At 34.6% G+C, this 127,352-nt stretch overlaps 8 protein-coding genes and 2 long non-coding RNA genes across 13 annotated transcripts; 5 read left to right on the top strand and 5 right to left on the bottom strand.

Annotated features, from left to right (window-relative positions):
• Positions 1–14,552: 14,552 nt before the first annotated feature.
• Positions 14,553–22,097, top strand: LOC117918374 (protein WVD2-like 7). Of its 2 annotated transcripts, none has more exons than XM_034834985.1 (10): positions 14,553–14,945; positions 15,119–15,201; positions 17,114–17,782; positions 18,000–18,221; positions 18,344–18,390; positions 18,469–18,561; positions 18,639–18,735; positions 18,839–18,910; positions 19,297–19,407; positions 21,071–22,097. In XM_034834985.1, exons 2-10 carry the CDS (start codon positions 15,160–15,162, stop codon positions 21,497–21,499), a joined length of 1,782 nt encoding a protein of 593 aa, XP_034690876.1. In that variant the 5' UTR covers positions 14,553–14,945; positions 15,119–15,159; the 3' UTR covers positions 21,500–22,097. The 2 variants fall into 2 exon arrangements, with proteins under 2 accessions (XP_034690876.1, XP_034690868.1); XM_034834977.1 differs by having other exon boundaries at positions 14,553–15,031; positions 15,118–15,201.
• Positions 22,098–24,152: 2,055 nt separating this feature from the next.
• LOC117910861 lies at positions 24,153–25,415 on the top strand. The gene is made up of 2 exons (XR_004650814.1): positions 24,153–24,446; positions 24,572–25,415. It is a non-coding gene; the product is annotated as an uncharacterized LOC117910861 (long non-coding RNA).
• A 2,030-nt stretch (positions 25,416–27,445) lies between these two features.
• On the bottom strand, positions 27,446–28,646 carry LOC117906444 (leucine-rich repeat extensin-like protein 6). Its single transcript, XM_034819829.1, has one exon. The coding sequence runs from the start codon at positions 28,409–28,411 to the stop codon at positions 28,001–28,003; it is 411 nt and encodes a 136-aa protein (XP_034675720.1). The 5' UTR covers positions 28,412–28,646; the 3' UTR covers positions 27,446–28,000.
• A 2,500-nt stretch (positions 28,647–31,146) lies between these two features.
• Positions 31,147–32,737, bottom strand: LOC117919344 (chaperone protein DnaJ-like). The gene is made up of 5 exons (XM_034836522.1): positions 32,436–32,737; positions 32,085–32,172; positions 31,874–31,944; positions 31,715–31,771; positions 31,147–31,623 (listed from the first exon to the last, which is right to left on the bottom strand). The coding sequence occupies exons 1-5, from the start codon at positions 32,535–32,537 to the stop codon at positions 31,435–31,437; spliced, it is 507 nt and encodes a 168-aa protein (XP_034692413.1). The 5' UTR covers positions 32,538–32,737; the 3' UTR covers positions 31,147–31,434.
• A 588-nt stretch (positions 32,738–33,325) lies between these two features.
• On the top strand, positions 33,326–43,820 carry LOC117914787 (the record flags this gene model as incomplete). The annotated part of the gene is made up of 2 exons (XM_034830259.1): positions 33,326–33,542; positions 42,380–43,820. Coding segments are annotated over 2 exons (1,551 nt in total), but the record flags the coding sequence as incomplete, so codon positions are not given.
• Positions 43,821–48,382: 4,562 nt separating this feature from the next.
• On the bottom strand, positions 48,383–53,592 carry LOC117918783. Its single transcript, XR_004651940.1, has 2 exons — positions 50,330–53,592; positions 48,383–49,119 (listed from the first exon to the last, which is right to left on the bottom strand). It is a non-coding gene; the product is annotated as an uncharacterized LOC117918783 (long non-coding RNA).
• An 18,605-nt stretch (positions 53,593–72,197) lies between these two features.
• Positions 72,198–81,103, top strand: LOC117925026 (nicotinate-nucleotide pyrophosphorylase [carboxylating], chloroplastic). 3 transcript variants are annotated; one of them, XM_034843837.1, is made up of 11 exons: positions 72,201–72,331; positions 73,074–73,128; positions 75,142–75,280; positions 75,579–75,712; positions 75,797–75,860; positions 75,962–76,044; positions 76,627–76,710; positions 76,812–76,964; positions 77,619–77,795; positions 78,524–78,591; positions 80,692–81,103. In XM_034843837.1, exons 3-11 carry the CDS (start codon positions 75,151–75,153, stop codon positions 80,786–80,788), a joined length of 990 nt encoding a protein of 329 aa, XP_034699728.1. In that variant the 5' UTR covers positions 72,201–72,331; positions 73,074–73,128; positions 75,142–75,150; the 3' UTR covers positions 80,789–81,103. The 3 variants fall into 3 exon arrangements, with proteins under 3 accessions (XP_034699736.1, XP_034699728.1, XP_034699719.1); XM_034843828.1 differs by lacking the exon at positions 73,074–73,128; XM_034843845.1 differs by lacking the exons at positions 73,074–73,128; positions 78,524–78,591 and having other exon boundaries at positions 72,198–72,331.
• Positions 81,104–85,154: 4,051 nt separating this feature from the next.
• LOC117919955 (putative 1-phosphatidylinositol-3-phosphate 5-kinase FAB1C) lies at positions 85,155–99,528 on the top strand. The gene is made up of 11 exons (XM_034837277.1): positions 85,155–86,508; positions 86,956–87,753; positions 87,877–88,030; positions 88,125–88,469; positions 94,537–95,301; positions 95,382–95,713; positions 95,805–95,931; positions 96,067–96,231; positions 96,417–97,937; positions 98,038–98,304; positions 98,844–99,528. The coding sequence occupies exons 1-11, from the start codon at positions 85,958–85,960 to the stop codon at positions 99,096–99,098; spliced, it is 5,280 nt and encodes a 1,759-aa protein (XP_034693168.1). The 5' UTR covers positions 85,155–85,957; the 3' UTR covers positions 99,099–99,528.
• Positions 99,529–103,480: 3,952 nt separating this feature from the next.
• On the bottom strand, positions 103,481–107,009 carry LOC117912074 (uncharacterized protein At1g66480). The gene is made up of 2 exons (XM_034826535.1): positions 106,274–107,009; positions 103,481–103,826 (listed from the first exon to the last, which is right to left on the bottom strand). Exons 1-2 carry the CDS (start codon positions 106,910–106,912, stop codon positions 103,770–103,772), a joined length of 696 nt encoding a protein of 231 aa, XP_034682426.1. The 5' UTR covers positions 106,913–107,009; the 3' UTR covers positions 103,481–103,769.
• Positions 107,010–108,628: 1,619 nt separating this feature from the next.
• LOC117923163 (U-box domain-containing protein 11-like) lies at positions 108,629–113,468 on the bottom strand. Its single transcript, XM_034841404.1, has 4 exons — positions 112,687–113,468; positions 110,603–110,719; positions 110,087–110,533; positions 108,629–109,949 (listed from the first exon to the last, which is right to left on the bottom strand). The coding sequence occupies exons 1-4, from the start codon at positions 112,969–112,971 to the stop codon at positions 108,879–108,881; spliced, it is 1,920 nt and encodes a 639-aa protein (XP_034697295.1). The 5' UTR covers positions 112,972–113,468; the 3' UTR covers positions 108,629–108,878.
• Positions 113,469–127,352: the final 13,884 nt, after the last annotated feature.

The raw sequence follows: 127,352 nt of genomic DNA, 5'->3' as shown, positions 1-127,352 counted from the left end.
GATCAACACAGGCGTGATCTGGGCCGTCAGATCAAGTTGCATGAAGGAGGGGAAATATCACAAAAAAATCAGCGATATATCTCCGATATATCACCGATATATCTCCGATATATCGCCGATATATCACCGATATTTTGTCACCAGAGGCGATTTTTTCAAAATATCTCCGATATATCTCCCAGAACCGATATATCGCCGATATATCGCCGATATTTTGGCGATATTTACGGAAATATCTCTCCTCGATTTTTCTCCTCAAAATGTCGTGTCGCCGCCTCCCGATACAAGATATATCGGCGATATATCGCCGATATATCCCGATATTTTCCTCCATGATTGCACACAATGTTGTAAAGGAGAAGACCACAGCAGATCTGATGAAGGCTTTGTCCGGTATGTATGAAAAGCCGTCCGCAAACAATAAGGTGCATCTGATGAAGAAATTGTTCAATTTGAAGATGGCAGAGAATGCATCAGTAGCACAACATCTGAATGAATTTAATACAATCACAAATCAATTGTCGTCTGTAGAAATTGATTTTGATGATGAGATTTGTGCTCTGATCGTCTTGGCTTCTTTGCCAAACAGTTGGGAGGCAATGAGGTTGGCAGTAAGCAATTCTACGGGAAAGGAAAAACTCAAGTACAATGATATACGAGATTTAATTTTGGCTGAGGAGATTCGCCGAAGAGATGCAGGTGAAACCTCAGGATCTGGTTCTGCCTTAAACCTTGAGACAAGAGGCAAAGGTAATGACAGAAATTCAAATCGGGGTAGATCAAATTCCAGAAATTCTAATCGGAACAGAAGTAAATCTAAATCAGGCCAACAAGTACAATGCTGGAATTGTGGGAAAACAGGTCACTTTAAAAGGCAATGCAAAAGCCCTAAGAAGAAGAATGAAGATGATTCTGCTAATGCTGTAACAGAAGAGGTACAGGATGCATTACTTCTTGCAGTAGACAGTCCACTTGATGATTGGGTTTTGGATTCAGGAGCTTCGTTTCATACCACTCCACACCGAGAAATCATACAGAATTATGTTGCAGGTGATTTTGGTAAGGTGTATTTGGCTGATGGTTCAGCCTTGGATGTTGTGGGTCTGGGAGACATCTGAATATCATTGCCCAATGGGTCTGTTTGGTTACTGGAGAAGGTTCGACATATTCCTGACCTGAGGAGAAATCTGATTTCTGTTGGACAACTTGATGATGAAGGACATGCAATACTATTTGTTGGTGGTACTTGGAAGGTTACAAAGGGAGCTAGGGTATTGGCTCGTGGAAAGAAGACTGACACTCTGTATATGACCTCATGTCCAAGAAACACAATTGCAGTTGTTGATGCAAGTATTGATACAAGCCTATGGCACCGCAGACTTGGTCATATGAGTGAGAAAGGGATGAAGATGTTGTTGTCAAAAGGAAAACTACCAGAATTGAAGTCCATTGATTTTGACATGTGTGAAAGTTGTATCTTAGGAAAGCAAAAAAAGGTGAGCTTCTTGAAAATTGGCAGGACACCGAAGGCTGAAAAATTGGAACTAGTACACACTGATTTGTGGGGGCCTTCTCCGGTTGCATCCCTAGGAGGTTCAAGGTACTACATCACTTTTATTGATGACTCAAGTAGAAAGGTATGGGTTTATTTTCTGAAAAATAAATCTGATGTATTTGAAACTTTTAAGAAGTGGAAGGCCATGGTTGAGACAGAAACAGGTTTGAAAGTAAAATGTTTGAGGTCAGATAATGGAAGAGAGTACATAGATGGAGGGTTCAATGAGTATTGTGCTGCACAGGGAATTAGAATGGAGAAGACCATTCCTGGGACACCACAGCAGAATGGTGTGGCTGAGCGCATGAACAGAACTCTCAATGAGCGTGCTAGAAGTATGAGGTTGCATGCTGGACTACCAAAAACTTTTTAGGCTGATGCTGTTAGCACTGCAGCTTACCTGATAAACCGAGGACCATCAGTTCCCATGGAGTTCAGACTTCCTGAGGAGGTTTGGAGCGGTAAAGAGGTGAAGTTTTCACATTTAAAAGTTTTTTGGTTGTGTTTCTTATGTTCATATTGATTCTGATGCTCCTAGTAAACTTGATGCAAAGTCAAAAATATGTTTTTTCATTGGCTATGGTGATGAGAAATTTGGCTATAGGTTTTGGGATGAACAAAACAGGAAAATCATCAGAAGTAGAAATGTGATATTTAATGAACAAGTTATGTACAAGGACAGGTCAACTTTAGTGTCAGATGTTACAGAGATAGATAAAAAGAAATCTAAGTTTGTCAACTTAGATGAATTGACTGAAAGTACTGTCCAAAAAGGGGGTGAAGAAGATAAAGAGAATGTAAATTCACAGGTAGATTTGAGTACACCTGTAGTTGAAGTTCGCAGATCTTCCACGAACATTAGACCTCCGCAGCGTTATTCACCTGTTTTAAATTATCTCCTGTTGACTGATGGTGGTGAGCCAGAGTGTTATGATGAAGCCTTGCAAGATGAGAATTCAAGCAAGTGGGAGTTAGCCATGAAGGATGAGATGGATTCCCTGTTGGGGAATCAGACATGGGAACTAACTGAATTGCCAGTAGGAAAGAAGGCTTTGCACAACAAGTGGGTATACAGAATAAAGAATGAGCATGATGGTAGCAAACGTTACAAGGCCAGATTAGTTGTTAAAGGGTTCCAGCAAAAGGAGGGCATTGACTACACAGAGATATTTTCTCCAGTTGTGAAGATGTCAACAATTAGACTTGTACTTGGAATGGTGGCTGCAAAAAACTTACATCTTGAACAGTTAGATGTGAAGACAGCATTCCTTCATGGTGACTTGGAGGAAGACCTTTACATGATTCAGCCAGAAGGGTTCATTGTTCAAGGACAAGAGAGTCTAGTCTGCAAACTGAGAAAGAGCTTGTATGGCCTTAAACAAGCTCCTAGACAGTGGTACAAGAAGTTTGACAGTTTTATGCATAGAATTGGGTTCAAGAGATGTGAAGCTGATCACTGTTGCTATGTTAAGTCTTTTGACAATTCTTACATCATATTACTGTTGTATGTGGATGATATGCTTATTGCAGGGTCTGACATTGAGAAGATTAATAATCTGAAGAAGCAATTGTCCAAACAATTTGCAATGAAGGATTTGGGAGCTGCAAAGCAAATCCTTGGTATGAGAATCATTAGAGATAAGGCTAATGGTACATTGAAGCTTTCACAATCAGAGTATGTGAAGAAAGTTCTCAGCAGGTTCAATATGAATAAAGCTAAACCAGTGAGCACACCCTTAGGAAGTCATTTCAAACTAAGCAAAGAACAGTCACCAAAGACAGAAGAAGAAAGGGACCATATGAGTAAGGTGCCCTATGCCTCAGCTATTGGCAGCTTGATGTATGCTATGGTGTGTACAAGGCCAAACATTGCACATGCAGTGGGAGTTGTGAGCAGATTTATGAGTAAGCCTGGAAAGCAGCATTGGGAGGCAGTCAAGTGGATTTTAAGATATCTGAAGGGTTCATTAGATACATGTCTTTGCTTCACAGGTGCAAGTTTGAAACTGCAGGGTTATGTAGATGCTGATTTTGCTGGTGATATTGATAGTAGAAAGAGTACTACTGGGTTTGTTTTTACTCTAGGTGGTACAACTATATCATGGACTTCAAATCTACAGAAGATTGTTACTTTGTCTACTACAGAAGCTGAGTATGTTGCAGCAACTGAAGCTGGAAAGGAGATGATTTGGCTACATGGTTTCTTAGATGAATTGGGTAAGAAGTAGGAGATGGGCATTCTACACAGTGACAGTCAGAGTGCAATTTTTCTTGCCAAAAATTCGGCTTTTCATTCAAAGTCGAAACATATACAAACAAAATACCACTTTATCCGTTATCTTGTTGAGGATAAACTAGTAATACTTGAGAAGATTTGTGGATCTAAGAACCCTGCAGACATGTTGACTAAGGGTGTCACTATTGAGAAGTTGAAGTTGTGCGCAGCTTCAATTGGTCTTCTAGCTTGAGGACAGGAGGATGAGTTGTAGGGATGAGGGATCGTTTCTTGGAGGATAGCGGTTTGATGTTGGTGATTGGACTAGTCTCCAAGTGGGAGATTTGTTGGGCTTTGTGGAGCCTAGTTTTGTTTGATCTGATTTGACGACCCGACCCGAATAATATTGCATGGCTTTTTAATGGGAGATTTATTGAGGCCTGTTGGGCCTGTTTAGCCCATTGTGGAACCACATTTTGTAATTAGGGTTTTTTAGTGTGGTGTGGTTGCCATGTTATATATAGAGGGAAAATATTATAGCCGTGTAGGTTGTACTCTGTATTCTTCCCTGATAATAGTGATATCCCTGCAACTCCGTGGATGTAGGCAAATTGTCGAACCACGTAAATATTGTCTTGTGCGTGTGATTGTTTTTCTTTGGCATTTGTTTTCTCTAATTTTTGTTTCTCACGGGTTGGGAATTCGGTTTAATTCCCTACAACTAGGTCATGAGGGGAAAAAGGTATGAGATGGAGATGGGCCTGTAAAGACTATACAAGGTGGATAGAGATGTGAGGAAGAACGGGAGGTACCCGGTGGAGCGAGATGGCTCGTAGTAAGGTATGGATACAAGGAGTGGGGAAACATGGGATGTTTCGGGAACCCAATAATTGTATCTGGTTTTGTCCTCTGTAATATTCTCTATTGTATAGTGGAATCATTATCTCTCATCCGTGGACGTAGGCATGGTTGGCCGAACCACGTTAAAACCTCGTGTACCGTATGTGTGATTATTTTATCTTTGTGTTCTTGAACTAACATTGTTGGCATCAAAACTTTCGCTAGCACTACAACTGGTATCAGAGCTTGGGTTGAAGATTTCTGGAAGAGCAAAAGATCACAAAGCACACAAGATGAAAACAAAAGGAATTTTCACTGAAGGTGGAGTCGATTGCTCTCTCGTGGTGATATGATACAAAAAGGTTTGTGTCATGGAGAGATTGAAGATTAACTTCATGGAATTTGGTCCAAGGTGGAGATTGTTAGGAAGTGTCCCAAATACCTAATTAGTATAGATTCCTTTTTGTAAAGAATATTATATAGAATATTTCTAGGTTGATATATTATTGTAATATTAGACTTCCTTATAGAATAAGGAAGGTTGTTGGAAATATCTCTATAAATATTCTTTACAAAAAGGAATCTATACTAATTAGGAATTTGGGACACTTCCTAACAAGGGGAGAGAAAGAGAAAGAGAGAAAGAGAGAGAGAGAGAGAGTTTTCCAGTGCATCGTCCGGAGTGGGGAGTGATGGGGCTTTGCAGGCGAGGAATTGGCGACGGGGATTTGTAGCGTTTTGAACTTCTAGCGCCGTGGGAGGGCTCTTTGTCGTGGTAGGGGAAGGGAAGCTTTCCAATGCGTCATTGGGGGGTGGGGGGTGGCGAGGCTTTGCAAGCAGGGGATTGGCGACTGGGATTTTCAACATTTTGGGGGCAAGGTTGGGAGGTGGCATTGGGTGTTACTGACGAAACGACGAGATTTGTAACGTTTTGGGGGCGGGGTGGGAAGACTTTTCAGTGCGCGACGAGGGGAGGTGGAGTGGGGTTCCCAGCGCCAGGAGTGCTACCGGCGGAATGACGCTCCAAGCGACAGTAGAGGTACCGTTGTCGGTCGGACGACGCTCTAAGCGACAATGGGAGTACCAACCGCACGGGGAAGGGAAAAGAAAATGAATTGTCGGGTCCGAAGGTCGGACCATCGGTTCAAACGATTCAATTCCGGTTCGATTGCTTTCTGGTCCAAATGGTCGAACTAGACCGGAATCGTGATTGGCAAGCGGTCGAACCAGAATTGTGACCGGCCAATCTAGTCCGATTTTTAAAACCATGAAAAGAACTACTAAATGATAATAAAGTTTGCATATATTCACTCAACCTATATGTTCCTCCATTTTTGTACCAAATAAAAAAAATCACTTAATTGATTTGAGAATTAATCTCGATTAGTTGTTGGAATTTGAAAATATCTTATTACTTCAAGCAACTTGTCATTTCTCATCAAAATGGGATATTTAGTATGGGTACAAATTTTTTTTAACCATAGGACTATAGGAATGGTGACCTATAGACCCTTATTTTGGTCTAAGTTTTGGGTTATTTTTAGGAGCACATTTTTTACGAAGTTTTGACAGCATGTGCATGAAGGAGTAGGCTGGTAGTAATATTTTCTTGAGGAATCAGAGAACGACATGTGTTAGGAATTTGGGACACTTCCTAACAATCTCCACCTTGGACCAAATTCCATGAAGTTAATCTTCAATCTCTCCATGACACAAACCTTTTTGTATCATATCACCACGAAAGAGCAATCAACTCCATTTTCAGTGAAAATTCCTTTTGTTTTCATCTTGTGTGCTTTGTGATCTTTTGCTCTTCCAAAAATCTTCAACCCAAGCTCTGATACCAGTTGTAGTGCCAACGAAAGCTTTGATGCCAACAATGTTAGTTCAAGAACATAAAGATAAAACAATCACACATACGGTACACGAGGTTTTAACGTGGTTCGGCCAACCATGCCTACGTCCACGGATGAGAGATAATGATTCCACTATACAATAGAGAATATTATAGAGGACAGAACCAGATACAACTATTGGGTTCCCGAAACATCCCATGTTTCCCTACTCCTTGTATCCATACCTTGCTACGAGCCATCTCGCTCCATCGGGTACCTCCCGTTCTTCCTCACATCTCTATCCACCTTGTATAATCTCTACAGACCCATCTCCATCTCATAACTTTTTCCCCTCATGACCTAGAATATTTATAGAGATATTTCCAACAACCTTCCTCATTCTATAAGGAAGTCTAATATTACAATAATATATCAACCTAGAAATATTCTATATAATATTCTTTACAAAAAGGAATCTATACTAATTAGGAATTTGGGACACTTCCTAACAATCTCCACCTTGGACCAAATTCCATGAAGTTAATCTTCAATCTCTCCATGACACAAACCTTTTTGTATCATATCACCACGAAAGAGCAATCAACTCCATCTTCAGTGAAAATTCTTTTTGTTTTCATCTTGTGTGCTTTGTGATCTTTTGCTCTTCCAAAAATCTTCAACCCAAGCTCTGATACCAGTTGTTGTGCCAGCGAAAGCTTTGATGTTAACAATGTTAGTTCAAGAACACAAAGATAAAACAATCACACATATGGTACACGAGGTTTTAACGTGGTTCGGCCAACCATGCCTACGTCCACGGATGAGAGATAATGATTCCACTATACAATAGAGAATATTATAGAGGACAGAACCAGATACAACTATTGGGTTCCCGAAACATCCCATGTTTCCCCACTCCTTGTATCCATACCTTGCTACGAGCCATCTCGCTCCACTGAGTACCTCCCGTTCTTCCTCACATCTCTATCCACCTTGTATAGTCTTTATACCCCATCTCCATCTCATAACTTTTTTCCCCTCATGACCTAGAATATTTATAGAGATATTTCCAACAACCTTCCTTGTTTTATAAAGAAGTCTAATATTACAATAATATATCAACCTAGAAATATTCTATATAATATTCTTTACAAAAAGGAATCTATACTAATTAGGAATTTGGGACACTTCCTAACAACATGTGCTGGAGAATATTATGGAGATCGTTTGGGAAGATGGTGGAAAGCTGCTGCAGGCCGTTACAGGGGGAAACGTTTTGTTTTTTTTTTGGGTAGCTTGGAAGAAAAGATTTGGGAAAAGGAGGAGAGAACCAGGGAGAGGCTGGAGAGAGATTCAGAGATGAGAGGTTTTCCTAGAGAGAGCTTAAACAAGGAAAAAAAAAATGAGTTGAACGGTGAGCTTGTGGAAAGACAAGGTTTCTTGGGAGAGATTATCAACTGGGAAGAGAAGTAGAGAGGGGACTTTTCGGTGAGAGTTTTTTTTTTTAGCAGAGAGGGGTAAGAGCTGGGTGATAGAGAGTAGCAGCAGCTGAAGAGCTGTAAGGAAAGAGAGTTGTAGAAAGAGATAGCTGGACTGAGAGGAAAATGTGAGGAGCAATTAGTTAGGAAGGGACGGGGAAGCTAAAAAAAAAAAAAACAGAGCAAAAGGATAGTTATGAGCGGAATGAGAGGACCGTAAGAAAAATAACCGAAGAGAGGAGTCTCTTCGGAACTTGTCGTTTTGGTCTAGGTACGGTTCCAACATTCTTTACATTTTCCCTTTCAGATTGTTCTACTCTATTTCCTGTTGATCTTGGTTTCTTCTTGGTGCAAATATGTTGAACTCGGCTCTGAATTTATCTATCCTTATGAAAAATGGAGCATTAGTGTTCAGCTATTTGCGTGTGTGTTTTGTTGTTCTTTTTGGAAACCCAACATAGATATCCCGTTGTCTCTAATCAGAATATGTCATTGGATCATACCCGAAGTAACTGTGGCTTTCCACATTTGTTCTCAGTTGATGACATTTTTAGAGAAAGTTTTTTTTTTTCTTGACGTTTGTTTCCATTCAATAGAGACACTTGAATAATTTGAAATTTTAGAATTGAATGGTGTTTATGACATGGGTAGCAAGACGTGTGATGCATAGTGAGTGCGTCTATTGGGTTGAAATCAATTAGAGGGGCTAAAAAGGTGTTCAATTACATGATTAATAGTGGGTTTAATCTAGATGAGTATTTGAGTAACAGGGTTTTGTTAAATGCGTGTAAAATATGGGATGATGACTAATGCACATGATTGTTTGATGAAATGTCATAGAAGACCACAACATGATGGAATTCCATTATTGCAGGTTATGCACTTCATGGTTGTAATGAGGAAGCATTGAGTACGTATTATGAAATGCAGAGACCACACATGGCCACTCTCCTGTGTTCATTTCCAAAGCCCAATTCTTTTTCATGCTTGCTTCCAAAAATGGATTTTCAAAATTTTTTGTTTTCAAATGATTTTAATTCTTCAATCTTTCTTTCTTTATTTTAAAATAAGTCTAATTTTAATAAATCATTTGCCACCATGTGAAACCTTTGTTGAGGTCAAGGCTACTGTGTTTTCTCGAAATGCATGCCCACCCTTAGTGTTTGGCCTTCTTAATTCTTCATATTTTAACGTTAAAATTTAATTTATTTAAAAATTTTATTCCCAAATAATTTTCTAAAATTTACATTTTTAAATTTAATTTTCAAAACTCCAATTTCTTTCAAATTTAATTTCCAAAATTCCAATTCTTAAATTTAATTTTCAAAACTCCAATTCTCAAATAATTTTCAAAACTTCAATTTCTTTCAAATTTAATTTCCAAAACTCCAATTCTTAAATTTAATTTTCAAAACTCCAATTCTCAAATAATTTTCAAATTTCCAATTTCTTTCAAATTTAATTTCCAAAATTCTAATTCTTAAATTTAATTTACAAAATTTTCATTTTCAAATAAATTTTCAAAATTCCAAATTTCAAGTTTAATTTTCAAAACTCCCATTTTCAAAATTTTGAATATAAAAATGAATAAATTTTCATAATTCCAAAATAATGAAATTTATAAGAATTAATTCATAACAAAATCAATTGGGCTTTGGCGGAGGCCCTACATATGAGTTTTTTTCTCTTCTAATTATCAATTGTTATGCTTAATGAATATTGTTTTATTAACTTGTCTCACTCTATGACATGCATGCGATTATCTTGTATTTATGCATTAACATTGTCTTTTATGATAGCACTCAGCTTGTAACTAAGGTACACCTCATACTCAATTGTGTTTATCTATTTATTTGTTATCATGCGTGTCTTGCTTTCACACTCTTGATCACTATTCGGTATCCACAATTAATCAATCAATTGTCACACTTGTTTTAATTTATTTAGTAGAGACCTAATTCTTAGGGCTTAAAGGGGTGTTCCGGTCTATCACCGTACTTTTTAAATAAGTAACCCAATCCTCGGCCCCAGACTCAGTTTTTCACAGACTCATTTTTCCTTTAGGAGTCATAGAAAATCACTTATTAAGTGTTTTTTTTTTTATATATAAAATACTATAAGTGATTTTTTAACGATTTTTGAGATTTTTAAAAATATTTCCTAAGTTTTACTAAACACTTTTTTTTTTCTTTTTTTTTTTGTAAAAAAAACATCTTTTAAATTAAAATCACTACCAAACATATTTTTAATATAAAATTATTCTAAAAACACTTTCGGATAAAACACTCTTACTAAAAATATTTTGAATAAAAACACTGATGCATTCTAAAAGTTCGTTTGGTAATAATTATAGGAAATATTTTTAATATTTCTAATACTTTAAATTTTTTATTATTCAAGTGTTAAAAATATTATAAATGCTTTCTAAAATCACCTTCAAACGTTGCCTCACATTTACATCTTACAGTCCATCAGAAAAACAACCTTGATAAATGCTACTTTTTTCTTCGAAGTATTCTAGTAAATTAATGGATTAATTTTACTAAAATCTCCTAAAGTTGATTGTAAATTCCCTTGACTAATATTGGTTTTAAATTTTATAAAATAGCACTCTTATAGGTGTATTTAATAATTCTTTGAAAATTAAATTTTATATATGGAATATGTTTACAGAGATGTTAATAGAGGAATTTTTAAACAAATAATGATTTAAAGCATTTATGCTAAATCCAAGGGGGTGGGATGAAATTAATCTTAAAAATAATTTAACAAGTTGAAAATAAAATTTTTTGGATGAAATTGAAAAGTTTTAATATCACAACCAATTAGTGAATAAGATAATGCTAAGTATAAGATTGTCATAAATGATACAATAAAGAAAACTTTCAAAGTAAGATTTAATTGGAAATTTATTTTTATTTAAAAGCTAATTATAATCAAATTCATAGGAAATTATGAATGACTTTTCAATCAACTAAAAAATATTTTTTGAGTCACTTTCCATTAGCATACCATTAAATGCTAGAGAATTCAAAAAAAAAAAAATTAAAAATGGGTTTATAACTTAGAAAGTATATTGGATAAACTTTTAACAAAATAACTTTGGACTTATTGGATAATTATTTTTTAATTTAGAATATATCTTTTGTAAACTTTTCATAGAAAATAGTTTTTTTTAATAAATTTATTCTAAAAATAATTTGTTTTTTAAAACAAATTTAATGTATTTTTAATAGTTTTTTTTTATAATATTATGAATAATAATTAAAATAATAATAAATATTTATTTATTTTTGTATTATATATAATACAAAATTAATTGAAGAAATTTGTTTGGGTAAACTATGTAAAGGCACATTGCCTACCAAATATAGATTTTTTAAGAACTTTTAAAAGGTAATATGATAAACATGTATTCAAATAGTAACTTTATTAAAAATTTAAAATTGTTTTTTATTTTTTTCTTTTAGATGGATTCACCCATGTTTATTTTTTATTTTTTTAACCTTGAAATGACAAATCAAAAGTTGCTAATTACCTTTAAGATTGACACGTGGTTAATCAACATCCCACGTTATTTTTCATTATTTTTCCTTTTTCTTCATTTTACCCAGAAAATAATCAACCCTTTTTAAAATTTTATTTTTTTCTTCACTTTTTTACCTTTTCATAGTTATTGATTTTAATTATTTAGAGACACTTTAAACATATAATAATAATAATATATAATAATAATTATTATGATTTTTAGACTAATCCAACCTATGGTAACCGCCTTAAAGGGGAAAGAGGTGAATAGAGTGATGATCTTTTTTCGCAAATTTAAACTATGTGAATGAAGAGACAATTATATACAAATATATAATAAGCAATATAAAGACAATTGCATATAAAATAAAAAGTAGGGAAGAGAGAAATCAAACACAAGAGTTTATAGTGGTTCGGCGCAACCTGGCTTACATTCACTCTCTTCTAGCTTCAATCCTAAGCTTGAAGACTTCCCTACTTTTTTTATACTTCTCAAGACCTCCACTAATCCAAGACTTCCAAACCAAGCCTTCAAGCAATACAATTAGATTATGGTTCTAATTCATTCTCTTAGACTTTTGGCTCCAAGCATTTTTTATACTTCTCAAGAGATCTCTCTCTCTTGAACAACCCCTCAAGTGATACCTCATACCTGAGAAACTTCCTTTCAAAGGTTTACAAATAAAATGATCTCTCAAAAATCTTAACACAAGAATTCGAAGCTCAAATGATACAATGAAAAACTAGGATTGAATGGTGCCTTAAAGATATGCAAATTTTTAAATAATGGTGCATTAAAAAATACTCTTCCAAGGTTCAAATATAATCAAGAAAGATTTGAGAAGGTTAAGCTCACTAAACAATGAAGTTTGAAGCCTTTTTATAGAAGAGAAAAACTAAACTAGCCATTTGGGGTTCGATCGGTTGAGCTAGGGGTCGACCGGTTGACTAGCTGTTAGTATTAAATGCTTGACAGGTGACTGTTGGGCCTCAACTGAACCTCGACTAGACCTCAACCGGTTAAGGTTCAACCTTGACCGGGAAGAGAAGACCACTGGGAGAGAGATAAACTTTTTGGCCTCCCTCAACCGGTCCTCGACCGAACGAGCACAACCGATCGACCGGTTGAGCCATTTTTTGTCTCAACACCTAACATTTTTCAACTTAAAACCTTTTAACACAAGTTTGAAAATCATTTAACACAAGGTTTTAGTTGAAAACATGAAATCATCCAATTCTAAAGATATTTAAAACAATATTACTCTTAGATGATTTTAGTGCATAAATAAATAATAAAATGCATGAAAGTCCTAGTGCACCAATAACCTTACAAAAAGATCTTATGAAGCTTGGGTCTTGAAAAACTCTTCTCTTTGAGGTGGTCTTCTTCTTCATGATTTCTCCTTGGCATGATTTGTCTTTGTGATTGCCACTTTGGAAATTGTTTTGCCTAATCATACTTGAAATATGATCATTAGTTCTAAACCTTGTTTTGTTATCATTAAAATCAAGATTAACCAAACATTGGTTTCACAATAATAATAGTAATAATAATAATAATAATATATAATAAATAATTAATGAGAAAAAATCAATGTATAAAGAGATTTAGAATATAAGATTTTATATATCATATTAAATAAAATATTTATTGATTTGATAAATCTTATCATTAAAGAAAAATACTTTTATCATATTATTTTATTGTTTCTATTATTTTTTTTAAAAAAATTTCATATGAAAATCAAAATCAATTATCATGATTTTTAAATTTTTACTTATTATTTTTATTTGAATCATAGTTTTAACCTTTTTCTTAGTTAAAATGTTTAATATTATTTAAAAAGATAAAAATTTGGTTGTGGTGATAACATTTTGCTTTATTAAAATTTAAAAAATATATTCATATAAAATATAAATAAAACATATTTTTTCACAAAAATTGTATATAATAATTTATGTTAAATTTATTAAAAATTAAATTTTTTGTATAATGAAGTTGCCCATTAATAAACATAACTTTGGGAAAAGAAAATACCACATTTTTTTTTGAAAAAAGTAACACTAAATTATATTAAAAGTATCGCGAAAGTGTGTTACACTTTAGTGTTACTTTTTATTTTTATTTTTTTTTATTTTATGTTTGTGTTGATTAATATACAATATCAGTATACAAAAAATTTAATTTTTAATAAAAATTTTAAAAAATAATATAAATAATTAAATACAATTTTTTATATGAAAAATATAAATTTAAAATTAAAAATTTTAATAAAGCAAAATGTTAGAATCACAACCAAATTTTCATATTCTTTAATTAAAAATATTAAACATTTTAGAAAAGAAAAAAAATTATATCCTAAATCTCAATTGTGATTTAGATCGGTTAAATTTATAAAACAAAAGTTAAAACTATAATGCTTAAATATGATTTTTGCATGAAAATTTTAAAATATAAATAATAAAATAATATGAAAATAAAATAAAATATATAAAATAAATGAATATTTTATTTAACAAGGATATAAAAAATTTTATGTCCTAAATCTCTAAATGTGTTCATCATATATTTATTTTTATATTAAATTTATTATAATTAATTATTTATTATATATTATTATTTTATGTTTAAAAATATCTATAAATAATTAAAATTTACAAAACAATTTTCAAACCACTTGAACCATGTCAAGTGTGCCGTTCTTTTACTTTCATAAAGTTCAATTATGTAACCAACAGAATGAGTACCTAATTAGAACATTAAAAAATAGACTAGAATTTCAATATACCTATTTTTTTCAACTGCTTTCAACTCATTCATTTTTCTTGACTTATTCCAAGTGAAGTCCAGGGGTCCAAGCATTCACAACAATTCCCAAAGGGGCTCACAGAGGCGTGGGGGGGCCAACAGCGTTACGGTGTCGGGCGTGGTGCGCGTGCGACAGCCACGCCCTATCCACATGCACAAAAAAGAGAAATTATTAAGATCCATATGGACCCCTCTGAATCTATCCTCCCTTATCATTGAGCCAATCCATTACCCTTATCATTCACTCTAGAGTCTAGACACACCCCAAAGCAAATCAGATCCACCGCTGGTGGGTTTGCTTTCCTCGTCTGCCAGACCACCACACATCCAACGCTCAATCTCTCTTCTCGCAGATCTACTTCCTCCTTCCTCCTTCAGCTGATCACGTGTCGCCTTTTTCAGACAGTGGTGGAAAGTCAACACTTTGGGCGGCCGCCACGTGGGAACGCACACTGCTACATGTCCACCCTCCGATTCGGACGCCTTCCTCATTCCCGAGCCGTTGGATTAGAGATGAAGTGTGCAGAACAGGACAAAAAGAAGGGCGCGCACATGACGGTCGATGCACCTTTTGAGCATCTGATTATATTTTTTACACTACGCACTCAACAGTTACGCAGCTCTGAAGAGGAAGATCTGCGTACCAGAGGAACTCCTGCTCTTTACATCCACGCCTACTCCATTGGTTAGAGTCGTTTCATTCTCGAAGATCCGACTGCCCTCTTTTGATCTCTTTCTCTGAATATTTTGAAGAATTTCGGCAGTTTTTTTTGGTGATCTGACTGGACGCTTTCTTATTTTCATACATTGATTTGTTTCAAATCATTTTGATTTTAGTTTTAATTTCTGTGAGTACAGGGAGTGGTGTTTAGTGTTTAGGCAATGTTTGGTGCTTGATTATGGCAAGAGAGATCGAAGAGCCGTTTAGCCTTAACTTTCAGGTTTTGTTTTTCCGGCTTCATATTTTGGGGATCTAACTGTAACGTGATCTCTATGTACTTCAGTCCATTATTGTATAATTTGATTCACTATCAGCATAAACTAAGAATTCAGTGTTTATCAATGAATAGTTGATTAGTTCTTACCTGCACTGTCGATCGGCTGTGCACAGTACACTGCACCGATTTGTTTTGGCACGATAGGTGGAATGCTTTTTAGATGCTCGTGTAATGGGTCCGAAATTGTTTTTTAAGATGTGCTGATTCCAAAATGATTATACAATTTAAATGTGTCTTTATCGCATTTCTTATGGTATATGGATTGAGGATTTGTGAAAGATGGAATTTTTTATTTTTATTTCTATTTTTAAATTTATTAATACAACCTATGAACAGAATAACATTTCATGTCATGGAGGTTGTCCAAATTTCTACCTGACTTTTGAAAAGATATCTTATGTATTGATCCATTGGTTGATCAGATGAATCATTGCCTTTTTTTTTGAGGTTGTCCTCTGATTATTCTAACAAAAAGATCCAAGGAGGGGTCCAGGGTCCAAAGTTTAAAATTGCCTTTTTGATGGTTATGCAATTTACAAACCCTTAAATTTACTAAAACATGGCCCATAAAATTTTGCAAAAGTCCTACTAAAGTAATTTGATTTTGCCCTTCCTCCTCGAACAAAGAATTTAAGGAGTTTACCCCATCATAGCCTCCTGTAGATTTTATCTTCTCATATTTTTTTTTCTTTTCTCTGTAAATTTCTAACTTTAATTTACTAATATTGTGCTTACCTTTGTGAGCATTTGCATTATATGCACTATAGTCATGTATATGTGTAGAATGGGAGTAAAAAGAATGGATATTACAACTTTAATGTTGGGTTGTGTGCATAAATACCAACATGTGCATGCCTTGCATTTCTGTTTGCATTCACTCTGTAGTGACAAATTCAGGAAACTTTTCAAGTAGAGGGCAAAAATGTTAAACGGCAGGGATTGGACAGAGAAGAATTTTGATTAGATTCACATTTAAAGGATGATAAGAAATGAAAGTTCATAATTATTTTTGTGAGTGCTAGAGAGCTAAAATACTAGTTTCATCGAAGAGCAACTAGGTTGCTTTCCCACAAAGAAATTTACCTAAATCTTGAAGCTACTCCAACTCTAAGAAAACATTAACCCCTCTTACTTACCATCTAATTCATAAGTGGTAAATTGTAACTCAACCAATAAAATTCCAAGAGCCAATTATTCAAACATGGGCTTCCCCATACTAACTCTTGAAATTGGGATGCTGGCTGAAGAAGTTAGCACCTGCTTATTCTCTGTCTCCATGTGTGGTTGTTGTGCCTTATGGAACCCATAATCAAGCTTATGAAGCTTTTGGAGTTGGCAACCTAAGATTACATTCATATTCGTAGTAAGCCTTAGATTCTGAAGAAGGTATGTTTTCTCCAACCAGACCATGGCTGCTGAATCAGAAAAACAATCATATTAGGAGAAGGGAACATCTGTTATCATATTGGAAGTAGTTGGGCAATTAACTGATAAGTTGGACATTATCCATAAGGACCATAACAGTTGCTTTATTTGTGAGTAATACCTTTGTCATTTAATTACATATGATGAAAGCTGTTAAAGCTGCTTTAATGTAAAGCTCACTTATAATTCCTTAATTTTTTTGAGAACTTGTAGAATTTGGTAATGGATCATAGCACCTCAGAGGGACTCAAAACACAAATATCCACATTGATCACAAACTGAAGCACTAATATAAAGTGAAATATTTCTACACAGTTTGTATGAGCACATGGCTGGATGATTAGAAACTGGGCTAGTCTATTGTTTTACCTCAATGACTTAATTGTTCATGTATTCCTTTTTTAATATACACTCTGTTCAAAATGTGCAGGCAGATTCCTTGCACTCAGGCTCTATTTCATTTGGAAGGTTTGAAACTGAATCATTATCTTGGGAAAGGAGGTCCTCCTTCTCACATAATAGATATCTTGAAGAAGTTGAAAAATACTCGAAACCAGGTTCAGTTACTGAGAAGAAAGCTTATTTTGAAGCTCACTTCAAGAAGAGGGCTCTTCTTAGTCAGAGTTTATCTGAGTGCCAAACTGGGACTGAATACCAAACCAGTGAAAATGATGTTATGGAGAACATAGGTTACAGAGAAGAATTTGAGCATGAGGAAGGTATCCACTTTGCTAACTTTGATGGGAGTTCTGGTGGCTCAGGTCATCATGGAGACTGTGAGGTGACAGAATGTGAAAGACAGGATCCAGTAATCTCACATTCTGAGTTTCATGTGGAGCCTGCTTTCAACAATACCAATGTTGTCGAGGACGATGTTTTTAAACAGGTTGAGCCTGAGGAGACACATCAAACTGAAGCTGGATGCAACAAATCACTTCTTGTTAATGCTGAACCCAAGATAGAAGTAAAACAGGGCCTCCATGGTGAAGTGGTAAATGTAGATGAACTATCAAAAGCCATCAATCTGTCTCCTAATACTCAGAGAACAGGGAAAGATGATAGTACTAGTTTTGAATATCAGCTAAATGCTTCTCCAAAGGTGCCATTTATCAAGGATATTAGTTTTTGTTATACTTGTGCATTCTTATCTTTAGATTATAGTTCCTTCTTAGTAAATACATAGGAATTAAAAATAATAATATAATGTAATATCTAGAGATGTTCATGCACTGGTGTGCTATGAATGATCTTTTTTTTTTTTCAGTTAGAAATTAAATCCTATCCCTACTAACTTTCACTTGGCTTACTGACTCTAGGCGAGGAGTACAAAAGAAAGCAAACCTACCAAGGTCAGATTGAAGTCTCAGATCAATGGTACTCAGGTTCAGAGAAATATTTCCAATCATGCATCTAAAGATTCTGCAAAAATTCCAAGTAGAAGGGGAAGAGAGAGTCCACAGAGGACAAAAGTAGAAAAGCTGTCAGCACAAACCACCATTTCAACTACTCGTTCAACATGCAGAACTCTAAAATCAGAGGTAAGCATTCATTTGTGATTTATAATACCAAAACAATGATTGACAAAATGTTGTTCTATCCCACCAGGTATCAATTATGCCTTACATTTCCTTGGTTATTTACTTCTTCCTCTTTTGCACAGGATTCTGAGTGTTCTTCAAAGGCAAAAATCATTCAAGAGAATAGAAGGTACTTATTGCTTTTGCAAATGGAAAATCTATGCCTTTCATCTGTTCAGTGCTCAATATGCATCTCTTGTTGTTGCAGCAATGAAAGGGAATTAAGGACAAAGAAAGGAATTGAAACCCAAACTTCTGCATCAGAGAAGGTTGAACCAGGAGGACGTCAAACATCATACAGGTTTATATATCATAAAAAATTCTTCCAACAATGGTTTTTGATATTCTGAATGCTGATTTAGGGTTCTTGTTTTGCAGGCTCAAGCGAAATGTTAATTTGAGTAAAGCAGATATGAAATCAAATCCTGCGATTTTCAATTTCAGAAGTGATGAACGAGCAGAGAGGAGGAAAGAGGCAAGCAAACAATGCTGGTCTTTTGAATTGAATTTGGCTTTTATTTTAAGGTATCTGATATGAAAGTTCTATTCACTTTTTTAACACATCTCACATGATGCAGTTTTTTATGAAGTTGGAGAAAAAAATGCATGCTAAGGAGGCTGAGATGAACCAGATTCAAGCAAAGACACAGGTATGTGAATCATCCAATTAACTCCTTATGTTATTATATGTTAAGATTGCTTGCTGATTTTTTTCTTTTTGACGAACCTCATAATTTTTAAAAAAGATGACTGTATCCAAGTTATTAAAGACACTAATCATACAATACATCGTTCAGTGATGGAAAGATATTTTTGCTGTCTACATTAGCTTAAGTACTGCTATTAAACTTCGATAATATTAGTCAAGCTTGTAATTTTTTCTTGTAAGATTTATTTGTTTATCTACTCTTTTTTAATTTATTAACATATTTATAAATCTCAGTTCCCGAACAATGATGAGTTCACAGTGAAATCTATCTTCTAGATATCTCTCTCAATATAGGTAGATATTTATTGGTTCAAAATGATTTTGCAGGAGAGGACAGAAGCTGAGATTAGACAATTTCGGAGAAGTCTCAACTTTAAAGCAACGCCAATGCCATCTTTCTATCATGATTCTGTATCACCAGCACCAGATGGAAACAATGTGCGTAAAAAATTCTACAACTCAGCCTTTCTATACCTGCATCACATGGTTGAAATACATGGCATTATGATGTCATCAGGAAACCAGATTTTCCTTGAGTCTGACAAATAGGCAGATCGTATTAATTCATAGACGTATTCCAGCACAGTTATTCAATTGGATCTTGTTTCCTTTTTATTTTTTCTCCTTCATTTCTGTAGAGATGATAAACTCAATTCTTCTTTTATCTGGCTTTTCTCAAGGTTATATGGACCAATCTCTTTATATAAATTCTGGTTATATAAGATCCATGATCTTATTTATGTTAGCAATGCCCAAAGTCAAATATAGCTATCCTAATAGCCGATTATAGTGAAGCATACAAGGGCTAGAAGAAGCAACTTATGAATTTTTTTAGCTAAAATAAAGTGACTCCAGTTGATCAAAGATTTGTTGGGTAAATTCCATGATCCCTTTGTCACTTAAAATCCCATTTCTGCTTCTGAGCGTCGTTTTCTTTAGTTCGAGTTTTTTATATTGATATGTAGAAATGATAGCATTGTCTCAGTTCATGGGACGTGTGGTAAATTCCCAGCTCTCCATAATTTCATAACCGAACTCCAAAAAAATTGCTGGATCTGTTCTGGACATTTTGATATCTTAAAACATTAGGATTAAAAGTGAGAAGAAATATAAAAGCAGGAGCGAAAACCTTTGGGGAAGAAAAAACAAAGAACCAAAGTCTTTAACATCTTAGAATATGTCCTTTTTGGTTCAAAGCATAGGAATCGAACCTAGAAACCCCCTATCCCTACCCTAACCCCTTGGCACCTGAACCAGACCCCAAGGGCATCATCATAGTGTGTCCTTTGTGACTCTGTCACAGCATCTTCATCTAGGTGTATAAGAGGCCGTTTAGGAGTCACTTTGGAAGGTCCTAATGCTTGGAAGTGTTTTCTTACAAAATTGTGCCTTTGAGAAAATTCTAAAATTAATTTTTAAAAATCTTGACAATTATTTCAAGTGATTCTTGGAAAATCGCTTGATTGGGGCTTCTTCCAAAAATCACTTTGTTATATAAACATATTACCTAAAACACTATCAAAAGCACTTTTTGGTTTATACCCAAACACCTAGTGATTTTCCTTAATAGTGTTCCTAATGAAAGTTCTATTAACAAAAGCACTATGGATTAAAAGCGTTTTTACTCATTTAAATAAGCCCTAGATGGTGACACATTTTGTTGACATTTGCTTGGAATTTCAGTATGTGTCCAAATGTCAAAAATGGTTAGAACCTCTACTTCAGAAGTGTCTTTGTAGGAAAAAAGAATTTCAAATTCTAGTTGGGGGAGGAGCCTAATAACAGCCTTCAGCTACTGCTTATGTTAATATCAACATTTTGACTGTTCTTACACCTTTTTGGTTTAATTGCTACATGAATTAGAATCCATAAAAAAGTATCTGCTTGAGAATTTTTGAGGGATGGCATGTTTTGTTATATTCTTTTTTCTGTCATATCCCTTTGATTAATTCGGCCCTGCTTCTCTACTGATTGGATCTATTTCCTTTGTTACTCCAAATAGTCTTTAATTTAAGCAGTCATGAGTTTAATACTTGTACAAATGTCGACAAGAAAGCCAAATTGATCTTGTATGTTGGTGATTTTATCTTTTGTTTCTCAGGCTGTCTCAATTAACAAATCAACTAAGCGACAGATCAAGTCATCAAGTGCAGGGGGTAGAGCTGCTGCAGGATTCCCATTGTATCCAAATACAGGAATTGACCAAGTAGTATCTGCCAGTGAATCTGTAAACACAACTAATCCACCTCAAGTCACAAAAGCGATCATTCGGACACCATCAGCCAACAGAAACAGGCCCCACCAAGCTGTGGTGAAAAATGAATTGGCAATGAAGAAAGAGCAAGAGAAGGATGCAAATGGGCAGAAACATAGAGTATCAGAAGTTAGTAAGGTGACAAAAGGGAGAGTTGAGGGAAAGCATAATGCAGGAGCTGGGAGAAGCAGCACTGGAATTGTAAGGAAAAATATGAAAGACATTGGCATCACTGTTTCAGGTATGCGTCATCTAGCAGTTGGTGTTGCATGGTGAAAAGGCATTCATTCCCCTTTGCTCCCATCCATTGTCTCCTTTAGCTAAAGTTACGTTCTATCACGGCCTTATCATACGTTCACTACCATGCCTTTTGAGTGAAAGCGCAGGGCATATCAGGTGAGTTCAAAATGAGGAGAATGCCTTCCCCAGTGGCATGGTGGGGCTAAATCATCAAAATTCACAGCTGAGGGGAGTACTTCTCTTCATTATTATCACTCTTTGCGCTATTCCACATTTACATGCATGCGGCATCTAATGTAAGATGATGCCGGGATGGAAAATAACAGCGGCTCCTTGGCTCTGTTTCAGCTAGTTGCTAGAACTTAGAATTACTAGTTTCGCTTGCCTAATTGTAGAACATGGATAGAAGTTAGTTCATTCTATCATTCATCAGCAAGTACCAGACAGATCTTCTGAAATTAGAAAATGCCATCAATTGTACTACTTCGTTAGATAACAGGTGATAATTAGATGTTAGGAAACTTTTGCATTTGATAAAGATGCTAATGATTGTCTGCAGAAAGCTTATTATGAACATACGAGGCCCTTAAAGCCTAACAAAGATGATGGGTGAACGGTTAGCTCCTGTTTCTGATGGATGCTGGATTGGCTAAAATATTTATTGTTAAGAAATAGGAGGAGCATAATTTCATAAGTTATGTTTGGTTTTTGGAAAAAATATAAGGAAATTAAAGAGAAAATTAGAAAGAAACTAAAAGTGATTTTTTTAATTTTTTTTTTTTAAAAAGGATTTAAAGTTAATGATTTATTTATTTATTTATTTGGATGCTAGTTACTTGCAACTAAAGATAACACTAGAGTCCAAAAATTAAGCAGAACGTGCAAAGCATAATAATGCAGCAAATGGTTCCTTCAATGCCCAGAATGATTGGTTTGTGTTCCTTAGGTTTGAAGGGCTGGTGCCTACTCATGAGTTTCTTTATTAGATAGGTTTTTTTGTTATCTTGTCACTCCTAGGCTTAAACTCTCACTTTATTGTGAATATTATTTTGAACTTATTTTTTATTATAATACTTTTATTTTTATTTTTTAGAATTTGACAATATTATTAGTGAAATGCAAAGAAATGGTTTTTTATTTATATTTTCTATTTCTAATCATTTACTAATAATGGTTGCAATTTTGTTTTCATAATTAAAAATTTTAGAACAACTTTGAAAATCATATTTAGTAATGGGCTTTTACCTTTTGTTTTCAAAATTTGATAGCAAAAACTAATATATATATATATATATATATTTCCAAATAATTAAATAAATTATAAAATGAGAAGTCTATACACATAACTCACCCAAATTATTTTTATCAAAACAACAATGTTGATTTCCCATTTATGAGTATTGAAAAATGATTGAAAATTAATAAAAAAAAGTCATTGAAATTATCAGTTTTTTTCCTAATTTTTACTTAATTACTAAACACGTTTTTATTTTAAATTATGGAATATGTTTAATATTTATAAGAATTAGAAACACAATTAAAAGATCATGTACATTGTAAGCTTTTAGAAATAGTAAAATTAGACAGGGAGAAGGGTCATCAACCAACTTGTCTGTGGTGGACAGAGGTTTGGGGGTTCCTGGTCCAGCCTCATTCAGAGGCTATCATTAAATATATCCTCAAGAAGGCATGCCATAGCCCCCTCTTAATATCAATCATTCAATAGTGCCTCCTAAGATATTTTAATCCAGGGATTGGGATTTTATGAGAACTTTTTTTTTTTTCTTAGAAAAAAAATTATTTTTTATGGGACTGGGAATTGTGCTTTAAACATAGCTTCATATCATGTGACATTAGAGAAATTTGTGGACCAGCTAGCAACATGGAAGACATATGAGGCTCACTTCAGGTAACAAGTCAACCAACGGGCTGGGATTTTTCTGACATATATGCTTTGTGTTATATATTCTTCTAATCCATTGTCCCAATAGATAGACAATTTTACAAATAAATTTCAAGTTACTAGGCAGACTGAGTCTTCCAAAACTTTTAAGAAGGAAAAATGGAATCATGAAGTTCCCGTGAACCCCATTCAGTTCGATCGCTATTAATAATTGAATGCCACCAAAGAGATGATGTGATCAAATGGATATGGGTTAGAAAATTCTAGTAAGAGGATTCAGACAAAAAAAAATTTACGTTACCAAACAAAAACTTTATACCCTCTGGCTGTCTTCATCCCTTTTGCTTCACCATTCTGTAACCAGCCAAACGCAGTACTGCCTATCTGATCTTTTCATAAGCCATCTGCTGAAACTACTAAACTGCAATTCTTACATTGATTATCACTTTATAAAATATCCATCATAAAACCCCACAAAAATTTTGCACTAACCCAGTGAAAAGAAGAGAAAAAGAAGAAGATTGGAGGCAGCAATCACCAGCGTTGAACTTGGAAGAGCAGTGGCTGAAGACTCACCATGAAGGGGATGTCTGTAGTAGTAGGGAAAATAAGGTAAGATAGGATCAGGGGGTGGCGGGGCATATAGGGTACCATACGATGGTGGGGGATAGTATGGTAAATATCCAGCTGGCGGAGAGTAGTATTGAGGGGGTGGGTATGAGGATGACGCAGTTTGGGTTGCCGGAGGTGGTGGTGAAAGACATGATGGGTATGAGCAGGCGTTATCAGAAGTGGTGTATTCCGGGAAGTTGAGCATTATCGAGAAGAAGAAGAAGAGGGTGGAGAGCATCGGGATGAGTTTTCCGGCCATGTTTGTGAGAATTGAGAGTAGGGAGAGGGTTAGGGTGAGGAAATGAATGGAGAGTGAGTGGAGGACGAAGAGTCGTTGAATGAGGTGGGTGATGAGTCACTGATGACCTATTAATTTGACCGTTTATGAGCCTCCTTTTAATTTGTGATGGCATGGCTCTCACAAACCAGATGGCAACTTTACAACATTCCTCACTGCATCTAGATGAGGTGGCACTTCTAACACCTTTGATTTTCTTTACCTAATTAATTAAGTAAATAAGAAGGGAAAAGGAATAAAATTGATAGATTAATTGAAAATTTTTATTTACTAATTTTAATTTTATTATTTACAGACGCATGCACAGCTCATACTTAGTCACATTATTGCGTTCTCTGCAAATTAATGTCTTCGTTTACTCTGACAAGTTCGGGACCTACCAAGGAAAGCCTATACATTCTTTCACCTACCATGTAGGGTTAGGACTAAGAGTTAACTGGACCAATCAAGATGGGGCATCACAAAAAATCAGTACTGACAATGACTTGGTGGCCTGCGTGTGATAAGAACGACGTCCTGCCAAGCTCACGGATCTTATACTACCCATTAAACCTTTAAATCGTATTCAACTCGTCGAGTAGGAAATTCAAATTATTTATCATAAGAAAATCCCTTTCAGCTTGGATTGGACTGAATTTTCCTTCCTACTCTTTCGAAAAAGCCTCCTTCATGTGTCGTATTTGTTGTGTTTATGGGAAGACAGGTTTGATTTAGGGGGTTGTGAGAATCAAATCATGGAAACGGAGACAAGTGGAAAAATTGCGGTTGAAGCGTCAATATTGCTGACTTCGGACGTCTGATTCGATTAATTCGCGAGACTGATTCCACACGCAACGAGAGAAGAAAAAAAAAAAAGGCATGGTTGGAAAGTATCAGTGCCATGTGGCTTCAGTCCTCGACTCCTCGCACACGTCAAGGCTTTATTGAATCAGAGCGCAGTGGCAGACCCTTATGATGCAGTAAGTGTAAATCTGGTTCGGAAATTACAAAAGGTGAAATTAAGCAAGACTTTGTCCTAAATTTGATTTTGTCGGTGGATCATCATTTCTTTCTTTCAGTGTCTTCTTTTTGTAATCTGTTATACCTGTCCATGATTCTAACGGCGGAAGATATAAGAAAGTATTTTTTTTCTTATTAAATCTCTAAGCTGGCTGAAACCCCAGAAGGGAGAAAATATAGAAGTTTGTTGGAGAAGGGGTTGCTGTGAATTTGTGGTTGATACAAAGTCTATGGCAAAGTCAAGGTCGGTGACGCCCCAAGAAGTAGAACTTTCTTGGAGAATCTTAAATACTTTTTAACCTTATCTTTTTAGTCATTCCGTGTTCCTGGTCACGACCCTTGGTGCCCAATCTTAGACAAAGTTCATTTCACTTTCGCCTTTATGATTCCTTTGCTCTTCGGTTGATCACCAATCCAGGCTGTTGTGCTCTATTATTGTCAATCAAAGACGCTGTGAGACGCACAAGAAAGGTGCCACTTTCCCTTGTGTCATTTTCCGGAAATTAATTATGCTTTTGAGATCTGAAAAATTTGTTCGTTAGAACTTTTAATGGAGGAGAAGACCACACCAAGTTTTCAAAATTTTTGGTTGGTTTGATCCCATTAAGTTTCACCCACCAAAAAAAATATTAAGTCAAGCCTAAGTTTTTCAACTGAAGAATTATTGCCAGTTGGATTTCAATCTCAGCCCAGGTCTTGATCCCTATTCAAATGTGATTTCAGCTAGCTCTAGAACATACGCAACGATTCAAAAAGGGGCTAGAGTCTTCCATCAACTTCTATGGGGTAAAGTCATCCGAGCAAAAAATCTTGAAGGACCACCCTACTTAGAGGAAAAACGGGACCGTCCAATTAACCTTTTTCGAATACTTTGTTGCAAGCTAGTATACCTCCCCTCCTAGATTTGAATAGGATAAGGTAGTGGTTACACCATCAGACTGGGAATCAACCCATAAAATATATAGTCATAAGCTTCCAGAAAATATAATCTATTGCAGGATTGGCATCAAATTTTGCCCAAAGCAGACCATGACGACTCGGGCACGCACTTCCCATCATTTCAGTGGCGGATGAGAAGCCAAGAAGTTGTCGTTTTTTCTTCCACAGCCCACCCCTACGCTTCTGATTGTGCCAACCCCTTGAAACTCAATTCAAAATTTTCACTTCGAAATTTAAATTGGGAAAGAAATGAGGTTGATGCTTCAAGCCAATTTCTGTCTAAAACCTAACCTCAATTCCAAAATCTTGCTTGAATGTTCACATCTTTCCTGATTTTTTAGTTCAAAGTTGGGCAGGTTTAAACCTATCTTCATGTGCACGCACATGAAAGAGTGGACTTGAATGCCCATTTTCAAAGTTAAATTTTTCAATGGGAATACGCTTTTAAAACCACCATCTTATGATCCAAATTTTAAGGCATCAAATGTGAAATGTGGCATTATAAAATTTAAAAATAAAATTTTTGGAAAAATAAATATTTCAAACTCAACCCTTTTGATTCAAAGTTATCTTAACGTGAAAGCTACTTGTGTGACTATAATGGGTCTCTGGTCTGGTCTGGTCTGGTATACTCTGATCAATTGGATGGACTGGTCGTTATTTTGCTACCAAAAGTGATAAATGTTGCAATAATTCCAAGTAGAAAATTCAAAAGTGACGCGTCATGGTAGAGTAAATTAGAGCCCAAGCCACGTTAACAAACTTGTCACAATGTGGCCGTCACTCATGGGCCCTACCCTAACCCTCACCCTAACCCTAACCCATCACTTCTGAGTTATGACACCACTAAAACAATGAATGGGTCCACGTTTCACAACTGAGTAGAGATGGAGGCCCACAGTTTGGTGTAACCGATGCTGATCCGATCCTCTGACAGCCGATGCATGGTTGATAAGAAAGGAATGAGCCTCTGACACCAATAACCTTTGAGGGGTCTGGGTTTGGTACTTGAACCAAAAAGTTAAGTCCATGTTATCCCACCACGTTTCATATGGACAGGTTCCAAATTTTGTATCCTTGTGTGGAAGAGGAGAAAAATTCTAGGATCACGACATGGGCACATGTTTCCATAAATAATATTTTTTATGGTTGGATGGTAAAACTTACATTCTGATTTAACACGCCCTAGTCCCAAATCAAATGCAAGTAAACATGACCAAATTTAACGAAATAATTTAAAGACCCAGTATAGTTCAATTATGATAGGATCAAAGCACAAAATAATTCTACCGACGGGGGTGGATAAGACCCAAAAATTTGTTGAACCCATCATACAAATGTCAGCCACATGTGAAAATGAAGACAAGCAAATGAGCATATTCCCAATAATTGGTGGGCTCATAGAAAACGAGTATGCAATTGACACGGCAGTGGAAATACAAGCTGGTCGCTACTGCCTCTACTTAATGATTCACCTGAAGATAATCGGCAGTGGGCTGGCTTTCTTTATGCTTTAATTTCATACAAATTTCATCTCAATTCAAGCATTTTCTGCTCACGTTAGGAAATCGATGAAGAAGCCATAGGACAAACAGCATAGAAGAAGAGAATTGTAACTCATAAAGATCGTACGCCTTACCAGAATTGGAGAAAGTAGCAAGATTCTTATTCAAATTAAGAAGCACTTGAAATAAGGGAAAGTACCAACACTAGGGACTTCAATTAACTTTCCCTCTCCACTAAAATTCTGATTCTGTCCTTGAAATCTGAACCTTCCCTGAACTCACTACAGAAGAAGAAGATTCAACAATCCGCAACCAGCCAAAATTGGCAACCCCACCATGAAGTTCCGGCTGGCGCCGCCGTAGTTCTGGTCTATCGGGTACAAGGTCCCGGGAGGGCCAGTTACGTATAAGAAAGATGCAGGTGGTGGAGGTGGAGGAGGACAGTACGGTGCCCGTGGCTTCTTGGGAGGCGGTGGCGGTGACGGCGGTGGTGGCGGTGGAGGGCTTTGGTTGCATGGATTCTGGCACGAAGAGCATCCACCGCACTTGACTCCCGCATCAGGCGATCCAGACGCGGGGCTCTCATCCAGCTTTCTTGAATTGGAGCCATTAATTGGAGTTGCAATAGCAGCAACCACAAGAAACACGGTTAGCAGCTTCAGAGAATTGAACGCGCCGGTTGCTGTCGACATTTTGAGATGGATCGCCGGAAAATGGATCTCCTGGTTGATTGGTTTTGTGGGGTTTGAGTTTCTCGGAAGGGGTGACTTTGAAGAGGAAGAAGAGAAGTAGATGGTGAAGAGAGCCGTGGGAGCGTTTTTCTTACGTTATTAGGTGCATGGAAAATGTAAAAAAAGAACAAATAAAAAATAATAATAAGGGTCTGTTTGGGTTTGGTGATGAGGGGTTCCTTCTTTAACAAGACCAAAGACCCGAAGACTGATTAGGGCATGATTTTATGGACCTGTCCTATGATAATACATCACAGTGCATGTGCACGCTCCATATCGTGGGTCCCTTGATATATACACTTATGCCATTTTATACTGTATTCTGTCCAAGTAGTGCACCATTACGTATCTCCTAAAGTATGTATTATGGAAGGTGTTTGTGTAAACGTATTGAGAATAGGATGGTTTGCATGATTTGATTTCGAGAACCCTGATGGGAATTGGATGGGAAATGAAAGAGAGTAAGAAGGGATAAAGACTTAGAAAAATTATTGTTTCTTCAAAGTGGGATTGACACACTTTTCCGTACTCATTTTCTTTGATACCAGTGGAATCAACAGAAGAGGCCATTGATGGACACCCTGGATTTGTTTATTTGGGGAGTAGCTATAGGATTATCCTGTGGAGATGGCATCACTCCAACCTGACTAAGCTATTATGAAAAGGCCTAGAAAAAATGATAAATTAAGCTCAACTGATTGTGAAAGGGAATTCTGGTTTTGGACAGCCTCTCTCATGGGCCATTCCTCTGTGTTTTTTCTAAATGCATACGCAGTATCGAGATGAATTGATCGAATATCAATTGAAGTAAAATGCATATGATTGAATTGAGATCGAACCCATATACTATTGTTCATATAAATCATTTACACGACAGAGCAATAAGAATAAATTTATTGCGAACGGCTCTCTTTGTGAGCCTAGCTTGATTTTGATGTCCACAAGAGAACGGGAACAAACAAGACCAGAATAGTTCCATGATGTTGGACTGCATATATATTGATCAGTTTCATACAAATACTTGCATATGGGCCTTCATACATTAGATCTAGAATAACGTTCATCTCATCAAAAGATTAGGACTGCATATGTATCTAATATTTAGAGTCAACTCGTGGTGGGTACGAGGGTCATTTGGAATGAAATTAACCCATAATAATCCATGATTCTATACATCTCAGGGAACATGATCTGTCACATGTGTTTCCCCCATACACTCTGTATTGCTTTCATGTGTGCCAGCCCATAAGTAATCCGACCAAAAAACGGGACAATGAAAAGCATTAAACACCCGCTACCAAAAACTGCTAGTCATTATCTGGGACAACTCTTATCAATTTCCTTAGATTCCATCACATAGTAGAAATGTATGGTCATGGACAGCAGATCATTTTTCTCACATTTAGAGTTTCAAATTTCAATTCAAGGTCATTGTCATTTGCCTAGTGCCCCATTTTTCTTATCAACTCATCTTCTATTATTTTATGCCATCATCAAATTGATTCCTTCCCCCTTCCCCCTTCCCCCTTCCGGGGCTGTTTTGAGGGGGACAAATCTATAATACCACCTGTAAATATGTCACAAGGATTATCTAGTCCACACGACATGGATGTGCCTTAGCTTAGCTCCACTGGGTCCCTTGATCTTCCTTAATGACTGGTTAAACTCAAGCACGGAGGTCTTGAGCCTAGGACTTAACGAGTTGTAAATTTAACAGTGCCACTCTCACAGTGGTCGGTAGCACCAATCATATGCTTAAAAGCGTCCAGAATCATATCTAAAATCCAAAATTAATAAAGTAAAAGACAATGGGAGCACTGCAGAAGGGTCTTGCCAAAATTTGATGTATTCAATACATTAGATTAAGAACAATATGGAGAGCGAGGGCGCATACTGTGGTGGAGGGCTTGGAGTGGAAGGAATGAAAGATTAAAAAAGGTTGGGAATATGGCATCTGCACTAACCGACGAGTGAATGAGAAGAAATTGGTTAAAAGGCCCCCGTCCCACCCTCCACCTTCTAGTATCTTCCAATGCTTTTCCTCTTAGTCTTCATCCTCGTCAACCACCATATTCAATTGCTTAGATTGCTTTTAAATATTGCTTTAAAACCTTCCTTCAATAAAATAATCATCAGCTTCAGAGAAATTTAACACTCACAACAAAGCAAAGATTTAGCGCGTGCGTCTATCAAGAGGCAACAAAAAAGATGGGTGTTCCCACAAGGGACAAGCTTGGGCTGCATCTTTGCCATGGATTGTTGAAGGACCCTTAGGTTTGACCTGCCTGATTACGGCCCAACTAAAGCCCACACAAAGATGAGCACCTCAAACCAAGCCCTTAAAAAGTTTGGACAGGCTTCTGAAAGCCAAGATCTAAGTCTGAGCAGGCTTGTCACAAGTCACAACCCAACCACATGTTTACTCTACATCCAGGGGTTCTGGACATTTCCCTTATTATAATTTAATCCATGCTGGACGTCCTCTGAGAACTTCCACCATGGACATATGCAGTGTCTCAACAATGGAGAGCCAGTACCAACCCATTTGGGGGTCTGGAAAAACCAAGTTCAAAATAAAAAATAAATTTAATGAAAACAAATAAGCGATCAAAATTACCACTTTTTTGTATCGATTTTTAAGCATCCATTTTTTAATAATATCTTTGAAAAAGAAGAAAAAATCCCAGCAACAGTCATAGTCAAGCTAGCCCAAAGTGGTTCCATTAAAAAGCTCATTCAAAATTTTTACACAACGGAGGACTGAGTTCCGGACTCAGATCGATCAAGATGGTTCTCTATTACAGCTTTCGTGTTTTGACAATTTCATTTTTGTGCACCAGTAAATACTGGAAACAGCCACAAATCATGGGAACTTTGATTATCAATCAATCAGATCCGCCCCATAACTTGTATCAGCTCCCTCCTTCAAAGCCATACACTCGATTGTTAAAAGCAAACTGCTACCGCCCAGCTCCTTAACTGCACTAACTGCTGGTCCCATACACATGGACACGTGAACCTCTGTCCACCATTGAGTTCGTTTCCCATCGACCTCTCTTCATGCTGCGAGAATTGTCAAAAATCGAGGCTCCACAAAACAGCTGAGGAGACTCAAAGTCTCGGACCATCTCCATTAACATACTTTGTAGTTCCTCCCTAGTGTAGATCTTACCCTGTACATTGGCAAAACACTCACAGTTGAGAGCACTAATAACAACTACAAAGAAACAAAAAGAAAACACTGCAAACATGGCAAATTCTTACCTCTCTCTTGACATTGGCCATAAGTGATATCATTTCTTGCAAGAAATCAGAGAAGCCCTGTGATTAGAGAAGCAAAAAAGGAAAAATAGTGATCATTATTAAAATCTTGATAGAATCTGGGAGTAAATGCATAAATAACAACATGAAATTGATACCCACCTCGTCCTCCTCTTCATTAGGGTTATACAAGCCTGCATCGTACACTGTTCTTTTCCTCTGGTCTGATAGGACTGCTCGGATACAACGTAAATGCAAGAGGCAAAAAAAGTTTATAAGTGAAATTGGAGGAGAGCTACCACCACATCTCATATCGAGAAGAATCTGTATACCCAAATCCTTGTTCAAAAGAATTTGAAGAATTAAATATTACCTGAATAGGCTTCCTGAATTTGCTGGAATTTACGCTTGGCTTCACCCAATACAGAAGGGGTTCTCGTCCACTTATCTGGATGCCATTTCTGCATAGAAGAGAAACCCATTAATTACACCCATACATTTGACACAACACAATGATTCTACCTTCAACATTGTACCATACCTAAAACCCCCTATTTGGTTCTTGGGAAAAACCTGAGAAGAGAGACTAAAAGAAACTGCTTACAGATGCAAGCCATCTGTAGCCATTTACTAATCCTTCCCCAAGAGCCAAACAGAATCTAAAGAAATTAAGAAGGAAAGTGGTAAAAAGTGGTAAACACCGACTCAGAGAGAGAAAGAATACCATGGCAAGCTTGCGGTATGCGCGGCGTATTTCTTCAATGGACGAATCAGTGCCGATGCCCAGTACGCTATAATAAGATGGGGAACCCTGACTGCACTCCATCTTCCCCACCCACCCACCGATTTCAGATCTTTAAACGCCAAACAGAACTACAAGAAAATGCTCCCCACAACACTCCTACTCAATCGAGTTTTCGAGCTTCAAGATTCAATTGAGCCGCCCGGAACCGATTTCCAGGGAGAATGGCGCTAATGAGAATTAAGAGAAGAGGTTAGTTGGAGTTGGCTGTGGTTGGCGGTGCTTTAAAAGGGTGGTAGAGGGGAGGGTTTAGTTTGATTCTCTTGCCTTGTTGATATTGATGTGGAATGTTCGAGAAAGACCACGAGGAGACCTTTAGAACAGATATTTGTACCAATCTGTGGGATCCTGGGTGATATTTTTGGGAGATGCTTCCGGAAGCTACTATTTGCTGCATTTTTTTATTGAATTATTGATTATCAAATGGCCACCAGGGCTGATGATAGGACACGTGTACGAGGTGGTGTGGCAGGTGGCATAATTTGGCTGCTTTCGGCGGCTGTCGTGTGTTTATGAGTAACCACCCTAATGCAAGGGAAAAGTGCCTCTCCTATTGCTGATATGAAAATAATATCAGTAAAACAGGAAGTCAATTCTGCATATTTCAAAGTTTATAATACAATTGGAAAATATTTGAAGAATCATTCTCTTTCAGCTTACGTGTATTTCAAAACAAAAAATACTCTCCACCTTCCCAGCTAAGCCTTACACGTGTGAAAATACCCTCCACAAACCCAAAATGCCACGGAACCTAACCTCTTTCATTACTGTAAAAATCCCGGTTGCTATTTCCATACCACACTTTTCCCTAAAATAAAGACCTCTGCGTAGAAACCTCCATTGCAGACACAACTAGCAGAAATGACGACTCTGGATTTCTCGAAAGCCCTATTCTCTCTCTTCTCTCTCTCCTCCCCCTTTCTTTACCACCTTCACTCCATACTCTCTCTCCCTTTCCCTCACCCTTCTTCACCTTCATCCTCGTCAGACTCTTCCTCCATGCATTTCACGGTTGTGTCACTAATCGAGGTTTGTCTTCTTATCTGGCTTTGAATTGGTGCTTTTTTATGGAGAATTTGAGAGTTAGGTTCTACTTTTGTTTTCCTCAATGAGATTGGGTTTAATGCTCCTACGCTTTCTTAGAAGTTTATTACTGTGTTCCCTGATCGAGAGGTATATATATGTCTTCACTTTGTGATAGGATACACAAGTCCATTCCCTGTTTGAATTTCGTTAATTTTATTGGCATCGATTCTTTTGTTTAATTTAGGGTTTTAATTAATGTGTTTGATAAAAAACCCATATGTAATTTGTTTTACGGAAGGGTAGATTAGGGTTTGCACAAATGGGTTTTTAGGGTTCAATTTATTCGATTTTGCTAATTTTGATGTTTCTTTTTTTTTTTTTAATTTTCAATTAGGTTTATGTTATTTGGTTGGTTATTCTTTGTTTGATTCTATGTTTCATCATTTGAACACATTAGGGTTCGTATAGGTTGGATTCAGGTATTCTAATTTTTTAAAGAATGCTTCTAGAACACATAATTTTTACATTTGATTGGAATGTGAAATTTCAGAACGGAATTAGAGTTGAATTAGCGGAATTTTAAGTAAAATCTTTGTCCCATAATTTTTAAATAAAAATTAATAAATATGATTTTAAATAACATTCATTAAAATATTAAAGTGGATCCTTGTTCAATGTTTTAAATATCAAATCAAACCGAGCGTTGAATCCTGGTTTGGTTCGGTTCAGATATTGATTTTCTCTTTTAATTTTAATTTTCAAAACCCATGCTTATGAGTTCTAGAGGTTCAGTGAAATGGATCATGACATTTTATCCTTCACACAAGAGAAGGTGCAACCTCTAGACTATTAGGTTTTGTTAAAAATTGTATTAATTATTTTTAATTTTAATAAAATATAAATTATATACTCACCACATCATCGTCCCATTATTGAATCATAAATTGAAAATATTTTTATCTAATTTTGAAAACATTAGTTAAAATTTTAAAATCAATTAAATTGATTCAAACCAATCCAAATCCATTTGGCTTTAATAACAAAAGGCTTGGTTCGATTTAAGAAAAAGTGAAATGGGCCATGTCGTTATTGGTTTTTAAAAAATCCTCTCACATAAATGGAATTGAATTGATTAGGATAAATTAAAATGAAAAAAATTATATTTGGGCTTTAGGCTTTGGGCTTAGAGAAAGGGTTATAGTTGTAACATATTGAAATCCAAAAGCTAAAAATTAAACTAAAATATAAAAATATTTTCGTTACTTTATTTATGAATTGAAATCTTAATTTACCTAATTTGCAACCTCTTTTATACACATTAACTTAAAAAATAATATTTATAAATTTTAAAGTTTATTTTAATATTTCCTGATAATTTTTAAATATCATTACTTGTTGTAGGGTGGTGGTGAATAGGATCCTTGATGTCGTTTCCCTAATATTTAGACAATTGAATTGGGATGTGATTAATATAATAACTAATAAAGACTTTATAACATACTGTGGATTTTGGAATAAATAAAATAAATTATTTAAGGGATTACAATTTGAAAGAAAGGTAGACTTATAATATATTGTTAAACATTATTTCATACCTAGAAATCAATGTTTGACTGTGTTTGAATTGAAGCTAGATATGTAGGCAATGAAGGGTAAAAAATGGTCTAAATGTTACAATTGAGGCCTTTGTGCACATCATCATAAAACTCATGGTTTGTTTGAAATACAAAGTGTTAAACCAAGTTTTGGTTAATTTTGATTTTAATGATAACAAAACAAGATTTGGAACTAATGATATATTTTAATTGTGTTTAAGCAAAAAGATTTCCAAACCAATAATTACAAAGACAAATTAAGTCAAAAAAAATTATGAAGAATGTGAAAATCTAAAAAAAAAGAGTTTTCAAAACTTTGTCTAAGATATTTTTGTAAGGTTATTGGTAAGTTAAGATTATATATTTTATTTTTTACTTAAGAACAAAAAATCATTCAAGTATTAGTTTGTTTTAAATTCTTTTATAATTGAATGATTTTATATTTTGAATTAAAACCTTATGTCAAATATTTTTTATACTTGCTTTAAAAGGTGTTAAGAAGTTGAATATAAGTTATCGTAATTTTGAGGTTTTAAACTAGGGTCTTTTGCACATTTTACAGTGTAACCAGTTAAGGCAGAGAGAACCTATTGAACTAGTTGGCTTGACCAATCGATGTGCATTTGCACACACTCCCTTTTTCAATAACAATCAGTAAATCGATTAAATCGAAACTCAACCAAATGACCTCAAATTGTGTCTAATGGATAGTTTGAGTTTTCAAATCTTATAAAAATGCTTCAAACTTCATTGTTTTATAAACTTAATCTTTCAAAATATTTATTGATCATATTTGAGCCTTAGGATAGTGTTTTTTAGTGCACTTTGTTTTAAACTTGTATATCATTAGTGCACCTCAATCTTAGTTTCTATCTTGTATCCATTTAAACGTAAATTTGTATTGGGATAATGTGAGATTATCTTTCAATCTTTTCTTGTAACCTTTGTGAGGTGAGTTTAAGTGTGGGATATCATTTAAAAGAAAAATTTTAAATGTGAGGTATCACTTAGTATTTATTGAGTATGAGGTATCATTTAGGGGTTTAAAAGTAAGATATCTCTTGAAGTATTTGTAAGTGTCACTTGAAGCAAAGCTTGAAGGCTTATATTTAAAGCCTTAGATTAATGGAACTACAAGCTTATGATGGAAGTTAAAGAAGATAGATGTGGGTCGGGATTTGGTCGAACCACTACAAATTTTGTGTTTATTATATATTTGCAATTACTTTTCATCGTGTTTATTATATATTTGCATATAATTGTCTCTTGCATTCATATAATTTAAATTTATAAAAAAAGACAATTACCTTATTCACTTATTGTGGACCCCCTCTTTTCATGCTCATGCGTTTCCCATTCGATGGTGAAACTCGCTTTTTATTTGAAAAATTGATTTTATTCATTGTTTGAAAAATGATTTGGAGTCGCCACTTATTTTTGTTTTATTTTTAAAAGGGTAAACAAAATAAGAAAGAAAAACCCTAAGTGTGACTCCTTATTTGAAAAAGGTGATCTACGAAAAACCGGATCGGGTTCAGGGGTCAGGTTACTTATCGGGAAGGTACGGTAGAGATCGTAGCACCCCTCTAAGTCCCTAAAGTCGGGTCTCTACTAATAAAATGAAGCTGACATGGCGACCGATGAGAAAGTCAATGAATACTCAAATCAATCATGCACGTATGAGAATTAGAAACAAGCATAAGGAGTGACCGTGATGCGAGAAAATACGTACCTGGGTGGCGAACCTATATGCGCTATTAAGAGGTGATGTTAGTGCACAATTAAAGAGTAATTTCGAGCATATCATAGAGCAGAATGAAATCAATCATGCATGGCAATTAAATTAATCAATCAATCAATCATTTTTAAAATCACATATGTGGGGCCCCCACCAAAGCCCGATTAATCTTGCCTGAATTAATCTCATGAATCTCATTATTTCGGAATTATAAAGATTCATCATTCTTGCTTATGTAAGAAAATCAAAAGAAATAGAACATTATTTAAAAATCGGAGTGGAATTAAAGTTATTCGAGAGAAAACTGGATTTTTTATATTTATTTGGAAATTAGAGTCTCGAAAATTATTTGAAGATTTGAGTCTTGAAAATTAAACTTAAGAATTGGAATTTTGGATATTAAAATTTGAAAGAAATTAGAATTTTGGAAATCGGAAATTAAGTTCAGAAATTGGAATTTTGAAGGATTCTTTAAAATGGAATTTCAAAATAAATAACTAAAATAATAATAATTAAATAGATTAATGTGAATGTTGGAATTTTGGAATTGTTTAAAATGAAATTTTAGAATAAATAAATAAAATAATAATAATTAAATAGATTAATGTGAATATTAGAATTTTCGGAATTAAAATTGGAAGTCGAAAATTTTAATGAATTGTTTAAAACGGAACGAAAATAATGATTAAATAAATAAACGTGAATTTTGGAATTTTTGAAATCGGAAGTTTTAAAGAATAGATTAAAAATGGAATTTTAAAATAAATGATTGAAATATTTGTGATTAAATAAATTAAAGTGAGTATGAGAATTTTCGGAATTTAATTCGGTAATCGGGAATTTTAAAGAATAGATTAAAAATGGAGTTTTAAAATAAATGAATAAAATATTTATGATTAAATAAATTAAAGCGAGTATGGGAATTTTCTAGATTAGAAATTAAATTTTTAAAAAATGGAATTTTTGAAGATATGTTTAAAGATCGAATTTTAGAAATAAACAAATAATAATGAAATAATGGTAATGGTGATCAAATAAATTAGTGTGAAAATCGAAATTTGAAAGAATATCGAGAAATTAGGGCTTTAAGAATTAAATTGCGTAAATTGGGAATATAGGAATCACTTGAAATAATAGGCATCCATTACGTGTATAGCATTCCTAATGGTAGCCATTACCATATGGTTGCTAAAGAGTATAACTACCTGAGCCCATCATAAGGTTATAACCTCCAGGAGGCAAAGTTGGTTGTTGCATTCAGGCTACTTGCCGCATTTCAATATTCAAACCCATGCTCAGGCCCACATTCATGCCCAGGCTCATTTTAAACCTTAAAGGAGGAATACCCATCTTCCATTGCCAGTCAAAACAGGTGAAAAATAATAAAAAGGGAAGGGAAACCAAAACAGAGCTAGAAAAAGCATGTTAAAATAAAATGAATAAAAATAGAATTCATGAGTCACAACTTCATCTCATAGGTAATCGATGAGCTTGAAGAAATCAGTGGGATGAACAAAAAAAGATTACCAATACAAACCAAAACACAGTTGCAAACACCAAAAGAATAGAGCCAAAACAAGGCTCAATAAAAACCAAACAAGGGAGAATGAACATGTTAGGATCCTTTCCAATAATATTAGAAATCATTCAAAATAGTCACAAGACCCCTTATCTATTCCTAATCACCGTGATGCCAAGAAATGATCAATAGAAAACTAAAGAAAACAGTGAATAACAAAAAATGAGAGGGTTGCGACATCCATACCTAGGTCTCTCTAGTGAAAAGGAATGAGTCTTAGCCCTCAATGATTTTCTCTCTCACAAGTCCCCCTCAAAGATATCTCTGAAACAAACAATGGAGACACCACCACCTCCTATAGCTCCGGCAGCTTGCTTATAGCCCAAGATCCCTCTAAATCCCTGCTCCGGCAACCTCTACCCCCAGCAAAAATGGAACCCCTCCTAATATCCCTCTCCTCCTTTTTTCACTGCAGACTCTCACCTCAAAAAAATGTCCCCCAAAAAAAATATTTGCAACGGCCTGCTCCCAGACCAGCCTCGCACAGCTGCCTCATTCCACTACCCTGCAGCTGCCATCCTCAACGGTTTTCAGCTTTTTTTCTACTGAAAGAAATCTCCACGTGTCCAGCTTTCATTGGCTAACAAAGTCATTAGCTTGATACCTTATCAACCAGTCCTAGAGTGACACGTGGCCATCCCAGATGATGACACTTGTCATAATCGGGCTGTAGAGATGTCTCCCCAAAATGGGGGTCTACACTTATCCTTTAAGGTGATTATCTTATATCAATTTGGATAGATTTTAGCACAAAATACATAAGTCCTCACATGTGTATTTACTTTAAACTATCATATAACCCCTCCAAGTTGGACTATACATTACTTGCATGGGAGGTTCAAAATGGTTGGACTATACATTATTGTGGGAGGTTGAAAATGTAATGTTTTAAAAATCGGACCAGCCGGTCCATATTTTATATCAATTTGGATAAATTTTAGCACAAAATACATAAGTCCTCACATGTGTATTTACTTTAAACTATCATATAACCCCTCCAAGTTGGACTATACATTACTTGCATGGGAGGTTCAAAATGGTTGGACTATACATTATTGCGGGAGGTTGAAAATGTAATGTTTTAAAAATCGGACCAGCCGGTCCATATCTTATATCAATTTGGATAAATTTTAGCACAAAATACATAAGTCCTCACATGTGTATTTACTTTAAACTATCATATAACCCCTCCAAGTTGGACTATACATTACTTGCATGGGAGGTTCAAAATGGTTGGACTATACATTATTGCGAAAGGTTGAAAATGCATTGTTTTAAAAATCGGACCAGTCGGTCCAACCGTCGACCGATCGCATTTTCAGTCCGATCCACTCTATTAAACTGTTCAACTATTGGATCAGTTACGAACCACCTGAACCAATGGTCGAATCGATGAACCGGTAGAACTAGACGGTTCTAAACGAACCGAACAGTCCATATTGGCCCATCATTTTGCAAGCCCATTGTATAAAAAATTAAAAGTTGTAGGCCAAAATGCATACTGGGCCATGTCTTAGCATGACAAAGCCCACACCCAAACCATGTAGGCTCGGTCTTGAGCCCTCAAGGTGGGAGCTTTCAATGAGGATACCTTTTATAGGCATCCTTTGCACCCTTATTTCTCTCACAATCTGATGTGGGATTGCAAACTAATATGATAATATCAATGAAAAAAATTTAACAAATGCAACAAGAGGATTTGAACCCGAACCTCAGGTTTTGCAAGTAAACTAGGACACCACTCAACTACACACGATTTGTTATTTGTTGTGCCAAACAAAACAATATATATTGGATTTTAATTTGTTTTTATAATATTAAATAAAAATAATATAAACAGGTTTGACCAACAGTCTCCCAAGGAAGTCAGCATTAAGGAACTTCATGAAGAAGTTAAGCAGCATAAAAAGGAGATTAAGGAGTTAAGACAATTCATAAGTCTAGGTCTCTCGGATCTCCAAGATCAAATCAATAGAATTGCCAACCAAGGAAACCTCATGGATATTCCAGAATCTTCTCATGTTAATGATAATGAGACAGATAATTTTTTGAATACTGTGAGTAGGGTTATCTTCCAAAGGTGGGAAATCTCCCTTACTATAGTAGTCAAAGATAAATTTGTCTTTGATATTATTGCTTTGATTGATTCAGGAGCAGCTGAAAATTGCCTTCAAGAAGGTCTTGTACCTATCCCTTTATGCGAAGAGACTAGTCAGTCTCTATTTGGAGCCAATGGCAAAAGACTTGCCATTAAGTATAAATTAACAGATGTTCATATCCGTAACCATGACATCTGTATTAAGCAAAGTTTTCTCCTTGTTAAGGATCTTAAAGAAAAAGCCCTTCTAGGAATACCCTTCTTAAGCTCTATTTATCCCTTGTGGGTAGATAACCAAGGTATAAGAACAAAGCTTTTTGATAAGGAAATTCTTTTTGAATTTGCTAATCCTGTCACTCTTTGTGGTCAAGATATTAATCTGGTTAAAATAGATCCACCTAAGATTTTAGGTACCCAATTCATTCATAATCTCATTATAAATGATATTTTAAGCATTCCTTTATGCATTTCAAGATTTCAAACTGATATTTTGAATCAAGGAATTTTAAAAGTTGTTTTCACATCTGAGAAAACAATTAAGTATATAGCTTTTAAGTATAATTCAACTGATTGGATTATTTTAAAGGTAATGTTAAGCTCTACAGATTCTGAATCAAGGGCTGATTCAGATAATGAAGATGACATTAATCAACTAGATAGTAGTGGTGAAGTTCTAGCCAATCTTCTAGTGACCAAGCCGAATGCATTAAAGGTAATTGTAATTGTCGTCCTAAAACTATAAATGTCATAAGCTAAGATCAGGAATTCATCCTAGATACTTTGAGAAAAGTTGAAGATGAAAGAACTAAGCAAAATCTTTATGAAGTTTTTAAGAAATCTGTTGTTAAGGTAGAATAATATTTTTATTTAATATTATAAAAAAATTAAAATCCAATATATATTCACATTTAAATATTGTACACATTTCATTTAATATGATTTAATTTGATAATATCAAATATATAAAATAATATTATTGATTTTTAATTTATTCATATATATTTTAAAATTTGTATAATTATTTTAAATTTTAATAATATATAAATTACATATTTATGACATCACCGATTCGACCACCGGTTCGACCGATGAATCGTAAACCGTGAACCGGTAACTTTTTCGGTTCAATGACCGATAAAAACATTGTGAAAATGTAAGCTAAAGTGATGGCACCACTTGGATTCATCTATTACATTAAATGGTCAAAAATAAATTTATAATGTTCATGATAAGAAAATATAAAAAGTAAAGAGGAAAGCAACCATAAGAATATTTTTATGCTTTTGGGTCTAGTTTCTACTTCTTCTTTCAATTTTAAATAAATAAATAGGTTGGCATCACCCTGCCCTGCCCACAGGGTTGGACTGTCCTACTTATTATGCACATTATATTCCCCAGAAAGGCCATGCTATGCCTAAACCTTTTCTATATTAATTTTTCCCCAAGTCACCTTTCATACTTTTCCTGTATTAATTTTTCCCCAAGTCATCTTTGATAATTGACAAATGTACTTGGGATATTGTATTAATAACATAAGTTTAAAAAAATTAATTGGTCATTTAAGTCGAAAATGTGACCAAATTCAATATGTAATTGAAAAATGAAAACTTTTAATTGGATGGAATGGATGCCCATTTTTAGGATCAAACAAATCCCTAACGAGAGGAATCTAATCTACCCAGGGCGATCCCTTGTATTTATCTATTTATTTATTTTAATTTTTAAGTTTAAGATTGCACACATTTTATTCAGTACTAAAATAAGACATTAGGGAGGATTAGGGTTTGAAATTAGGATTAAAATTCTTTCTCAAAGCCTTGTCTTGTCCAGAAAGAAATCCACAGCCGAACGGAGATTTGAATGCCGCAGCCGACGTGAGAAAAGGCCTGAAATCAAAGGGGGAATTGTCAATCTTTGGGAATATTTTGCTGAAAACCTCAGATCATCGTTTGAACTTGGGTGAGGGTGAGGCGTGTATAAAAACCCTAACTGGGGATCTCTGGCCTCACTACCTTGTCCTGAAAAGGGGTACTAAAGGCAAACAAAAACTGAAAGGCACTCTCTATGATGTCTCTCAAGCCAAGTCTTGCTTCTTTGATAATCTTCTTCCTCATCTGGGTGGCACTGCTTGTGCCAGTAAACCCCACATCATCAGCTTTCGATCACCTAACCTCTACCCAGAAGGCATCACCTGGGATCCAATCGACCAGCACTTCATTGTCGGTTCTCTCCGCCACCGCACCATTTATTCTGTTTCCGATGCCGGCGTCGTCGATACCCTCATTTCAGACCTCTCCCTTCCCGAAAACGTCACCTTTCTCGGCCTCACCGTCGATAACCATCACCGCCGTTTGCTCGCCGTCATCCACGCCATGGAGCCCCTCCCCCCCTACGACGCCCTTGCCGCCTACGACCTCCGCTCCCGGGAACGGCTTTTCTTGGCGCCGCTCCACGGCGACGCAGACCTAGACTCCTCTCTGAGCCGGCAGATAGCTAACGACGTCACTGTGGACTTCGCCGGCAACGCCTACGTCACCAACGCGGCCGCCAATTTCATCTGGAAAGTCAACGCGAAAGGAGAGGCGTCCATCTTCTCCAGATCTCCGGTCTTTACGGAATATCCCGTGGACCGCAGTTCACCCTACAGCTTCTGCGGACTCAACGGCATCCTTTATATCAGCAAGGGCTACTTGCTTGTAGTACAGAGCAACACCGGAAAAATGTTCAAGGTTGACGCCGAGGACGGAACAGCCAGATTGGTTCTGCTACCGCGAGACTTACCGTGGGCGGACGGCATCGCCGTGAGAAAAGATGGTATTGTGGTGGTGGTATCGCAGTCCAAGGCATGGTTTCTGAAGAGTCAGGACAGCTGGGCAGAGGGGGGCATTTTTGACGAAACTACCCTTGAACCGGAGTGGTTCCCTACTTCAGTGACCATGGGAGGGGATCAGAGGGTGTATGTGATATATGGGCATATGGAGGAGGGCATTTTCGGGAAAGGGGAAAGAGAGGCGTTTAGCATAGAGGAGATAAGATCAGAAAGGGAAAGTGGGGAGGAGAAGATTTGGGTGTACGTGTTGGTGGGTTTGGGACTTTCATATTTCTTGTTTTGGAGATTTCAGATGAAGCAGCTTATAAAAAATCTGGACAAGAAAACTAATTAATATTTGCTCTATGTTTGTTTGTTTGATAGGAATTTTAGGTTCATCCAGGAAAGTGGCTTCTGTATCATTTCGTTTTGCTTCAGGGGGAATAAATGGCTCTGTTTGAAGTTTGGTGTTTGGTATTCAAATTTAAACAAATCTCTGCTATTTTACTTACTTAAAAAAATAAATATATGTATTATAAAATTAATTAATTTTATTTACTAAATTTAATATATAAATAATCAAGCAGTAAACAAATGTACTCTTTTAAAATTCAACAAACAATTATGAACCCCTATCATTAGAAAAATATCTCAACTTTTCTGGTGTACGTGAGACCCTTTTTTTTTTTTTTCTTTTTTTTTTTACTTCCTTTTAAATGGAGTTAGGTGTTGTGGCTTGGTTTTCGACTCTATTTGGTAAAGGGCAAAAAAATATTTAAAAATTTTATAATTATTTACTAAATAAAATTAATTAATTTTATTTATTAAATTTAATATATAAAAATAATTATAATTATTAAGATATTTATCAATAATAATATTTATAAAAATAGAAATTATGTTTAACATTCTATATTTAAAAATATTATTTCATGATAAATTAGATATTGATTTAAAAATACTTTGTTCATTATCTTCCATTTTATCTTTAAATTAATTCAATTAATTATAATTAATAAAATTTAATTTAGTTTTATATTGTTTTTTAATTTATGAGATAATATTATTTATCTATTATTTTTAATTTCTTCCATTTTGGAATTAAAAAAAAATATTATAAATTTTATGTGAAAAATGAGTTTATAAAAAACAAATTCATCAAATAATTATTTACAAAATAAATAAATTTGTTTTGTTTAATTTTCAAATTAAATTTATTATATAATTTTTAAAATTAAAAATATTAATCTTTAATATTTTTATAAAATGGAAAAATAAATTTTTGAATATATATATATATATATATATATATATATATATATATATATATATATATATATATATATATATATATATATATATATATATATTTTAATGGAGAAATAGTCTCTTGAAAAGATGATTTCTCCCCCTTTTTTTTTTTTTTTTTTTTGAATAAATTGTTTCTTCAAGAGACCATTTCTCCCCTTATTTTTTTTTCTTTCAAATTTTAGTCTACAATTTTTTTTTTTTAAAAAAAAAAAGAAAATTAAAAAACCATATCTTGAAAAAACAATTTTTATATTATAATATTTTTTAAAAGAAAATAAATCATCTTTTCAAGATAAAATAAAGATTTTTATTTTTCTCTTTCTTATTTGCTAAAAAATAAGGTAGATTTGAAATTATTTTTTAAAACTATGGTACTCTTATAAAATGCACTACTTTATTAACAACGCTCTTCCTTGCCAATGATGAATTAAAACAAATCTATTTGTTTAACATACCTAATTTTATATCAATAATTGAAAATGAGAGACACAATGACACTAAATTTTAACGTGTAAAATCTTGAAAGAGATAAAAAAAAAAAAAAAAAAAAGGTTTACAAATGATAGAAAACATCTATTGTAAAGAACAAAAACTAAATACAAAGTTTTACCCATCTTTAAGTCTACTAATCCTTCCCAGAGGAGATGATTAGTCAAATTTAATAATATTCTAAACTTCTTCACTTTACATTTTAAGAAAATATTACATTCTCACTCTCTAATGTGAATATTTTTCATTTGTCAAAAGGTCTTATGATGGAAGTATAAGAGAATCCATATTTGAGATTTAAAGACCAAAAATTATTTTTGTAATAAAACCTTCTTTGAAACCAATTGCAAGTGAATCTCAAGTGTAGATGAACACTTAAGAACACCTAAGAGGCAGAGCAAGTAGGTCATCATAAAGTTTTCAAAGAGTGACCCATAAATGTAATTTTCTCTAGTTTTTATCTTCTCAAATTTTCAACAAACAAATAAAGCACATAAAAAATGTTATAATATATACAAGTCACAAGCATATGATATCAACAATTTCCTAACAAATTAAACCTTATCCACAAGTAAAAAATGCAAGCCATAAGATGAACTATAACATTTTATGTCTACGTCATTAAATCAATCCATTTTGATGAAAAATTCTCACTAGAATGAGATTTGAAACTCAAATACCGATAAACTTTCCTTAGAAATAAACAATCATTAATTTAATAGGGATTCAACTTCAACCTAATAGTTCATATCATTTTAGAGAAATGTGAAATTATATATGTTGTTATAAAAAATTAATCAACCCCACATTAGTCTAAAACTTTCTAAGTACGAGTTGATCAATCACCCTTCGATGAATCAATATCAAATCTTATAGTGGTGGTGGTTAGGAATGTTCTCTAGGACGGGCACAATGGAACAATTATTTTCAATGGGGAAGGGTGGGGAGGTGGGGGATTTTAATTTTTAAGGGGGAAGGGGGGAGGATGGAGGGGGGCATGTGCTGTCATGGGCCTTAGCTACCTCCGCTAGTGAAACCTTACGTCAATTTGATTAAAACAAAGGTTTTAACATCCCACTTTCATTTTTTTTTGTTTTTTTTTTAGAAAAAAAAATTTAAGGATTTAAAACTACGTTGATAAATTTTTTACCAATTCATGACCTAAAATAATTTACCAATTTTTCTGCCAGCTACCTTCAATGTTAAAGATCTTTGAAATGATAAGAGTTGGGAAGGATTTAAATATCCGAGTTGGGGGTAGATAATGGAAATCTTGTTTCCGAATGGCTAATACACAGACACTCACGAGAGAGTTTACAGTAGCTAGCAAAAGGTTTTGGGCCTTCCAATGTTTAGTCAGTCTGGATTAGGCCTTTTCACTGATCTCATATACACCGGCCTAGCAGCCTGATGGGAATCCATTTTGGGTTAATAAGCTGTACTCCAATGCATGGGATGATATTCCGGTTTTCCAATACATAGCACAGCTGCACAGTGGGGGTCGGAAATCCATTTTCGGTTAAAAACCTGTACTTCAATGCATGAGATGATATTCCAGTTTTCCAATACATAGCTGCACAGTGGGGGGTCCTCCCTCTCTTTCTCTCTCTCTCAACTCTCTACGTGCTTCGAAAAGCTCTGTGGTTTCCCCATTTTGATGGAGAGCGATAGTCACAGATCTCATATTTCTGGCTAAGTTGTATTGATGAGGGTATCATAGCCTAGCGTTGCATGGCTTTATTTGTTGAGAATTGGCCTCCAAAAAATTCATCTTGCTTTGGAAAAATACTTTGCCTAACAGAGGTTTATTATCCATAGGCTAAAAACTTAGGCTATATCATCTCATAAACCATTTTACAACACCCAAGACTTGCCTGAAGTCAGGAAGCAACCCATGCCTAGTCTGTTTAAGGACAAGAATGATGAAGGTAAGGTTGAAAAACCTCCAGGAAATCTCCCAGTAGCGCTAGATGCAAAATCAATCATTTTAGAAACTTTCAAGTCCTATGCGGGACCAAAATCTTTGGAAAAGAAAAGGAAATAAAACAACTGTCATGCATGCATGAAAACCATGATCAGTCTCATAAGGAATAACCTTGAGAATCCTCGAATCATCTCGATATTGATTATGTTCTTTACCAATCTCCGGCATCCTCATCTGAAAGATTGATGAGGCAGGGAGTTATAGTGGACTTTGAATGACACATATCGTGTAGCTGTATTAAAGTGAAAAAGTCAATTGCCTTCCTCTTTAGCAGCTGCCGATCAGAGCACCAAATGCCTATACCATAAACGTACATCTATCATTTTTAGTGCAACAGCGCCATTTCTTCCATGCATGTCAACCAAGGTAGATACGGGAATTTAAAACAGTCTCATCATAGCCAACAAGCAATATAGAGCCACCTCAGCCTTGACCTTGTGAGTGGCCTCAACCATATATAGTATCTAAAAATGCTTCTAAAAGAATTGTAGCATGGAACCTGTCGGTCTAACATTGTACGCACAGACAAGCTTTGAGCAGGACATGGGAGAATGTTAAAAATATATTGTACACCTGCAAATAAGCACGGTTAGGTCACCTACTACATGCAAACTCGCATTCAGAATGGTCGCGGAGATAATTAGAAGGAGAGTACTTGATCCTGCCTAATTGCCATTGGAGTTAAGAATGCATTCCAATCACTTAATTGAACCTATGGAATCTGATTTCTCAAAATCAAAACTGATAAAAAAGCAACTAAAATTTGGTTCTCATCTCTCACTTTTAGGCAAGTTTACTGGTTTGTTAACAAGCAGACATTGAAAACTTTGCCTGCAATCAAAGTTTCCACCATCCTAAACTAAGTGCTATTAATTCATCAACGAAAGAGGGGTGTGTAGGACCTATGGGTTATAAGTAGATAAACAGTATGTGAAACCATTTCTTCAGAAGGTTTAGCATCCATAAGATTGCTCAAAAATACCGAGGCCAATCTTGATTAGATTGATCAGCATCACCTGTCTCATAACATCAAAGGCTAGCTCCAGCCAATACTGCTTGACCTCAAAGCGCCACACCCTTGTTGCAACTATTTTGAATTGGCAGCATCTTCCTTTTGGCTTCTTCTCCTTGCTCCCTCTTGAAGTAAATATTTACTGCAAGTATATATAGACATGCAGTGATCTTCATAGCAGATCACCAAACTATCTTATACATGAAGCTTGCTTTTGTGTATACTCAATTATAACCCATCCAGAAGTCCATTCGATTTCATTTCTTTGTCTTTTTATAAGTAAAAATAACAAATTGTTAAATGTATGTATGGTCAAGTGCCTAAAGAATATATAACATTGTACCAGGAAATTCAACTTGATCTAAAAGATGAAATATCGCCTTCCCAACCATAAATATCACTTGATCCAAATGATTTGATTAGAAGCATCCCTCTATAGTTCTGTAGCCCATATATATAACATGAATGGACTCCTAGCCAATATTTCAGGAATTTGAAGAAAAGCTCTAGGTCAACATTCGTCTGCAAAATTGGTTCTTGTATTCTTTGAAACCATTTTCGTGGCGTCCAGGCCTGCTCCACAATCATCGACATCCTTGCATATCCCCGGCCAATTATCGCGCTGATAACATCACCATCTGATCTGGGGCATTCATCTATCATTTCAAGGAACAATAACGACAACTTTACATTCAATTTGTTAAAATGACAGTATATAGCATCGTGCATTGCATCATGTTGGAAACTGTAATTGATAAGGGATCGGGGTATTGCAACAAGTGGAGAGAATTTGTTACAGTTTGTTGATAAACTTGAAGTCATTTTCCAGGGTCCATGTGAAAGGGGCTAAACAACTCGCACCAATAAAACCTCCGCTGTCTCCTGCTAAAGTTCACTGACTTTCCCACTCCTCGACACTTGGAATTACGTGACTTGCTCCCTTCCCAGCACCATGATTATGATTGCTGATGTAACATGATTGTATTGAGTGTCAATGAGGGGAAGTATATGGTTTTTTCTATATGAAAAAGAAAAAGAAAATCGTCTTTTAAGTAGAGTCTATTGTGCTATCACAAGAGGTAGGTTTATTTACCTTGACTAACTGCCATATAATAATAGGCCGTCCTAGGTTGCCATTTGGGTTTCACATCATCATCATTAGACTTGGAAATTATTTTGGTAGTAAGTTCCTTCGCCCTGATTTCACTGACATCTTGTTATTGACATTTAACTCATCCTCGCTTTCTTTTTACTCTTTAAGATATTTGAAAATTTTTGAGACCTTATTTAGAATCCATACACTATAGTTTGAAATATCAAATGGGTAAATAAATTTTAACCAAACAAATTGAAGAAAATTCAGAAGGATAAATTCAAATTTTAGATTAAAGAATGATTCAAATTTAAAGAATGAAAATACAGTCCATTGATATTTTTAGAACATGACAGCAACCTTCTTTTTTTTTTTTTCTTTTTAATATAGGTCTTATTTAATAAATATTTTTAGAATTAATTTTTTTTTTATAAAAACAGTTTTTTAGAACAATATTTGAAAATTGTTCTTTTATATTTTGTAGAATAATTTATTTGAAAAGTTAAAATATTTTTAATTTGATTTTAATATTTTTAAATATGTTTTAAAACTAAATTTTATATTTAATATTTAATTTTTAATTATATATAATTATTTTTTAAAAACAATCTTAAAAATTAAGTTAAGACAATTAAAAAATAGTTTTTTATTTACTATAAGTGTTTTCCTGTTTTTTCCTTTTTCTAAAAACCAAAAACCGTGCCTAAAAACATTTGTCAAGGAGGCTCATATAGTCTAAATACATATTGTCAAAGGGGTTTTCTATTTCATCACAGCGAGAACATGGAGATTTCCAGTCTTTCATTTTCTTTTTCCTGAGTTTCTTCTTAATTCTTTTGCATCAATAATGCCCATCTGACAAAGATGAATGCGCAAGTCTCTAACCCATGAACCTTTCAATTTACGGTCTAACATGGTTGATGGTGTTAGTTTTGAAAATAGGCGTCTGCTTCCTTTTATGGTGAAAAAGAAAATGACATGATCAGAAAGAAAATGACATGATCAGGAAGAAGAAGAAAAATCCCATTCCCTTAAAGTATGGGTAGTCAATTCGAGTGTGGAGGAAAAGTTGACAAGTGTACCTGCCTTGGGTGAAAATAGGACTTCTCTAATAACACATCAACACATTAATTGAGCTTCCTTTGCAATTATCATGGCACCCATGTTCAGCCATTGCTCATGCCAGCACTGCATATTACCATCTGTGCTCTCAGTAATCAAGCCGAAAGTTGTGGCGATGACGGTAAATAGGCTGGCTGTTTCTGACTTATTACCAGGACCCAACCTCCCACCTGAGCCATCTATTTTGCCAAAGAAAAAATGTTATAAGGAAGAGAGAAGGGAAGAAGGGTACCTACCTCTTTGTATTTCTGAGTAGAGAGGAGAGGACCACTTCCTTTGTGAGCATTGAATCTTGAAGCTGAAGGGAAAGGGTGTTGATTTCCGTGCAAAGCCTTGTCAAGAGGACAGTCCTTTGCTAACACCTTACGTTCATTGCCAGTACGACCTTCTCCAAATTGGCTTTTCCTATCTTCGAAATCTTGCACTCTGGGGTGACCCAAATGGCTTAACATATCTGCCTATGACCCCACCTAACGTACCCTCTACCATTCTTTGAGCCATGCCGCTCAACCAAGTGGTTGTTAGGCCGCATTTGTTAGGTAGTGGTGTTGGTGTTAGACATTGGGGTTAGAGGGCATGAAATAGTAGACTTTTATCTACTATTCACTATTCAATGAGCATACACATCCATGCAACTTGGAAGTTTAGAGTAAGGAAGAGCTTGACACAATACCAAGACCAACAAACATAATTAAAATTCCTATGTGACCAATTTAAATGCAGAAAATATCTCATCTAATGAATGTCATGTTATAGACATTTGAAACCAATAGGGAACTCCATTTTTATCTCTATGTACGTTCATAACTACAATAACTAGTAAAGTTACACGCGGATAATTAATTAGCAGAGAGATAGTCAGGGTTGGGTTCAATTCTATCTTGAGACTCGTTGGCCACTGAATGAAAATGAACCCTTTGAAGTAGGAGCTCATAGAATCCAAATAAGGCTTGAGAACTCCACTGTTGACCTTTCGCAGAGCATGATTTTTCAACCCAGTCGCAGTCCCAACTCTTAAGGACCCCCGGCCCATGCCCCTTACTTTTTCAGGTCTCTGAGTTGGGGGTCAAGTTCCTCCCGCCAAGTGTCATCCCTATTCAAACCTTACCACCAGCTGATTTGAGCCTTTACATTCCAAATGAGCTCATACACTTCTAAGAAAATTAAATGATATCCTACAAGAATACAAAAATTTATGATTGCGATAGGAAAAAAAAAAGGGCAATGAGTTGTATGGTCGTCAATCTTCCTAACACTGCCAAAGGCCTGAGGGTCCGCTTAGCATAAAAGAAACACTGACCTACAGAAGGCCCCTAAACAGGAACTAGGACAAGAACCTTAATATCAAGAGCCGATATAGGAACTTGTCCTAACTTCAGAAAGGAAACTGAGAAAAGCCCTAACTTGCCCTAATCATTAAGGGGATCACTACTTCAGTAGGTTAATAAAATAATATGCAATGAAAGTAAGACAGACAATATAGCCTTGTATAAAGTACATAACACCATTTTCCCACTTTCAACAGATACATGGAAAGTTGGGGTAATTAATGGGGACTTCGTGTCCACCAGATACAGTACTTCTAAAGAAAATAGGCATTAGTTCTAGCGGTTACAACATGGGGGTGGTTTCACAAAACTCATCTAAACTTCCAAATGATATTTTGACCTTATTCACAGTTTTCGGGTATATGGCTTTTTTGGGGGATCGGGATTGCAGAAGAATAAATTTTGTTATTAATACGTATTTCCGTGCTCCGAACTTTTCATCTACCAAAAATTCGAACTTTTATTGTGAAAACACAGATTGGTTGAAAAGATCTATGGCTTTCCCATAAATGCACCATGCACAGAGAGAACACCCGTCGGTTCTTACTTCTTACTCTTTCAATTGTTCGTAGTGGTATGAGAGATTTTGAAGAGAATGGCCCAAGTAACAAATGAAATAGGTACTCTACTTATATTTATCATATTGAGTTAATCCTGATCAAGAGACTTCTATCATGTAAAGATTCATTCAGAACTTACAGCTACAATAGTTGTATCTTGGTAACCTATATCTTTTCAAACACCTAATATGTAGCTAAGATCTATGCACAAGGTCACTTCTTGTATTACCCCTGAGCAATCACAATTACTTTAATTTCGCTCAAACCTTCATAGTATCTCTCTAATGTCCTCCCCTTGCCTATGAAGAGGCTCTTGCTAGCTAGGATCCTTTGGATTCTATGTATAAGAATGAGAGAAATTGAAAACAAGATCATTATTTCCAATCTTAAAAAACCATCTTCCATATGTGAGCTTCCCTTTCTTGTAGTATATCCCTAATCTGCAGTCTATACCCAGATCCATATCAAAACCCAGAACTCCCACAGCAACTTTTCTCGATCATACATAGCTGCAGTACTATGATCATATTAAAAGCGAAACTCCACTTGGTCCAATTACTATTTCCATTAATGCCAAAATAGATTAACATGATAAAAGAATACGGCTTAAAATAAATAGATCTAAATCAATATCAATGAACTTGATGAGATGATGATAGACGTAAGATCCCAAAGGCTGAAAACACCTTGGAAATCCCTCTACTATATAGCCTGTACCCAAACTAGATCATCTAGTATTCTCTTTTCTTTTTCTAAGTAATACTTTCATTGCACCAGCAAGCTTCGTGCAAAGCTGAAATTGATATCTATAGAAAACCACAATCTTTTATCCTATATCTTATTGTTTGCTTTCAAATTAGTAAACAAAACTCAAAGGATGTACACATATACATATGCACACACAAACCGACACATGCGCATAAAATTTATTACTGCACTTTGACCATTACGCAGCATATCTAATGAGATAAGAAATATCAGCATGGCTATTAATTCATGAAGAGAAAGGAAGAGAGCAGAGAAGAACACGACAAAGGCAGACCAAAACTAACAGAAGTGGACTGGCACCGATGCTAATAGGTGACTTGTTTTGGGATCCATGTTGATCATCGAGATCAATAATAGCAGGAACTGGATTATATCGGATTGTAACCAGAGTTGATCGGCATCAACAGTAATAAGAGTTCACTCATATTGGGTTATTTTATGCAAAGAAGTTGTGACAAACTAGGGTTCCCATATGGATTATAGACCATATGTTCAAGGTCGAACAGACAACGAAACAAAGGCTAATCTGCAAAAAACTGCTCACTTGACAAGAATAGCATGGAATCCACTCACCCGTCATCGTCGCCGATCACCATATAATCTTCTGGTCATAATCAAACGGACAACTTGGAACCCGTCTGCAAACAACAAACTATAAGCAAAACAAAGACTGAGCCCAAACAAAGCTCAGAAGAAGCAGTAGAAAGGGTGAAAAGAAGATGAAGAAGACGAAGAGGGCATACCACCAGCAGGTCCCTCCATAGGCAAGGGCACTGAGTTGAATCCCCATGGTAGCCCGATTTTATAGGGGATAGGATAAAAAGATCTTCAATGGTTGAAGCGTGCGAGTTTCATGATGGTTGTGCGTATCTGCTACTTGTTACACGTGAGAAGGGAGCTTTGACTCACGGGTGATATGGATGAGAGGAAACGGTGCATGTGCATTTTCTACCGTAACAACCTTCCAGCTTAATAAACAAGTGGGGAAGAGAAATTTATAGGGTTATTTTTGCAATGAATAGTAGAGGAAAGAGAGAGAGAGGAGAGTAGATGAAGTGAAAGGAGGGTGAGCAATGCAGAAAGCGAAAGGAACCCAATGAGGTTAGCTGTGCTCGTGTGTTTCTGAAGTGCTGATGGAACAAAAATGGATGAATGATACAACCTTGGCCTTCTACCTCACATGATCCCAATTCCTATCTACCTTCCCTGACCTCCACTTCTTCGTTTATCCTTGTCACCAACGGTTCCTTTCACAGCTACATTCCTAGTTAGCTCCTCTTATTCTCATCCTCCTCCTCAGTGCACCAAATACCGTATGCAACCAAAACTCCACACCCCCACCCTATTGGTTGGTAAGCATTTTGACTGTGACAGCTGGAACGACAAGCATGAGAAAGGAAGATCCATCTCCTGCTTCAATAAAATATTCAACCCTAAAATTCATGCGAAAGGGTAAACTCTTCTGACCCCCCATTAAGAAAAAAAAAAGTCATTTTTATGATTGAAACCAATATTAATAGCAATTGACAACAGGATACATACATGACCGTAGCTCTTTTATTATCTTAAACTACCATTTGACTCAAAATATTAAGTTATTAAGTTGTAAATTAATCATTACTATTAATTGTATTTAGTCCTTTTTTTCATTATTAAGCTTGTTTACGACAAAAGCCCACATGGAACGGCTAGATAAATATTGATTCTTTACTTGTACATTCACATTTTTAAGATATGTAACCGACAAATTTGCGCTACATTACAAATATGACCCACATGTCCTTTATCAGTCTTTTATATTACCAAACATGAAATACCACTCGTAATAAGAAATTTGTCAAGTAGTACAAATCTAACAAACCTAAAAGTATATAATTTTGAAAATGACACCAGATTGATTTAGAAACCAAGTTGGGAAGGAAACTAATAGTCGCCCAAAATCAGAACTTTAATTCGGCACTATCTCTGGCCATCAAATTGATTGAAACGGCTTCTTGAATTGTGATGGATTGGCCGGGGTCTTTTCCAAAATTAAAGCTCTTGGTTGGTAACAGTTAATATATTTTAGTTAGCTTTCAACTGAAGTTCGCCCTTTTGTTAATTAAACCAACTCTTGGAACTTGTTTCAAACTTCTGAGAATCCCAAAAAATTCTCTGAATTAGTGTTGGCTGCTTAACTGGTCCCTTTCTACACCATATGTTTACTCATTAGGGGTGTGAATAGCCTTTTCGGTTGTTAAATCTATTAGTTGTTTTCTTCTCACAGATGTTATGAAATATACATATGAAACCACTATATATATCATCAATGTTATAAATCATAGCATGAGGAGTTATTTGAATCTTCTTAAGCCACCAAATAAAAAAACTGATTAGCTAATAAATTGATTTGAATCTTCTGAAAAAGTAACGAGTTCAAAAAGCATTGTGTCCCACCATTTGGTGACATAAATTTCAAAAGACTAATAGATAAGTTAAATATCTATCTAATCAAGTTATATACATGCATACATACATACATACATATAATTCAAGTTGACCAAATATATCTTCATTAATTATGGTTATCATTTTATTGTAAATTAGTTCAAGCCTAGTCAATTTTCCTAATTCTTTCCTATGCTCTCACTTCTATGTATAAATCGAGTTGTATATGGTAATAAATAATACAACCATCATTTTATAGCATTTAACTTCTCTTTAGGGTATTAGAGTCCTTAAGTTGCTCTCATTAATTGAGATTTTTGATCCATTATAACTAATTGCTCGCTCTCCAATGTTCAATTCCCTTTGAAACTAACTATCGACACCTACCCATCATGGCATGCTCAATTTGATTGCTTTTTGGCTATAACCTCTTGGATTATGCAAATTACTCTCTATCATATATTATACCTACTAATCCTCGATTCATACCCTATCAAAATAAACTCCTTTCTGATGTCATATTACTATCTGAATTAATTATGTTGTTCTTAGCTTCCATGACAATATTTGGGAAACTTGGTCTAAATTAACTAATCCTTATGGCAATCATGCTCATATTCTTACCCCCATCACAAAGGAAAACTTATTTCAACAACACATGGAGATGAGTCTATTTCAGAATTTTTCCAAACTTGATCTCAAAAGTTTATATGACCAAAATGCTCTTTATAATGCAACCCTTGATGACAAAGATCTAGTTATACATGCCTTAAAATGGTCTTAAGAAAGATTACAAGGAAGTTTATATATCATTTATTGTTAGCAAGTTCTCTCAATTAATCATGTACCAACCCTTTCAAACTCATTAAACGGTAGTTAAAAAAGTGTTTTGCTACCTTAACCATACAATCTATCATAGTCTCTTCTTTAATGGCAATTCACCATTTCACTTGTATATTTTCTTTGATGCTAATTAGATTGGTAATCTTGATGATCGAAACATGCTACATTACTCAAGAGGGTATATTATTTGTTGTTAGCAAGCTCTCTCAATTCATGCATCAACCCTCTCAAACTCATTAGATAGTAGTTAAAAGAGTTTCACTATCTGATCAAGTGCATAATCAATTACAATATCTTCCTTAAGGGCGGTTCACCACTTCACTTGTATGCGTTCTTTGATGCTAATAAGATCAATAATTTTGATGATGTAAACTTCACAAATGAATTCATTACCTATTTTGGTATCAATCAAATTGCTTAGAGCCCTAAAAGGAAACATTAACTTGTCTACTCCTCTATTGAGGTTGATATCATGTAGTGGCTTCTACGACAACCTACTCCATAAGCTAGGTGTCCCACTCAAGAATTCGTCTAGGGTTTATTATGATATTTGTCATTACCACTTACCTTTGTATTAACCTGATTTTTCACTCATTGATAAAACACATTGCCATAGGTTTTAGCTTTGCAAGTGACAAAGTCGTTAGCCAACTTTGAGTTTCTCACATTATCAAATGCCAATTTGCATAAACCATAGTAATAATTGAATTTTCTTCAATCCAATATAAAACAAAACACTATCTTATAGGGATATGGGAAAGAATCTTCATCATATCATACTATCACATCAAAGAAATCAAATCCCTTGATTCAAGTTATCGAAATCTATAGTTATCATTTTGTTGTAAATTACTTGTAAATCCCCCAATTTTCACATATTGTAATCAACTAAATAATATAGTCATGATTTAATAGAATTTAAGAGTAATCCTTCAATTTGTGTGTGTATACATGTACGTATATGGGATGTTTAGGAATACTTCAAAAACAATTCTTTAATGCATATTTTATAGAACAAAAATTTATTTATGTTAGAACACTTCAAAAATAGTTTTATAATGCATGTTTAATAGAACAAAAATTTGTTTAGGAATTTGGAATGTTCTCAAATTGTTTCTTATATTTCCATATATATCTTAAATGTAATTTTTATATATAGCATTTTATTTGCAATCATTTTTCATATTTATATAGTTATTTTTAAAAATAATCCCTAAAAAAATAAGTGAACAAATCAAAATAATTAAAATATTATCTTAAAAAAAATCTTATTATCATTACAATTCTTAAAAACTTGTTTGAAAATAATTCACGAACAGCACGTGCTATCATGTTTTTTGTTCTAAAAAATAAATAAAATAAAATAAAAATATACAGGTCTTGAAAGTAGTTTCCAAAAAGCACTTTTATATTCTATTCCTATCTAAAAAAACATTTTACAAAGAAGGATGTTTCGATATCTACCCTAAATTTTTGTTCATTTGAATTCATATTGAACAATGTGACTAGTCACAACATAAACTAAACTTTGTAATTTAATCAAAAACCCCATTCCTGAATATTCCCCTAAAACAATTGAATTGATAAAATATTGAGGAAAAATTGAACCAAAAATGGGGTAGGTTTGGGTCGGTCCTTAAAATTAAAAATAATAATGGCACCTAACAACCATGAACTTCCAAATATGTTTAAGCTTTTATGAGCCTGTCTTTCTGTCGGTAACAGACGTGAAGAGCCTAATACATTCATACATGCAACAACACAAGGTTCCAGAAAGGCACAAATAAAAAGAAAGTGGGATTCGAACAGTCGAACCACTTGGGAAGAAAATTTTCCCAGACTTCATGCTGGGCCACAGATATTAACTGAAGTGTGTGATGCAGATGTGGGGATTGAGAATCTTGAGATAGTGTGCTTGTACGTTTGGTTTGAACCTTTTTTTTTTACCCTTTTTTTTCGGGTTTTTGTTTTATCTTACTTTTTCTTCAATGTCTTGTCATTTTTCCACAGCTTGGGGTTGATGGAGACCTACGCATAACCTCATTTTAGAATTTGTAAGCACTGTAGTATGGAATCATTGTTTATCTAATATAATGCTCGAAGTTGAACCTTTAATTTATATAAATATTATAATCATTGTCATACACGTTGATGTTTATCATATTTGATCGTTTAATATATAAATATATTGTTACACAACCGTTCGGGTCTATCCATCCGTTTTCGTAAAATCTTATAATTATAATTTTATCACATATATTAAATCGTGAATTTTTCAAATCGGATGAAATAGAATTTAAATCATCAAATTTTAATATATATATAATCTAAGTTATTAATAGAAATATAAACTAATTAAATAAAGATTTAATGATATAAATAAAATTTAAAAAATAATAATAAGTTTAAAAATATATACATAACACTAAATATATATTTTCCATGCCTACCGAATATACTAAGGAATCGTATGGATAAGGCTTATTCAACTTTTTGGCCTTTATCCATTTGATTGCCATTTATAATAAAATATATGTGGATGGAAAAAGGTTGAAGAAACAACAAAAATAAATTTAAAAGGTAGATAAATATTAGGTAAAAATTTAATAACTTTACTTTGCAACTCAATCATGGAGTTTGAGAGCTTGTTTGAAAACATGTTTCCAAGAAAACAAGTTTTCTGTTTTTTAAAACAAAAATACAAAAAAAAAATAATAAAAAAAATAATTATTTTATTATTTTCTGTTTTGTAATTTTTTTTATATAATGTTTGTAAATATTGCTTGAGAGGTTGATATGCAAATTTCCATTAATTTTCAAATAACTTTTAAAATAATCAAAGGAATAAAATTTGACTAGAATTGTCAAATTTTGACCCTACAATTTAAAAATGTAATTTAATCATATCATATTTCCATGTGTTATGAAGGGTCAGAAATTGATTTTTAATTGTTGGACAACATAAATTTAAAAATTAATATAAAAAAATATTTATGTACATAAATAGAAAATATCTTAGGGTCAAAAAAAAAAAAAAGGTGTTGGATGGATGGAAGAGGCATATATTTAATTGGAACAAGTTGGAGATCAAATCACCATAAAAGCTGTCCCAACTAAAATATGTACCTTCCTAACATGATTGATGACCAAATCATTCACACCCATAAGATCTTCTATCTATTTTTAATACCCTTCTCTATTAACATTCATCCATACTTCAAATCTTTAAAAAATTACAAAAAAATAAATGCAAATAATTGAGGATATGGTTATTTATTTTTTTTTTTTTATTATTTTTACCCTCAAGCCACCAATTTTTTCCTTGGATTTCACAAGTTATCAATGAATATCGATTTGTTTCGTATCCCTTCTTCTTTTTCTTTTTTTTTTTTTACATTGATTTCATGCTTTTTATTATATTTTATAATAAAAAATAATAATAATTTTTTTTTAAATCATTAAATTATTTTATTTATTTTAGAATCTCCTCTCATTTTCAATTCAGTCACATTTTCATGTTTCAGTTAAACGCTTTACATTTTTTATTATTCTTAAATTAAAAAATATATATTTTCACCAAAAACATGTTAATCAAATCACGATCTTATAATAAGAATAAGAGATCTTTCTTGATCAATCTCTTTCCTCCATAATAAAAAAAAAAAATCTTTTTCAAGTTTAAATTTTTGTTTTATATTCTTAAAAACAAAAAATACAAAAAATTAAAATATTTTTAAATAACATCTTTTAAATGTTTTTAGTTATTTTCATTTAAAATTTTTAAAAAATAATTATATAAATATATAAAATAATTAAAAATAAAATAGTAGATGTAAAAATTATTTTTAAAATTATTAAAAGAGGTTGAAAACCGTTAAGTTTTCAAACAAACTTTTGTTATGATTGTTTTATGAAAACAAATTCCAGATTTGGCTGATTTTTCAAAATATGAATTATATGATAGAGAGAATGGATTGAATTCTTGGAGACATTTTACGTGGCTATACCAAGATTAATATCATAAGCATAAGCGTCAATCCCTTGAAATATTTGCTTATTTTCTTTTAATTTTTCTATCATATCCGTCGAAAGGATAAGAAGCCAGAGTCCGGACACTTCCTTGAGTACAGAAAAAAGATAAAATAAATTTCACCTGAACAAGGCAAACTAGGCATCAATGTGCCTGCCATTATGTATGATCGTGACCTTAGAACCCTACAAGGCATACACGTTTCGAAAAGGGGGTGGCTGAAAATTTGGTGTATGTAACGTGACAAGTCAAATCAAATTAAAATTTTGAAATACATATATATTTTTACTATAGCATCTAACATCGACCAACCCATTTGCCCAAAGTCAAACACTAGTGCCTGTCTCAGTTCAATCGAATGAAAATTTAGGAATATGAGAAATCAATCTAAGGCCATCAGCAAAGTGGAGGATCCAGCTATAGATTTGTATGACCCCATTCTAGTGCTGGATGGGTGCTCTTGCAAGGAACCCACCATTTGATTCATTCAATATTCGGACTGCAACTCATTCTCAACAAAGGTGTTGGCTGGATTTTGAAGAAAACACAGTAATTATTAAAAAAGGTATATATTTATAAAGAGTCGCAAAATTTGATACAATTTTCCAGGACTCGAATCCAACACATATTTCACAAGTTTAGGTTTAATATAAATAGATTTAAGACGATTCAACAATACGATTCAAACTTAACACACTTTTTACAGATTTAGATTGAAATATAAATGAATTTGAGTCAAATTCGTATTAACTTACATGACTCATTTAATAAATAAATAATATTTAAATTAATTTACATAATACAAAATTTATCCGAATTAACCTGTTTAGTAATTTCACTTATTAACATAATTAATTTTATTTTTAAATTAATTAATTAATTAAATTATAAATATATTTGATTGAGATATTAATTATATAAAGACATATATATATATATATATATATATATATATAATTTTAATTAGATAAATTATAAGATATATTACATATTTAACAACATAGTATTTAAATTTATATTTTTAATATAATTATTAGTCATATCAAATTTAAATTATAATAGAATATCTCGACTTTTACAACACGAATCATCACCATCAACACGAATTGCCATGAACATGGGCTTTAACTAGCTTTAATTTTGTGCACCAACCCCTGCATATTGCGCCAGCTCCCGTACCCTTTCATGCTATAGGTTACCCCCATGTCTCTGTCCCAGACTCCCAATGGACCACAAATCACTTACTCCCCGTCATCATTCACCGGCTTTGCCGCATTTTTTCAAAAGCTTTAAAGGCCCTTTTCACAATAAAGCTCTTGTAACATATTTAAGAAATAAGAAACTAATGAATTTTTTTAACTTATTTTCTCAAAAAGCCCTTTTAAAGTACATCAACGAAACACTCACAAATCTCTCTCCAAAAAAGCACAATTATGTAACTATGACGGTCCAACTAGCAAGCAATGAAAAATGTGAGCTTGGAAAGTAAGACCAAATGCTTTTCAAAGTAATTAATTCACTTCAGTGGTATAATGTTTCATATGGTTGTTGGCAACATTGAAGTCTCGAATGAAATGTTCTAATAGAAAAACACATAGTATGATCACTAAAACATTTTTATGATATTGGACTAATTGGCATTCAATGATCCAATGGATCTTCAAGTACAATACTTTTATCCCTATTTTAATGTTTGTCATTTATAAAAATTAATTACAATTTATAAAAGATCTTTTCGAGAGTATTTATAAAAACATATGATTTATAAATAAATAAAAGTAAAAATATTTATTTTTATTTTTAATTATTAACAATAAAATATGGGTAAGAGATGCTAAAGAGGCTTAAGACATTCTACTAATTACATATGAGGGCAATTTTACTGCAAAGTTATTCAAATTTTTAAATTTGAAAGCACTTGAGTGTAAGAAAATGAGTTTTTTGGTAAAATTCCTAAATATAAAGTTGTAAGAAAAATGATTCAAACTAAAGTTATTACTAATAAAAACAAGAACATTGGCTTTTTAAGATTTGATAAATTTGTTTGATTTTTTAAAACTTATAACATGTCTCCTCCTAATTCGAAGAAACTTAAGAAGATAACCTTGAAAGCTTTTTTGAATGGAGGAAAAGAGTATAGCTATTCAGTGGTGACTTTGAACTTGTCACAAGTTACCCTCTATAATTAAGAAGTTTTAAAATACCATGAAAGCTTGTAAAATATTCTTTTAAAAACTAGACTCTAGGAAGGAAAAGCTAGTTGACATTACCTACCTTGGAAAAAAACCTATCTAAAATAAGCCAGTTAAATGTTTTAATTATGGATGATTAAGACTCATGGTCAATAATTGTCCTCTAAATATTAAAAAAGTAATGAAAATGACTTAGAGTGCTTTTAAGTCTAAAGTGCAAGTAAGACTATGAACTTAAGAAATAGTAAATATTATCAAAATGATATTTATTTATTTTTGTTGCTTTAGTAAACTCTAAATTTGATCCTATTAATGATTTTGATTCTAGTGATAGTTGAGTATGAGTTTGAGAGTTTACATGAGGAATAGTTAAATCGAAAGCATAAAAGCGATCAATAACACTCAAAATTATTTAATACAAATGATTGGTTTAAATAGGAAAATGCTAATTTTTTTAATGAGATGTCGGCATTAAAAACAAAAATAAAAATAAAAAACAAATCTTATTAGCAAAGTGAAATTTCTAGGGTGTGAACATGAGATTGTAGTCGGGAAAAATAAATCCTTAATTCTTGAAATTAAAAGAATGAGAAAAAAATCTAGTATTCAAAACTGAGATATTTCACTTAATGAAATAATTAACAAAGGTAATTATGTTAGAAATAAAAACCATATGAATAAGGTTGAAACCCCCTGTTGAGGGCTCGCGTCCCTGGTGATCTACGTAGTTGCAAAATGGATAGAAGCACGATCTCAACCCATATAGATTCCTGGTTCAACTGTTCATGCAAAAGGCGTTCGGACAGGGTATCCGGACACACCCTCCGATGGTTTTGTCAGCCATGGAAAGAGAGATAAAATTAGTTGGCACAGTTGGTCTTTTTCTAGGTATAGCGAGCTTACCTCCCTCTTTGTGCGAAGGTTCATATATATATAACATCAGAAGTTCTCTCTCCTCCTTTAATGATGAAAGACTTTTTGGTTTATCATGATGCCACTAGGTGGTGGCAGGGATATCCTCGCCTTACGGGTGGCTGTCAGAGATCGTGGGAGGCGCCGTGGCTGTCAGAGATCGTGGGAGGCGCCGTGGCCATCAGAGATTGTGGGAAGTGACTTGTCGTCACTTCATTCTTGTCCTTTCACTCTGCAGGTGGCGGAAGGTGGGTCATGGCAGGCTGTTGTGGTTACGTGCAAGACTTGCTTACTTTATTCAATAATCCGGATAAACATATCCAGATAGGTTATGTCGGTTGCCCGGATGTGTTATGGCTGAGCATCCGGATGTAATGTTTGTGAGTGTCGTGTGTTTCTCCTTTTAGGAAGTCCGGATAAGAAAAGCGTATCACGTGTTCTTTTGGGGGAATCCAGAAGGATATGATCTGGATAGCAATGCATGTCATATGTCATCAGGGATGTGCGTCACATGTCATCAGGGGGAGGGATCCCTACACCCCCTTTAGTGGAAAGGATTCTTCATCATTGGAAGCCTCCACTAGTTCTACTCCCCATTGTTCTAAGTACAACAAACTTGGACATAATGTGCTAAAATATACTCGTCATTAGGTTTCAAACTCACTTATATACTTATATAAGCTAGTGAACAAGTCCAACTTCTTTGGGAATCAAGTTTATGGTTCTTCTTCAATTTAATTTTACAGGCTTTTTTTTTTTCTTGGATCTCTCTTTCAACTAAAGTTTCCTGTTGTATGACGTGGAAGAAGCCGATACACTTAATGAGATGGGTGTCCTCGTTTATTTTGCCACTACCGATGCCTGCAAATGGTTACAAGAAAGTACCCTATATGATAAATCAACACCATCACACGTCGGCACCAGCGGGCCAGAAGCGAAACTGTGCGGAGGCTCAGCATACCCCGTTACCATACGTACCGCTACCTAACCCCTTTCCCTGACTTATAGAGATGGGCGTCCCTCTCAATTCGCTTTTTATACGGTACAGACTACCCTTCTAGTACTTCTTCCACCATTTTTTCGTTTTTTTTTTTTTTTTGTGTTTTTCCTTTTTGTGCTTTACATCAGGTCTGGCCATCCTCCAGCCACTACAGAAACCTCTTCACGTGAACATCCATGGTTTAATGGCCGGCTAGGACCTCGTGTCGTCACAATTATTGCCCGTTTCTTTACAAGTGTGACTTTGAACAAGTCGTTGCCTTCCTTGTAACCAGGTGAGTCGACGATGAGTCGGTGTCAATGGTGAAATGCATTTTCTGTCATAAATGTCTATCATAAAATCTGCATTTAAACAATGGCTTTGGATTCCTGAAGAAGCTGAGAAGTGACTACCCTCACGCGCCGCGAGAAAGTCCAGCGTCAACTCAAATTTCTGAATTTTATTCAATCCGAAGGTACAAGGATTTCATGGAAAATATGGAAAATTTTATTTTTACTTGATATTGTAACTGACAAATAATTCAGATGTGACAGCTAGCTTTCATAATGTATGTCGACATATTCATGGTTAGGCCTTGTTGGACTTTTTTTTTTTTTGTATTTAGTCAAACATAGGTGTATGATTTTTTTTTTTTTTTTTTTTTAAATTATATTTTAAATTTAGTTGGATTAAAATTTAAGGTTTGATCCATATAAATTCAATATTTAAGTGCAAGACTTAAAGGAAGAGCGAAAATTAAGAAAAATGATATAAATTTTTTATCTTTTAAAAAATGACATTTATTGACTATGAAAAGAAAATAGTAAAAAAATATTAATTTAAATTTTATTTCTTTTATAAACCTCAATAAAATTTAATATAGTGATTGGGAAAAAAATACACCATATTTAAAAAAAATAAAAATAAATTATTATTATTATTATTTAAAAATAAAACATCTTGAAAAATATATATATTTAAAATTGTATGTAAAAAATAATTAGAAATATGTCAAAATTATTTTTTTTAAATGATATATTTTTAGAACATATTTTTTTAATAAATAGTTTTTTAAAAATAATAAAATTTTAGAATAATTATTAAAAAAAATTAAGATAAAAAAGTTTGTTAAATATTGTGGTAAAAAATACTCAAGGGTATATTGATATTTTCCTATTTTATATCATTTTTATCCATTATATAATTTTTATAGGTTAAATCTTAATTTTTGGTACAATTTGGACGATGTTTGATGGGATTCTTGAATTGGGTCCATCTATCGAGTCCCCGTTGGGTCACAGAGAAAACCCTCCTGCCTAAATTTCTTGATTTCTTAGTTGGTTTCAACAATAGAAATTAATAACGGCACATCATTAATAAATTCAGAAATAAGAGACCTCAGAAATGTAAATATGATCCTGATTTCCATCACTTCCTCTGCACAGATTAATAAACAAATAAATGGTAAGAGGGAGGGAGAAAGTATGAATCTGTGTGTTATGGACATACGATAGAATCGTCAGTGTACGAGGCCCCGCTCTGACTAACAGGGCTGAACTTGTGGTGGCATGGAGAAGGCCCTGAAGGTGGCACTGGGCCTCTTGGAAGCCGGTTTTGGAGCAGATACTGGTGATCTTCTCCCTGCATAGGTCGACTGCACCATCCCATCCAAGCCATTGTCGAAAGTAGAAGGAACAGAACAGTAACAAACCTTAAACCCATCAAAGATTGCCTCCTTCTTCCTCCTCCTCCAACTTGTATCGACCGCAAATTAAGTTGTGAATTCAAAACGAAGAGCATCTATACATATATACTGTTGCAATCGGGAGTTTGTATTTGACTGCCGTTTGTGTTGGACTGAGATAAAACTGATCGAATTTTCAACCCGCCAAAGGAAATTTAACATCCTTATTGAGAGTGGAATTCCCTTTTGGGTCGTTGGGAAGACCGTTGAAGTGAGAGTCTTAAGCTGTTTAGCAGCCAATTTAGAACCAAAGCACATTCTAACCTTTGAAACTCTGGTGTTTTGTGCTACCAACTTCATCAATAGAATTTTAAAAGCATCGTGCAGCCTCATTTTCCATTTTCTATGGCTTTAATTTCTGCAAAAGGTGCCGTGGATTGCAATCTTTCGACAGGCTCACGAAAGCGTGATTCAATGGCACGAATGATCTGACTGGTTCGGTGGCTAATTATTTTGTTTCGTTTCTAATATTGTCTTTTTCTCAACCACTCGACCAGAGTTTGTACACCTAATTAAATCGACAGCCCTCCAGCCTCCACGTCAATAAAATTAATGAAGTCACGCCTCCGGCCTCCACGTTAATAAAAGGGAGAATTACCCAAAACGGCGGCTTAAAAAAACTAATGACTATGAATGCTCATTCTTACCCTTTAATATGTTTTTTATATTATTTTATAAATAAATTGAGATTGTCAATAATGTGAGACTCATATATAATGATAAATACAAGTTGATAAATTATGTGGGGCCTATACATGATGATAAGTACATGTTGATATACAATCCACGGTACATTTTTCAACTTGAAAAAATTGTTATCACTTTTGAATAATTAACTATTTAAAGAACCTTGTAAAAAAAAAAAAAAATTTAATATCTCATAAATAAAAACCATATCCCAAAGTTATTATATCATTTTATATATAAAACATACAATTAAAAACTTTGTTATCATAATATAATAAATAATTATTTTTTACGAGCACTCATTAATTGAATAATATATAAATATTCAATTGACTAACACACGCCTATTAAATAGAATAACTCACAATTATTCATTGGGTAATATAGCAAGTGAAAAAATTAAATAAAAATAAATTAAATTATGTTATAATATATTGTAATGATAGTGTATTTATATTGTAAGTATAATGCATTTATGTCGTACCTATATTTCATTATAAAAGTAACAATTTTAAAAATGTTTATTCATACTCTATTGGTATTAACACATCGTATTAATATATTAACAACATTTATTTAGTGTTTTTAAATTATTTAATAATTTTTGTATATATATATATATAAACTATGTGAATTCAAATTAGTATTTCATTTTATTTCAGAAATTATTTATGATATAAGTATGTTGTGAAATATGGTATGATCATACAAAATTACCATTTTATAAAAAAAATTCATAACTTTCTTAATTAGGTTTTATTGTAATGTATTGTAATGTAAGTGTATTTATATTGTAATTATAACATATTTTTGTTGTGCTTGTATTGTGTAATAAAAGTAATAATCTTAAGGATCACTTTTTATACCTTATTAATATTCAACATATCAAATATATTAACATCATCCACATGATGCATTGAGAAAAAAATTTATATAAAAATTAAAAAAAAACATTATGCAAAGGAAAAAAAATCATATAATTTTTTTAAAATTATTTTATTATAAAAATAAAAATTGATTAAACATTTTCTATCATTTTCTTATTATTTTTAGAAAATCTAAATGAAAAATTAAAAATTTTATCTTCCTTAAATTTAATACAAAAACATAATTTATCAATTTAAAATTATAATATATATATGAAAAAATCATCATTTTTATTATATAATTATAAAACTTATTTTTTTCTTCATAAAATTAAAAATTAGAATAAAAATAAAAAAGGTAAAAAAACAATGAATGATATTTTGAAAATATTTTTTAAAAGTATTTTTGTTTTAAATAGTAAATTTAAATAACAAATTATATATAATTGTAAGGATTAAACCCAAAATTTTGATTTAAAATTTAAATATCAATAATTACAATAAATGTGGAACCCATGTACCATAAATGTATTGACAAATTAAGTGAAGTGCTTTAAATGCTTTGAATTTTAAAAGTTTTAGTTAAAGGACAGTTTTGGTATATTAAGCTTACTAAAGTCCTCCCCAATAATTATTAAAAGATATCACCCTTTTTAGTAATTGTTTTGCCCAGCCTACCCTTTTGGGTAATTCTCCTTTAATAAAATCAACGAAGTACAAGTTTTACACATTCATTGGAAACATAACGAGAGGGCATCGATGGTAGTTCGATTTTATAAATATATCAAAAATATTAATAGATATTTTTTCATAAATATCAGAATAGTAAAAATTATTTAAAATTTATAAAAATATTTGAAAAAACTAAAAAAAATGATAAAATAAGTAAAAATACATATTTTAAAGTTATTTTATAAGTAAAATTGATGTAGATATGATCAAGAAAAAAAACATCACTAAATAAAGATATATCAATAGATTTGATATATGAATTTTGGAAGTGTATAAAATTAAAATTGAGTTAAAAAATATTTGATTTTATTGAATAAAAATAATTTATATATAAATATAATACATATAATATTGTAATAGTTCATAGTATCAAAATGAAGGAAGCTCATCTTATTGAACACAATATTTATTACATTTTAAATGAAAAATTAAATTAATTTATATAATAATATTTTATTTGAGATTTAATTTCTAAAATTTTATTAAAAATATGTAATAACAACTTTTTCTATTAACAATAATTTATTTAAATAATTTAAATTATTAATAATTTATTTTATCAAATTAATTTTAATTTATAAAATATTAGAACTTTCTTAAATTTTTATATTATAACAATTTTTTGGGTAAAATTATATTTTTAATATTTTAAAATAAAACATTTAAAATAAAATAAATTTGAAAGGGTAAATATAAAACAAATTTAAGAGTGAAGTGATAATAAATTTTAAAAATAGGATTAATGGGATAAATATGAAAAGTGTTAAAAATAAAAGGATAAAATAAAATAAAATGACAATATAAAAACACAGATGAAATTTAGGCCATCGGAATAGTAAAAAATTCAAATATGGGAATTTTCAAAATTTTCAAAAAGTGGCAGAAAAAATAGGCGAGTTCTCCTCAACTGCTCCACTCGCGATTTTATCGTCAATTTATTGTCCAAACCGATATTTCGTCGAATTATTCATCCTGTTCAATAATTGGTATTCAAAATCGTTTCTAGGTCTTTTGATATATATTCTCAAAATATCACCGATAAAAATCGAAATTTGTAGTGATTTAATCAAAATAAAGATGGATAATTAATAATTATTTATATATATAGAGGAAAATTGTTGTCATTATTTGTTTATATTTTTTGTTGTTATTGTTTTATATATATATATATATATATATATATATATATATATATATATATATATATATATATATATATATATATATATATATATATTGTTTTTTTTTTTTTTATCTCTACTAAATCTAAAAATTAAAAGGGTCACCCACTTCTCTCACTCAGGCATCAAGAAGCCCTTTTCTGAAGTTGCCCTCAGACAAGAAAATCCCTAAAAGGGCCATATTTTCGTCAGCCACTCTCAATCCTCGCAAGTACTAATCTAATCATGTTATTATTTTTCTTTTTTGCAACCCCCGTTTGATTCCCAAGAAAATCCATCCCCCATGCGATTTCTGGGAAAATTCATCTTCCTTTGATTTCCGAGAAAATCCATGCAAAACCCCTAGGGAAAACCAAAAAAATTGCTTTTTTTTTTTTTTGGCTCCATGTGTTTTTTGGATCTGTACTAGGGGTATTTTTGCTTTTGTACCTTTGGATTTAAATTTCACGAACCCTAAATCCACGAATTTTTAGCCAGGCTGAAAAACACAACCTTTGCCTATAAATCATGATCAGATTACCAAATAGCATCTTATTTTATTTTTTATTTTTTAAAAATGAACAGATTTTGTATCCTGTGCGCGGGCTGGACTGGTAGGAAATATCGGAAATACCGATAAATACCGAAATATCGGCTGTAGGGACCCCTCCCCCTGATGACACGTGACACACGTTTCCTAATAACACGTGGCACGCATTTTCATCCGGATTGCCCCCATCCGGATTTTCCCAAAAGTACACGTGGTGCGCTTCTCCTATCCGAACGCCCTCTAGGAGAGGCACACGACACTCACAAACATAACATCCGGACAACCGCCACAATGCATCCGGACGACCGATATATACTATCTGGATATGTTTGTCCAGATTATTGACTGAAGTAAGCAAGTCTTGCACGTCATCACAACAATCTGTCATGACCCATGTTCCGCCACCTGCAGAGTGAAAGGACAGGAATGAAGTGACGGCAAGTCACTTCCCACGATCTCTGACAGTCACGGCGCCTCCCACGATCTCTGTCAGCCGCCCATAGGGTGATGATGGTCTTGCCACCACCTAGTGGCATCATGACAAGCCAAAATATCTCTCTACCATTAAAGAGGGCAACATAACTTCTAGTACTATATATATGAACCTTCGCACAAAGAGGAAGGTAAGCTTGCTATACCTAGTAAAAGGCTAACTAATTATTCTCTCTAACCATGGCTGACAAAACCATCGGAGGGTGTGTCCGGACACCCTGTCCGAACGCCTTTTGCAGGAACGATTGAACCAGGAATCTATATTGGTTGAGATCGTGCGTCCACCCATTTGGCAACTACGTGGATCACCAGGGACGCGAGGCCTCAACATCGGCGATATTTTCGAAAAATTACCACGAATATTGCGTCGGAGTCGACGAATCCATGTGCCCATTTGCATTGGAAGAATGTTCATCAAACTCAAAAGTTTATGCGCTAAACTCGATTTATTAACATAAAGATAAATTCATGTTTATGTCGACTGCTTTAGAATAATATTTGATACTTAATTCTAATTAATTTTTCTAATTTTTAATTATATTATAAAAATCTATTTTCAAAAATTGTTTCAAACATACCCATATTTTCTTATTTTTGGATATTAAAATTATTAAGATTTTTATTCACTATCATCAACCATTCAAAAATGTAAATAAAAATTAAAATTAAGATTAATAATAAAATACAAGAATAAAAACAAAAACAAAATATAAATTAAAATAATAAAAATATTATTTCCACTTAAAATCCATTATTTTATCAAGTATAAATTAATTTAATAATTTAATTTAAATTATTAAATAAATTAAAAAATTTATTTAATTAACTTAATACCATGATTTAAAGTTAAAAATGATTTTAAGTATTACATCATAATAGTTAATTTGTTTAAAACAAATTTAAAATTATGTATAGCAAAAAATATTTGAAATTAATATAGATTAAGTCATTAATAACTTAATATAACTTAATAATTTAATTTAAATAATTATTAATTAAATTAAGAATATTCGGTAACTTAATGTTACTTCTTTTCTCCTATTTGCTTATATCTTCTAACAATTTCTTTTGCATCCAAGACTCTAAATTCAAATAAATTATTTGTATTAAATAATTTATAATTATTTTATATATCTACAATTGTTGAACAAAAACCTTTATTGCTTGACATTAAAAATATTAAAAGTAAATATCATTTAAAAATAAATAATGAGGTAAATATGTCAATTTGATAATTTTTTTTATAAAAAAATCAAATAATCTCAATATTTAAAATAAAAATTAAATAATAAACTTAAAAATAATTTAATTTAATAAAGCAAATTTAATTTATTTAGCAATAAGTATTAAATTTTACTAAACAAGCAACTAGTAAATAAAGAATTATTGAATTCATGCCAAAAGCATGACCAAATTTGAAACACTTTATATTATATGATATGAATCATATGATGGTAATGTTTTATGAGGGACTAATGTCTTGTATATATAACGAAAACATTAGAACAAATAGAGAAAGAGGCCTCCAAGAGGCCCAAGAGGCCTTCAAACAAAGCCCACGTTTTTCTATCTTCTCTCTCATCTCCAAACCTAATCGTCGGCCACTTGGAGGAGGAGGAGGAGAAAAAGAAGAATTCCCTAGTTAACTGAGTCACTCGAGCTTCGAGCCTTGGGATTGAACTCCTTCAACAGGTGCTCTCTCTTCAACACCACCTTGGTTTACAATTTCCACAGAATTTTCTTTTTTCCTTTTTTTGCCTGAAAATTGCGTTCTTTGTTTGTTATATAACTCTTGTTGCTGCAATTCCTTGTCATGAAAATCGAAATCTTTTGTGCCGAAATTAGCAATAACTTTGATCACGAAAATCGAAGCTTTTCTGACTGAATTTCTGGGTGCCGATAAGTTTATTTAGGCTGTGTTTGGATCAAATCCGAAGGAAAAAAAAAAAATTCAATCTAACAGAATTTGAAATAAAAGAAATTGAATTCCAATGCCTTCATCATATTTAGTATGAGAGAAAACTGAAATGAAAGAAAATTCTTGCAAGAGAAATGGAAAAGAAATATTTTTTCTTTACTAATTTAAACCTACTTCAATGATAAATAAATGACTCAAAATATCAGTCGGGTGTAAAATCAAACTAATACGTAAATTTAATTAAACACAGATAGTATCATTCACTAAGAATTGAAATGAACAAGCATTATTAATGATTTGAAGTCTTTGCAAAAATAACTTAGGGGGTGTTTAGTAAAACTTAATACTTATTACTTCATAACTTAAGTTGGTTTTAAGTTAAATATACTTAATTTGTTGACTTAAAACTTATTATTTAAAACTTACTTTAAGTATTAAGGTTGTTTTATAAAATTAACTTAAAATTTATTCAAAATCATCAAATTGATATATTTATCCTCATAAATTATGACTAAGGTAAAGGAGGTTGAGTAACAATGGAGGTCGTGGAGCAGCAAAAGAGATCGTGAAGGTAATTATGGCAAATGGGGACAAAAAGATCAAATGAAGATATGAACTTAAGAATAAGTTAATTGTTTTTATTTATTACTTAACGTTGTTTTTTACTTTAAATCATACCATTAAGTTAATTTATCAAACACATTTAATTTTCTTGATGACTTAAATTAAGTTGTTAAGTCATTTAAGTTATTTAGTTGGTTTATCAAACACCCACTTAATGTTCAACTTCTTAACCTAAAAGATAGAAGATAACATTTGATGCTTAAATTAATCTAAAAAAACTGAAAACATATTATATTTAACAGGAAATCTTCCATTACAACCAATCCAAAAATTGACTATACTAACGTGCTTAAAAAAATTATACATAAACAACAAATACTGTCATGATAACTTTATCGAGACTAAATTTTAAACATACAACATTCTTTCATATTAAAAAAACAGGAGAATATATTAATTATCCTTATAAAGTGTTTTTTTAATCCTTGTATGACTTTACCAACAATTATAAAAATAAAAGAGATGTAATTGAGATGAAAATCTGGAATTTACTAAAAGAAATCATTTATAATGATAAAAAGATTAAAAGAATATATCAATCTTTTCTTCTTTCATTCATACATAAGTCCAATAGATCAAAAATAAGGGGAAAAAAAGGACAAAAGAAATAGTCATCATACCATTTGAAATAAATTTCTTGAGAAGATTCTACCATTAAAAAACTATCAAATCTGAAATTAAAATTTATGGTTGATAGAATAGATAGGATTAAAAAAATGGATGTAATCAATGAAATAAATAGTAGAAGAGAGTGAAAGACGGAATTGGTGTATCAAATCACAGCTACATCCTTTGAAATCCTTTCCCTCCATTCCAAACACCAATTTTAAGGATTTTGAGTCAATTCTTTTCTTTTCTATTTAAATCCCTTGATTCCAAACATAAAGTTAGCCAATCAGGACAGCAGATGGACTAGTAAAAGAGGAGCAAAGCAATTGGTATCTTTTATTGGTGATTATATGCCTCCTTGAGTCTATCAAATTTATGTTTCAAATGTTGTTTCACTTTTTGGTTTTCTTCCGTTCTTTTCAGTTATATGGATTCATGTAGTTTAGTTTTGAAATAGGATGATTAGTGGACTGATTTTGGATCATTAGTTGGATTAATTTCTAGTTAATTTGTATGCTAGGAAAAGGAGATTTGAAAGAATTTTAACCTAGCTGCCTAGCTTATTTTCAATATTTTTTTTTGGTTTCCATTTTGGTTTTTAGTGAATAATATTGAAAATAAGCTAGGCAGCTATGTTAAAAAAAATTCAACCTAGCTGCCTAACTGGCGTTTGGTTTGTAATTCAAATGGGTTGGACAACAATGAGAGGAGCTATGTTTGGTCTTGATTTTTAGCCATATTTGGACCAATTTTTGTAAAGGTTTCCTTGCATGGTGGAGGAGCTTAGGCCATATTCTGATCAGTTGGAGGAGCTTAGGTTTCTTTGTTTATGTTTTTGTAGAGGTTTCCTTGTATTTTGTGGGGAGGACCCCTCATCCTTCCTTGGTACTTTTTACCATTATATATTTTATCTCTGATTCTGATAAAAAAAAACAAACTGTTCTTCAATATCCATAAAGAAAAGAATTTAGAGCCTGTTTGGGAGTACTATTGAAAATTGCTAAAAGAACTTACAAAAATTATGTGTTCGAAATTTTTTTTAAAATCACTCAAAGTGATTCTTCCAAACCTCACCTTTTAGTTTATATATATGACACATTACAAAAAATACTGTTAAATCACCTTTTTTTAGTTTATATCTAAATACTAAGTGATTTGTATGTATGTATGTATGTAAATGCAAAACAAAAACAACAAAGAAATGCAAAAAAAAGAGCCGTCATGAGAAGGTTGGGTTCTAAATGGACAGAAGTTAGGTCCAAATAGGACCCCCTTTGCTAATATATTTTCTCAAATTTTTTTTAATTTCTTCCTATATGTTAATTTATCTTGTCTGGAAAAATGTTAGCAGATTGTTAAAATGTCCGGCATCGAAACCAGAAGCCCTAGAATATCATTTGAATCCATGGTGATAAAGCCTCCTTCTCACCCGACATATGATTTGAGGGCCGTCATAAAGCTTGCCCTTGCCGAAGATGTTGGGGATCAAGGTTTAATTCCTTTCTTATCTTCTATGGTTATTCTTTAATTCTTCTATGCACTCCTTTCATCTGTTATTTGAGCATGTATTTTCTTAGTGGATTGATATCTACTTGTTTTAGAAGCCTGTGATTGTTATGTTGTGAACTTAAATATATGATTAGATGCTTCTGCAAACATGAATTGATTATCAAATTTGAGTTTCTATAATCCTTTTTGAGCACGCCCAAGACATGTGTGTTCATGGCCGTCAAAATTTCAATGGCAAATCCATGCATTTTATTAAAAGAAAAATGGTTCCCATTGTAGGTGATGTCACTTGTATGGCCACCATTCCAGATGACATGGAAGTGGAAGCCCATTTCTTGGCAAAGGAGGATGGGATCGTTGCTGGAATTGCGCTTGCAGAGATGGTATTTAACGAAGTTGATCCTTCACTGAAGGTACTGAGAACAATGAAGCTTTCTGTATTTGGATGGTGTGTTGTTTCATTGCCTGGTCATATTTAGTGTACATCTTGAAATTAGGTGGAGTGGTCCCAAAAGGATGGAGATTATGTTCACAAAGGACTCAAGTTTGGCAAAGTACATGGTAAATTTGAAAAACAGAGACTCCTTTAGTGAACATCTCAAGAATTCTTTTCATTTTTGCGTTCTTTTTTTCTTTTTTTCTTTTTCTTTAAACATATGCAGGTCGAGCACACAACATTGTTAGAGCAGAGAGGGTTGTGCTAAATTTTATGCAACGGATGAGTGGAATAGCAACTCTAACTAAGGTATTTTTATTTTCATGACTTCTAAAATCCATGAAAGTAGGAAATAAGGTGCTTCAATGTATGCTCGTCCCAAGGGCTTCTGAAATCTTCTTTTATTTGGATCTTAATGGTTGGAAAATGTAAATAAATGGGGTTCATTAAAATTAAAATTCTTTAAATTTTAAGATGTCCAATGACTCTCTTTATCCTTTCAAGAAGTTTGCACTATTTTGTTATTGCAGTCTCAAAGTTTAGGTCATTTTGTCTGATAGAAGCAAGTTTGAAAACCTGTAGATATGCTTCGAACAACATGATTTTTTGATAGGTAACTCCTTTTTTTGCTCAAATTGTAACCTCCAGATCCCCACTCCAACCTTTTGCCACTTGAGCTAGGCCTCAAGGGCTACTTAGAAGTACATGATTAATATCTAATGTTTGGTTAGGTATTAGGATAAACAAGATGCATTTCCAGTTGATGCAGTCCAGTTAGAACTGCTGATGTATTATAATTGATTAAAATCGTGCAAACCTGAGCAAATCCATAATTCTGTAAGATTTTGGTTAGGTTTGGAGGAAATATTAAAATCCTCATGTTCTCTTCAGGCCATGGCAGATGCTGCGCACCCCGCACTCATTTTGGAGACCAGGAAAACTGCTCCAGGTTTACGTTTGGTGGATAAGTGGGCGGTGGAGATCCCTTCTTTCACTAGTAATCTAATATTAGTTTATGTTCTTTTTATTTCTTTGTTTGATTGTTGCTGACATTCTCCAGGACTCTCCAATTGCAGGTATTAATTGGTGGAGGGAGGAATCACAGAATGGGTTTATTTGATATGGTTCTTATAAAAGACAATCATATATCAATTGCTGGAGGCGTCACAAATGCCCTCAAATCTGTGGACTCATATTTAGAGAAAAGGAATCTCCGAATGGAGGTTGAGGTAAATCTCCTCAACTCTTGAGGTTTCTTATTCTTCATTTCTGCTCTCTTCCCCTCTCATAGCCAAGGTGACAGCTCTTGTTCTAACTTTATATGGTTCATTATCCACTTCACGTAATGATTTTTTTTCTCTTTTTTGGTGAAATGGATAATGCCTACTTATCTTGATTTAAACTGCCTTTTGTCCTATGAAATATCTTAGAATCGCTTAGATTGTGTTTGGTTCCTAGAAAGTCTCAAGGAAAGAAAAAACAAATATTAATGAAAATGATTTTTTTCATGTTTGGTTTCACTGTATAAAATACTAAAGAAAATCAATTGTTGTTAAAATTAGTTGAAAATCTATGCTTTTCTAAATTATTTAATCTTTACATAGAAGAGGAAAAATAAGTGAAATGAGTCAAAAGTAATATATAAAAAGAATTTATTGACTTCAAAGCTATTTTTTATTTTCATTTACTTTTTTTTTTTTTAATACTTTTCTTCTCTATTTTCTTTTCATCATATTTTTCCTCACATTTTCTAGAAACCAAACATAGCCTAGTGTTTATGTGTGCTCACACCCTAATGGGCATGTGGCTACATGAGTCCTTGCACAAACATCAAATTTATCTGGTGGCAAATTATAAATGTAATCAAATTTGCTTTTTCCCAGATTGAAACCAGGACACTGGAGGAAATAAAGGATGTATTAGAATATGTTTCTAAAACAAAAACTTCTTTGACTCGGATAATGTTGGATAATATGGTTGTCCCACTACTTAATGGTGATGTTGATGTGTCTATGCTTAAAGAAGCTGTGGAACTGATCAATGGGAAATTTGAGACTGAGGTAGCTCCTTATCTTCTAGTAAATTCATTTTTATTTTTATTTCTAATGCTTGCCCTACTAGTAATTTGCGAGATTGCAAGGATCACTAATGTGATGATTTCTGATTCTGCTCCCAGTAGCACTATGCTTGAATTTAACTTGTCCCACTAATGTCAACTTCCCATGATGCCACCCTAACTTGTAATTTATCTCCAGTCGAGGATGATTAGGAAGGTATTTTCTCTGAAATCGCACTGTGATGTGTTAATTAGGTGAAATCTATATGTGGAGTAGAAGGTTTTGGAAGTGAGCCATACATAAAGCACTCAGATTAAGAGTCATAATACTATTAGTACTTGCTTTTTGTTTATTTATCTGTGGTTATGTCATCCTTCTCAATCCAATGGCTCTTTAAAATAACATGACCCTTGCCACTAAGGATTTATGGTTGGATGGTCACCAAAAATTGCTGCACTGCCTATTGACACTCATGGAAGCCTTTACCTTGCTGTTTGGGATTGGTTTTATCTATCTTCTTTTGTTCTTCCACTCGCCCATCATTAAAGTGGCCTGCTCAACCCTATTCTTTTAGAGCTCTCATTTGCAATCTTATCTTGAAACCAAATAATATCAATGCTATCTTGGCATCATTTCAAGATATTGTTTGAGTTGGTAATGGCTATCAGTTGCATTCTTTTAATTCCAATGTCACTTAGCTTTTTAACTTATTCATATGTTCATGGTGACAGGCATCGGGCAATGTCACTCTTGAGACAGTACACAAAATTGGACAAACTGGAGTGACTTACATATCTAGGTAATGATGCAACTCTTCCTGACTAACTCTGAAGTAGTGTTTTCAGACTGGACTCGTCATTTAACTGGAAAATTTGTTGGATCACGAGTTACTAAGAAATTCGGTAATTTAAGTTCGATCAAACCATAATATGAGCATGACATCATTAATATATAGTATATAATATTAAAATTATAAATAATTATAACAAGTTAAAAATACATGTAAATAATTAAAAAACTTAAATCATACCAAAGATGAAACATAAATATATGATATTTCTGATTTTTATTAAACGGTATAGGTAAAACGTTTAAATGTTAAGAAGAAGATATATTGAAGAGTGAAGGTGCATCCCCTCTCTTTGGCACTCTTTTAATAGATGCTCTATTTGTCTAAAAAGAAAACAAAATAAAATTTGATTATTTGACCTTATCAATATTTCAACAACTGTATATTTTATTATTCTATTATGTTAAAAATGATTTTACTTTATTATTTTCATGTTTATCATCTTACTGATGCAGACAAATATTTGAATTTATTTTAAAGTTTTGAAATTTTTTACTTATAGTTATCATATGCCAGCTATGTATTCAATAATATTACTTGCTAGAGATTTTTATATAAATGAACAACTTAGCCTAGTGGCTACTTGATATCCCTTTTTACAAGAGAATGTTGGGTCAGCTCGTTCTCCACTGATTGCCCAAAATTGGGTTGAAGATGAGATCCCCTGGTCAATTATTTCAATCAGGCTGAAGATGTGAAGCCCTGGTCCACAAGAGTTTTTACAGGAAAAAAATGGGTAGGGTGGTGAAAAGTATGGGTAGGATGGTGCCAAAATATGTCTCATAGAGATGATTTAGCTAAAATAGGGAAGTCGTGGGGGTGTTGAAAACCCTTTCTCAGGACCTATGCTTCACCTAAGGATAAGATATATCCATTGAGGGGGATGTTTTGCTGATGTGAGATATAGGGCATCCTGAGTTGTAGTCTTCAGCACATATACTCATCAACAAGGGAAATGTCCTAGTCCTTGAATGCATTTGATGTATTGGGAGTCAGGATATAATGCTTGTGCGAGCACTCCAAAGAACAAATACATTTATTGTGTGAGTTACAACTGCTTTTTGTGGTAACAAATTGGAGCAACACAATTCACTTAATAGAAAGAGGTAGTATATACCCCTAACCCGATGGGTTGCTGGGAAATAGGCATCTTAGGGTTTCTATTTAAATCATAAGAGGATCATAATTGGACCTTGCTTGGTAGCAATTATTTTTTCTTTTCCTTATGTGTTCCTACTTAAACTAAACCTCTCTAATTACTGGCAAGGATGATCTTATAACTACGAAACGACTGCAATTATTTGGATTGAAGACTTAAATGATTAACACTCTTCCCTCTTCATGGATTTTTTTATTTTTTATTTTTGTGAAAAAGCATTTCAGTAAAAATTGATCTTATTCTTCTTTATGTTACAGAATTTTTTTTCTACTGCAAGTATCTTTCTAAAGGATGGAAATTGGTCAACGCATTACGTTATTTGAACACTCTTATCATTATTAAGTTTGAGAAAGCAATTTTTATTTGTGAGTGGCTACTTTATGTGCTGCTGGCCATAAAATTAGATCTGACTTATGCTGCAGGGATGCATGCACTAGTACCAATCGGGTTATAACACTGGAGAAGTTGTGAGCTGACAAAATTAAATGCATAGAGATGTGGGGGGATGGGGGTGTGGGGAGGGAGCCAAATCAACCAATTGATGACCATCATTTTATTGTGGGCCTTCTGTTCAATCAGGGCAACATTTGAAATCTAAAATTTCAGAACTGGGGCAGACAAAAAACTTGCATTGCTTAATTCAGTAGAATGGTTGGTTAAACATTAGGCATTTATATGGTGGTGTCATAACCCACCCATGATTAAGTTTGAATAATACTGCTGTGAAGATGTAGGTTTGGTTGAAAGCAAAATTTCAGAGTAAATTTGGTATTTGGTGATGTCCCTGTTTTGGCTTTACAAAAATCAGCTCCAAAGCCACCTCCGCTTCTTGCTCATGGTACTAAATTCTTGGTAGGATTTACAGTAATTCATTATGTTGGTTTTTGCAGTGGCGCACTGACACATTCTGTGAAAGCACTTGACATCTCCCTCAAAATCGACACGGAGCTTGCGCTTGAAGTTGGAAGGCGGACCAAAAGAGCATAAATATCCTTTATCTATGTCTTTTCTTTGCACAATAATCAGAAGTAGGAGACCATTTTGCCTTTTGTCCAACAAATTAAGAGAAATGCAAAGCACTGTCCTCTGAATATTATCTCAATACTTGTTTTTTAATCATGGATGCTCATTCATTAATTGAGTTAATCCTTTAAAAGTAATCATAGAATGAAGAGGTGAATTTCAAGCCACATGATTCCTGTGGCATCTCGTCTAAAGGCATAGGCATCCTTTGTACTTGGCCTTCATTTTGAGGTGAACTTTTGAATAAATCATCTGTTTCACTTTCTGTATTCTGGAGAATTTGTTCTCTCTTAGCTCCTGCTCTGAAGCGACCCTACCAAGGAATTGGTTTAGTAAAAGGCAACTTGAGCAACTGCAAGAACCCTGAATTAGAGATACCCATATCTTTCTGATTTTTTATTTTTGGGTACGGAATTTATTTGCACAGCGGGGCTCTTCTTTTCATCCAACTTTGCATTCACATGTTGAACAAGTTACCATCACAGCCTTTGCCCTCGGGTAAATAATATCTTTGCCAGCTAATGGTGATGTCTGCTCCTTAACTAATGCCATTCATTCCACCGTCCTCACTGTGTTACAACCTACAATAGGTTCCTATGCGCAACATTAAAGTTTGGAGTGGGCTTTTAGGCAAGATATGGGAGCTGATGCTACTAAAAGATAAAAAGAAAAAGAAAAGGAATGGGGGACGGTTCAAAGATTCATTTCTGTAGTTATTCTAAAGAAAGACCTTAACCGTGAAGCAATATTGAGTAGGTAAGGTGTAATTAAATGAAAAGGTATGAAGTTAGGAGGAACAGAACCTGTCTATGCCCATCTTCTACTTTAAAGAAATGCTGCAAACCAGAAAGCTCATCTTGTTTTTTTCAATTGACCATGTGCCTCGAGATCTCACCTACTTACTCATTTGAGCTGGGTACATAACCCCTCTTAAATATGCCTTTTTCTTCTTAATCAAGGGCATGATAAAGTCAAACTCACCTTTCCCAAGCCCCAGAGCCCCATCTTTCATCTGTAAGCTAAGTTAGTTTGAGGGCCTGAAGGCACTGCCCATTGCCTTCCTGCAGCTGCATTTTAAAAGAGTTCATTTTGTTTCCTTTTTCTAAAAGCTAAAAGCACCCATGTGAAGAATATTTGAGCCCAAGTAACCTTCGTTTCTGTAAAAGCTAAAGGCATCTGCAAGGATTTGGGCTCAAGTAACAAAAAAATGGTATTTCATTTGTGAAGGGGTCTGCAAAATTCATTCAGACAAGAGGAGAAAGTCTCTGTGGAATGGGTCTGACTGATGCTTCTTTCCCACTCTTTGAATATGTTTACGTAGCTGGATTATCCAATTTTGATCAGAACCCATCAGTCGCAAATGATTTCCCCAACGAAAAATTAGCGGAGATCTACGAAGACTTGTGAAAAAAGATTATATATATTAAAATCAATGATGAAGTTGCACAGGACTGGTAGTTGAAAACTACAAGAAGTGGTTGGACTTTTTCAAGAGGAGTACTTAATTAGAACTCCATGTAACTGGATTCATATAAAGAATTCAGGATACCCTCTCCTTTAAAATGTTTTAAATAGTGGATGATGAACAAAAAACCAATGAGAAAATAGTAGAAACCTTGTCAAATTGCATGGCGTTTGCACTTCCATCACAGTATATGAATATTTTAAGATAAAAAAACGCATGCCTGATTAGACACAAATGCTAGTGGGAGGCCATGGCCGAGTCATGTCATATGGCTGTGGACCAACATTTTGGAAAATATATACCATTAGCAGTACCTCTAAGTTCTTAGAAGGAATCATTAAAATGAAAGCCCGATATTCACTATACTTGTTGTATATTTGTATGATGACACTAGGGGATAATCGTGCTCCAAAAAGTGGATGATGACACTATAACCTATTAACATCACATTAGCCATTTCTTTACTCCATCAAAGCCTCAAAGAAGGGAAAAAAATGATCTTCTGGGAGGTTTTTCTTGCTACGATTTAATTTTATGATAATCATGAAAGGACTGACTGATGTGATTATGACTTCTTTTTCCCAGGTTTAAGCCGACAAAAAGATGGAATAGGGTTTTACACTGAGTCTTAGTCAGGGAGTCAGGCGGTCAGGCGTCATGAAATACGGGAGTGGGCCTTGGTAGGCTAAATTTGAGAAATTATTGGTAAAGCAAAAGATGTAGATTCCCTTTATACAAGAGCAACCAAAATAAATAAACAAATCAAGGAAATTAACTCTCTCACATGGAGATGAGTCATGAATGATGATGACCAGCATGAAATGTCCCGAGGGCGGCTGGGTATGCTCTTATCCTTGGGAGATATATTGGTTATGAAATGATGTAACTTTTTAAAATCAGTGGGAACACCTTAGACTCTAAGGAAGGAAACTCCGAAATGGCCAAACCAAAAACGTTAGGGACACTGGGAAATTATAGTTAATGTTAAACCATGGAAAAGGCCAAGGAGATAAAGTATATGTGGAAAGTAGACGAAAATGAAGAAAAAAGGCCCATCTTTCGGCATACCCTGGCTTGGCAGCGCACACACACGCATTGGCAGACGTTGTCCTCTCACCAACCCGTAATGCCACACTAAAGCCTACCAAACGTCCAAACCGACCCCCGAAAATCTGTATGATAAATGGATTCCATGTTGTATAATTTTTGATGTTTTTGGATAGCAATCGCTTTTGAGTCTTTGACTCTCTCTCTCTTCTCACTCATTCTTTATCCTCTTTCTTGCCTAGCAATTTACAAATGGTGGTGGGGCTTCCGACTGGATAGTGGATGGGCATTCACCCACTTACCACTCCCTTCACTTTGATTGTCGTCCTCCACAATAATAGTCTTAATAATAACTCATGAGATTAAGGTCCTTTTTTTTAAGCACTATCGTTTGTTGCAGACCTCGTCTTAAAAAGGGTTTTCAAAAGCTTTATTTTTTCTTCCCTTTTTTGGTTTTTAGATTTGATAATATGATTTATAATTTCTTATTAATTGAATCCCATGTGCATATTAAAATTTTGTTAAAAGGTATTGAGACATGCATTTTAGAAAACCTAAAATTGCTTTAGCGGGAAAGACTTTACAAGACATATTTTCATAAAATTCTCTGTATAAAATGGCAATGAAATAGGTCATTCCATTTCAATTTTGTCCCCATTATTTGAATCCATTTCAATATCAATCCTAAACTTTTTTTTAGTCATACCAAAAGAAACACAAGTATAAAATAATAATACATGTGTTTAATGATATCGTATAGTTGATACATTTCAAATGTATATTCCATTTTTATGACAAAGGGCAATAAGAATTCACGAGAAACAACTAAATATAAATTCGTGAATATTGACGCTTCACAATTTTATACCTTAATTGAATTAGTTGTTCAAATTTTTTATGATATGCAATTGAAACAAATTTTTGATACCATTAAAAGAGGTTTTGAATACGAGGATTATTTTTATTTTACTTGAGAATTTGAATTAATTAACTTAATCATATTGTATTTTAAGAATTTTCATTCTTGTCCCATCTTGTATTATTTTTTATTTTTATTTATAATGTATTAAATGTAAAATATAATTTATAAATAAAATATTATAATTTTATAATTTATTTTCATAAAAGTATATATTTATTTTATATGTGTTGGTAGAAAAAATTAAAAATAAATTAGAATGATTATATATATACATATAATAAGTCTAATTATGCAAAACTTATTAATGAGAATTTTTTTCTAGAAAACCATTTTATGCTTTTTCAATTAGAAAAAAATCTGATATAAAATAAAAGGATATATCCAACAAATAACTTTTTTTAGATAATGCATTTATATGCTAAGAAATGAAAACCTTTATAAAAGATATTTTGAAAAATCTAAAAACTTATAGGGAAAGGGGAAATCCAAGCATTAGGTGGGCTGTACACGCGTGCCACACACCCACCAACCCCATGTACCACCGGGTAACAGCTCCGCTACCGTAGACCGCACCAGAGCGTGTGTGCACGCGCTATAAACGAGGGTTGGAATAAAAGAAAAAAAGGGAAAGGAGTTAGAGAACCCGTCCTCCAAATCCATGGACTGGTGCTGACTTGGCAGCCCAAGTCGTAATTCTCTGTAAACTGATGCTGACTAATGGCACACTTGTGAAATGTGACCAATGGCAGGGGGAGAGAATAAAAAAAAAGGGGAAAAAGGGCCCGATTAATTAATTGTAATTAAAACCTTAAACAAGAGGGGATAATTAATATAATAGAAAGAAAAGAATAATAATATTATAATGGTGGGTTGAGGTAGGGGTTGGGGAAGAGGTTGGAAGCGGGGGGGGCAAAGGATTGATGAAAAAGAAGACGATGGTTGCTTTGTTGGAGATCAGAGCCGATTCCGGTAGAAAGGGAAGCTTCTCTGTACTCCTGCTTTTTCTTCTCTTGATTCTCATTCTTCCGCTTCTTTAGCTCTCTCTTACACTCTTACTTCTTCTTCTTCTTCTTCTCCTCCTCCTTCTCTACTTCTTCTCCATTTCTACCCTTTTTTTCAAAAGCTTCAGATCTTGACTTTGATTTCTTCTTGTTGACCATTGGGAGTTTTGAGTTTACTTTTGATTTGGGTTTTAATGCTGGATAACATCTCATGTTGCATTCTGGATGATTCTGGGATTGGTTAAAGGGCCTCTATGAATGAGTTTATCGCTTTGGTAGCTTAATCCGTGGTTCTCTGTGTGTTGTTGTTGTTGTTTTGAAAACTGGTGAGAGGACAATTTGGTGTATATAGGTAGGATTGTTCGTAGTTGATTTTCTCCCGTGGGATAATTTTGTGATTCCTGGAGGAAATCGGAAAAAAAAGTAAAAAGAGAAACTCAAACTCAGTTCCCATAAGAGTTTAAATCGTACCCACCAATTTTATTTTATTTTTTTGTGGGTTCTATATAATTTTCACTTTTTCTCTTCATTTTTGTCTTCAAACTGAAGGATCGGATCAATTTGCATCGAGGTGTAGATTTTTTTGAAGATAAAAAGGAAAAAAAAAAAAAAAGCTTGATTAGAAGTAGAGTAGTTAAAATGGTTTTTGGTCCGAGGGGCTGACCTGGTTCTTATAATTGTTGGGGGCATTACTTTCTATGGGAATACCTGATACTTCACTACTAGATTTGATAGAGAAGGTTGGGTCTTGGATTCCTTGGAGAGGAAGTCATCGGCCTTGTTTGTCTCGGGAAAACGAGATGCCTGGTAACAGTTGCAAAATGTGTTGCGGGTGTGATATAAAATTTTCAGAGTTCTGGATTAGATATCACTGCCAAAGCTGTGGTCGGGTGCTGTGTGGGAAATGTTTGTGGGGCTTTGAATCTTATATTGTTGCATCCAGTGAAGAAAATATTAATTCCTGCAAGTTTTGTTCCGAGGTTAGTTTGAGGCGCGAAGGTGGGAGAAAGAATAGTGAGAAAATCCATCCTTCCGCCTCTCCTCGAGAAAGCCCTGAACCACCTTCTCCTTGTTTTGGTGGTGAAAAAACTGATGGTACTGTGAATAGTGAGTTGATTCACAGTGATCGGCTTGCCTGCTTTCTTGAAGCCCGGGATCATGGTTATTCTCCCCGTGCTGCAACCAGCAGCACTGTGACCTCTAACCGTGGTTATCCATCTCCAGTGTCTGTTCGTCGCTTTTATAGCAGGTAAATATCTTGTTACACATGTAGAAAGTCATTAATTATAATGTTGAAAACTTTTCCAGATTATATGTGATGCTTCTGCAATCTTGTATTCTTGTTGCTATATTTACCATGGGCAGTTTGAAAATTGTACAGAAGGGAATACATTTGAAATGAGTTTTATTTTGTTTTGTTCTTCCTGTCATCTTAAATGATTATTGGTAACATGTTTTTTTTTCTTTCTCAAGATTCAAATAATTAGCGTTAATTATATCTTTTGTGATACTTTTAGTGACAATTCTATTTTACATAAGCAACTGGTGCCTTCCAAAACTTTAGAATTTGAGGTTAGAAGTTTTTCAAGTGGTTTCAAGACATCCCATTAGTCTATATTGAACTTGTTTTCTGTTTTACACCTTTTTTTTGGGGGGGGTTTTAGTTTCTTCTTAATAATCTGTTGAATGGATGTAGGAGTGATGAAGAAGAGGCTGAGGATTCTGGGAAGCACTTCTTCAGCCTGTCTGGTGAATATTATCAAGATAATTCAGATATAGATACAAGTAGTGTTAGTGCTAGACATGAGTTTTACAGTTTCAAGTCAGTGGGATCAAGTCCTTCAGACAGCCCCTCTAGGATTGATTTTACTTCTAATAGAGTTGGGCACTCTGTACAGCAAGAGAGAGAGAGAAGCCCAAGGGCTCCAAATGATGGTTCCTTTGTTCAAGATTCTATGGCTATTTTAAGAAGGCCTGGGGATGGGACTGAGGATCCAGAGAATACTGATGATTGCTCAGATGATTTGGCAATATTTCGGGACCAATGCGAGAAGCTGCAAAAGCCATTGGATTTTGAAAACAATGGTTTCATTTGGTTTCCTCCACCAGCAGATGATGAGGATGATGAGGAAGAGAACAATTTTTTTGAATATGATGATGAAGATGATGATATTGGAGAATCAGGAGCAATGTTCTCATCTAGTACTAGCCTTGCAAGTATGTTCCCAGCAAAGGAGAAGCAGAATGAGGGACACAAGGAGCCTCTGAGGGCTGTGGTCCAGGGGCATTTTAGGGCTCTTGTGTCACAGCTATTACAGGGAGAGGGTATCAAGGTGGGTAAAGAGGATAACATTGATGAGTGGCTCGACATTGTTGCAACAGTGGCTTGGCAGGCTGCAAATTTTGTGAAACCAGATACTAGTAGAGGAGGCAGTATGGATCCAGGAGCATATGTGAAGGTTAAGTGTATAGCATCAGGAAGTCCACATGAGAGGTATGATATGCCCGAAATATTTAATAGACTCCATATATATTACTGCTTCATGTCTTTGAACAGTTTAGTAATTTTTTTGTCTTTTTTATTTTTATTTTCATTTGTGGAGTGTATTGTGTGCAGCACCCTCGTTAAGGGAGTAGTTTGTACAAAAAACATTAAACACAAGCGCATGACTTCACAATACAAAACCCCTAGATTACTTATTTTAGGAGGAGCACTTGAGTACCAGCGAGTTCCGAACCAGTTGGCGTCTTTTAATACTCTACTGCAACAGGTCTCCTTTCTTGACTTTCTAAGTTGCTTATTTTCACATAAGGATAAGAATAATTGAAATGGTTTTTTTTCTTTTTTTTAATTCTTTTTAACAGGAAATGGATCATCTCAGGATGATTGTTTCAAAGATAGAGGCTCATCGCACAAATGTTCTTCTGGTAGAAAAAAGTGTATCTTCATATGCGCAAGAATATCTGCTGGAAAAGGATATTTCGTTAGTTTTAAATGTTAAAAGGCCATTACTGGAGCGCATAGCTCGATGCACTGGTGCTCTAATTACTCCATCAGTTGATGATATTTCTATGACACGATTGGGACACTGTGAACTCTTCCGAGTAGAGAGAGTGTCAGAAGAACTTGAGACTGCTAATCAATCCAACAAGAAACCATCTAAAACTTTGATGTTTTTTGAGGGTTGTCCAAGGCGTTTAGGTTGCACGGTATTGTTTTCTTTATCTCAATTTATTGTTTAAAATTCTCATTGCATTTGAAATTTGGAAGGTATGAGAACAAAATAAGATATTTGTCATTGTGCTCTCATTGAGGTGTACATATTTTCTTTGAGCAGGAATATGTGAATAGATTCACTTTATTTGAAGCCCCTATCATGTGAACGATTGAGCATCATGAAGGGTTATAAAGTTTAGTTGCTTGGAATCCACTGTTGATAAAGTTACCAGTTCCATTTTATTCTGCCATGATATACTGTACCATTGACTGTGTTCTAACTTCTCAGAACTATTAAACTATTCTCCTAAGGTTTATTCTAAATGGACTAAGTTTGGGATTTGCATGAATCGAGTCAGGATAAAATTATGACAAACATAAAATCTATTCTTCAGTTTCAGAGTCTTTTCTTTGTGTGTGTGTTTGTACAATGTATCTATCTCTCTCTTCCCCAAGTTCTAGCTTTTGTATATTTGATTATTGTGTTATATTTGAATGAAAAATAAAACAATTTATAAATTTTATATTCTTCTTGTATTTTATGTCTATCCCAATAGGTTTGCTAATTTTTTCAATCATATTTCGTCACAATCTATATTTCTAAATTATGGAGTTTCAACATTTTTAATTGTATGTTTGATTTTTTATAAATGGTGTCAATCATCTTTACGTGTCTCATTTGCCATTCTGGCATGTAACATATACATTAGATGTCATTTTCGAGTGAGTTTTTAGTATTTTTCGTAATCAGTATAAGAAATGAAGAAACTAAGAATCATCATTCAATTGTATTTTCAATCTTATGTTTTTTACATAACCGGGTCCCTATTTAACATATACATAGAGAGCAAAATATGGAAAAAAATAAAAAAAATATGAAAAAAATAAAATCATACAAATCACCACAATATCTGCCACAATTAAGGCCTCAATCTTTTACCATAATATCCTACAAATCACCCCTCAAATCATACTGGATTTCCACACTCCCCCTCAAGTTGGATCATAGATATTAATCATGTCCAACTTGCAAATAAAATCTTCAAAGCTTAATTTCTGTAACCCCTTGGTGAATATATCTGCCAATCGTTCTCTTGTAGGGATATAAGTCATGCAAATAGTTCCCTTCTCAATTTTCTCCTTTATAAAGTGTCTATCCACTTCTATATGTTTGGTCTTGTTGTGCTGAACAAGATTATGAGAAATACTAAATGGCGGCTTTGTTGTCGCAATAGAGTTTGATGGGGAGCTTTATTGTAATGTGTAGTTCTTCCAACAGTTTCTGCAACCATAGTCCTTCACACATACCTTGTGCAACTGCTCTGAATTCAGCTTCAACACTGCTTCTGGCTACTACACTCTGCTTCTTACTTTTCCATGTTACTAGATTCCCCCAGACATAGGTACAGTAGCCGGTAGTAGACCTTTTGGCTTCTGTTGATCCCGTCCAATCTGCATCTGTATAGATCTCTACCTTCTTACTGTCACCCTTCTTAAAGAATAGTCCTCTCCCTAGAGAATCCTTTAGATATATGAGGATTTTATACATTGCTTCCAGGTGACTTTCCTTTGGTGAATGCATGTACTGGCTAATCACACTTACGGCGAAAGCAATGTCTAGTCTAGTGTGAGAAAGGTAGATTAGTCTACCTACTAGTCGCTGATATCTCTCTCTATCCATGGGTTTTCCATCATTTTTCTTGCCTTGATAGGGGTATTGCATGGCTTGCAACCAAGCATGCTAGTCTCAGTCAACAAGTCAAGTACATACTTTCTCTGGGAAATACTAATTCCCTTCCTTGATCTGGCGACCTCCATTTCTAGGAAATACCGCATTTGACCCAGATCTTTTACCTCAAACTCTGTGGCTAAGACCTTCAACCTCTCCACTTCTCCTGTGTTATCTCTAGTGAGAATGATGTCATCGACATACACGATTAGGATGGTCATCCTTCCATCGTTGGACTATTTGAAGAAGATAGTATGATTCGACTGTCCTTGTTGGTATCCTGGGTTCTTAATTACCTTTGCAAATCTATCGAATCATGCTCTCGGAGATTGCTTGAGACAATACAGGGATTTCTTCAATTTGCATACCTTGGTTTCTTCTTCTTCCTTACAAAACCCTGGTGGTAGCGTCATAAACACTTCTTCTTCTTCCAGTTCACCATTTAGAAAGACATTCTTGATATCAAACTGATGGAGGGGCCAGTCTAGTTTTGTTGCCAAGGATAAGAGAACTCGTATAGTGTTTAGCTTTGCCACTGGTGCAAATGTCTCAGTATAATTGACGTCGTAGGTCTGAGTGAACCCCTTTGCAACCAGGCAGGCTTTGTATCTTTCTACTGTGCCATCTGCCTTATATTTCACTGTGAATACCCATTTATAGCCCACTGGTTTCTTCCTCTTGGCAAAGTCATCACTTCCCAAGTCTCATTTTTTCCATCACTGCCTCTTTCAATTTTGGAATCTCCAAGGCTTCTTGAATGTTTTTAGGAATCTGGATTCTATCAAGGTTAGTCGTAAAAGCACGAGACTTTGCAGAAAGAGCATTATAAGACAAATTTTGAGATAGGATGGAGAGTACATGAATGAGGTTGCTTCCTAAGAGCAATGGGTAAGTCATCTGTTACCTGATTAGGATTGGAGCCAGACTCTCGAGAGCTTTGAACTATCACCGGTTCTGACTCTTTTAGTGCTGCGGAAATGAGTGTCTCATTGGACTTCGATTTTGGCCTCCTCGAGTAGACGGGTGTTTCCCTATTTGTCTGTATTTCCGTATCTTCCCCTGAGTTCAAGTGTCCTTCTGTATTTGGTGAAGTGGATTCGAACATAGTAACATCGAGGTAGTCTAAGGTTAAGGGTGATCTAGCTTCACTCATGGACTCCCCCTGAAGCGAGTAGTAGGGAGTATGCTCAAAGAATGTGACATCTAGGCTAACATATAGGTTTTGTGAAATTGGGTCATAACATTTGTAGCCCTTTTGTGTGGAAGAGTAGCCAAGAAAGACACATTTAAGCGCTCTAAGATCCAATTTGTTCCGCTTAGATGTGTGAGCGTGGACAAACATAGTAGACCCAAAGACACGAAGTGGAAGATGTGCACCGAGTCTAGAATGGGGAAAAACTCTTGGAATTTCTGGAGGGGTGTGACAAAAGATAGGACTCGACTAGACATTCAGTTAATAAGGTATGTGGCTGTCAAAATGGAGTCACCCCAAAATTGTGAGGGCATATGAGAGGTAAACAACAAGGCACGAGCAACTTCAAGAATATGTCTATTTTTCCGTTTTGCAACCCCATTTTGCTAGGGGGTGTCAATGCAAGAACTTTGATAGATAATACCATTTTCTTGTAAATAAGTGCTCAAGGAGTGATTGAAATGCTTAGTACCATTATCAGTATGAAGAATTTGAATTTTGGTGTGAAACTGAGTTTGTTTCATAGAGTGAAAGTTCATGAAGACTGATCGAACCTCAGTTTTATCAATCAACAAATATATCCAACATAGGCGAGTATGATCATCAATAAAAGTAATAAACCATTTTTTATGGGTCCTATTAAGGGTACGTGAGGGTCCCAATAGATCACTATGAATTAGAGTAAATGGTATAGATGGTTTATACTAGATTTAGGAAAAGACGCACGATGGTGTTTGGCAAGTTCACACACTTTACATTGAAAATCCCATGAAGCTTTATTTGAACATAGTGAAGGAAATAAATGTTGCAAGTACTGAAAACTAGGATGACCCATCCTTTTGTGTCATAACAAAAGTTCACTTTCCCTAGGACGAGATGCAGAATTACAAACAGTAGGAGGACACTGTCCATGCACATCAATTTCGTCGAAGTAATATAGACCCTCACATTCCTTAGCACTGCCAATTCCCTGATGATAGGTCTTGAAAAACATAATGAGAGGGTAGGAATTTAGCTGAGCAATTAGACTGTTTGGTTAATTGGCTAATAGACAACAAATTGCAAGATAAATTAGGAACATGTAGGAAAGAGTTGAGAGTGATAGACTCAGAAATGCGAATACTCCCTTTGCCAGCAATTGGGGATAAAGTACCGTCTGTAATTTTTACTTTTAAATTACCAGCACAAGGAGAGCATGTAGTAAATAAATGATGAGCATCAGTCATATGATCAGATGCACCAGAGTCAATAATCCAAGGAGTAATATGAGACATGGTGCTAAGTGCTGTCGGAAAATACCTTTGTGGACTAAAGAATCAGAGGACAGAGTAGTAGAAGATTGACCAGAGGCTTGGAAATTAGAAAAAAGCTCATATAATTTCACAAGCTGGTCGGAATTAAACCTCACACTAGAAATTGACTGATGAATTTCTATGGGTGTTTTGTTTGCCTGGGTTTTGGTGGAGGCTTGATGACTATGGGCTTTATTGGGTTGTCTGGGCTTCCAATTCACGGGTTTGCCATGTAAAGTCCATCAAGCATCTTTAGTGTGGTCTATTTTCTTACAATGCTCACAATAAGCCCTCTTAGACTGTCTTGGGCCAGGTCCAACGTGAGGCCCATCAGATCCAGCGTGAGACCCACAGGTTATAAGGACTGAAGCTTCAGGCCCAGAAGTGAGATGTTCCCTCAACATCACTCTCCTTCTACTTTCCTCTTGTTGCACCTCAGAGAAGACCTCTCCGATGGAGGGCAGTGGCCGACGATTGAGAACTTTGCTCTTGACGTCGTCAAGCTCGCAGTTTAGCCCCACTAGAAACTCTAAGACTCTCTCGTTCTCCATTTTCTTCTTGAAGCGCACACTGTCACCTGTGCACTTCCATTCCTTTTTGCAGTTGAGATCGGGATCTTGCCACAAACCCAACATCTCAGTGTAGTATTTCGTGACTTTTCGATCTCCTTACTTCATTTTCCAGAGCCATGTCTTGAGTTCAAAGATTTGGGAAGCATTCTCGGCATCGGAGTATGTTTCCCTTATCCCATCCCACACATCCTTTGCCTTGGGGAGGAACATATACGTTTTACCAATGACTGGCTTCATGGAGTTAATTAAGCATGAGGTGATGAAGGAGTTTTCGGACCTCCATTTCTGGGATGCTGCTGCATCGGTCAGAGGAGGTTGCCGAGTCTTGCCGATAAGAAACCCTAGCTTTCACTTTCCATCAATAACAAGCTTGATTGCTTGTGCCCACTCTTTGTAATTCTTACCGTTCAATTTTTCAACGGTAAGATGGAGTGGGGAGTTGTCGAATGCACCGGCCGAGCCCATTGAGGAGTTTATCTCCGACTCTCTTTCATGGGTTGCCGATTGACTGGACTCATGGCTGTCTTCTTTTTGGGCAGCCATGGATTGATTAGGGTTTTAGAGCAATCCGTGCTCTGATACCATGAAGAAACTAAGAATCATTCAATTGTATTTTCAATCTTATGTTTTTTACATAATCGGGTCCCTATTTAACATATACACAGAGAGCAAAATATGGAAAAAAATAAAATCATACAAATTACCACAATATCTGCCACAATTGGGGTCTCAATCTTTTACCACAATATCCTACAAATCACCCCTCAAATCATACCAGATTTCCACAAGAAACAAGGATTTAAAGCATACATTTAAAGTGTAATATTAGAGCTTTCCCAAGTGATCTGTTGTCAGTATCTTCTTTTGGGTTTGAATACTGTTTTCTCTTATTAGTAAACAATAAGAGGGACAATATTTCAATAGCAGTCTTCTTTTGGGTAATATCCCTAATGGGATGGGGAGCACGGTTTTAAATTTTTCTAAACTTATATAACTTATTTAAATTGAATTAACATGTGTAGAGATATGGATCTCTGGTTTTGTATAAGGAGCCAATATTTTCCCCTGAGACAATAAACTTTTATGATGGTTTTTTTTCCTGTCCAGACTAGCACGGACTGTAATAATTTATGCAAGCTTGTAGTCATTATTTTGTTATTGCCCTTTTTTTCTCATACATTAACTAGTCTTCTGCATTTCCATCTACTGGTCTAGTGAAGTAGATGTTTCTGATGGTTATATGTCTCTAACAAATCATTGTGCATCCTTATGTAGGTCTTGCTGAAGGGTGCATGTCGTGAAGAACTGAAGAAAGTTAAGCATGTTGTTCAATATGCAGTGTTTGCAGCCTATCATTTATCCCTTGAGACTTCCTTCCTTGCTGATGAGGGTGCTAGTCTGCCCAAGATGACACTGAAACCCTCTATTACTATACCAGATAGGACAACTGCTGATAATGTCATTTCATCAATCCCTCATTCTGCTGCTTCTACCGTTTGTCAAGCAGCCATCGATGCCCCTGCTAGAGAGGAAGGATCTGTAGGTTTCAATACAGAACTTGGAGGATGTGAGTCCTCATCTGAGCATATTAATCCTGGTCCCATATCTCCTTTATCTCCTGACTCAATGGATGGTAGACTTGGAAATATACCCACTGATGCACACAATGATGATTTGGCATCCAGTGGGGGTCTGGAATCATATTCTTTGAAAAAATTCATGGATTTAAGGGGGGCCATTGTGCTTCCTGCTGATTTTAAAGATCATTCCCAACCTGACTTGCAGGATACCATGATTAAAGAGGAGATGCAACCCGGGGAAATTCATGAATTGGCCAAGCCTGAACAGGCTGATGAAAATGAAGTGTCAAGTGAATACTTCTCTGGCACTGACAGTCATCAGAGCATATTGGTGTCATTTTCAAGCCGTTCTGTGCGGACAGGAACTGTATGTGAACGCTCTAGACTTATGCGTATTAAGTTTTATGGCTGTTTTGACAAGCCTCTTGGAAGATATCTTCGTGATGATCTCTTTGATCAGGTAAGTCATTTCGGTTTCTCTATGTGCTATTTATTTTGTGATGCTAGTTATTATAAGCTAATAATGCTCATTTTTTCCAGACACCTTGCTGTTCATACTGTAGAGAGCCTGCTGATGCCCATGTCCAGTGTTATACCCATCAGCAAGGAAGTCTTACAATCAATGTAAAATGTCTTCCCTCCATGAAGCTACCCGGGGAGCGGGATGGAAAAATATGGATGTGGCATCGATGCCTAAGGTGTGCCCAAATAGATGGAGTTCCACCAGCAACTCGTAGGGTGTTTATGTCTGATGCTGCATGGGGACTTTCTTTTGGAAAGTTCTTGGAGCTTAGCTTTTCAAACCATGCAACTGCTAATCGTGTTGCAACTTGTGGTCATTCTTTACAAAGGGACTGCCTCCGTTTCTATGGGTATATGCCTTTAAATTTGTAATTCGATGTCAATTTTCTAATTGTTGGGTGTGATTATGATGATTGTTGGAAGCTTTCATTTTTCTTACAGGTTTGGGAGTATGGTTGCATTCTTTCGCTATTCCCCCATTGATATTCTGTCTGTCCATTTGCCCCCAGCAATGCTTGAATTCAATGGCCAGGTTCAACAAGAGTGGATAAGAAAAGAGGCTTCAGAGGTACTATTATGGATCTAAGACTGCTCTGCCCCCGATTACTTTGGATGGATGCTAACTATAAAACTAATCAGTACTTTTGGCATATCTTTGAGTATATCTATTTTCATAACCATCTTCTGCCTTTTTCCTTCTCAGCTTTTGAGTAAAATAGAAACTGTGTATGTGAAGATATCTGATGTGCTCGATAGAATTGAACAGAAAACTACATCTTTCAGAAATGAATCTTCAGATAAAAGTGAGTTCCATAACCATATCATGGACCTGAAAGATCTGCTGAATAGGGAAAGAAATGATTACAATGTAAGTTCAGATTAGAGATTGGTTTATATATCTATGTATTTTTGTTACCATAGGACTCCTGGTTAATATCAACCCTCTAAAGTGCTTATATAAATTTGTCCTTTTTTTTTTTTTTTCTGTTTACAATTCATGTTTTAGAGTAATGTGTCCATCTGCTTTTGATTAGTTTCCTTGCTTGTAAATAGAATTCGCTGCAACCATCTGGTGTAGGAGCTTCACCATCAGGTCAAGTGGCAGTAGACATTCTGGAACTCAACTGCTTGAGACGTTCTCTCCTCATTGGTTCACATGTTTGGGATCAGCGGCTCAGTTCATTGGATTCTCTCCTTGAAACAAGGATTTCTATTTCCAAGAACAAACAGGGGGAGGCATCTCATGCTGAAATGAAGGGCTGTAGTACTGATTCATTTCTCATGAATAGCAAGCTTGACCATTATCATGAAGAAAATGTTACCCAGTCTTCAAAAATACAGGATTCCCACAGGAATGATATGCTGTTGGAGCACAAGGAAGAGATTAATCCATCATTATTTGAGCCCCAGGTTCCTGAAAATTCTATGTTAACCTCAGGTCATGATAACAGAAAGGAGGAAGCATATGTGGATGAAAAAAACAAAACACTTTTGGAAAGCATCCCATCCCCTGCATCCAATCTGTCTGACAAGATAGATTCTGCATGGACAGGCACAGATCAACTTCTGATGAAACCTCAGTTTGTTCATACGCTACATGCAGATGGGAACCAGGCTGGTTCTGTCAGGCAAATAAACCAAATAGATACTCCACCTTTTAGAAGGCCAATGTCACCAGTGAGAGTCTATTCCTTTGATTCTGCAGTAAGAGTTCAGGAAAGAATCCGGAAAGGATTGCCCCCCTCTTCTTTGCATCTGTCTACGCTTAGGTCCTTCCATGCTTCTGGTGACTATAGGAATATGGTCAGGGATCCTGTTTCTAGTGTAATGAGGACTTACTCTCAATTATCTCCCCGGGAAGCACAAAAGGTAGGTTCAACATCCTCATTCTTCTCCTCATCTCATATGGCTGAAGGGGCCAGGCTGCTCCTTCCACAAACAGGCCACGGTAATTTAGTTATTGCTGTTTATGACAATGAACCCACTAGCATAATATCATATGCCCTTAGTTCCAAGAAGTATGAGGACTGGGTTGCTGATAAGTTAAATGAGCATGAAGGAGGTTGGAGTGCCAACGAAAGCAATAAAGAAGATACTTCAGTTTCCACCTTGGCGTGGCCATCTTTTGGCCCTCAAGACTTGGATTATATCCATTATGGAAGTTATGGGTCTGAAGATTCTTCATCAGCAGTGGGGACCCTGTTTACAGACACCAAAAAATCTCCTCACCTAAGAATTTCCTTTGGGGATGAGTCTTCAAATGCTGGAGGCAAAGTTAAGTTTTCTGTCACCTGTTATTTTGCAAAGCAGTTTGACACACTTAGAAAGAAATGCTGCCCTAATGAAGTGGATTTTGTACGTTCCTTAAGCCGTTGCAAAAGGTGGAGCGCACAAGGGGGAAAGAGCAATGTGTATTTTGCTAAGTCATTGGATGAGAGATTCATTATAAAACAAGTCACGAAAACAGAGTTGGTTTCTTTTGAAAAATTTGCACATGAGTACTTCAAATATTTGACACATTCTCTTAGCTCAGGAAGCCCAACTTGCCTTGCTAAAATTCTTGGTATTTATCAGGTTAGGCCCATTCTTTGATATTTGCACATGTAGATACATGGGTGGTGTGCAAATACTAATGTTGTTCTCTTGTGATTTTGATTTATTGGTCCAATGGCAGGTCACTGTCAAAAATCTGAAAGGTGGAAAGGAAACAAAAATGGATTTGATGGTGATGGAGAACCTTTTTTTCAAGAGAAATATCTCAAGAGTCTATGATCTTAAGGGTTCTGCACGATGTCGCTACAATGCAGATGCAACCGGGGCGAACAAAGTATTGCTAGATACAAATCTACTGGAAACACTATGTACAAAACCCATATTTCTTGGAAGCAAAGCGAAGAGAAGCCTAGAGAGAGCTATTTGGAATGATACATCCTTTTTGGCGGTAAACTTTTTAGCACTATGCATCAAAGCTTAGTCTAATTTTGCTTTAGAATCTTTTGACATCCATTTTTCTCCATGAAACTAAAGCAAGATTAGAAATATTTCTTGGTTATCACACTGGAAATTCTGTTGGTAAATTACGAGACCTATTCTAGACTTCTGAAACTAGAGCTCTGCATATGTTCTTTTGTTGATATTGAACGTTATTAGCACTATTTTAAATTGACTTTTACTTCTCGCCTGTTGTCCGTGTATTTCGAACCTTGTTAGAAGGTTGAAACTTATTGTACATGTCTCTTAATTGGTCTATAACAAAAGGTTTCACTTGAAAAAGGCTACAGATGAGTGGTGGACAATATAAAGCATGAAGGGAGATTTGTGTGATTTAGAGAAATTGTCAAGGTTGCTGAAATATATGTGGTTTTCATGTATTTTCAGAATTGATTTGTATTGAAAAATCATGAATGTCTTCAAAGACCTACCGATGGGCATGCTTTGTTAGGCTGTACATGTTAATTCATTTTTCTTATGCTTCTCCAGTCTGTTGACGTCATGGACTATTCACTGTTGGTTGGGGTGGACGATGAGCGCAAAGAACTGGTTTTAGGGATCATTGATTTCATGAGGCAGTATACATGGGACAAGCACTTGGAGACATGGGTGAAGGCATCAGGTATACTTGGTGGTCCAAAGAATGCTCCGCCAACTATTATTTCTCCCATACAATACAAGAGAAGATTCAGGAAAGCAATGACTACATATTTTCTGGCAGTACCTGATCAATGGTCTTCCTGAACTGCATTATTTCATTCTATTTATTCACAAAGCTTCTGTTCTTTAATAAGGATATGAGAGATTGCTATTGCTGATAATGGAGAGGATGGAGATCCCTCGTCCTGATTGGTTTGTTTTTTTATCCCTTTTGTGTATGGGCAGCAATGCTGCCCGACTAGAGGCTTACACATGGATGGGGCACATATTCCCTCTGAGATTTCTTTCTTCTTCTTCTTTGTACATGTGCACGCTATACCTTCACATGATATGCTTGTAAGGCCCCAACCCCCGCTCCCCCCCTTTTTTTTCTTTGTATTCTTTTTGTGGAGAAAAAGAAAAAGCCGAGAATGAAAATGGTTGCTCAGATTGGAAGTCTTTTCTGGGGAGAAGTTTCCTTTTTAGTGTGTTGGAAGGCAAGTATTGAATTCAACATAATGGTTCTTCTTGATCAGTGTTCCATCTTAGCACGTTAAGCAATTCTTGAGGGGCTGATAACCTGAAAAAAGTCAAAAAAAGAAAAAAAGAAAAGGCAGAAAAATCAAAGCGATCTGTGGTGCCTGCTTTTCAACGAAAGCCATATAGAAGAATGATGGGCATGCCATGCGTTAGGTTCGCACGTTGCCGGAAGCATGCTTTATTTTTGCTTTGATGGGTTACACGAAATAGTACGCATAGCAGCCCAAAGCACAACTTCTGAAGTATTAGCCATGTGGGAGGAGTCTATTTGGAGCATAGAAGCTTCAAAGTTGAAGATCACTGATGATGGGGTCCCTTAGGAGCATGGTTAGTTGAAAGCTGACACCCAATTTTGCCCAACACCTGATACTGATGGGAAACTTGTCTTAAAATTCTAGGAAAGCTCTCAAATTCCTTATAATCACTCTGTTCAGTAGGGGGCAATAAGCCAAGTAGGGGGTGACGACGAGTAAGCCGGGTTGGTATCATGTTGTGATAAGAAATACTGAAAATTTATTTAATTCAAGTGCGATTTTCAATTCGAATACAATTTATTTAATAATCGTGTTGGTATGATGTTGTGATAAGAAAACGGTTTGTTTTGTTTCATAATTGTGTAATGCAAATGAGCTTTTTATGATATGGATAATACAATAAGATTTATTTAATTCATTTAATAAATGTATTAAGTTGGATTTTGGGCGAATTCAAACAAATAACTTGTTAATACAATTTTAACCTATTAAACCTGTTAATACCATTATCCTATTTATAAATTTATTTAAAAATTTAAAATCTATAAATGTCTTATTTTAAAATCTTTTTAGTTACTTTACCTTTAAAGCTTAATTTTTTTAAAAATTTAAATTTATGTAATTTTGATTATAATATGTTTATAATATAGAGATTTTAGTATTACATTTGTTTATTATTTTATTTAATGTTTTAATCATAAGATGTTTTTTATCTTCATAATAAAATATATAAATTTTATTTAATTTTTAGTTTTTTTATTTATGATATTTTAAAATTTTTAAACATATAAAATTAATAAATTTATATCGGTTAAATGTGTTGAATCATAAATAGATTATTTTGATACAACAGTCATACATGGGCCAGTTTGACATTATTATGTAAATGGGTTTTATGGTAAATAAGTCATAAAGAGTTAATTTGACATAATTAAGCAAATGAGTAAAACGAGTTAAATGAGTTAAACAATAAAACATGAACATGACCTATTCACGAAACTAGTTATACAAGATGATATGATTGTGACACAAAGATAATTACACCTAATTCAAACTTGCTAAAATTTCATCTCCTTTTTTAGTTGTGTTGTCATGTCGTGTGAAAATTGTCTCCCCCTACAAGTAATTCTTAATTTTATTGTGAAATTGTTATGAATCTTTTGAAAAGTTGGCTGCATAGATATTTTTGGATTTGGTTTAAGACACAACTACTCTTATTATAACTCATTTTATAATTAGATAGGGGCTACCACTTTAATACATAATCAACACATTGAAAAGTGGGACTAATAAAAAAAAAATGCTATATATACATTTTAGATTTCATACTTTGTACTTGGTTTAATTTTCATTTTTTTAATCATTCTTTTATACATCAATCTCATTTATATGTACTTTGTTTTCATTTATTGGTACCCTCATTAAACAACCTAGATTTTACCATATATTTTCAATAATCCGAATTGCATCTTCTATGTGTACACAATCGTTACTAGAAACTATCCCATAGAAAATTTCAACTTATCTTAAATTTAGAAAGCCAATCATGTCACTTCTCACTTAATGAAGTTTAAAAATTTAATTTTGTGTTACTTCTTTAATTTCTTAAATATATAATATGAATTAAGATATACTAATTTTAGGTTTAATATTGTTGGCCTAAGGTTTGTCAAGGGCAATTAATTGAATTTTGATGATACATGACAAAATAAAATATTGAAATGTGATGGTATTTATTAAGTGTATTAGGGAAGATGTCCATGATGCAACACCCATCTCTATCAAAGAAGTGGAAAGCAAGAGTTAAATGAGATTTTATCATTTTCTTTGTAAGAGACAATTTGTTATTATTTTAACAATTATATCAAATTAATGTATTGATGTTTAAAAGGTCAATACTAAAAAAATAATAGTGTCATATTTAAGGCATCAATTTAAAATCAAATAATAAATATTGCAAATAATAACCTATTTATGAGCTAGAGTTATTGTTGTGAAAAACTAGGATAAAGAGTAATAATATGAAGAAAAGAATAAGAGAATAAAAACAAAAATATACAAAGCACACAACCATTTAGACCTAAAACCTACATCGATAGGTGAAGACAAAAAACAACTTTCACCATTGTTGAAGAAGATTACAACCTTAGACTTCTCAAATCTCAAAGTCCCAATTACACTTTTCACTTTTTTTTGTTGGTCAAGGTCTCTTCCCATATTTTTTTCCTAACTATATAGGAAGATTTCATATAGGAAACTAATTGTATAATTGTGAAAGATGCATATTCCTAAAAGAAGATCACAATATGATATTTCCTTTATAATAATAGGAAACTCCCTTACAAGAATAATTTCTATTAGAAAATTATCAATGACTTTCCAATTGACTCAAAAAAATAAATTTGAGACACTTTTCAACTATTTCCACCTTGACTCAAATTCTCAAGATTCAAACAAACTCGAAAGTCTTCCATGTTACTATGTTTCTACACCTTAAAAGGACCTTTAGATATTACTAACACCAATTAAATCCAAACAATGCTTAAACTTAACTGTAGGAACATACTTAGTCATTAATTAGTTTGGTCCTCTCATGGAACATCTGATTTTTAGTCAAATGTATGGTTCTTTGTTTATCACAAAACATAATAGTCAATTCCTGTTGTAAGCCTAAATTATCAACCAAACCCTTAAGGTAAATAACTTCTTTCACTACTTTTGTGGTTACTATGTAATCTTAACAACTATAGATTGTAAGGTTGTTTTTCAACTAATAACACTACCATATAAAATAAATACATGTCCTATTAAAAATCCTCTTCCATCTAAATCTTTAATATAGTTAGAACCAATATAACATAAGAATTTCCCCAAAAATTTCACTACTTTTATCATATACTAAATTAACATGTGATGTTCCTCTCAAGCATCAAAGTATTAATTTCACTGCTTGCTAATGGATCTTTCCAAGGTGATCCATATATCTACTCATCATATTAACTGCATGTGAAATGTTACCTAATGCAAAACAGAACATACATAATGATTCCAAATCTACTAGCATAAACAATATGTGATATATGCTCCGCCTCTTCCTTGGTCTAAGATGATCAAACACTTGAAAATTTGAAGTGAAGTGCTAATGGAGTACTCATTAATTTTGACCATTGCATTAAAGAAAATCTATATCTCCTCAAGTATTAAGGTAAAATTCATTGAGAGTACATATGGTGTTGCATTGCGAATGTAAAGTTTAATATAGGTGCTAGACAGTAAAATTTAGGAATAACTTCCATCAAGTAAAACTGTATATTATTATTTCAAATAATGGATTTATGATTAAAAGTCTTTGATTATCTTATTTTTACATCCACATAGTATTTGAGAGATGGTTTTTCACGTTAAAATTTTTTATGACTTTTAGATTAAGTTTATTTATTCTCTTCCAATATAAAAGGAAAAAGTTAAAGAATTAAAAATGATTAATTTTGTACTAAAAGATTCCTACCATGCATTCACCCCCAAGAGATTCCCTAATTTAGATTTTTAAACTTTTTCCCTTAAAATCTTATTTTCATTATCGGTTAATTTAATAGTTCAGATTTTGGCACATGGCTCATAATTGTAATTCGGTTTGATACGGAATCAGTTCATGCTAGTTTGATGTTTCCCTACTCTTTTTCGGTTCTGGCATCCAGAATTGCAGTTTTTAACTTTTTATTATGCAAAAAGAGGCAGCAAGAGATACAGAGATATCATTGAAGTCTTTCCAGAGTCACCAAAAAGTAACATTGTCTACCCTTTACAATCTCTCATCAAAACCTCTCTTGTAATACTCAGCACCTCAAAACTCCGCCTTCCATATGAAACACTGTTTGATTACTGAGAAACCACAGGAAGTCGTAGAGAGAAAGGTAAAAACATGTAATTATGGATCTTGTCTTGCTTGCTGCTTCTCTTTAATTTATTTCGGAGTGGTCACCTAAGCAACAGCTAATTGAATCTCGCCCTCAGCAATTGGCAAGAAACCCACTCGCTTCTGCAAGAGAAACATAATTAAAGTAGGAAAATCAAGACAGATTCTGGAGAGTATTTTGGGGTAAACGGTGAAAGCAGGAAGTTATTAAAGAAGAATACAAATTTTCTTGAGCAACCGATTTTGTCTGGTTGCTTTCAAACATCCTCAATGGTCAATAAGACTCACTTGTTCCTAGAAGGAGAGAAAAAAAGGCCAAACAAAGTTGGGTTCGATTGGTCAATTGCATCAAATTTCTTGTTTTGTATTGTCCATGAATTGACTTTAGGCAAAAAATGAATAGTCAAGTATGATCAGATTGTCCTCAAAAGAGGCTCTGAATATTGAAATCTCAAGCTATGCTTTTCCTCCCATTGACCCTTGTTAAAGGGTTGAGCTTTGAGTATGAAATTTTGCCACCGAAAGGAAAAGTTGGTTTGAAAATTTTGAGTCTAAATGATACTCCTTCTAAATGCAATAATGTTGTGGCACGATGTCAAAGGATGACACTTTGGTGGTCAAAATTTGTGCTCAACCTCAACTCATCTTTTCCATGCACGTGTAAATTAGGGAGGCTGTTGGTCATGAAAAAATTGATGAAGGTATTCAATGGGCGTAGGCGGAATGCGAATTCAACTGTCCTACTGTACAATCTAAAATTGGTCTATGTTTGGCTCTAGGACCCAGTTGGCCCCATCTTACTGGATTGTTATTTTCCGGAGTATTGAAATAATCTCACATGTTTTCATATTGGATTGAAATTTGTACTGGATGGTAAACTTGGGACTAAAATTTGTACACATGGAGCTAGACTCAATTTGGATTAGGCTTGAATGGAGGCTTTAAACATCTCAACAACTTATGGCTGATAAATGGATTTCGAGAGGATAAAAACAGTGGGCGCAGAAACTATGCAAAAGTGGATCGTGGCCTACCTATTCAACTGCAAGAGTTGAGCTTGGATTGACCTTTAAGCAAGGCCAGCCCCACCACAAATGAAGCCCTAACCAAAACTATGAGCCTCCATGACCACTAGGTGAGCATCTCTAGGCTTGGCTTCTTTGCTGTTGGGTATGGATTGCCATCAATGTATAGTGCTGGTGTCACTACTATTGCACTATTTGTAAGGAACACGGGTACGAATTCTAGGGGAGCAGGTCTAATAGGCCATTGTAGGTCGGAAATTTGGAACCCGACACTTATGTAAGAGAAGAGCTGGTGCCATGGTGCCATGAGCCAACTTTGTTAGGAAAGGATTTAGAGGTTTGGATGTATTTAATTTGTTAAGTAGTTCGAGTATATATAATACGACAGTGGCTGTTTTATCAGTGTGATCAAAAGGATATGGATCATGGTGAGGTGAATTAGCTTTGGACTGTCATCATTTAGTTTGATTATTATCAGCAAAATATGAGAGTGGGATATGTGATGGTCATGACAAATTGAGAATCAGTGGCAGGGTGAGGTCAGTTGGTTGAAAGGGTCGCCCACAAGGAGCCAAGCTCACTACTTGTTTCAGGGATTGATTAAACTCTTCATCATAGATGAAAAAGAATCCTATGAATAGCTCCAATTAGATGACATCATCTACCCTAAACATGTCAAACTCGTATTCGAGCTCTTGACTGATTTTACGCTCAACTTGATTACTCTTACGACCAATAAAGAAACCTCAGCTAAAGTTCCGATGGTAGGTGAACTTTTTCAAAAAACATTGTGGTGGTTATTCATCATTTTCTAGATACAGATGCTTGGCAAATGGCACATGATTTTTGGTTGAAAAATCTGGTTCTAGCAAGGAAGAAGAAGAAGAAAAACAAGACAGAAACTTGATAGAATTTGGAAAAGCAAGATATTAAGCATTCAACGTTTTGAAAGTCATCGATTGTTTATTGAAACCCAGAAAAATATTTGATTATACTGAACTTGGAATCATATCAAGTAAAAATTTGACACAATCCCGGATTAAAAACCATGACCACCAAAAAAACATGCCTGCTTATAATGCTGAAGCCATACAGTTCTACTTATAAAGATTGAAAAAGGATTCCCCTTTCTTGCAGATTTCATTTATTCAAGAAATAAAAGCCAATATTTTTATTTGTTAATATTTATGTTATGTTTGCTTTGAAGAAAGATTTTTTTTGCTAGAAGTATTTTTTCAGATTTATCATAAAAAAAGAAATAATTAATTAAAAAAGTTATGTATTTTTTAAATATTTAATTTGTATATAAATGAGAAAAAAATAAATGAAATAAAATTATTATTTTTTTCTTAATTTCTATTTTTTCCCTCGTATCTTCCCTTAATTTTCCTAGAATCCAGCATAGGTTATTGTTTAGATAGTCTAACATGTTAAAATGCAATCCAACTGCCAAAATTGAATAACAATAATAATAAGGCAGCAAAAGAAAATGTCAAGCCCAGGGGACATGGCATGAAAATTGGAGCACTGTTTCAGGAAACATACCTCACGGGCCTTGAGACCCTCCCCAAGCCTTGTATGACCACCATTCCAATGCGTTTGTTGCTGCTGCAGCAACATGCCCTCATGGGCCTCATCCCTCTTGGGCACTGCCCCACCAGCAGTGGCTCCAGCGCCCTTGTTTGCTATGCAAAGATCCATAATCTTTTCAGCTGCCTCCGCTTCATCTTTGCTTTCCCTCATTAACTTTTCGACCTCGGCCTTTGGAAGCCTCATCTTCATCCTCACTGTTCCACTCTCCGATGCTTCTTTGGGCTCCTGGTGTACAATGCTAGCTGGTTTCATGATGGTAAGATCCGAAACCGACCTCCTAGACAGCATTAGGCTCTCCAGCCTGTCCTTGGCGCTCATGTTTATCCCCGACCGAACCCTTCTAGGGACTTTCTCTTCCGCACCCTTAGGCAATTCTACCAAGAAGTAGAGCCTTTTGGGCTTAAGCTCTTGTTGTGATTCCAAGGGCTTTGCTCGAATGCCAAAATGCTTCACCGCCTCCGATTCCAACAAGACATGACCTGGGTAGTCCTTAACTACCTCACCAGCGTACACCGGAGTCTTTAACTTGATCACTTCTCCATCTATCTTCATCACCTTTGCAATCTTTTTCCCTCCTAAGCTGTTCCCCATGGCGTTGTTTTCCTACAATGTGGCTTCTCTTTGGAATTATATAGATAACAAACACAATGAGCTTTTTCTTGGTTGATGATATCGTTTAGGGCCCCTCTTTATCCCACCTAAAGCTCAAATGACAATGGTGGGTGCAAGATAAAAGATATAGTTTTTTGGGTAGTTGTTGTTGAGCGCTAGAGGTCAAAAATGGAAGGCAAATTTTTGAACGTGAAAGCTTGACAAAAAGGGAATACGGGAGGCTTTCGCTTTCGTTATAAAATAATTGAACTCGTTCTTTTTCTTGTTTTGAATCCAATTATGCCTTTAAATTTACGCATTTCAACAACAAATTTTCGCCAACAAGGAAAAGGTCCCTCCCAAAAGCCTTGTAGGCCCGTGATGTATGGGGAGAGATGATGACATAATCATATTTGTTTTCTTCTTCAATGGCCTGTATTATTTCGCGATAATCACGGTGTAGATTCAAGAAATTTCATTGGGATTTCATGGTCGCCATGTGGGATTTGACTTGGTTTTCAAGTTGCAAATACTCAATTTCATCACGCTGGGATTCTTTTTCGCATGGAAAGAACTATGGTCTCCACCAACCCCTATTATAATCTTTTATATTCCAATAAACCCGTACGGCTGCTTCTTTTATCTTCAGTATTTTAGAAAAGTAAAAGGCCGTCAGACTAGGCTCCTGTATGAATTACAGACTCAGTCCATATTCGTATCCCGCGCTCATCAAGGTGGAAGCTGCTGATATTCAAACATTACCTTCAACGAACGATGAAATTTCGCTGCCCAAAGATATTTCTACATTCCTATTAATGGTTGTGTTTAGAACATAATTAATACTTCCCATGAGTTATGGGGGAAATTTGAGGACCTTTTCAACTGCTATGATGTGGCCCTGTGGGTTTCAGTTCGTTTCTGTCCATACTCAGCAATAAAATTTGACCAACACCCATAAGGAAGAGCATGTCCATTTGAAACCAGTTTGGATTTTCCCAACAACTCCATTTTCCTAATTATTGTTGAAAGAAATGGTAATAATTTTGTAACACACTCAAATTTGTGAGAAACTCCCAGGGCAAGGAGTGAAGTCACATGGAATAGAGATGTGTATCACACATAAACTTTCCAGATTGTTTCCCTCGATACCCAACTCATGAATTTTTGCTTCTACTCTAGGCACGTTTCCTTTTCCATTTCTCATGTTGTCCCAATAACGGCTTCTTCGTCATAGTCTAATTATCGTTTTTTGTTGACATTCAAAAGTCGTAAAGCAACGTCCAAGAGTTTTAATCTCACAAATTTAATAATAAGAAGTGCGGTTCCCCTAACAACTTTTCCACCTTTTTGCTTTTCTAACTTTAACTAAGGCTGGGGCCTGTAGTCAAGTTGCAGAGCATAGTGAGCCGTGTGTGACAAGCTTTGTGGCCGTGTTTCTATGTACAGGGGATAAGCTTTTACCATATTGGAAAAAATGGATTATGATTTCTATGCAAAACGTGCCTTATCACGTCCCTTTTTTTTTCAAAAAAAAATAAATTGAGGATATAACCATGAGATGGAGGAGTCAACGAATTACATTGGATGGAAGTGGGGGCCTGCCAAACGGACTTCTTGAGCCACCTACATTGGCTGTGGCTGGGGCCTTGGAATGCATGCTTAGCACAGTGTTGGGTTTCCACAGTCAAAGCTTTTCATTCTCATCAATACACCAAATGCCAAAGAAAGAAATTTCCCCAAGGCTTTCATAACAAACCAAAGATCAAACGAATTTCTAACACACTCGATACAGGGAAAAAAAAAAGGGATAAAAATGAATACAGAGAAGCAATGAGAACACTTGTTGTCTCGTGCTCATATCCTCAGTTTCACCCTCAAAATAGAGAGTAACATTCATTGACAAATAATAGGAAGTGTAAGCAAGAAAGAGAAAAAATACAAGAATATCATGGTATGAGTACATTTGTCAGAGTTGCTGTAATCTTTGAAGATGCTCCAACAATGAAGTAGCCTTGCGCTTGGCTCTCTCTGTGCCGCTCTTAGCAAGCTCAGCAAGGGGTATGACAGCGCCAAGCCTACTAATACAGGCAAGATTCTCATTATCTCTCTTGCAGAGGGAAAGCAAAATGGCAGCAGCATTCTCTTTGTTGCGGGGTAGACCTGTCCTCAAAAGATCTATCAACACTGGTATGATGCTAGCCTTTACTATGGAAATTTTAGCCTCTTGGTGGCTAGAAAGAACGGATAGTATTGTGAGAGCTTCATCCACCATGCAATTGTTTAAATCTGTGAGCATCTTTGATAATGCAGTAATGATCCCTGCCTTCACAGCCCTGCTCTTGTTTCCTTGATAAATGCATAAATTGAAAAGTGCTGTTGCAGCATCTTTCTTTCCTCTCGTGCTTCCGTTTTGGAGCAGTTCTACCAAAGCTGGCATTGCTCCAGAGGCACCTATTATAATTTTGTTCTCATCTGCAACTGACAAGCTAAAAAGTGTTGCGGCAGCATTCTCCCTTGCCTCCATGCTTCCACTTCTAAGGACTTGGACAATAGAAGGAATGGCACCAGCAAGCATTATAAGTCCCTTGTTGTTCTCATAAATGGAGAGGTTTAGAATGGAAGTAACTGCATTTTCTTGAGTTACCACGTCATCTGTTGTTAACAGGTTGACTAGAACTGGAATGGCTCCTGCTTCTGCTATTAGTATCCTGTTATCCGTGCTTCTTTTGGAGAGTGATCGGATTTCAGTAGCAGCAGCTCTGCGCTCCTCAATGGACCAGCTTGATAGTTTGCGGACCAATGCCTCAATGGCTGCTATATCTCCACTGACATCACGAAATGTCCCATCACTCTTTTTTATCCTCCCATTGACTAATCCAGTTGGTTGCTCAATATTGTTCTTAGTGCACCATTGAGTAATTAAACTTCTCAAAGCATAATTTGGGGTGAGTGTCAGATTTTGAAGCTCAAGCTGTGTTTTTGGACATGTTAAGTTGCCACAATCTATCCATCTCTGTATGTAAGATCTCTCATAGGTCTGCAGAACCAAGACAGGTGCTCAGATGGCAAGCAACAAAGATAGTATCTTTTTGAGACTTCAATAAAACCTTCATTTTTGTGGAAATGCAAAAAAAATAAAAATCATAGGATCGCATTCAAGATAGTGAAATATACCTGTCCTGTGGCCACAATAACAGGATCCCTCATCAGTTCAAGGGATATAGGGCATAGGAAATCATTGGGAATTACAACAGAGTCAGGCTTCTTAATTTCCTCTAGACTCTTTGTAGCTGATTTGTGACCTTTTTCTGCATCAATGTCATTCGATAGATGGGCCTCAGCTGATGCAGATGAGTTACTTAGCCTTCCAGATTCAGGAACAAACTGATCTGTAATGCTGTGAGAATCGTTACATTTTGGGACACTGTCCATCTTGGCCTTAGCTTCTGGATTTATGTTACCCAAATTCTCAATATGAAAGCTTCCAGTTACCCTGTTTCCAGACTGTCGAGGATGAATTTCTCTGTCCAATGGCAGGGATAGAGCACAAGATACCACTTTTGAATTCAGAGGACCGTATCTTTCTGTTGCTCTTCTCAACTGTGCTCTAACCAATTCAACCTAGTAAAAAAGAGAATGTTAGTGCAAGTTCAGTCAAGAAAAATGTGCTTTGCAGTGCTCAAATTGTACCTGTTCTCGAACTTCCTCTGAGATTTCAAAATGATCATATGGTAGATTTCCCAATGTTTTTTCCAATTTCCATGTAACACATTGAAATTGGAAGGTAATTTTCTTGGCAGCTCCATCCTTAAATCAAGAAAATAAAAATAAAAATCAAAAGAGTGCTTACACATTTTCAAGGGATGTGCATAACAACAATACAGTTTCATCAGGTTAAGTTCAACAAGGAGATCAAAATCGAAGCATTCTCCTTCCAAGAATAAACATCAGCCAGATCAAACCCCACACTTTAATCTCCAAAACAATAACATGGAATTCGTTTATGAGTGTACAGAAAAATAATTAACATTTTGTAATTAAATTTAAGGCAACAAAAATCGGTATCAACCAAACAACAATTAGTGGAGGTTTGACATAGAAATACTGAGAAATGATATTAAATAGCACAAGTTTTTAGTTTTTTTGGCAAGTAATCAAAGAGAAGATACATATTAATAAAAAGAGCTATAGAACAAGGTGCACAAATTGTACAAAGGGAAACAAATGGCATGGCCTGGAAGAAGGAAACTCCAAAAGTGCTCCCTCCCTTGGATAGATCCCACCCCATCTACAAAATTGATCAAAGGCATTGTTGCTTCCACTATGTACATCTTAACCCATGTCGACAAACTTTTAACAAATGAGATCTTTAATGATTGAGCCAACTGCTTGACATTAGCTTTTTGGTTTCTTTCTTTCCATAAAGCCCAAAAAATACACAATGGGATAACTCTCCAAACCTTTTCTCGCTTTCTTCCCACCAAGTTGTAATGCCAACTTCAGAGGGTCTCCCTAAACAAGAAAGGATTCCTAATAAAGAAAAACGCAAGTGCCATAGGACTCCTAATAAAAAAAAAAGCAAGTGCCATAACTCCCTATGACTAGGAATTAAAGAGCACAAGTTGCTTAACCACCCAGCTTATGCAATTTGTTTGTGACTCAAATCCTGCCACAACCAAACATAATGATATATGTGGTTAAGCCCGCCTCTGCATTAAATACAGGAGGTGGTCTATTGACAAAATGATTTTTCAAAAGATTTTTTTTTTTCCTTTTTCAGAATCTTGTGTATCTAGCAATATGTAGAAATCAGTATTATGAAAACCAAACCATGTGCAATTTTGTAATACATAGAAATTAGTTAGTATACTTCCAACAATGTGCATGGCAAATTGCAGTTTCTGGGTTGTAAGCATTGCTTAGCAAACTTGCATTAGGCCAAGGTACCAACACTTACTTGAGCATACCTTTCAAATGTGTTTTAGGAGAAGTATGAAGTAGCTATAACCAAAATTTGTGCAAAAGCAAAGTAGATGAATAGTAAGCATGCTTTAGATGATGAATTGTCAAGAGCTATTGCAAATAGTTTTAGTTTGATTCATTGTGCTTTCCTTTTTGTACATTGAATCCAATCCATTCCAGCAAGCCTTTGTTTTGTTGCAGAAAATGGTTTATATGGGTTGACAAATCATGAGTTACTCTCATACCATTCATAGCTATAACAATTCCGTTCATTTGCAATCGTCCGTGATATTGCTGCGATCTATCAAAATTTGTATTTGCAACAGCAATAATAAGGGTCTCAGGTTCAACATTTACAGATCAGTTGATGGGAAAAAAGAAAAAAGAAGAAAAAAAAAGAAAAAAAAAAAACCCTACTTGATCAGATTATCCAAACAATTCACACGCCCCAGAAAGACTCAGAATCAAAAGCAACATTATACAATTAACCAAACAAACTGCACTAAAGCCCAGTAGTTGTACAAACTGAAGTTAACCCCATGTGTGTCATTCAAATTCAAAACAGAAATCAGTTAAATATTTTCCCAAATGCTCTGTTTGGTTTCCAAGAAAATGTGGGAAAATAAAAGATGGCAAAATCTTGGAATCTGCATTTTTCGTCATTTGGGACCTAGAGACAACAATGGGGCTTCCATGTTACCTCTGTTTAGGTTAGTCCTTCATTTTCCGCGAACCAAAACATCATAAAAACAGAAGCTTGACAATTTTCTTTCAGAAAATAAAGAAACGAAGAAATTGGAATCGCGACTCACAGAAAAGGCGTCGGTATTGAAATTTCCAGCGGCGGACAGAAGGCGCTTAGCAGCCTGAAGAGCATTGGCTACTTCAGACAGGCAAGTCAAGGGAGACGCCGATGAAGTCGACACATCCAAAGGCCTCAAACCAGCCCCGAAATCTCTGATCTCCTCGAACAAATGCGTCAAAAGCGCGATCCTACGGACAAGATCCGTGCAATCCCGCTTGAACACACCTCCAAACCCAACGGAGACCCCCACGACGTCGTTCACGAGGGCCAAGAGATCGCCGCCGGCGTCCATTGCCACGTGGAGGGAGCACGTGGTGCCGACCTTATTCGGTCCTAGCAGAATGGCGATGAAGAAGGGCTGATTAGGAATTGGGCTATGTTTGGCTTTGCCTTCATTTTGATTAATGGGTTTAGAAAGAGAAAAGGAGATTGCCGAAACCGAGATTCTCGGACCCAACCAATATATACAAATATAAAATACAATACAAGAAAACAAGGGAGTACAGTTGGATTCTGATTTCTGTGAATTGGATTTCAACTACTTTACACCTTTTTCCTCTTGGGTTTGTGGCTGTAAAGCTGTTTCACTCCAATTTCCTTTTCGTTTATTTATTATCTATTACTATTATTAAAAGTTGTTTGTTTTCCTACCACCCAAACAGACCGAAAAAGTAACAGGGGCTATACATTTGCATGAGAAGTGCTTCTTTTTCAATCCCCTTTTACAAATTCCATCAAGAGCTAGCTGGAACGAGAGAACTGTTTCTACATGCATCAACATCAGCTTCCTTTCCTTGTAATCAACGTATTGAAGGGTACGAAGTATATCTGGTGATGTAGAGGTGATCTTACGAGGATGGAGACAATGCCATTATTATTCTTCTTTTTCTGTTAATTAATTGAAGACGTGGCTCCAACAACTGGCTGTTTGTGTTTGTTTGGTGCTCTGGACGGCCATTCGGCTAAATACCCACAATTGAACATTCAACGGTACGCCACTTTCGATCCTAACCCAAACAAAGGGGTTGGGGAAATTTTGTTAATTAAGTAAGTAATACATCAACCGTCGTTATATGGTTGGACTATGCATCTGTAGCGTCTTTTTGTTACTTTTCTTGTAAGGAGTAATGATATTCCACCGGCCTTTGGGCAAAACGCCAAGGAGTGACGTGGATTTTAGCAGCTGGATTTACGTGAAAGTGCTGCATTTTTATCGTACGGCTGATGATTGGGCCTTTGGATGAATGGCCAAGTTGATAAATTGATATTTTTTATGGGTGAAGAGTGAAGACTGGGTCCGGATGGATGAATGGCCAAGTTGACCAAGTGAGTCTTGATATTGAAGTTTGGATCTTCTATTATAAAATAGGTGCCCTGACATTAGCAATTTTGCCTTCTAATCTTTGTGCCTGCATGATGATGTAGATTCTAGAATGAAGGCAAAAGAAACAAGGACGAAGTGCCCCGATTTAAATGTAAAAGCTGTGTCAGAGTTGGGGAGAAAGCATGGAACAGCAGGGGTATAATGAATCCAAGAAAATGGATGTAAGCGCATCGCATGAGTCATGAGTCATGAGTCAGAGCTTGGCCAGTAAAGACAATGCCTCGATCTAATTACAGATGAATTACGCGGCTCTATGGCCAGATTTCCCATAATGAAGCTCCACGTTAAGAATTTGACACGGTTTCCTTTATTTATTTATTTTAGAGAAAAAGAGTTTTATAACCCAGTCGGAAGTGTTTTTGAAAACAGTTGTTCCAAACTTAAAATGTTATTAGCCTATTTTTATCTTTTTAAATGTATTATAAAAATAACTTTATCTAATGGTCCTCTGTATTTATATAATTATATTTTAAAATAATATTTATAAAAAAAATGAAAATTATTGAATAGTAAAACCTAAATCAATTATATTGCATTTCATTTGAAATGTCGAGATCGAGTTTAGTGGAATCAATAAATGATGAATTTGCCCTCATTATATATATTTGACACTTTTATACTTTATGATTTAATTATTATTATGATTATTATTATTTTTATTAGTGGATTCTTAAATGTTAGTAAATTCCCAGGGGATCAATTCATTGATGAACCATGTTAAAATTTCTATTTTTGTTATTTATTTATTTATTTATGTATGTGTGTGATTTGGTTAATAAAAACAAATGAAAAATCAAAAGGTATTATCTGAAAACATCATATTTTATATTTTTTAAGAACAAAAAAATTATTTTTCATTTTTTGTTTGTCAAAACTTTTTTTTTTTTTTTTTTTCTGTTTCAGATAAAAAAAATATTTTAAAAAATAGTTGCCAAAGCCCATCTAACCTTTTCTTGGGTTGTAAACAAAGTCAGGGGATTCATTTAACTGTTATTGTACTATGAAAGTTTGATAACTTATTCGTTAATTTTATTTTGTTCCTGATGTCATACAAAAGATTTATATAATTATAATTTATAAGGTTTTAAATTTATGTAAACATTTTATTCTTTATCTTAGGTGTTGTATGAAAAGATAAATAATGAGAGAGAAGATTTACAAAGGAATGAATATAATCTTCTTTATGTTTTGTTGTCTATAAAAAAAAATAATCTTCTTTATGTTTTGAAATGAAATGATTAAACATTTTATGATGGAAGAAGTTTTTTTTAATTATTGACATTTTTTAACTAATTTAATTTATTGGCAACACTTACCATGTTGCTAAAATTTTTATATTGATGATGATTTGTTGGTAATAGGGACAAAAATATCACGATATATCGTGGATTTGAAGGTTTCGACACATGGATATATTGGAGGGGAGAAATTTCGGTAAATATCGCCAAAAAATCGATGATATATCGATTGGAGGCGATAAATTACCCATTTTTCTGGAAAAATAAAAATAAAAAATGGTCAAAGCCTACCCCAGGCTCCCATCCCTAGTGGAACCCCATGTATAAGACTTCTACAACCTATGTCCACCAGGGAACTAAGGCCTTTATATATATATATATATATATATTTTGAAAGTTAGGATATAAACAAAATATTAAAAGAATATTTTAAAAAACAAATTAATTATAATTAATTTATAATTATTACAAAAAATATATATATAAATATTATCATCATAATTTTTTCATAGTGTTTTTAATATCATTAATAGATTAATTAAATATTAAAAATCTATACATATATTATCATTTATTTTATATCATTTAATACAATTAAATTAAGTGGATCATAATTTTAATATTAAATATATTTTAAAATTAGACATATTATAATTACATATCATAATATTATTATGAAATAATATTTGATATAATTTAATAATAAACGTATACTTATAAAATACATATTTTTTTATTGATGCATAAAATATTATTATCAAAAAATAATAAATCATATTATACATGTATCAAATTCTTCAATAAAGTAACTTTAAAATATTTATTATATTTTTAATTATATTTTTATAAGGTTTTTCTTACATTTTCATAAATTTTAATTAATTTTAGGTCTATATATTTTTTTTTTCAAAATATCCATCAACATATCTATGATATATTCGATATATTCATAAAATCGAAATATTGATATATCTATGATTACTATGTATCAATTGAGAAAAGTCAATTTTCTTATTGTAAATATTACCTTTGGATTTCATTTTGCTCATTTTTTTTTCCATGATCATGATTTATCTTGGAGGTACCATAAAATAGTACACCCTTAACGTACTGCTGAGAACATCTAGATAGATATTTGACACACTTGACGTCTATAGAAAAGCTGACTACCTTAGTATTTTGTTAAAAGACATTTTTATTCTCTTACAAAAAGACTGAAAATTAAGCAGCTGGCAAACCCACCATGTGGACAAATAAGCCATTTGTAATTTTGAATAAATATCAGTCCATGCAAGTGTAAAGAAGGTTTTTTCGGAATTGACTTCATTGGCATCGTCGGTGCAAATATCCTTGTGAAGATTTATTTCTTGTCGCAAACAAAAAATCCATGAAAGCTGATAGTGTAGCCATGGAAGAGCATCATCTTCTAGAGGAAAGCTTAGATGAACAAGTTGTGGTGCATAATCAGATTTCTCAACCACGACATCAACTAGAACGTCAGTAGTATGAACGTCAACAACAAATAGAAAGTATATTGGCTTGCTAAGATGACCTCATGGACCAATTGCAGTACAACTTGGCCAACACACATGTACCGGTTTGGCAAGGTTTGCACCTGGAGGAAAGCATAACCAATCACATGCAAAAAGTTCCGTCAACCTAGGTAGCACAAGGAAGGTTCAACCATCGCTCAACTCATAAATTGGGAGAACTGGAGCGGAAGTATGAGAAATTGGTGGCTGAACTACAACAAATCAAGCGATAAGCTAATTTCCCCATTGGAATTACATGAAATTGGGGGAATATGCTAAAATCACCACTTTCCCTACATTTGCTACAAGAAGAGCTGCTTGCCCACTATATACCTTTGAAGTTTAATCTCTATGACGGGAGATCCAATTGAGCACATCTATACATTCTCCAGCTAATGACACTAGTGGATGACTGAGAGGGGCTACTATGTCGAGTGTTCTGCCAACCTGTGGGGACCTTCCTTGACTTGGTTTCACCAGCTACCTTCGTACTTTATCACAAGTTTCACCCAACTATGTGAGCAATTCATGCAGTAGTATGCTTGTAATACCCGATTGCAAAGAAATGTCGACCACCTGTTTAACCTAAAACAAAACTTGGGTGAATCTCTACGAAATTTCATACATCTTGATTTATGAACGAGATGGTGTAGGTTGAGAGTAATGACCAGACAATCACAATTGTGGCATTTCGTATAGCTGGAAAAGCCAAAAGGGCAACAAGTTGGGTTTACTCCAATTACTTGAAATGCGTTTGGATAACATCATTTTTCAATTAAGTATGACTTTGATTAGTCTCGGAGGATTTATTCAATCACATAGTTTGGGCTTCTTCAGATATTTATAAGAAAACTCTGTTTCCTAATAACCTCTTACTATAATCTTGAGCTAAAAGTGGATTAGGAACCATGAAGGGGCTATTGATTAACGGAAATTGCTATGTAAACATGAAGAAAGAACTAGGTCTGACTGATCATAAAAAAAAAGATCTCACAAGTAAAACATACCTTAGACTAGGGGGATCATGAGCTAAAAAGAAAAGTGGGACACGTACAAAATCACCCTTCAACTAGGCTGCAATCGTAGCACCTCAGGTAGAATTCATAACCTCACTCTAAGAGTTACTATTCAAGCTAAAAGACAACCCGAACTTTAGGTGGTCACCAAATCCTGCACAACCTTCAAAACAACATAACAAAACTAAATATTGCCAGTACCACCATATCCACTGGCATCAAACCCATCATTATAAAGCTCTGCAATGGTATCTTGGGAATCTAGTTCGTAAAAAAAATCTGAAATAGTATGTGAAAAAGGACGAGCCATGCACCAATTCCTTAATAGACGATAAACTAAAAGACTGGGAAGAATTGCCCAAGTCAGAGGAAAAACCCACTTTGGTTATCCATGCAATTGAGTCGCACCCCATCAACAAGAAAAACCTTCAAAGAGAAAAACGACAAAGTCAAAGGGCACTTATACATTGGTAGAAAGTTCAACCTAGTACACAACAATGTCTAAGTATCTTGAATTACAACCAATCACAGCTCCCATAGTGGAATTCACCACTCAAGACCTCCGACATGTCGTACCACATAATGACCCTTTGGTGGTCATGATGAAAATTGAGGCTTACCAAATTCAATAGATGAAGTAAGAACATAAAAAGATTGAGCCTTCTCATACAAGTTTGATTAACTTTAATGGTAAGGTTATCCATGTTGCTAGACAATTGGCCCTAAATGTAGTGACAGATACAATTCGGGTACAGACATCCTTCTTAGTAGAAGCTTCAACTTAACCCAACAATGCAATCTTAGGACACTCATAGATACATACAACAACAACAGTCACTTTAACTTATCACTAGAAAATTAGGGCCTGTTTGGTTACTGTTTTTGAAAACTGTTCTGAAAAACAGTTTTTGAAAATAGTTTTTAAGAACAGTTTTTGGTGTTTTTTTAAAAAAAATTATGTTTGGGAATTGAATTTTGAAAAACAGTTTTTGTTCTCAAAAACAAAAAAACATGTTTGGTTGAGTTAATAAAAAAAAAAATTAGAACAAATAAAACAAAAAACACATTTGAAATATGTTTTTTTTTTCTTTTCTAATTAATAAAATATTTTATTCAAGTAATTTATATTATAAATTTATAAATAATTTTTAGATATATAGTTCATTTAAATTAAAAAATTATTTATTTTATTAATTTTAAAATAAAAATATTTTTTATATTTTTTAAAAATAAATCAAACATAATAAAATCATTTTTATTAATATTTTTTTATTTAATCTTTAACTTTATTAAAAATTATAGCATATTCTATTAAGCTGAGATAAAATTGTTTGTTAATTTTTTTTTTTATCTCTACTAAATGTAAAATTCAAAATGCCACCCTCTTCTGTCACTTGGGCATCAAGAAGCCCTTTTCTGAAGTTGCCCTCCAGCCGAGAAAATTCCTAAAAAAGCCCTTCTCTCACTTTGCCACTCTCAATCCTTGCAGGTACTAATCTAATCGTGTTTTTATTATTTTTTTTCAACCTCCGTTTGATTCCCAAGAAAATCCATGCCCCATTCAATTTCCGGGAAAATTCATCCTCGTTTGATTTCCGAGAAAATCCATGCAAAACCCCCAAGGAAAACCAAAAAAAATTGATTTTCTTTTGCTTCCTGTGTTTTCTGGATCCGTTTTAGGGGTCTCTTTGCTATTGTGCCATTGGATTTAAATTTCACGAACCTGAATCAAAACTGAGAAACGGGAAAAATCAAGAAGAGACGACGCGACTGTGCTGGAGAAGAGATGAGAACGGGAAGAAAAAAAAAACACGGAGAACAGATGGGTTTTTTGTTGTTTAATTTTATTCTGTAAACAGTAAAAAAACGGGGAAAACAACATTTTGTTGTTCTCTAAACAGTGCCATTTTGAGAACATGGGGAACAACAAAAACAAAAACGACTCTCTCAACCAAACGAGTTTTTGGTGTTTTTTGTTTTCAAGAACAGAAAACAGTTCTTGAAAACACTAAACAAACAGACCCTTAAGATCCCGACCGTGAGTGGTGTAGTAGAAGTTTTGGGTGAACAGCTCATTGCCCGATAATGCTAGTTGTTTGTAATGAACAACACCCTTGAAGAAAGTGAGACACCCATTGTCAAATAGTAATTAAAGAGACACCTCTTTTCCTAGCCAAAGGAAGACTTAAAGCAACAAGAGATAGGAGAGTCCACTTGGAAAGTAATGATCAAGACTCAAAGTAAGCAGACCATGACTCTTGGAAAAATGATCATTGATGCATTGTAAGATCAATTAGAGAAAAGCTTACGATCCCACAAAAATGTTTTTCCCTAGAGACTTCAAAACATGTCTAGCATGAACCCTCAAATCTTTTCACATAGGTTAAATGTCCAACCTCACTTCCTACTTATACAGTAGAAGTAACAGTGATTCGCTCCATTCAAAAAACAAATTATATGGAAGGAATTGAATAAGCTACTTACAACAAGATTCATACGGGAGGTAAGGTACCCTACCTGGTTAGCCAATGTGGCAATAGTGCCAAAGAAGAATGAAAAGTGGAGAATGTGTGTAGAGTACACCGACCTCGACAAGGCCTACCCCAAAGACAACTATCATTTGCAACGAAGAGACTAGTTGGTAGATTCAATCTTTGGGCATGAAGTGTTTTTTTTTTTGGATGCCTACAATGGCTATAACCAAATCCTTATGCACCTTGATGATATGGGAAAAAATGGCTTTCATCACTACGCAAGGAATGTATTACTACAAGGTAATACACTTTGAATTAAAAAACACAGGCTACTTTCCATTGGATGATGATTTGTGTATTTGAGGATCATCTTAGAAGACAAGTTGAGGTTTATGTGGATGATCTGCTGGTTAAAAGCAAGAAAGAGAACCAGCATCCTCATCATTTGATAGAGGTGTTCACTACGTTATGTAAGTTAAGGATCAAGTTAAATCCAACCAAATGTACCTTCAGTGTGACTTGTGGGGAATTCTTAGGGCATCTTGTTACTAGAAGGGGCATTGAAGCTAACCCTAATCAAATTCAAGCCATACAAAACATGAAGACACCAACTATCCAAAAAGAGATGCAAGAGTTAGCGGACGGGTTGACGACTTTGTTTCGCTTTATATCTCGTTCAACGTATCAATGTAAACCTATCTTTACCTTGTTAAAAAAGAAGAATAATGTGAAGTAGGACCAAAAATGTGCCCATGCCTTCGAGTAACTTAAGGAACACTTGGTGCATCCTTTAATCTTTTTGGCCCAACAACCTGGTGAGATTCTTTATATCTACTTCGAGTCTCCAAGCATGCAGTTAGTGTCGTTTTGTTTCGAAGTGAAAAAAATGATGAAAAAGCTGTTTATTATGTAAGTAAAGCATTGTTGGAAGTAGAGTGAAGGTATGATTCATTAGAACAACTTACCTTGGCACTCATGGTGACAACTCAAAAACTTAAACTTTATTTTTAGGCACCTGTTCGTTATCCTAACTTCTTACCTGTTGGGCTCCCTCGTATGTGAGAGAGTGGACCCCATATGCTTGGGGTCCAAGTCAGTTACATTAAAAAAAAAAAATCCAAAAAAAAAAAGAAAAAAGAGAGGAAAAACTCATTTGCCCAGATTTCATCAACAAGCTGATCTTACTTCATCTGTAGTTCGATCGAATTGAAAATTGGAAGAGAGGTTTGAAGCTCGAGTAGCTACAATTTGAATGGTAGAGATTAGATTTTGAGCTCGAGAACTGGTGTTACTACCTGTGAACAGTAACAATATTTTTGGGGTATACTTTCTTCAATTTTTCTTTGTTTCTTTTGCCAAGAGAGATTATATAATCCAAGGCTATATGTGCTCTTGATATATTTGACAGCCTCTAAAGATTATTCTAGAAAAGACAGGTGTAACTCATTATTAATGATAGTCGAAATTTGAACTGGATTAGGTCTCGTGGTTTTTCCCTTCGCATTGGGGGGTTTTTAACGTAAAAATTCTAGTGTCTGATTTATTTTTCTATTGCATGAGTTTATTTATTTATTGTTAGTAGTTGTTATTACCTATTTAATTTTGCACAAAGAAATGGTGGAAAAAATCTAGTGTTTGTTGAAATATTGTGATTTCACCCTAACAAATTGTATCGGAGCCAAGTTCATTAGCAGTGGGATCTTATGTGAATTAAATGGATGATGCTAACAGTGGAATGATTAAACTCACAGCTTCCAATTATTCAATTTGGAAGACTAGGATAGAGGATATTCTATATTTCAAAGAGTTGTTTGAGCTCATTGAATGCATGAGTTATAAGCCAGTTACTACAACTGAGGATGAGTGGAAGAAATTAAATAGGAAAACCATTAGACAGATTAGGTAGTAGGTTGATCAAAGTGTTTTCCATCATGTAACCAATGAAGTTGATGCATATAGCCTTTGGTAGAAATTAGAGTCTTTATGAGAAAAAGATTGCACAGAACAAAGCCTTTATGATAAGAAAACTTGTGAATTTAAAGTACAAGAATGATAATAGTGTTGCAGAACATCTCGGTAATTTTCAGGAACTGTTGAATGAGTTGTCTACCGTGAAGCTTGAGCTAGATGATGAGGTACATGTTTTACTTTTGTTGAGTTCATTATCAGACAGTTGGGAAACTTTGATGGTATCTTTGAGTAATTCAGTCCCAAATGGTGTAATAACTGTCAACATGGTACAAGACAACATGTTTAATGAAGATGCAAGAAGAAAAGAGTTAGGTATTTCCTCTAATACAGAAACACTTGTTACAGAGATGTGGAGGAGAAGTAAAAACAGAAAACCTTCCAATGATTATAACCATGACAAGTCAAGAGGAAAGTCAAAGTCCTTAAAAGATATAAAGTGTTTTTACTGTGGCAAGCCAGGGCACATTAAGAGAGAGTGCAAAAAATTTAGAAGAGAACAATTTAAAGGAAAAAGTGAATAACAAAAAAATGATAAAGACATTGTAGAAATTGCATCTAATGGTGATACGATCATTGTTTATGGTGATGTGTGTGTAAACCTTGCATGCCAAGATTCCACTTGGGTGGTTGATACAACAACGTCGTTTCATATCACTGCACATTTCTTATCTTCCTACACTAGTGGCAGTTTTGGTTGGGTTAGGATGAGAAATGAAGCAAAATGTGAAATTGTTGGCATGAGAGATGTAGAGCTAGAAACTAGCATTGGGTGCAAATTGGTTCAGAAAGATGTTAGACATGTTCCTGAAATGCGCTTTAGTTTGATCTCTGTTGGGAAGTTTGATGATGAGGGCTACCATAGTCACCTTGGAGAAGGTAAGTGGAAGCTTACTAAGGGTTCTCTTGTTTTAGCTAGGGGAAAGAAAAACAATACTCTTTACAAGACAGAAGCAAGACTAGTCAAGAGAAAGGTGAACATTGTTGAGAATGAAGCCTCTACTGAGCTATGACATAAGTGGTTTGGTCACATAAGTGAAAAATGACTTCAAGTTCTTTCCAGAAAGAAACTTCTACCAGTTAAAGGTACGTCACTATTATCTTGTACACATTGTCTGTTTGGAAAGCAAAGTAGAGTTACATTTTGTAGATTTCCTTCACGTAGAAAACTAGATATTCTTGATTTAGTTCACATTGATGTTTGTATTATGCAAAGTAATACTCTTGGTGGTGCACTTTATTATGTGACTTTTATTGATGATCATTCAAGAAATATGTGGGCATATGCTTTGAAATCCAAAGACCAGGTACTTGATGTATCTAAAGATTTTCATGTGAAGGCTAAGAGGCAAACTGGCAAGCAATTAAAATCTATCAGAGTAGACGATGGTGGTGAATATGGGAGGGGGGGGGGGGGGGGGGGGGGGGGGGGGCGCATTTGAGCAATACTGCAGAAGTCATGGCATCAGACTTGAGAAGACGGTTCCTAAGACCCCACAACCCACAACAAAATGATGTAGCTAAGAGAATGAATAAAACCATCAATGATAGAATCAGGTGTATGCTTTCTCATGCAAAATTGTTTAAGTCTTTTTGGGGTGAGACCATGAGGACAACCGTTGATTTAATTAATCCGTTTCCATCATATCCTTTAGAGGGTGATATTCCAAAGAGAGCTTGGACAAGAAAATTTGTTTCCTTTGAGCATTTGAGAGTGTTTGGCTGCAAGGCATTTGTTCATGTTCCCAGAAACGAGCGGTCCAAGCTTGACAACAAGACTAAACAATGTATCTTCTTGGGTTATTCAAATTAAGAGTTTGGGTACAGGTTATGGGATCCAACTACCAAAAAGATTATAAGAAACAGAGATGTTGTCTTATTTGAAGATCAAACCATGAAGACTTGGATCAAATTAAGAAGCCAATGCGTTTCAGTGAAGAATAGGTTGATTTGAGTCCAGTATCTCCTAACTCTATCGGACATAATAAACATAGGGAAGTTGTGCAAGAAGAACAGGTTGATACAATTGACAGAAATGATGAGCATGCGGTTGATGATGTAGAAGAAAATCCTATAGTTGAGAATGATGACCTAGAACAGTAGAAAGAACAAGCTACTTCAAAGTTGCCTATTGAAACACAGTTAGATCTACTAGAGAGCGTCAACCTTCCAGAAGGTATACTAGTGATGAGTATTTGTTGCTTTCTGATGGGGGGAACCAGAAAGTTATCAAGAGGTTCTGTTGCATGATGAGAAAAAATAGTGGTTAAGAGGTATGCATGAAGAGATGAAATCCTTGCATAAGAACAACATTTATGAATTGATGGAGTTGCCTAAGGGTAAGAGAACATTGAAGAATAAATGGGTACTAAAAAGGAAGCCTGGACCAAATAGTTCACAACCAAGGTACAAGGCAAGATTAGTTGTGAAGGGTTTTAGTCAGAAGAAAGGCATTAACTTTGAAGAAATTTTCTCGCTTGTGGTTAAGATGTCTTTGATCCGAGTTGTAGGCTTGGATGCTAATATGAATCTAGAGATTGAACAACTTGATGTGAAGACTGTTTTCCTCCATGGTGACTTAGAGGAGGAAATATATATGGAGTCACCAGAAGGATTTACAATCAAAGACAAGGAACACTTAGTGCGTCGATTGAAGAAGAGCTTACATGGTCTCAAGCAAGCATCAAGATAGTGGTACAAGAAGTTTGATTCCTTCATGGTTGAGCATGGGTATGATAGAACCGCTTCTGACCATTGTGTGTTTGTGAAGAAATTCTCTGATGGAGAATTTATTATTCTCTTGCTATATATGGATGACATGCCAATTGTTGGTTGTGATACTGGTAAAATTGATAAACTAAAAAAGGAATTGAGCAAGTCCTTTGAAATGAAGGACTTGGGGCTTGCAAGTCAGATTCTTGGTATAAGATTTCTCGAGATAAGACAAATGGAAAATTGTGGCTATCTTAAGAAAACTATATTGAGAAAGTTTTAGACAAGTTTAACATGGGCAAGGGAAAACCAGTGAGTTCTCCATTTGGAAGTCATCTAAAGCAAAGTTCTAAACAAAGTCCTTTAAGTGAGAAAAAAAAAATGTGAAAGGTGCCCTATGCACAAGGCCTAATATTATTCATGTTGTTGGAGTTGTTAGCAGTTTCCTTTCTAATCTTGGCAAAGAACACTAGGCTGCAGTGAAATGGATTCTTAGGTATTTGAGGGGTACTTTTAAGACATGTTTATGTTTTGGGACTGACAAACCGATGCTTGTAGGATGCACGATGCAGATATGGCTGATGATGTTGATTCCAGAATGTCTACTTTTAGTTATTTGATCAATTTTTCAGGGGGAGCAGTGTCATGACAATCAAGGTTGCAGAAATGTGTTGCTTTGTCGACCACAAAGGTTGAGTATATTGTTATCACCGAAGCTAGCAAGGAGTTACTATGGATGAAGAAGTTCCTACAAGAATTGGGTCTTAAGCAAGAAAGGTATCTACTTTATTGTGATAGTCAAAATGCTATTCATCTTAGTAAGAATCCAACTTTTCACTCTAAATCCAAGCATATTGATGTGAGATATCATTGGATTCGTGATGCACTAGAGATGAAATTGTTTTGCCTTGAGAAAATCCATACTGATGAGAATTGATCAGATATCATGATAAAACCAATACTTATAGAGAAACTACAATTCTATAGAAAACAAGCGGACTTGGTAGAGCCCCTCACATAGTCGGGAGAGAGAGATTTATTGGGCTCCATTGTATGTGAGGGAGTGAGCCCCATATGCTTGGGGCTCAAGTCAGTTACATTAAAAAAAAAAAAAAAAAAAAAAAAAAAAAAAAAAAAAAAAAAAAACAAAGAAAAGAAAAGAGAAGAGAGAGAGGAGAGAGAGGAAAAACGTATCTGCCCAGATTTCATCAACAAGCCGATCTTGTTTCATTTGTGGTTCGATTGAGTTGAAATTTGGAAGAGAGGTTTGAAACTCGAGTGACTACAATATGAACGGTGAGTTCAGATTTTGAGCTCGGGAACTGGTGTTATTACCCATGAACAATAACGACGTTTTTGGGGTATACTTTCTCCAATTTTTCTTTGTTTCTTTTGTCAAGAGAGATTGTATAATCCAAGGCTATTTGTACTCTTGATGTATTTGGCAGTCTTTAGAGATTATTTTAGAATGACAGGTGTAACCCATTATTATTGATAATGGAAGTTTGAACCAAACTAGGTCCCGTGGTTTTTCTCTTCGCATTGGGGGGTTTTTCACATAAAAATTATGGTGTTTGATTTATTTTTGTTGCATGAATTTATTTATTTATTGCTGTTAGTTGCTATTACCTATTTAATTTTGCACGAATAAATGATAGAAAATTTGATGTTTATTGGAATATTGTGAATTCACCCTAACATTACCTAATTAGAAATGAGTGACAACTTGGAAGCTTTAACCTTATTTTCAGGCACACACGATTGTTGTCCTAACTTCTTACCCAATCAAGAATGTGCTTTGCAAACTCGACCTCTTTTGTGGGATGCTGCGATGGTCTATTAAATTGAGTGAGTATGATATAAATTGCAAGCCACAAATAGTGCTCAAGGGGCAAGTATTAGCAGATTTTGTAGCTGGATTCACTAAAGAGGTGCCAAAAACTAATCAACTAAGGGAAGATGTGGAACCCACCCGACCTTAGTATGAAGTCTTTTACCTCTATGTGGATGGTGCTTCTAGTAAAAAAAAAATGTAGGCTTGGGAGTACACTGGAGGCTCCATTTGGAAATATTGAAAAAAGTGTGGCACTTGGATTCGAAGCCTCTAACAACAAGGTAAAGTATGAAGCCCTACTTCATGGGTTAGAAGCGATGCAACTACTTAAGAGCACAAAGTATTGCACAAAGTATCAAAATACTCTAAATTTGTAGTGTGTTAAGTTCTAGCCCAATATGACATATGACACATCTGGATAGACGATCACATGACACACCTGGTATCTACAAAAAAACCTACCTTTACTATTTTGTCAAAAGACATTTTTATACTCTTGTAAAAAGGCTGAAAAG

The sequence above is a fragment of the Vitis riparia genome, chromosome 1 (assembly GCF_004353265.1).
Source record: "Vitis riparia cultivar Riparia Gloire de Montpellier isolate 1030 chromosome 1, EGFV_Vit.rip_1.0, whole genome shotgun sequence".
Classification (NCBI taxonomy): domain Eukaryota; kingdom Viridiplantae; phylum Streptophyta; class Magnoliopsida; order Vitales; family Vitaceae; genus Vitis; species Vitis riparia.
This window is presented reverse-complemented; position numbering and strand designations above follow the sequence as displayed.

Coding starts and splice junctions, on each gene's coding strand:
- LOC117918374 (XM_034834985.1), top strand. CDS start 15,160: ATGGCAAGAGAGATCGAAGAGCCGTTTAGCCTTAACTTTCAG. Junction 15,202..17,113: donor CGTTTAGCCTTAACTTTCAG/GTTTTGTTTTTC, acceptor CAAAATGTGCAG/GCAGATTCCTTGCACTCAGG. Junction 18,222..18,343: donor GCAGAACTCTAAAATCAGAG/GTAAGCATTCAT, acceptor TCTTTTGCACAG/GATTCTGAGTGTTCTTCAAA.
- LOC117906444 (XM_034819829.1), bottom strand. CDS start 28,411: ATGTCGACAGCAACCGGCGCGTTCAATTCTCTGAAGCTGCTAACCGTG.
- LOC117919344 (XM_034836522.1), bottom strand. CDS start 32,537: ATGGAGTGCAGTCAGGGTTCCCCATCTTATTATAGCGTACTGGGCATC. Junction 31,772..31,873: donor CTAATGAAGAGGAGGACGAG/GTGGGTATCAAT, acceptor CTCTAATCACAG/GGCTTCTCTGATTTCTTGCA. Junction 31,624..31,714: donor TGGCCAATGTCAAGAGAGAG/GTAAGAATTTGC, acceptor GCCAATGTACAG/GGTAAGATCTACACTAGGGA.
- LOC117925026 (XM_034843828.1), top strand. CDS start 75,151: ATGTCCGGCATCGAAACCAGAAGCCCTAGAATATCATTTGAATCCATG. Junction 75,713..75,796: donor AAGTTGATCCTTCACTGAAG/GTACTGAGAACA, acceptor TCTTGAAATTAG/GTGGAGTGGTCCCAAAAGGA. Junction 76,045..76,626: donor GAATAGCAACTCTAACTAAG/GTATTTTTATTT, acceptor TGTTCTCTTCAG/GCCATGGCAGATGCTGCGCA.
- LOC117919955 (XM_034837277.1), top strand. CDS start 85,958: ATGGGAATACCTGATACTTCACTACTAGATTTGATAGAGAAGGTTGGG. Junction 95,714..95,804: donor GACTGCCTCCGTTTCTATGG/GTATATGCCTTT, acceptor TTTTTCTTACAG/GTTTGGGAGTATGGTTGCAT. Junction 97,938..98,037: donor AAATTCTTGGTATTTATCAG/GTTAGGCCCATT, acceptor GTCCAATGGCAG/GTCACTGTCAAAAATCTGAA.
- LOC117912074 (XM_034826535.1), bottom strand. CDS start 106,912: ATGGGGAACAGCTTAGGAGGGAAAAAGATTGCAAAGGTGATGAAGATA. Junction 103,827..106,273: donor AGGGTCTCAAGGCCCGTGAG/GTATGTTTCCTG, acceptor TTTCTCTTGCAG/AAGCGAGTGGGTTTCTTGCC.
- LOC117923163 (XM_034841404.1), bottom strand. CDS start 112,971: ATGGACGCCGGCGGCGATCTCTTGGCCCTCGTGAACGACGTCGTGGGG. Junction 110,534..110,602: donor CAGAGGAAGTTCGAGAACAG/GTACAATTTGAG, acceptor CTTTTTTACTAG/GTTGAATTGGTTAGAGCACA. Junction 109,950..110,086: donor TTATTGTGGCCACAGGACAG/GTATATTTCACT, acceptor TTGGTTCTGCAG/ACCTATGAGAGATCTTACAT.